General features: G+C 48.0%; 3 protein-coding genes and 1 non-coding gene across 12 annotated transcripts in view; 1 reads left to right on the top strand and 3 right to left on the bottom strand.

Moving 5' to 3' along the window:
• Window positions 1-31,826: 31,826 nt before the first annotated feature.
• On the bottom strand, window positions 31,827-39,842 carry EIF5 (eukaryotic translation initiation factor 5). 3 transcript variants are annotated; one of them, XM_054199903.1, is made up of 12 exons: window positions 39,695-39,842; window positions 39,334-39,526; window positions 36,909-37,188; window positions 36,559-36,640; window positions 36,159-36,331; window positions 35,736-35,847; window positions 34,901-35,040; window positions 34,210-34,368; window positions 33,870-34,031; window positions 33,425-33,589; window positions 33,012-33,146; window positions 31,827-32,229 (listed from the first exon to the last, which is right to left on the bottom strand). In XM_054199903.1, the coding sequence occupies exons 3-12, from the start codon at window positions 36,978-36,980 to the stop codon at window positions 32,137-32,139; spliced, it is 1,293 nt and encodes a 430-aa protein (XP_054055878.1). In that variant the 5' UTR covers window positions 36,981-37,188; window positions 39,334-39,526; window positions 39,695-39,842; the 3' UTR covers window positions 31,827-32,136. The 3 variants fall into 3 exon arrangements, with proteins under 3 accessions (XP_054055878.1, XP_054055879.1, XP_054055880.1); XM_054199904.1 differs by lacking the exon at window positions 39,695-39,842 and having other exon boundaries at window positions 39,334-39,665; XM_054199905.1 differs by lacking the exons at window positions 39,334-39,526; window positions 39,695-39,842 and adding an exon at window positions 37,750-37,902.
• Window positions 35,253-35,376, bottom strand: LOC128909692 (small nucleolar RNA SNORA28). The gene has a single exon (XR_008466467.1). It is a non-coding gene; the product is annotated as a small nucleolar RNA SNORA28 (small nucleolar RNA).
• An 8,325-nt stretch (window positions 39,843-48,167) lies between the features above and the next one.
• LOC128909089 (exocyst complex component 3-like protein) lies at window positions 48,168-91,917 on the top strand. 7 transcript variants are annotated; one of them, XM_054200301.1, is made up of 14 exons: window positions 49,394-49,548; window positions 50,636-51,289; window positions 66,243-66,569; window positions 68,217-68,811; window positions 70,506-70,623; window positions 74,903-74,977; window positions 77,172-77,272; window positions 78,318-78,410; window positions 79,702-79,834; window positions 81,049-81,159; window positions 82,715-82,870; window positions 85,903-86,024; window positions 87,607-87,786; window positions 89,740-91,917. In XM_054200301.1, exons 2-13 carry the CDS (start codon window positions 51,286-51,288, stop codon window positions 87,779-87,781), a joined length of 2,010 nt encoding a protein of 669 aa, XP_054056276.1. In that variant the 5' UTR covers window positions 49,394-49,548; window positions 50,636-51,285; the 3' UTR covers window positions 87,782-87,786; window positions 89,740-91,917. The 7 variants fall into 7 exon arrangements, with proteins under 7 accessions (XP_054056277.1, XP_054056276.1, XP_054056275.1 ...); XM_054200300.1 differs by having other exon boundaries at window positions 49,394-49,740; XM_054200302.1 differs by lacking the exons at window positions 49,394-49,548; window positions 50,636-51,289 and adding an exon at window positions 48,168-48,303.
• A 23,201-nt stretch (window positions 91,918-115,118) lies between these two features.
• Window positions 115,119-116,470, bottom strand: part of TNFAIP2 (TNF alpha induced protein 2) — a 21,667-nt gene continuing 20,315 nt past the window's right edge. The window contains exon 12 of the mRNA XM_054201142.1: window positions 115,119-116,470. This exon is cut by the window's right edge and continues 1,384 nt beyond it. The gene's annotated coding sequence lies outside the window, so the exon portion shown is untranslated.

The raw sequence follows: 116,470 nt of genomic DNA, 5'->3' as shown, positions 1-116,470 counted from the left end.
CAAAGCATGGCCTCCCTTTTCATAGAATCATAGGATAGTTTGGGTTGGAAGGGACTTTTAAAGGCCATCTAGTCCAAGCCCCCTGCAATGAGCAGGGACATCTTCAACTAGATCAAGTTGCTCGAAGTCCCGTCCAACCTGACCTTGAATGTTTCCAGGGATGGGGCATCTACCACCTGTCTGGGCAACCTGTGCCAGTGTTTCACCACACTCATTCTTTATATCTAGTTTAAATCTTCCCTCTTTTCTTGGATTTCGCCAGCCCAGAAGATGGTGTGTAGTAAAGCAGGGAGCTCGCACCTGGGGGGGGTGTCTGAGGCTGGTGTTAGCAGATGTTGCCTGGTGCGGTCAGGCGCCCATGCGGTGTTACAGCCGTGGGTTTTCATAGCAGCTTGGTGCTTGGCTCATTTGGTGGAGGGAGGTGGAAGCCTGGACTGTCAAAACACACTTCGTATATCCTGTAGTTACTCTGCACAATCACTTTTAAGGGTACAAAGAAGATCTCTGTATAGTCTTGAGTACATCTAATTATGAATTAAAAATGAGAAAGAGTGGTAACTCATGTATATTCTGTATGTAGGTGGTTTAGAAACAAATCTATTTTTGTTTTTTACAGAGAAAATACGAACCTCTGTAGAAAAAAAAAACCACAAAACACTACATCTGGTGGGATTTGTAGAAACTTGGCGTCTTTGGGGATCTGGCAGCCTAGTGATAACATTTTGTCTTTTGAAAGTATAGTTTATCTGACAAACTTTATGTCTCATAAATATTTACCAGCTTAGCCATTAAATCCATCCTACAATGCAGGTAATATTTTCCTCGCTTCTACAGACACGAGCGAGCAAAGATAGCCCTTGAACACTACCCAATAAATAAGTTGCTTATCTGTTGCTTCATGATCACAACTACAAAATGCTCCACACCACCTGGCCTGCAGAAGGAGATTTACATGGCATCTTACCTTCCTTTCTTGCTCTCAAGTTAAGCTAACGCCTTGCTCTGTGTCAACGACAGCAATTTTGAATACTTGCCTCCTGTGCAAATGATCTGTATTTCTGCACAGACATGCATGTCTGTGTGCATATATGCTCAGGCCATACATCCTTGTAGCGGAGACGGTCTCTTTGGGCAGCTGGCAGGACACTTTGCACAGCGAAGGCAGTGGGATTTGCCTCTATGTGGCTTGCCAAGGTCAGCCACAAAGTCAGAAGCAAAGCCAGGAAAAGTATCCAGATTTCCTGACTCTCTGCTTTTGCGACGGGGCTGCTGCTTCATCTTTTTCTTTTTGGTTGCCAGTAGAATATGGTATTTACAATGTGCATGTAAAAAATTGCAAGTGACTTATGACAGAGTCAGAGAAAGGCTAAAAAATAGGCAGAGGTTTACTTGGGTTGTTAACCAGACTGACGCTCTCACCCTGCACGCGTGGGCACTCCAGCCAGCGTGAGAAGGCTGAAGTGCAGGCGTTGGAGCTGGGCAGCGATTCGCAGTGTGAGCAGAATGTTGAGCTCAGAAATGCTCTTTGCAGCTACAGGTTTCCCTGTCCTGATCTTTGGCAAAACTGAGATCTGTGTAAGTTCTGTGCATAGGCATGAAGAGGTATTAAACTAAGCTAAGCCTTGTGTTACACGTACTTGCGTTGCCGTTCCATGGAAGCAGTAGTCACTCAGATAAAATCTGAACTATACAATGGTGGCTAGTTAGGTGAAAATCCTAAGCCTGTTGATACAATAGGAGTTCTGCTGGCACCCTCAATAAAGTCCACATTTAATACTCACAAGCCTAATTAAAAGGGGCTGGGGAAAGGGTGCAGGGGGAAGGGAAGTTGTGGGGAAGGACTGACACATTTCTGATTGGCGAAGTGATTTTGATAAGAACTTTTCAAGAAATGCTTCAGATCACAAAAAGAACAACAGCTGATTTTGCTGTTTCATTGCCAATAAATGGCAACATTGATGAGTGCTGTTTTTTCTGTGTAGCAAAACTTGCACAGGGAAAGACAAACTGCATAGCAGCTACTTTTATATTTCATTGTTGCTATATTTTGTCTCTCCCATTTAAACAGAAGAGTTCATTTCAAAGTGTATTCATTTTCTTCTTAGAAATTGGGCCATATTCAAAAAACTGATTGCATGGGTTTCCTATTTCTTTGTTCTCTATAAATATTCTGCATATTGTCAGGTACTACTTAAGCCACATTCACAAATCAGAAAGTGATTTTTTTCCTATCTATCTAAAGGCCCAGGAAACTCAGAAAGCAGTCTGATAATCAAATCGTACTTTCTGGTTCTTGTGCTATCGCTAGTGATAGTGACAGTGATTTTGTAAGTGGGACTTAGATGACAGTGCTTGTATGTTACCCAGGATAGGCTGCAGCTCATGCTTTGAGCTGTACTGGCTGCAGTGCTAACAGTTGTAAAAACTTGTTTTTGCCAGTAGAGTTGGAGAATATGACTCAAAGACACACAGGAAGCAGATCTGCTAGTTAAGGTGCCTTTTTTATGTCACTCTTGGCTGTCACCACACACCGAAAACAAAAGAAAACAATACAATACAAAACAACATCATTGTGGCGAAGAGTTCAGATTTTTTTTTTTCTTCTGGAGATTAAAAGTCACACTAAGAATCTCTTAACACTGCACTGCACGGACAGACTAGATCCTAACTTTAACAGCATTTGCGATCAGAGTTAAAAAATGATGGAATTGATTACAATTGCTGGACAAAACATACAGATTGATTTTAACGTACTTAAATGCATGGGGTTTGAGTCTTAATTCTGGAAAAAGGATTGCAAATGCAAAACTGACTGAGAAATTTCTTACTTTAAAGGCTAAAGGAACAAAGGGACTAAAAGACATCAGTTGGTAGAGGCAAGTAGAGAATCAGCTAATGTAATTGTTACAGCTGCCTCATTGTGCACTGCAGCTATGACAGTATACATCAGCTGGGAATCTGCCCAAATATTTTAGATATATATGTAAAATAATAGTATATTATTATAATATATATAATATTATATTTTATATATATAAATATCAGTTTAGACTGATCATTGTTATCCCTGATGCAACTCTCTGGTGTTTCTTCAAGCCTTTACAAAACACATTTTAAAGTGTGTAACATCCACAGGGATGTGAGCAGTATTATTCATTCTTATTCTGATGCTTTGTTGTTTTTTTTCTTGTAGAAATTCTAAGGTAATCCCATGCAGTGGAAGGTTTCCAGGACTATTTCATCATCAGTGTTGCCTTTAAACCTAAAATCATTACTTGTGTTTGAAATCATTATTTGTATTTCTTTTTAAAATTTTCACTTCCGAAGAATACATAACTTAACAGTGTTTAATAGTAGGAAGAAGTGTGTGATTTTGAAAACAGCGATGACAAAGCTATTGATAGAAAAGGACTGATTACTGTCTGCAACCTGAATCAATCATCCATGCTCAATTATAATGAGGTCCAAGTGCAACCCACTGCAAGGCCAGGGTAAAATGTGTTTTTGACATCAGAGGAAACAATGGAAAGAGAAAAGATCTTTCTCCTCGACTTCATGTCCAGCAGAGAATGAGATCTGAAAGGTGGGGATTTTGTGTGTTGACTTATTCCTTTGATCCAGCCCATTTAATTTCTGAACTCGCCTTTCTGTACAGGAGAAGAACAAGTCCCTGGGGACGGCAGAGTGGCTGTGGTGGTGCAGTTGCTCTGCGTTCCTCAGGTGGTGGAGACGTTCAGGCACTGGGCTGTGACTATGAGAAAACAGGAGCAAACAGTGGTGGTTCCTGGACTGCACGCCTCATTTAATTCCTTATCTGTAAGGCCAAGCATGCTGTGCTTTGCCTGCAGAGCCATATGGCATGGTGCATGAGGGGTGAACCTTTGTGATGGGATTGCTGTCAAGTGCCTGAACTGCACTATTTCCTCCACCATTTGATGCAAATGCCTATATGGATCATAGACTCTGGGACAGAATCACGCTGCTCCGGAGGGATGGGCGAGAGCATTGCTGTCATGGGCTGGGACAAGGTCAGTGTTTAGAAAAGCGAGAGAATTGAAAATACCTCCTCAGCTTTCCATAAACCTGACGCCTTGTGGGTTACAAAGGAAATACAAGGACAAGTAGCCAGTTGGCGGTGATGGTAGCTCTGAATTTGACTCCGTATGTTTGAAGTTAAAATAGGTGTTTTATAACAAGCCTCTTCCATTCCTACTAGTGCATGACCCCAGCAGAGCTGCATCTTAAACATAAATCCTTTCGGATGCTTTGCCATCTGAGTCAGGCATGTTACTGTTCCTCCTACGCTGTTTCCTGTGTGGCTGATATTGAATCAAAGACTCCATTCACAATGATGGGAAAAGAATAGATGACTCTAGCACATGTAATGTTTTCAAGTGCAAATTAATAATTGGTGTGCCCGAGCGTTAGTGGGAAGTAATTGTTTTGTAGCGGTGAGATAAATTCCAGGGTTTTTGGGCACAGGTTATCTAAAAATGGTATAGCCCACGCTTGTTCGAAAAGGAACATCTAAAATTGTCGACAGGCTAATGGAAAGTAAGCAGCTCGGCTGAAATTCTGAGGGCCCACAATAGGCCCCAAGTGCTGGGTTTTGCTTGGAGAGACTCGCCAAGGAGTTGTTAGACAGAGCTTCCTTCTCCGTCTCCAACCCCGGAGCATCTACCATCCAACCTGCAGCTCCCACCTGTAATAATCATTTGCACCTTCAGTCGTCAGTGGAGCCTCTTAGCCACCATCCCTGTTGGTTATACCCTTCCCTGCCCTTCTCTGAGAAGAATCCTTTATTCTCCAGAGACCTCCAAGTGTGCCTACACAGATAGTTCAGTGTACACTCAAACCACTTGTAAGCCCACCCTGTTTTGTGTGCATTCAGGTCCAAGCTCAGACTGAGCCCCAGTGATCTCTGAAGGCACCTCAGATAAAGGTCCAGGTTCTTGCTTATGTGATCTCCAAAGCATTGGCAGAACCAAGCCCTTAAGTCCCTCTGTGTGGATTTCCCTGAAGTAACTTGTGTTTGATTTAGATCGTTATCTTTCAAGAACAACAAGGTTAATCATAATTTAAATATTGCCAGAGGCAATATTTCCTTGTCCAGGAAAACTGTCCATGTGGTTGTTCCCCCTCACCATTAGAAACCTTTGCTTCTGCTCTGGATACACCCAATGACAGCTTCTAGCAACTGAATCTTTCCTGTGCTTGTCTGACGGGTGATCAAAGTTTTCCTCCCAACCAGGACTCAGCTCACCCTGCAGCCATCTCTTTAAGAGACTGGAGAGATTGGGATCCTGGGGTCTGTGACCAAAAGGCATCCTATTCCAATTTGTAAGAACTAGCTTGCATGTTTTCTCTGGTTCGCCTCCACGTTATCAAGCCGATTGTGCTGCAAGTACCAGACATGAACACGGTATTCCAGCTGTAACCCAAATATAGATGTGATAAAACTTATTTTGCGGATGCCACAGCCAAAGAACCCATTTAGCCCTCTTGGATACAGAAACCCTGAACTCTGGAAACTCAGGTTCAGCTGTGGCTCACATGCCCTTTTCAGTATCTCTGACCCTTCCCCTCCACACTCACATCTCCTGTCTTGAAACTACGCTTTATTATTCCTACAGGTATGCTTTTTAATTTTGCACTAAAATACGTATCGTTCACCTGAATGCAGTTTTGCAAACTGGTTTGCTCCGCACCAGTGACACATCCTTTAATTTCCACCTCTTCTCTCCGTCTTGGTGTCATCTTCAAATCTTATCAGTAATCCTCTCTGTTTCTTTACAGTCCTTGATAAAATCTCAATCGGTGCAGATGACGAACTGATTGTGCAGGGTTACAGAACCATATTGCTTTTTTCTGCCATTAAAAAATAGTTGATAAGTAGTCGCCACCTTGAAAATTCACACAACACATTGGCTGTCCCAGGGTGGGAAGGGGCTAGAGGAAAAATAAACAACTGTGAGAAAAAACCAGCTGATTACAGGGGTCTGCCAGTGAGCAAAGGGAAGGCATGCAAGGGCTGAAGGCTCGATAGGTGGTTGGAGCAGGACAGCGAGCCAAAGGCTGCAGGGTGGCACCCAGGGAGCAGTGCCTGCTGCCCGCGGTGTCCCAAGCACCCTTCCAGGAACATCACAGTTGTCTTCAAGGGATGATTAGTTACACAACCATTTTATATGTGTCACGTTGGGTTTGTATTGTTCTGGTTTCTTAATCAACATGTTCTGCTGCAAGAAGCTGAAGGCCTTAAGGAAGTCCAAGTGTTTTACATCAGCTTTGTTACATTTATCATTCAGTCTTGCAATCTCCTTGGTGAAAGATAACAAGTCAGTTTGAAAGGGTCTCTTCCCATAAACTCCTGTTGATTGGCGTTAATTATATTTCCCTCCCTTAATTCTGTGTTAATCTAGATCCGTATGAGTCACTCCATTGTACTGCTGGGACTCGTGTCAGAAGACAGGCCTATAAATACTTAGATCTTTCTCTTTACCTTTTTGAAAAACTTTCCTAACGTTTGCTTTCCTTCGGAGCTTCCCCACTGCCCAGAAAGTTATTGGCAATCATGCACAGCTGCAGTGCTGCGCTTATGGGTTGGAGAAGACATCCTTGTAATCACCCTGACAAAGCCAGCTGTGTTTTATATTCTACTGAAGCAAGGGGTTTTCAAACACTGAATTAACTCTACAATCACAAGCAACCTTTGCAAAAGCATGGGAAGAAATGTTTGTGTTGAGTTTCTGTATCACAACCTAGTACTATGACTACAAAGGGTCTTTTTAAAAATGCATGGATGATTTAAAAAAAGGATTTATAGAAGACCAGCCAGAGGGAAGCACAGTACAGATGGGTTTTGTGCATGGTTCTCAGCGTGGTGCTTCACAGCACCTTTGCTCTTCACAAGCTAAACCACCTTTTGCCTTCCGTTCTCCTCAAACAATGGCAGCAACCCAGGAGATGGAGAAACAGCCCCGTTGTTACTACTGTTACTGTAGATGTGTAGTAACATCATCACTTTTGGGGGGTTTGTTTCAGAACATCAAGGAGATCACAAACACATAACATATTTAGGCTTGTTTCGTAAGAAAAGATGAGCTGCTGATTTGAAAATATCTGCTAGAAGGTCAACAGTTTCAAATTGAATAGGAAAAAATATCACATTAATGGTGTTGCCCCAATCCTAATTAGAATTCACATCACACGAGAACATAAGAACACTTTTGGAGAGAGCGAGGATGTTTTCTCTTCTAAGCACAGGACAGTTTGCAAGATGCATAGAAGAACAAAATGAATTGGAAGGAATGTTTTAGTATTGTCGAAATGAAAATGAGGAATTAGGACTATCATCATTTCAAACACACACAAATAATAAACTCAAGTCCTGTATTCATCTGCATCTGTATTTATCTGAACAGGTATCTGAAATTGCAGCTGAGGGCCAGTTTCCCCCTGGCTGCCCCTGCAGCGAGCCCAGCAGGTGCTTCCCCCGCAGGGAAGACGTGCTCCCGGCTCAGGCTTTGGAGGAACAGGACATCTTCCTCCCAAAATAGTCAGGGCACCAGCTCTGCTTCTTCCTGGCCAAGAGTGCCAGTCACAGCTTAGCCTTTTTGTCACTGGTGACAATAAACGTGTTGGGATGAGGTCTGCGCTCTGTAGGAATCACATACCTCTCTATGACTTGTTTGAAATGCCCGGCACTATATAAACCTAATAAAAGAATAGTCCCTTTTGGCAGCAAAGTCCGTGCATGCTGCAGGTATTCTCTGTGGAGAAAGTTCAGCCTGTGGCATACAGATGAAGAGTTTTCTCCGTGTATCATGGAGTTTCCCCTTGAATAGCTTGCATCGATTTTCTTTTCACACGTTATACAGCGTCACATGATTTACAGACAGACATCTAACTCCAACTATATTCCATTCATTGCTTTTCTTCCCTTTTGCCCTTTTTTAGCCTGTTACTTCTCCTGTTGGACCAAAGTCTCCTTTCACCATTCATAAAAATACCATTGGAGTGGCTGCGGCCACGAGCTGCTGGGAGCAGGGCAAGTGGGGAGCCCCAGGGACCCTCTTGCCTGGGGAGTGCTGCTTTTGGGGGCTCTGCTCTGCACCCTTCCCCTGCCCTCACTGAATCCCCACTTTGCCACCTACCTTCTCTCTGGCCTCTTTGCCCGCTTGGCAACGGAACGGTAAGTCTTGCTGGCAGGATGTACCCTTGCAAATGTAGGATCCCATTGAGCTAATAAATACTTCCCGTCATTGCCTAGGGTTGCCAACAGTAACATTCCCTTCCACGTTTATAGGAGATGCTGAATATGGCGTTGGTACTATTAACACCTTTAATGTTTCTCCCATTAACATTTTCTGCCCATAAAAGGGTTTTCGTGTTTTCTGTTGGTTCTGGTTTCACTTTCTTTTATGGCTACTGAAGCTTGAGCCACCTGAACTTTGGGAGTCAGCCTTTTAAATTTGTTTAAAAAAAATTCACAATAATTGCAGATTTTTCAAGCTGATTTTGAGAAGCAAGATAGTATTGGAGAGAAATGCAGGGGTATGACTTCGAATGCTTTAGAAACCTTTTATACTTACCCTTTTTTTTAGTAGCAAGATGGAGAAAAGGAAGAGAGAACCAAAACACCCATGAAAAAGCCACCAATAATTTTTTAATATAAACCTTTTCTAAGACTTGTTGAGCAAAGGAAAGATTCCTCCCTCTGGAAGCCAGCAGAACGGGGAGGACTTTGCAGATTTTTAAAGATTCGGTAAATGCTTGCTCCGGTTTTTCAAACAGCTCTTGCTGAAAGCGCTTTTGGCTGTCTACTTTAGCAGATGCAATGGTTTGAAGGCCAGTAAGCAGGGAGATGGGAGCCGTGCTGTCTCCTGCTGCCTTGCCCCATGAGGGGAAGGGAAGGACGGTGTCGGAGCAACTGGGGCTGGGTGGGCTGCAGGAGGCTTCTCGGGGGAGAAGAGGAAGGGAACGCACATGCAGGACTTGAAGGAAGATCTGACAGACTGGAAAAGCACACGGATCTGAGGGATGAGGAAAAAGCTAGTGGCTGGAAAAACAAGCACACACTAACCCTGGGAGAATATTCCTTTTGAGTAAATCCTCAAAAACTCTTCTCATAAGGTGGAGCGAACTGAGAGGCCACATTGGGTCCTACACGGGGTTTGGTTCTTGGTGGTTTGAATTCTTGTTTCCTGATAACAACTGGCTTCAGTGAATATTGCAGTTGGTTGTTGCAGGGATGAACCTGTAGGACACCCTTTAAGAGGAGGAAAATCATTCTGCCTCCTTAAATGAGGCAGATGACCTGCTGGGGCATTTGTCCCCAGGGGACATTGCTGAAGGTCTGAGGCATCGCCTGCAGCCACCTGAGACCAAGCCTGCGCTCACCTGGGACCAAAGTCAGACTGCAATGAGTTGAGTGGAGATGTTTGGAGGACGGTAAAGGGCTCCTTTAATGGGGCTGCCCGTTAGAGGAAATCCTGTTGTTTCCACAGGGCTATGTTTGCTCCGTGTTTGCCATCCACTGCCATGTCCCGTAGCCCCCGCCACGGCATTGTGCTTCAGGATGTCTCTCTGGGAAGACCCAGCACAGGTTGGGAGAGGACTTGGGAAATGCACTCTGTCCTCAGCAGAGACACAGCCAATCCACCTTGTCGGTGCTGACAAATGCTATGTTAGCATCTATATACACACACACATATATTTATATCCCTGTGTGTGTGCATACATATAACAGTAAACCACCTTCTGCTCCCTGCATAACAGACCCTCCCGGTATCTGTAAGTGTGACGCACGCTCCCCTTGGGAGTCCATGGAAGCTGTAAAGTATAACAGAGTGGGATTTATCACGTTCTCTAACACCTAGGGAAAAGACTAATACTATTTTCTAAAGTATTGCATTGTTTTTGGGTTCAGCTGTATTGCTTTTAATATTTTATGTATGTGAATATGATGCACTGCAATGAAAACACCCTCATATCTTTTTCTAGTAAGTGCGTCTTTCAAAACAAGGAACGGTGTCAAATGATAGAGAGGAGCTCTGGGTCTCGAAGGCACAAGAAAATGCATAAAAGATGAAGTCCTATTTATGTTTCTCTCATGCACACACACAAAAAAAACCAACCAAAAAACCAACCCACCTACATTAAAGAAACGCTATTCAAGCTACAAAGTAAATCAGCCGGCATGTGGCCTCTCTGTACTCGCCCATTAGGATCCAGGCTTTAATTACAGGACCGCATGCTGCCTTTCCAGAGCCCCCCCGCGTACAGGACCTGCTCTGGGCACGGAGCTGCGCATGGGAGAGGAATCCCCTTTGCTTTGCTGCCAGAGGCGGCGAGGCTGTTGAGCTGGGGGGCAAGGTGTCTCCCCAGGGGACTGCAGCCTGTAAAGCTGACTTCGGCAGGGACTGCAAGCGCATACCTCTACCAGGAGCAATATAAAAGCATTAGCGCAATCGAGTGGGCTAATTTCCCCTAAGCTCAGCAGTTAAACTGCTTTAGGGCTCGCACAGAGCTGCTGCAGGTATCTCTCCGAGCAGGATTTTTGCGTAGCCATTGTTCTGCAGGTGGGAACCGCCCATTTTGTACGTGGAGATGAGCCTGGCTGGCGAGCCTTGAGGAAACAGTGAAATGAGAAACATGCAGAGGCAGCCTTCCTTCGGTGTCTTCTAACTCTGAAGCATCCAGCAACGCAACCCCAGCTTCCCGAAGGTTGCTTGCACGCGTGCTTGCCTCCGCATGGGCATTCCTGGGTCGCAGGAAACAAGCCGGAGGAGATCCCCAGCATGTCCCAGCATGCATTGGTGACAGCAGAGCCAGAGGTCCAAGGCCACCAGGCAGAAGTGTGACAGGAGCTAACAAAGCATTTGTCACTGGAGAAGGCTGCCATGCACAATGTGTCAACCGACGTGAGACGTAGGACCAGAAGGTTTCGGCTGATGATGGAGGAGAAATGCAGATGGGAATGTTTTGTTCATCCCAGGCATTGCAGGGGACACATCGTAATGGGGAGGAGGGACTCCTCTTTCCTTCTTCTGTCCCACATCCTCTGAGGTCCACCTCCTCCTCACCCCTAGCTCCTTATCCCAACTTCCCTCTCCTTGCCCATCCCACTTCAGTCTCAGATTTTCCCCCTCTGTCCCCAGGATACCCACATCTCTTCCCTTTACCTCTTCATCCTAGAGCTTTCCCAAAAGGTTGAGGACAAAACATGTCACGCCCCAGCCCTCATCCTTGCTAAACTACCTTGTCCAAGACCTTCTGGCATGGAGGCCAGGCGTCACGGCTGAGGCCAGCCTGGGTGGGTAGAGCCTGGGAAGACGTAAGCGACTGAAGCAGGTTTTACAGTAAGAAAAGCCAGGCTGTGTTGACAGCAGGCAGCGCTGCCAGTTGGAGGAGACATCCTGTGCCCAAGCAGCCCACGAGGATGGCTGCCAAAGGAAGGGCATGTTCTTGCAGACTTCATTTGGGGTGGCCGTGTGGTTGTAGCCATTAGAACACAACTCGTGGATCCTTCTGCCTTATTAATCTGGGAAAACAATTGGCTTGCTTCTCATGAGCATCTCTCAACGTCACCAGGGCTTCATGGTGAGCCATTTCTGTGAACTGTATCTGCAGTTGGGAACAGACATTTCTGCCGAAGACAGTGTCTTCTGCTTTCCACCAGGCAAGGTTCTGGCTCCAAAATGCAGTTCAGTTGCCTTCTTTCCCATGGAAGCTGAATGCTTGCCTGGTTTTGTGGGCTTGTAAGCATTTCATAACTTAATAATAGGTCACATTAATTCATCTTTTTGCTCTGCCTTTACTCTTTAGAAAGATGGAAGTTATTTTTTAAAAATAAAGCATTGCATATGCCGCATGTGGGAAGTGGTGATTTCTAGCTATGGACTGAGGGGGCAAAATTGTATAATTTATAACTGTATCATAAATAATGAGTCTGATGCCTGCATTACTGTGATTTTATACTAGTCTAAATGTGGAGTCATGAAGCCGAAAGTCAGCCCCAATATGTTATCACTCCATTGCAGAGCTACTAAGCATTGGGAACCAGATCCTTGGCTGAACAAGAAGAGTTTCATTAACTTTATTTTTCTGTTCAGCTAATGAGCCAGGCTGCAAATCCTTTGCATGATTCAAACCCAGCACTTTTGCACCAGAAGCTAAGCTGGGGTAGGTGTGGAGTCCTGGACAGAAATCAAGGACTGGCAAGATGTCAGGAAAATACCTGCTTATCTGGACTGCCTTCTGTGCAGCTACCCTGACTTGTCCCAACTGATGGGCTGTCCCTGAAGTCACAAGGCAGCACCCGAACCTGGAGCATGCTGTTCAGTGCCACTGATTTCTTTGAGAGACACTAGCACAAGGCAGGATGAGGTCCAAGCCTCCTCAGCAGGTTTAGGGCAGCCTCTCGCAGCCAAACAGAGCCACATGCCATTTGCCCCTGTGGGCTTATCCATCCCAACATCCTTGGGCTGCTCCATCACCACCCCACTGCTGGGAATCACAGAATATTGTCCCCGCTCCCAATGCTGCTGCCTGTGGGTGCCTGCACCCCTCACCGCTGAAAAGCGGGGTGCCTCTCGCCCTGTCTGCCCCTCTGCTGTAAGCTCCAGGAGCTCCTCAAAGACTTGATCCTCCTTTTGTGCTGGAGAGACAGCTGCTATCTCCAGTGCTGGCAGCAAAGCCCATCCTGATGTTTCCCTGATTAAACAAGAAAAAACTCAGGCTCCTTCACTGCGGGAGGAAGGCTTCCTGGCTGAGGGAAGAAGGTATCTCCATTCCTGTCCTCCTGCTGACGAGCCCTAGTAAGCCCTTGCAAGCACTAGTAGACCTTTCACTACAAGGACACAATAAGGAAAACCGCAGGTTTGGATGCCAACCACAAATTTTCTAGTCCGATGAATCTCACATTTTTCATTTTCCTTGCAGTCCCTCCTGTTGCAGGAGCAGCCCCAGGGCAGGACTCCTGCCTCTCCCTATGCAAGAGGGATGGGATGGTCCTTCAGTGGTCTTGCTGTTCCCTGGGAGGGGAGACCCCCGGGGCTGTGGCTCCCCATCCCCACTGCAGCTCCGCATCCTCGCAGCGGCTCCCCATCCCCAGGGCCGGCGTGCTTTCCTGGTGAGGTTACACAACGTCTGTGGGGAACGACATGCTAGGACAAGGCGTGTGAGTCACCAAAGGTACCGGAGTCTTATATAAACCCAGCACACATTTTTGGAGTGCACTTCAGCTGAAAGGGCTGTCAGGAGCCCTGACAAAAGCGACAGCCTGGGAGGAGCAAGGCAGAAGAAAGCAAATACTGCAGTTCCTTTTCTCCCCCTCGTTACATTCCATCCCTCTGCCAAGACCTTCTGCAGATCTAGGAGGCCCTGGGCAGTCGGAGGACCAGGGCAGCACTCATGCATCCCGTGGTGTGTGACGACAGCTCCTCCAGGATGGGCTTCACTGCAGTGCTTTGGGTATGAAGCTGAAATCTCCATAAACAGACTTAAGTTACCTCCAAGCCCACCATCCTCTGCTTCTGACGCAGGGCTTCACCTTCTCCTCCATCAGCTGAGCCTGCGTAATCACACTTTTCCCTCTGTGGTCTTCTCTATGCTGGTATCATGAGACTTTCCTAGGATTCCTGCCCTTCCATCTCCACAAGTGGACGAGGCTACCAGGGTATGGAAACAGTGGGGCCGCAATCCTGACCCACAGCTGACAACACATGTCTGAAACCTCTCCTACAGGATGCACGTCAGGGTCTCAGCTAAGTCTACCTGGGAGAAGGGCTTCGCTTGACTCGCAGTCGGTCCTGCACACTGGCAAAGAGGGATGTGATGAACCCAGCTGCCAGCCTGGCAGTGTGGCACGCTCAGAGGTGTATTTTAAGAGACCGTAGGTGAGAGTTAGAAGAGTTTCCAAGCAATGGGGTGAATTTCCCATTGCTTTATCTTTGAACTGAATGCATTTTCCTGCTCCTGCATCAGGCCCCAAGTCTCATGATGCAGCTTTCACCAGCAAGTGCTCATTTATGAAAGCCAAGATGTTTTGTGGTTCAGGTTCAGCTAAACTTTCATCAGGCAGCTCTCCTGGCTCCTGAACAGACTCTCCAGGCAAACCCAGGGCCAGAGGAGTGTGAAGGCTTATGGCATTCACCCAGACCAGCAGGACCCCAAGCTCCATCCCACACTTGCCAGCTCTCACCAGCAGCCTGACCTGGAGCCAGTGGGCTAAGGAGATGCAAAATGTCTGAACAGCTCTTGCTGGGCTGGTCACACTTCTCCACCAGCAGGAATTTAACCATTTGCACCATGATTCCAGCTCTCCCAGGGAGTGAGAAGCCTGGGTCCAAGTCCTGCTCCCGCTGAGGCTGAGTTGTATTGGTGAGTGGGATTGGGTCACCCAGCAGGATAGGAAAGGGACAAGAGAGCAGGACAGTGCCCTTCTTGTGTAGAGGAGAAAGTGGCAAATGAGGGAGTCTCTCTTTATGAATTGGATAATTTCTGCATAAACAAACCTTTAAGAAAGTCTTGGCTCCATCCCAGCGCGGAAGGGGAACACCGTCTGCAACCGCTATATTATGGGCTCCCCCAGATGGCTGAGGCTTTATGCAGAGCAGCAGAGGACAGCTGCTGTGGAGGCAGCCAGCACAGCCAGGGACTGACTCACCAGCAGCCAGGAATGACAACACATGGAGCTGGGAAAAGCAGGGGCACAGCTCGGAGCTGGACTTTGCCGAGCAGTGTCCACCATGGATGCTAGCACGGGGCTGGTGTCTTTACAGGGAAGCGGGGACCAGCTCCCAGACAGCTCCCTCTCGCCTCACGGGGCTTTTCTCTACATGGAAGAGGGTTTCGGGATTGAGCTTGGAGGCTTCACAAACCACATAACAGATGGGACAGATTCCCAGCAGATGCTTCCTCCCGGTGTGTGCTACCTCAGGCTGGGCACCCTGTGCAGCACCTTCTCCTCATGATGCTCAGGGCTGGTGAGGAACCCAAGAGCCATCTCTTATGGGCAAGAAGTCCCTCTTCTAGGCAAAAGAACCCAAACGTGTCCCCCACACTTGGATGCCATGAATCTACGCTGCATAGACCACATTTCTCCATATTCTACACAGGCCAGACCCGCAGGCATTACTCATTCTGGGGAGCCGGGAGGGATCCTGCTTGCACAGCTGGAGGGAAACAATGCACTTGGCAGTGCACCCCATGGCCGCAAAACAAAACCCATGTGCGCACACCAGCCCCGAGCACCCCAGCTTCCCGGACTGGCCTGAGTTTAGGAGGGAAGCAGGGCTAAGAACTGAGAACTTCGGCACAGTGGTGGTACTGCCTGGCCAGGAGACTGGGGCTGCCCTTGCCCTGGGGCTCAGATGGCAAGGTGCCACCACATCACGTGGGGCCAGTTCCTGGGTCTCTTCCCCCAGGGAGCTGCCTGCCAAGCAAACCCAGCGGCAGAGCCAGCCCTTCAGGGTTGTGCAAATTTTGACAGCCCAAGTGGGCTCCCGAAATGGGCCGGCCAGGTGCTGCTGCGACAGGGCAGGGCAGGATGGCTCCGGAGTTGGGGCTTCCCTTCCCTGCGAAGCAGCTAATCTTAACTGCGTACACGAGTGTCAACAGGTGCCATGGAGGGAAGAGGGATGAGGGGATATTGGTGCAGCTGGAGAAAGTATTTATAGCTGCTTTTTAAAAAACCCCGTATAGATCACATCTCTGTTAACGTATGTAACACAATCGGGAACCTGAGCTTTTCATGATCCCATGGCTGCAGGATTTCCTGTGGAATCCTCTACCGGCCACAAAAACAAGCTAAAAATAAATGCATTAAAAACGAGACACATACCGAAACATGTGCATGCCTGTGTTTCTCATGAGTGAATTGGGTAGTGGCAGCGGGGGTAGGGAAGGGGACAGTCCCCAGAAAACCCTCTGTAGTAGCTGGTCTGGTGGGTCTCGGTCCCCAGAGAGCTCCAGGTGTGCACAGGTGAGAGCATCCACTGTCGATGGGGGTTTCAGGAGTCTCAAACATAAAAAGCAGTAGAAGTTACGAAATGGGAGAAACTCCCATCAAAAGCTCAGGAGATCCAGGTACCTCATTGGTTCATCCTCCTCTGAGAATCTTACCTGGAGTTAATTTTCCCGAATGCAAGAGAGAAGGGCCGTTTCATATCTCCCTGGCTTTACACCCACTAGTGATTCATCTAACTCTTGAGTTTTATTCTCCATTTTATCCAGGAGGAAGAGAGCAGAAGGAGCTCTGGAACCCCTCAGCTGGAAAGCAAACCTGGCGAGCCTACCTCTCCCCTCTGCAGGCTGGAGCCCAGCTCCTGCCAGCAGCACCTTCCAGCTGCTGCCTGCCCCAGCAACATCGTCATGATGCTCAGAGCTCCGGAGAAGCAGACCTGCATATTTAGCACTCCCACGTATTTCAGAAAAAGATGCACCAGTAATGTTTTTCCATGCACTGAGAAGAGAGACAGGGCCACCAGTTCACCTTTCGCAGGTACTGGGCTGTCTGTCAGGCTGGCCAGCAAAAGGCAGGGAGAGGATTTGGGCCCTGGTATGGATGCTCATGGGCCAGCCCCCATGGGTAGCCCCATGATAGAGCATCCATCAGTGCTCTGCAGGGCCTCCCAAGCCCCCCTGGGCACAATATGCCGTCACTGCCACCTCCCCACAGCCAGGCCCTGGACACCAGCTCCATTGGAAATCGCGGCTGCAATAGGATGCACTGGAGCGGTGGGGGGCAGACAGGACCTGGAGAGGACGGCGGCATCACCTGGCAGCTCAGCTTCTCACCCTCCCTTGGGCTCCTCCCCTTCTCTGGAAGAGGGTCAGGATGCCAGGACACCACCTCCCCTCCAAAGGGTAAATCTGTCACCTTGGTGCCACTGTCTGACACCTGCATTCAGTGTGTAGGATCACCCGTTAACAGGATGCATCGCTAATTAGGACAGCACCAGAGCTCCTCGGAGCTACAGGGTTCCTTGGAAGGAGGGGAGTGAGATGATCCCCTGCAGCTGAACTGAGCCTGTGAGCTTCGTACCCGCTAATTACCCCAGGCTGTCGTGAGTCAGTTGTTACTTGCAGCAAACACCCTGCAGGCAGCGGTGTGAAGGAAGGTGGCTCTTTCTGCGGATTAATTCAGCCACTGCCTTTGTTCCAGCACAGCCCCACGGCGTAGCAGCTGCTTACCCCGCCTCCTCCTGTAACTGGACTTTTGGCAGAAGCATGTGCTCCTGGCTGCCACCAGCCTGTGCTTTTTTGTGGTATCATTCCAAACAGAGGCGGCTTTGTCCCCTGTCCCGTTGCAGAGCCACCAGCACAGAGGCAAAAGCATCACCTACAGCCTGGCAAAAGGGGAGATGTTCTGGTCACTGCTGTAACCGTATATCAAAACCTTTCTCTTGCTAGGAGGGCACGTAATGCTATTAGTAAGAAGGTGCCTTAGACTAGCTGCTTTGGCATATGGTCCCTTCCCCCAGCACTCCGCTATTAGCTGCCAGACATGAAAAGCCAAGACGTAGCAGAGAGAGAGAGATGGAGGTGTCAAAGATGTCACCTGCAAGCTGCTCTTTGCAGGGATGGGGATGGGATGGGTGAGAGCAGCCAGCTGGGGGGAGCAGAGCAGCCTCATACCGCTGGGGACGGCAGTCAGGGTTGGGGCTGCTTGGCCGTCTCCCACCCCCTCCCCACTTTGCATCCCCACCTCCTGTCCCACATCTGCCTGCATTCCCCATGCCGCAGGGGGAATGAGCCTCTGGCATTTTGGGGATGCCTCCATGCCTGGGAGGGAGGGGGGCTGCCGCAGCACGAGCGCTGGGGAGCACAGAACAGGTTTCCTGCAGTTCACCAGAAAAACTCCCTTCCCAACAGGGTGTCTTGAGCAGAACAAGCCACAGATGCAAGGGCTGATCCCTGGTTTTAATTTTTGGAGCGATTTTTAAGCAGCACCAAGGGAAGGGAGGCAACCCATTGAGAAAGAAATATTTTTACCCTTTCTGTGCTGGTGGGGAAGATGATCTACAGGTCTATTGTCCACTTCTGTTCAGTGTTTGGAGGTCAGATCCTGTCTGCTTGGATATTTCTGAATATCCAAGCTAAAGAAGAGTAGGATAAAGTCCTTCACATCTGAGGCAGCCTTATCTCTCATCTTACACACTTTAACCTCTCTGGCTCTGATACATCCCCTGTCACAGCACTTGCATCCATTCAAAGCGCTTCTGCAAAGCTTCTTTTCCTGGCTTGTTGCTTTGACAGGTTTTCTTTGCATAGCTTCCCTAGCTCTTCTTTCCTCACTGCATCCAGGAAAAAATGACCTGTCTTTTCCTGGAAGGCCCTTTACAGCCTTTTCACATCAAACCTGAGATGACAACTGGAGACTGGTTGCTCATTTGCTGGATACTTACCATGTTTCCCAGCGAATGATCTTCCTCTTTCCTCTTACAGAGGTATTTCTACCTTGCAGAAAGGTTCTGCGGGTGTCTCCTCATCTTCCTTTCAAGCCTTCCTTAAAAACCTGCCATTAACCTATAAACTGGAGACAAAGTGAATCGTGATACCCCCCCAAAGTCCCACCTGCTGCTGCAGCTGTGACCCTCCGGTGGGTCTGAACCATCACCCAACCCCGTGGTTGCCGGATACCCCACAGATACATGGCTGCTCTGCACAGGCACTGCCCATTTTGGTTTTTCCTGTCCCACAGCAGTTCTGTCAGCCTCACAGAGCTTCTTGAACCTCCTCTGAAACCAAATCAGCTCAGCCCCTGCTGTCACCCTTGGTGGCTGATGCTGGAGACTGATGGGTCCTGCCCCATCCCCAGCCTCTCCGCTAAGCTGCTGAGCTCACCTTGTCCGCATCCACCACCCAAATATTTCTGGGGTTGCTTCCTTGCACAGGTGCGTGCCTGCAAAGCAGCCCGGGGTTCTGCTGGGTGCGATGTCTCTGAGCTGGCCGGGCTGTGAGGAGCTCTGCTGGAGCCACGCTGGGGGGTCGGGCTCCCTGGGGTCTGATTCCCGAGGGAGCAACGCACCCATGGGTGAAGCGAGAAGAGCGTGAGCCACCCCGCAGCTGTCTTCAGGTTGGTGCCGAGACATCAAGACTCTAAAGAAATGGCAGCTTCCACAGATGGGAACCTACCTCTGTATTTTTTTCTCCCTGCTGTGGACCGGTGTGTGGCCCCAGTGAGGGCTGGCAGGTCCCAGCCGCTGCGGTTGTCACTAGCCAGGCGGGGTGGATCCAGTGTCCCACTTGTCCTAGGCTTGGAGTGCAAAGCTGCCCAAGCTTATCCCCTGCTGAGGGCAATCCCTGCTTTCCCAGTAGCAAAAATGAGAAGTATCAGCCCCAAAACACCCTCCCACCCTGGGCAGATATGCTCAGAATAGTCTCAGGAGCACTCGAAAAAGCACAATGCTATTAATACAGATGGGAAGGGGAAAAAGATTGTTTCTCAGAGCTGGATTTTGGGGTGTTCGAATAAGAAAGACTTACGTAGAATCAGTGTATGGCATCACGGCTGCTGTGGAGGCCGCCGCAACAGATAGTCCTCTCCCTCTCCCAGCTGGATGGACTAGATGCATCCAGTCCTCCCAGGACTGCAAGGCTGGGGTTATTTTTCTGTATGACAGTCCATGACAGACCATGACAGTCCCCAGCCCTCTCTCCAGCCTCCATTAAATCCATTTATTTTCCTATGAAACTGGAAACCTTAACTAACAGCCTGCTAAGGGAGACAAATCCCTGGGGCCTTTCTTTGTGCCCAGGAGACTGTCCCTGCTCTGGGGTGAACGTACGCCTCATTTTTGCTCTGCAAAATAAAGAAAGGAACGAGCCATCTTCAAGCAAGATGACAGATTCACAGGAAAAACTGAAAAAAAAAAGCAGTTTCTTTGGAAGTCATTTTCTCTTAAGAAGTTCTGTCTGCATTTTTTATTAATAATACAACACCCTGGATGTGTCAAAAAAATATGAGAATACATTTCCTGGTGGGGAGCTCCAGCCTTGCGGAGCCAAGCGGTGCAGACGGGTTGTCATTTGCTTCTTGGAATTTCATTTTCTAATCAACACGTCTGTGAAATCACTGTATTTTCAAAGCTTAGTTTCCAGAGCTGCTGGGATCAAAGACTGGGTAGGGTGGGAGGAGAACGGTGAGGGGGAAACCTGCTGTCTCTATCAGCAGTCCAGCACGGAAAAAATACCTGCCCGGGAACACCTACACGAGGGGTGATTCAATGCCCTGACCTGGGTTTAATGTTTCAAAGCCAAACAAGAAAATAGGGATGGAGAGACCCAGCACTCATCACACTCCCCCTCTGGGGAAAACAATCCACTTAGAAACATGGGGGTTTGTAGGGCCTGGCTGGCCCCTCCTGGGGCGGGAGTGCTACAGAGAGCCCTGGAGCACCGGGGAGGGGGCTGCAGGGACCCTCAGGAAGACACCCTGTCCTGCTGCGGGTGACATGAGTGGCACTGCCTTCACACTGTCCCCGCAAACAGCACCCGTCACCCAGGCCCAGGATGACAACTCGCCCTGCCTTTTGACTTTGGTGTCCAACTGGTCCCACCTCCTGGAGACACTTGGGGCCAAGCAGCCTTTCCCCAGGAATCTGATCTCACGGGTATCAAGTGAGAGGAGCTCAAATATCTTAAAGTTGCCCAAACCTGATTCAGACAATCAGGTTTTTCCTTCTGTGACACCTGCAAGGGCCATAAATTCACTTGTCTGGCAGCCACCTAAAAGACCTCCCAGGAGATGCAGGTGGCACTTGTGTTTGAAGAATTTAGGAAGATATGGGGAAAAAAAAATCTTTAAAAAACCCCCAAGCCCTGCTGTCTTCACTTATCATGAAAAATAATACAGAATCATAGAATCATGGAATGGTTAGAGTTCAAAGGGACCTTAAAGATCATCTAGTTCCAGCCCCCCTGCCATGTTTTTTTTTTTCATTTTCGAGAAAAGACATCACCCAAAATTTTTCCTTTCTCTCCGTGATGATCTTTTCCTCCTCACTGCAAGTAGAGATGCTGGTTGGAGCTCGCCTGGTGCTCAGCACCTACCTGCACTGTGAAAGGAGCATCCCTTCGGTTCCTAGGCAAGAGGGAAATACCGGAGGCATGGATTTGCCTCTCCCCGCAGGATTCTGCGCCTGCCCATGCCTGGCAGAGCTACGTGGATGCAGCCAGATGCTGGTGGCAAGTTTTTGGACCAGTCTCAGCCAGTGCCAAGGGGATGGCAGAACAGCCGGTGCCCCCAGTGCTCTGCACAGGCAGACGACAGCCTCCATCAAACCATCCCACCACCCCCGTGCCACCTCATCTCCCAGAGCCAAGATGCTCAACCCTGCTGTCCAGGAGCAGCTTCAGGTGGGATCGCGTAGGGATTTCTCTCCTCCTGCATGGCTGGTGCTCTTGCCATTGTGCTTTTCATCTAAGCTTTACTTTGTGTGACATGATTGCAGAAAAATAATACCAGAGGGGAGTTGGAAAAAAATCAGATGCTCAGATTCATCCCCGTGGACTGCTAGGCAGGAGCTGGATGGCATTGCCAGACCATTAGCTGTATTTTCTCTGCAGCTCACTGCAGCTGTGGGTACCCCTCGTACTAACACAGCTCTTTGGAGGTGTTTAATTCCAGCGTCCGGGTACAAGGAATGCAGCTGGAGCAGGGACCATAGGACAGCAGGGTGCTGTGTGGTGAGTCACTGGCGCATGAGAGGGAACCGTCTTTCTCCCAGCACCACCGCCACGTCCCATGCTGGAGGAGGAAGGTTGAACCCCCAAGATCATCAGCAGGACGGGGTGGGTGTCCACGTGGGTGAAGCAGCACCCAGCTGTGCGTGCAGCATCCCCCCGCATGTGGCATTTGGGCAAGCGCGGCTGGTGAAATGGCTCGTTCACAAGACATGTTACCTGGAAACAGAGTCAGGAGCTGCAAAGAGGATGCAGCTCCTGACTCTGTGCAGCGTTTGCTCCACCGAGTGTGGAGATGTTGCAGTTGTTCCTGCAGGCAAAAGTGCTGCCAAGGGTAAGCAGGCTACGTATGGCCTGAATATATCCTCCAACGTAAAGGGCACCATATTGCCCTTGGAGCATGTGAACTGAGATTACACGGTCCAAGGGTTTAAGACCATCCTGCATAACACAGGCTGGAGGGTATCAGCCAGCAAGTCCTCCCTGGGTGTAACATGGATGTACTACATACCTTCTGGAAGAAAATACCTCCTAATTTATAGACTGTATGTGATGGAGAGGCAGCTGTAGCTCACCCTCCCTCTCTCAAACACTTTCTTGACAGTAGTTTCAGGAGAGGATTATTTCCACCACCCTTACCTTCATCCACCTCCTGCCCCATCACTCGGCTCCCCGCTGTTTCCTTCCTGAGAGACATCTCCCCTGCTGCAATGCCCCGGCCATCCTGGGGTGGAGGGTGACAAGGCAACCGCTGTGCCACCTCCCTGCCCCAAGGCTCCCCGTGTCTCCTGGGGCCCTGTGGAAGGCGTGACCCCATTTTGCACCGGGGCTGCTGGCAGGGACGAGTGTGAGGCTGGAGCCAGGAACCCCCTTTCCATCCAACACTGAGAATTTTGCACTTATTCCCAAAAAAAGTGCAGAAGGAGATGCGAGCTCAGTGGGTGCTGGGAGAGAGGAGATCAATCTGGCCAGATCATAGAATCATAGAATGAGTTGGGTTGGAAGGGACCTCTAAAGGTCATCTAGTCCAACACCCCTGCTATGGGCAGGGACACCTTTAACTAGATCAGGTTGCTCAGAGCCCCATCCAGCCTGGCCTTGAATGTCTCCAGGGATGGGGCCTCCACCACCTCTCTGGGCAACCTGTTCCAGTGTCTCACCACCCTCATTGTAAAGGGTGAGAGTGTAAAAGATCCGTAGACAGAAAGTATTCAGGAGTGGGAAAATTGGAGGGAGGGGGAGGATTATTTTTTTTGTGTGGTTTTTCTTTGGTTTTCTTTTTTTTTCCTTCCCCTTTTTCTTTTCTTTCTTTTCAATGATTTTTTGTCTTTTTTTTTCTTTTTTCTTTTTTTTTTTTTTTTTAATTTTCTTTTTAATTTTCCTTTTTCGTTCCTTTCCTTCTCTCCCGCTCGGTCTCTCCCCGCTCCAGGGCCGCGCCGGGCCGGGGCGGTGCCGGGCGGCGCCGCCGGCGCACGGTCGCCCCCTGGCGGCGGCGGGGTGTGTGCGCGGCGGGCGGCACCGGGCCGTGCCCCGCTCCCGGGGACAGCGCCGGGCCGTGTCCCCGTCCCCGCCGCTGCCGCCGGTCCCAGCCGGGAAACCCGCGTTCCCCCACCGCTCCCCGCCGGCGCAGGGGTCCCTGCCGCAGCCTGTGCCCGGCCCCAGCTCCCCCAGCCCGCTCCGGCGCTGCCCGCCGTGGCTCCATGGGCCGTTCCTGCAGCCTCACGGCCGCGTGTCTGGCAACCACGGGGTTGGGTGATGGTTCAGACCCACCGGAGGGTCACAGCTGCAGCAGCAGGTGGGACTTTGGGGGGGTATCACGATTCACTTTGTCTCCAGTTTAAAGGTTAATGGCAGGTTTTTAAAGAAAGCTTGAAAGGAAGATGAGGAGACACCCGCAGAACCTTTCCGCAAGGCAGAAATACCTCTGTAAGAGGAAAAAGGAAGATCATTCACTGGGAAACATGGTAAGTATCCAGCAAAGGAGCAACCAGTCTCCAGATGCCACCTCAGGTTTGATGTGAAAAGGCTGTAAAGGGCCTTCCAGGAAAAGACAGATCATTTTTTCCTGGATGCAGTGAGGAAAGAAGAGCTAGGGAAGCTATGCAAAGAAAACCTGTGAAAGCAACAAGCCACACGTGGCACCCAGGCTGGGCGTGTGTCAAAAAATCTGTCCCTGTTCCCTTCCCATCACCCATCCGCCTGGGCTGTGTCCCACCTCACGTTGGAGATGCTCTGGGCTGGCTTGGATTCCTGGGTTTGGGGGACCAGCATCAGTCCCAGCCGAGATGCTCGGCCAGGTTCTCCTGTGCCTGGGGGACATTCATGGGAAATGGGTCTCTGCTACTGTCAAGAAACAAAATTTAGGGAGGGAAATTGCGTCATGCAAAATTCCCAGTGCTGGTGGCTTCTCTGATACCTGTGTACCTCCACAGGGCACAGACCTCTTGGTGATGTCCATCCTCCAACAGCTACAGGAATCTCTATTACAGACAACAAAATCCCTTACCACTGGCCAGCTCCGGACCATGGCAGAGACTGCCACCAAAGCAGAGCAAGTCCCATGGAGTAGGAAAGGCAGAGTAGTCCATGAGCAGACATGTCCTCCAGTAGCTCCTCACAGATCACCAAGTCAGGCCCTGCACAGCAGCTGGCTTCTTTGATCCAGGGCTGCAAATGGGTTCCTGGGAATGGGGAGGGCGGAGGAAGGTGGCTGTCATCCCTGATCACCCCCCTGGCCTGCTCTGTGCAGGGCAGGTTGGGTCATGAGTGCGGCTGCTCCTTCCGTCCTGCGCACCCATCACCCATCGGCAGGTTTTCCTGCAGAACAGGTTTTCTGGTATTAGCGATACAGCTGCTGCTTTCTGCCTTCCCATCCCACCCCCCAGCGCTGAGGGGAAAAAAAAAAAAAAAAAGAAAAGCAACAAAGGCGGCGACAATATCATAAAAGACTTTGTAAAAAAAGAGATACTGCAGCAGTTAGTGCCTTGTGCTCCTGAAGCACCGCAGCTCCCTGGTGCACATCAAACGCCCCCAGAAGAGGTTCTCACGACAGACAGGTACCTGCTCTCCCACTTCTCCTCCCACCAGGAACACTCAGTTCCCCCTTGATGATTCAGATAAAACCACCCCCTTGCCGGGGACAAGCCTGTTGGCGTTACCAAACAGGAAGGCCTCACCTGTCGCTTCCCACTCCCCCACCACCCACGTACCATGGCCACCTTCACCTCCTGGCTTCCTGTGCGCTGACCTGCACCAGGACGCAGCCAGCTGTGCCCGTGGTGCTGCGCCCATGCCTCCCGCGTGCCCCCCTCCCAGCCCGCACAACTCCTGCCCTCCCCAAGCCACCGGTCCTGAGCAGCCATTTCACCCAGGCATCCATACCTGGCATGCAAAACGGAAAGCATCTCCAGGTCCATGCAAGTGGGGAGGTTCACCAGGACAGGTTAGTGGGGAGAGACTGGCTGCATCCACGAGCACCTCTTTCTTCCTATGGCATTTGTTTTGCCAGACTGAAATGCATCGCTCCTCTCTTCTGGCATCAGGATTGACCAGGAGCTGGCTAAGTGGGCTCATCACCCTCCGTCCCCTTTATTTTTAATCAGCATGAGGAGCACACAGAAAATTAATTCTGCCTACACGTAAGTATTTTTTATGGTGTTTTTTTCATCTCTGGATTCTTGACTTCAGCAAGTCATGCTACTTGCTAAAAGCTTTGGCTCCTTCATTTGTCTGCAAGGTGAAGGTGATGTTCTTTGGTGACCTCCGCTTGGAAGCATCCAGCCTGCTTTCCTTACAGAAAGGTTTCCCTTCCCTTTTTCTGTACCGCTTCACCTAAGCGGGGACTTTGCTCTCCTGGAGGTGGTGCGCTCCTGACAGCAGCTTGAGTGGATGCGGTTACCACCTTGATGTGACCTCATGGCACCTGGCTGACATCATGCGTCTCATTTAAACTGGGTCTTCTGATTTTGTGAAAAGTCCACCGACAGTCAATGACTTTCCTTAAACTTGCCCCTTCTGCATTCTGGATCTTACATAGGAGTTTTTCAGTAGAATAAACGGAAACTAAAATCTAGCCGACCTGTTCGTGGAGAAGGCAGAGAGAGTGCAAACCCCTGGTTTAAATGTCAGGTGATAAATAGGAATCTAAAGGGGATTATTTAAAATCCCGTGACTTTCCCACACAGAGCAGTATTTTCCTGTCATTGCATCTGTGCTCTTGCTTCCCGTCTCCCCCCTGACTGTGCTCACGCACTGACCACAACCACTCCGAGCCCCACAGCACATCCAGCTGGGACCGCCGCCTCCTCTGGCTTGTGACACGGAATATGGGCACAGGGGGAAGGGACAACGGATGCAGGAGATGGAAGCCTTTAAATCCAGGTTTCCCAGGCTCAGAGACCATGAGAAAAACTCCCAGTCTCTTTATTTAGTCTTTTCCTATGTGAACTACTCCTTCCACAATTTGTATGCCTGTAACTTTGTCCATAAGAGTGATTACTAAGTAATTAATAATGTATTAATATATCCCTGATAACAGGGATGGGATTCTCCTGGGGAAATGTGCTTTCCTCATGTTTCTTTTAAAGATGCCAGATGTCTACCTTAATTGCACAGATACAAAGCCAAACTCCACTGACGTCAGTGCTGTTAGCTGGGTTTTATTAATATCAGGTAGGTATAAAAATCAGTATCAAGCAAAAATTCACAGAGAATAATACAACACCCACACAAACCTCCCATTGAGAAGTTCCTGGTGCTGATACTTCCCTTATCTGCAATGTATGGCTGAAGTGCCCGTGACCCCAGGCTCAGACCAGAGCTCTCCTTTGCATCGTCTCTTTCCCTCTTGAGAAAGAAAATACTGTGCAGAAACTGAATCTGACACCACAGTAACGAGATAAGATTAGCAGTGGAAGAACCATCCCTCTCCAGCTCCCGCCTCAGAAGATGTTGGGTCCTGGGAGCAGGAGCAGGCTCTGTAACCTCTTGTCCCACACCGCAGGTGCGTGGCTGCCTGCGTTGAAGGTCAGCTCCGACACGGTGCAGCCAAGCGACCTTGGAGCTGAGCGACGTGGAAGAAGCAGCGCGAGAAAGAGCTGGGAGAAGACCAAGTCTGGAGCTTCCCCACCTTGGCACTCAGGCTGGGACCCTTGTGAAGCTTGTGTACCCTCATGGGCATCCCTGTGCCCGGCCACGGGCCTTGCCCATCCTGGCCTTGCTTCACCCTAGACCTGCCCCGTCACAATGGATTTGCGTGGCCATCCAACTTTGAAGCACGTGCAAGTAGAAAAACTGACGTACAGGAAAGATACTTTAACATTTATTGGATTTCCCGACACTCGTCACAACAGGAAGAACCGTTCCCTCTGTTTTACTGACAATGGTTGGGTGAACCTCTGTTTCTTGGGTTCCTAACCCAAGATATCAAAGATTTTTTTCTTTTTCCACTGAAAAACATTCAGGAGTTGCAGAATTTTACTGAATTAAAAGCAGCATCACCTGAGTGCTGGGGCTGTGTCCTTGATGGATGTGAACCGGAACAGCTCTAAGGAAGCTGTGGAGATACCCTCGTGCTGGTCCACACTAGGTAAGGAAGTAAAGGCCCAGGAAAGCTGGCCGGTGGCCCCAGAACAGCTTCTCACCAAATCCAAGTCAGGAGACAGACTCTGACACCCCCGTGGCAGCAAGATGATTGTCTTCAAAATGAAAAACATAGACAACGCCAGCAGCTTGTCAAGCATGTAAGCAATCCCAGTGGCTCCGACGACTTTAAAAGACTTAAGCTGAAATTGAAGCGTGCAAACAGTATTTCACAGATAAGGCTTTAAAGAGCATTGTTTTCAAGCTGTTTTTTATTGTCTTTACCTCTGAGTTTTCTGTTCCACATCTTCACGGTTCGGTGGTGTTACTGAATGCCAAGGAGTCAATCCTCAGCAACAGACTCTGAGGCTCTTTCAGAGTAATTAGTTTGAGAAGAAAACAGCTGCCACAGTTTGGAAGACTAATTGGTGGGTCAGCCACTTTTGTTCCACCTCTCCTTGCCATTTCCGTTCACTGGTTTCACCGGGAGCCCAGAACTGCTGTGGTCTTTATTACTACCCTGTAGCAGCCCTCAAATGAAAGGACAGCTTCGTTACACGTCGCTACTTTAACTACTTTTCAGCGATACCCTCTTCTTTTCAAACACCAAGGTTCAGAACTTGCACAACGGGAATACAACCACATACTAAGCATGAGAGTCGGGGTTGTTCAGCCTGGAGAAGAGAAGGCTCCGGGGAGACCTTATAGCTCCTTCCAGTACCTGAAGGGGACCTACAGGAGAGATGGGGAGGGACTCTTTATCAGGGAGTGTAGTGATAGGACAAGGGGTAACAGCCTCAAGTTGAGAGAGGGGAGATTTAGATGACATCAGGAAAAAATTCTTTACGGTGAAGGTAGTGAGGCACTGGCACAGGTTGCCCACTGAAGTTGTGGATGCCCCATGCCTGTAGGTGTTCAAGGCCAGGCTGGATGAGGCTTTGAGCAGCCTGGTCTAGTGGGAGGTGTCCCTGCCCATGGCAGGGGGGTTGGAACGAGATGGTCTTTAAGGTCCCTTCCAACCCAAACTATTCTGTGATTTATTAGAGTTATAAATCAACTCTTTTAACTCTATGGTACATCTGGCCAGCAACGAATCCACTGAGCTGTTGGACTTGGGTGGAGATTGGGATCTTTCAGCGAGCATCTCAACCCAAAGAACATGGCAGAACTCAGCGGGGGGGAACGACAGCCTTGTGCCTCGGAGTGACCTGCACCCTGTTTAATGAGCTGCCCTCGCTGGGAGCAGCGCATCGCGCTTACACTGCCTGGGGCAGCCGCCACCGCAGCTAGAGGAAATAAAAAGCGTTCAGTGCATTACTGCGGCTGCTGCGGTCTCTTCAAACTGCTTCTCCTTCACCTTCAGTCATTGCCTCGCTACAAGCCCGAGCTGTACGCTCTCAGGAGCAAAGAGCGTCCTTCTATATAGCACATGTTCTACCACATCCACCTGAGTGAAGCCCTGGCCTCTAATGACAATTTTTAGGCTTTCATTGCTAAAAGAATTTTACTTATACACGCAACAACAATCAGGATTTCAAACCCCAACTGAAGCCGTTGAGCTCCTTTCGTCTGCTCCATGATGCTGCCCTAAGCAAAGCCGTTTGCCGAGAAGCTCCCGCTGCGCTGGACGGAGAGAAGCTGCTGGTGAAGGCTGCTGAGCTGCAGAAAAGCCCTCAATGGCTCCTGGAAGGAGATGGAGGTTTGAAAAGCCAACACCGAGGGACCCACCACCAGACCCTCCACCTGCAGAGTTTGCAGCACTCACTCTGAGGCTTTTAAAGAGAGAGACGGGACAGTACGAAGTGAGGGAAATCACCCAGTGCTTCCTGCTTCCTTCCCGGGTGCCAGGAGGCTCTTTGAAGCTTGGCGCAGTTGGGATCTAAACACCAAGGTGCCTTTTGAAGACGTGCTTGTTACTTTTAATCAGACAGCAATAAATTCAAAGACTTAGGAAACTTCTAAGTCAGACTTCTTCCTTCCCTAAAGAAATGCTAATGAAACAAACACTCATGTTTATTAGCTGGTGGAATTCTCAAGACCTGAGATGGAAATAGCTATATATATGAAAATAGGGTGAGAAGTGTAACTCAGCATCAAGAATTTCATAGTTAGTGGTGGCCTCAAGTGCTTCTGAAGCCTCCCCCATGTCCGAATATTAGGGTGCCACTTTATAATGCACTTAAATCTGATCCACCTGTGGGCAATCCCGGACAAGAACGCTCCCTCCCTGCATGCTCCCACCACGTTTAACCCAAATCTGCCACCATATAGCTTTGCTATGACATCATCAGTTCACTGATCCTACAGAAAACTGGTTTTTTGGGTGGATTTATTTCCTAGTTTCCTTACTGGAGGGAAAATGTCTGTCTTGCTGATCACTGGGACTTGGGGTGGAAAGAAAGAGATTATCCCCTTTGGTGGCAGCCTGCAATTACGACCAAGCCTGCTCTGAAATGAAACTAACTACACCTGAAATGAAACTTCACCATGTCACAGCTGGCAGCAGCCAACACCATGCAATACATACTTCCGACAGAAACCTTCTGGTCACATCCTAGAGATGGCATCATGGAGCAACTGATGATTTTGGTGAACAGCACTGACCTGCACTAGCCAAGAATTAGGCTCGGAGAATCAGGAGAGATTCCAGAGAGGACGCTCTTGTGCGGCTGGTGAAAGGGCCACAGCATTTCTCAACATCGCAGCCGGGACACACTTCTGGGAAAGAGCAGGGCTTCTCCTCATTCCCGCTGCAAGCCCGAATTCTGCTCAGAAAGGCAGAGCCAGCTCAAGGCCTATCCAAGGAACGCCTGATGTACAAGCACCCACCTCCCACCGCAACAGGGGAGTGTGCCAGGGAGGCACAGCTTCAGGAGGGAAGTCCTACACTCACCTCACCAACGTGACTGGGAGATACTGGTGAATGATTTTGTTTGCTGGGTATCACTAATGCCCAACCTGTTGCTACAAGCAAGTAGGAAGCCCAGGGCTGAAACCCTGCCTGCAAACCAGACTGTGTTTTTAACCCTTCCCTCTCTGTCACCACCCTGAAGTTTGAGCCTTTTGCTTTAAAGAAGTTCCCCAGATACTAGTTTCTTGATTGCCACCTGCATGAACTAAAACCCACCCATACAGCTTTCTACAACCACACCAGGTGAAAAACCGTAAACTCTGTAACAGCAACACTGCATTCAGCTGGGATTTTTCCAGAGGGTCTCAACCATCCCAACTCAGCTTCCAGCCTGGCAGGCAAATGCCTACAAGGGCGAGCCCACAACTGCTACATGAGGGAGGTGTCTGCCCGCACGGGGAGGAGGCATCTTCTGCAGAGGTGACATAGGGATTAATAATTCATCTTCCAGGTTCCCAACAAGCCTAACAATTGGCAGTTACTTTAGAAATACAAACTCAGTTTAAACAGAAAGAACAAATTTTCTTTTAGAGAAAAAGAAACCAGGAATAAACCTGAATTTAAATCAATGTTTTTGCACTACTGCAATAAACGCCCTTCAAAATCAAAAGAACACTTTCAAACACTTCACGGCTTTACCCCATTGAACACTGTTCGCTACATCTGCTAGTACCAAGTCACAATTTGATGCCAGGGCCACCTGCCACGCAGCAGTAAGATCACACCCCGCTGTTTTGAAGAGAGAAAAACCTGCAGCTCAAGTCACTGCTCTTATAACCAGCAAACACCATCTTCCCCTGCACCCAATCCTAAATTCTGCAGAAACGGTTTGATCAGGAAAAGCCACTCACTGTGCACCGGAGCCTCCACCTCTCAAAACTTGCAGTACTCAATTTCGCAGCAATGAAAAAAAAAAAAAAAAAAAAAACAAAAAACCCAAAACACAACCACCAAACAAAACCCACACACATTGTCATTCTCAGCTTTCCAGAGCAAAAGGCTGTGACAGGCAAAAAAAATTAAAAAATCCCCACAATCCCCACAGCGGGGACAATCCTAGAACACCCAAAATCTGTCACCAGATTTAGGTGGACTAGGCTTCCCTTTGTACGCAGTTTCTAAAGGAATCAGGTACCTCTGTGCTGGCATTTATGATACACAAAACAATTCCAGAGCTACACAGGTCCACTGCAGGGGCTCCCATGTCCAAGGCAACAGATCGTGCCCCCTTCCCTCCCCACCCCACATCAGACCAAAACAGGTGCCCATTTCCTCTGCCACCATGGGACCTGTGGCAGGCTGCTCAGTATTCAACGGAGCTGCTGAAAACCTCAGGGAAAAAAAACCAAACCACCACAAAACAAACTTATGTAGTGAACACCTGTGCAAGTTTTTTTTAAAAAAAAAAAGCCTGCAAGGATCAGAATCCAGACAGCTGCCCTGCATGTGAAGAAACTGGCATCTGTACACTGTAGATTACCCAACACCTGCTTCTTGCCCATTTCAAATGTCCACTGTTGCAACAGCCTCTAACTTAATTTTTGTCTCATTCAAGAGATTTTTGTAATTTTTGTCTTCAACTTCGCACGTTTCGTGGAGTTCTGTAGATACTTGGAAAAGAAATAAGGGAGTTCAGAGTCACAAGTCAAGATTGACCAAAACCAAATCCTTTATTTCCACAACTGTATTATAAATGTGCTCCAAGTATGTGTCCAACACAAGTTAGAAAAACAAAACAGAACATGCCAGTTGCAAACTAGATCAGTTCACCGACGTGCTGACTCCTTGGTATTAGGCTTAGTTACACAAGACCAGTCACAGTAAAAAGATACATTTTAGAGTACAAAGAGTAGCAGGATGTTAAGCCATTTCAGCTTGTGCACATACAAGTCACACTTCTGGCAGAAAATGCAGAGAAGTTTGCATTATTATGCTGGAAGCTACGTTGCATCACTTTAAATGGCATCAATATCGATATCGTCATCTTTATTGTTTGCAGGCTTCACAGTTTCAACTTTAGGTACACTGGCAGTTGTAGAGTACACCACCTGCGGAGACAAGACACTTGCTTTTACTACAGCACCTACCACCACCATTAAGCACCAGAAAAGTGTTAACATCGGGCATTGCCAACACCTGCCCACTCAACAGCCCTCCTGTCTATTGCCATGAGCTGCTCCATGTTCTGAAGCACACTGCGCAGCACAAGAATTAATATCGCATACAAAACTTGAACTTAGGCATGCTGGAACCACAGGTACACCTTAACATCTGTCTTTAGAAGACAGAGGCATGCCATGCCTGCCTGTAGGAAGCAGGATCTCCTATCCAGGGGCAAGAGTAGGCACTACTGGGAGGACAAACAAACAAAAAGCCCACAAGCAAAAAAATCCCAGCCACAGTCAGCTAGAGTGTGTAGCCAACAGATTTTACCTAGGCCTAAACTGTGAGGAAAATGGTCACTTGCTCTTTAATCTGCTTTTAAAGTAAACATATACCCACTAACTCTTCTAAAACACAAGGCTTTACGCACAGTATCTTATCAGTCTTCCACTATACGAACTAGTACTGTGCAAGAGACTGTCTGCACAGTTCCACAATGACAGTCCTTGGCTATTAGAAAACACCTGTAGTGTTATAAAAATGCTCTTGTGTAGACAAGTGACTATGTGTAGCAAAAATACTCTGACAAAGTATTAGAAACGAGGCATTACCCCAGTTCCCAACATACACAGTAATACATGAAGCTATTTTATTGCATACCAAGACAAAGTGTAAGACTTAAGCATGCAGGAACAGGAAGCATTTACAGTAAATGAACCCTTCCTACCTCTATGTTTTCATCTTCATCCTCTTCTTCATTACCGGAAGATTCTTCTTCAGCTTCCTTTAGCCATTTAATAAATGGTTCTGCTTTGACACGTATTTCTTTGGCAAGCTCCTTTGAAACATATTTCTTTGAGGCCTGGAGGACAGAAGCACACAGATTTTGCTTCAACGCTGAAGGAGCTTATATCAGATCATTCCCAAACACAGCAAGAGCTTAACTTCGAACTCTAACCTCACCCCACCACCTTGAGCAGCCCATTTTTGAAAGCGAGGTTTCTCCCAAGACAGTAACTTATCTCAGGTTAGTTGTTTAAAGCCATCTGCACAAGCAGTTACACCAGAACGGAGAAGTCAGATGCAGTATTCTACATTCAATTACTTAGCTGGTACGGTACACGAAGTACTACCCCTTACCTTTTCTGCCCAGCCAAGGATGACTTCTTCTTCCAGAAGATCTGCATCATACATTTCCTTCAAAATATGTGGTATTTTAGAAATAAGCTGAGACTGATGCATGGCTACCACACACTCAAAGCCGTGGAGAAGGTACCTCTGAGCCTTCTTGTTGTTGTGGCAGAACTAGAGTTGTGACGAAAACAGAGACAATTAATTTTTTTTTCCCTCTCCAGAAAGAGCTGATAATTCTGCTCTCAACAAAATGAGATAGCAAAATTTGTAACAGCTCATGCTATCCCTCCCAGCATTTTCCCTAGCTAAGTAGTAGCTGTTTAAAAACAAGGAAAACTACAAAAAGCCTTCTTCCCCACAGTACCAAGCAATCCAGAACGGAGTCAAGTAGTTAATACAAAAAGCCAACCCAATGGTTGTTAAAACAGGTGCCGAAGAAGAGACTGCTTACACGAAGGAAGTGACGCCTGTATTTCCTTATCTGTTCACGAATCTTTTCGTCAAAAAGGACTTCAGTGAGAACCAGTGGGCCCATAGCCTTTACATCCAGTCTCTCTGCTTCTGCTACAATGTCTTTGTCAGAAGTATCAATGACACCTTCTTCCTTCTTTTTCTACAAAGACAAGGACAGAAACATTTTAAAGCTACCAAAGTCTGTGTCAATGCTCTATTACACTGCTTCCTTCCCCACCTCTGGTAGAAGCTTAAGCAGCTTGCGCTTAGAGTCTCCTTACCAATATTTTGTACAATTACAGCAGAGTGGCTACCATGCAAAAAACCAGAGTATTCACCTTCACAAAATCAAACAGTATGTTGACTCTCTCCTCCACTGTTCTTTCCAGGTCTTCACTAAGTGTGAGGTTCTTTGCATGGTCACTGATTTCATCCATTCTACGCCTCTGGGCTTCTTCTGTTGTGTCTTCGCCCCAGTCATCATCATCTTCCTCCTCCTAAAAAAACCAAACCAAACCAACAGGTTCATACGATGTTACTACAAGCTTAGGAATAGGTGAGTGTTGTTTCTAGGTACAGATTTAAGAGCATTATTTTTTTTTAATAAACAGGTACTTTTGATTTTGAAAGGGTTATTATGATTTGGGAGTCAAAGATGATGGGAGAAAGGGCAGATGTAGGGAAGCAGTAATGGAAGCTAGACTTGAGTTTGCAGCCATCTGTAGGGTTCCCTGAAGCGCAGTTTTACCACTCTATCTAGTACACTCATGAGATACCCATTTCCAGGGACCTGGATCGTAAAGGGTTTGCAGCTTTCACCTAGCAAGGTGCGAACAGAACTCTTCTGGTACAGTTGATAAAGCTGCTATAGAAGAGGCATAGGGATACTTCTATTCCAGCAGTGGAATTCTGGATACAATCAGAACTTTTGGTGCAATGTTGACTTGCAAGGAACACCGGCGATTTAGAAGTTTCAAATCAGAGCAGGACACCACACAATCCCATCTCCCTGCTTTCCCTTCTACTTACCACAACCTGTGGAGGAGTAATCTCCTCTGGTGGTGGGGGTGGAAGGGTCTCATTGCTGGACACAGAACCATTCTCTTTGTCTTTGCCTTTTCTATTCTTCTTATCTTTCTCTTTCTTTCCTGTACCAGTCTCACCACTTTCTGCAAGTGAATTTTATTGTTTTACTTTATGAACTAGAGAAAGCTAAAGTCCCTGCACTACTGCACCTCTGCCAAATCCCCAAGGGGGTTTGGATGCTTTTATTAGCAGCAAGTTACTTAAGTACCCAACCCAGTAATATTCAGGGCAGATGTACACCTGCTGAGGAAACCTCTGGTTCCAGTGAAAGTCTTGTTTCTCATCAAGACATAAGGTTGTCCAAGTCTATATAACAGGTGACCTCACAACACAGAGACCCCTGGAATAGGTTAGACTCTTCTATTCTAGCAAGCTTAAATTGCAGCAGGCAACTAGATGCTTACTACAGAGTGTTGCTTGCACAGAACAAGTACATCACAGTTAGCATTTACTATACTGCTTTTACTTTGCGCTGAGGTAAAGGCAAAAATGCAACGAGCTCCTGCTGACTAGCTCTCCTCCTACTACGCTTTGTTCTGCATATGCAAATCCAACTTTTCACAAATACTTTACTTGGGAAGGAGCACAAGGGAAGAGAACGCTCAAATTGAAACTGTGAGCACAGCTACCTCATCCTGACTCACAAACACATTCTAGGAGTACGCTGGAGCCTTTTTACACTTTAATTAGAGGTGAGCTATTTGTTTTTCTATTTCATTAGCAGCACTCACACTGAAGAGGTTCCCTTTACCCCAACCAAATAAGGAAACAAACTTACCAGGTGGGTTTTTGAGAATGAACGTGCAGAGTTTATGGTTTGTGTCAAGCATGCCTCGATAGCCACAGGCTTTGCAAGAGTTACCTATAGTTTGTTTCTTAGGATTGACATGCTGTAAAAAAGAACAATGTCCAGTTAACAGAACAATCATGCATTGATGCCTAAACCTTATGTTTACATTATCATCTCCACAGGATTAAGCCAGAGGTTTAAATACTTTCTGTTGCACCCAACAGAGCAAGTTTAGGGGTAGCAAAGAAGTTCTGAACTGTTATAAATGTAAAACCTTCCTAATGGGGTATGTGTACTCTGCATTTTCTCTTCATAGATAGTCAAGTCATCTATTAACTTCGCACCACTTCCATAAACACCTAATGAAGTGTTTCCATGGCACTACCATTACTACAGACTGAGAGCACTCACCAGATCAGTTTCAGGATTCTCACACTCAGGACAGAGAACAAATTTTTTAATGAATCCATCCAACATGTCTTGCAGCTTATTCGCCTCATGAGATCCATTGACAATGTAACGGTCATTCTTAACATCAAACTGGGTCTGTGCTCCCAGCTCACAACCAAAAAATTTGGTAGGATCTGCAAGAAAAGCATAATAACCACTACTGTCTTATCTTCGCTGCAATTTTTAACAGCAAGTAAAAATGCCATTGCTTCTTTCCGTTCAGTATTTCATCTTAAGAAAATCACGCTTCTTACAAATCTTGAAAAAATGGTATTAATGCTTTATTAGCTACTTGCCACTACCACTTCAAACAAAAAAAGCAAAAAAAAAAAACAGTGCTGTGTCACTCTAGACTACTTACACGTTGGAGGCCGATTAAGCGCCTTTGCAACGTCAACCATGTTGACTATAACCGTCTTTATTCCATTTCCTTTGCCCTCCACCTAAAGGAAACAAAAAAAAAGGTGTTTAAGTGACTGCAACAACCAAACCCAGCACGTATTCTCCACTTCACTACATCAAAGCTTTGCTTTGAAAGGTGTATTCTTAGAAAAGCTAATGTGCCGTTTGCCTGGACAGAAAGGAGCAGACATCCTCTTTGCCCTCTGACTAACTAAATATTATCATTACCTCACACTTCTCTTCCTCCTTTAACAACACAGCAAGTGGTGTGAAACACTACCTACTTACCACTAACAGTTATTAAGTTACCTTGGCAATCAGACGGGGCATTTTGTAGCGATAGAACTGATCTGAAACACTGCGGTTGACGTTGACAGACATTTTGCCTTATTAGTAGCTTTATCAATAAGATGAAGAGATCTTTGATTGCAGTTTTTTGGTATCTTCTGTCTGGAGAAGACGGGATGACATAAACGACTGCAAGAGTTCTCGGTCTCTGACATGAAAAAATTTTCGCCACTGAGGCTGTAAGGTTCTTGCTTGTATGCTATGTTTCCCCAATACAGGTACCAGTGGCTGCGCAACAGCTCTGCAAGTGTTAATAAGAAGAGAAATTAAGTTTATCATAACATGCACCAATCAGATCTTGCTACAGAACTGTGCAAGAGATTATATCCAGCACGAAAAGAAAAAAAACAAAACCCAAACCCTACATTCTTTATGCTATGGTTTTCTCCAACTTGTGGAACTGAAAATTGTATTGCTTGCATTGTACTGCTAAGTAACTTTTCCTCAACTACACCACAGAGTTTTCCACCCTCTTCTTTCTTATTACCCAAAAAACATTTAACAGCTTAAGACTATTTTCTGTACAATTAACTCCTGAAGGAGTGCTGCAATCAATAAGGAAGGGAAAGGAACACTGCTCGATTTATTATGGAGACCAAAGGCTCTTGCACCAAGAGGGTCATGTGATACGTTTCAGGCTGCAGGGCAGAGGAAATCAGGAGAAAGATCTAGAAAACAGTTTCAAATTCCACATCATAGCATGAACCTATCACATAAACCCAAGTCTGTCAGAATGTTGAGAAACATCAGTAAGATGAAGCAGCAGCAATCTGTAGCCCAACATAATTTTTACATGGCTTACCAGGTTTTTTGATTGGAGTGGAAAAGAGTTGAAAATTAGTGAATTCTCCCTCTCACTTATGGATTCTCATAGCAGCTTCTGTTGAGTTTTGACTTAACAATAAGCCTGATAAAGTCTGACATAAGTTGCTTCACTGTAGAAAGCCTAGCAATGCAGAGGTACAGAGCAGTGCAGCAGCTTTTCCAGTTGATTTTTTTCTTAGGGTAAGGGGGGAGGGGGAGGAAGGGGAAGGAGGATGAATCCTATTATTAAAGTTGCCTTAAGCAGTATTTACATATTTAAATTAGCATGTGTCTCTATAATCAGATTTAAGAGTACTTAAGCCACAACTAGTTGACTACACAGGCAACCCTGACTACAGCATGGCTATTCTGACACGTCATCATGTTGTTATCATTAATGACAGAAGCGTTGACACATTAAAATAACATTCTTAGTATTTATGCATAAGAGCAGGTCTATTGGTTCCACACGATTTGAATCCCTGCCGTCAGGCTTACAAATTCTTTACAGAAGCAGCAAACAGATTTGTAATGCGCCTTGTGTTCTACATTAGCCCAGATGCAGTCCCGACCTTCCTCAGCAAAAAATGCACTGTGGGCTTTGCTTCAAGCACGAGGTTTCCTTCCCCCAAGATGTCTCAGAAGAGCCACCATGTGACCCGACCATGTGCTTGCAGAAGCACTGAGGAAGCAGGTACCTCGGTGACTGAGCAGGAGCTCTCAGACAGAACATGCGGTTTCCCCTCCTTCCATATTACAGCTTTTGTCTGCTGCAGACTAAAGCTCCCTCTCCCGGTCCCTAGGACACCTCATCCCGAGCACCACCACCGCCCCCCACCTCCCCATATGCTATGCACGGAGGAAAAAAGCGGGAAGGCAGACAGACTCCCTGCTTCAAAGCCCCGTTTCCCCGCCCCGCTCAGGCCTGTGATGAGTCATAAATGCAGCAATTAAGTACTGAGTCAGCCCTGGAAAAGATGCGGGGGGGAGTCACCTCCAGCCACGCATGCGCTCTTCAGCCGCGAGAGGGGGACGCTCAGCAGCCGCCGCCGCCACCACCCCTCCATGTCCCCCCCCTTCCCGGAGCTAACGCTTGAAGGAGCCCCCCCGTCCTCGTCCGTCGTCGTCCCGTCCCCCCCCCAACCCCCGGGGCGGGTTTGTAACTGCGCCACCGCCCCCCTCCCCCCCCGCCCACACCGCGGGGAGGCGCGGCCCCGGCCGCCGCCATCTTGTCTCCTCGCATGGCGGTGGGGGGGAATTAAAGAAAAAAAAATATATTTAAAAAAACAACCAAAAACCTACAAACACCCAGAAAAGAGCTGAAAATGAAGCGTTAGGGCTTCTAGTTTGGTTAGGTTTTAGGCTTTTCTGTTTTGTTTTTTTTTTTTCCTCTTTTCTCTCTCCTATCAAAATCGACACTTGATTACACAAAACCTCTCCCACTATCCACTGTTTACCGACAACACGACGACCCAGCCCAGCCTAAGGCGCCCGCCCGCTCCCCCCTACACCTTCTCAGGACCCAAACCCTCCTCTCGATCCGAGCTGCCCTCGTCCACCCCAGCTTTGTACTAATACCCACCGTTTTCGTCCAATAAAGACATAAACCCAACGCTGCTCGCCCCGGGCTGCGACGAAGCCGAGTGTGCGAAGAGAACAGGGCCGTGGGGGCGCTTATATCCAGACGGAGAGGGAGGCGGAGGCGGACGCCGCAGCCTCCGGGTCCCGGCGTCCTGAGGCGGGCGGTATCAGCAGGGACAGCAGCGCCGGACAATCTGCGGGCAAAACACAATCAGGAGCATCGTTAGCGGCGGCACCTGTGAGGAGAGGGAGGAGGAGGGGGGGAGAAAAGGGAAGGGGGGAGGGAGAGGCGGCGGTCGGCGCGCAGCTCCGGCAGAAGGGGGCGGTTAACGGGACCCCGGCAATGGCTGCCCCGTACTCACCTCTAGAATGTTCTCGCTCTGACTGAACATCGCCAAAGCTGGGATCAATCAGCCAGCGGCGTGCCCCGCCCCCCCAGCGCCTCCATTGGCTGGCCGCTCGCCTCGGGACGAAGCTATTGGCTGAGGGCTCGCCGTGCCCCCCACTCACTGGCGGCGACCGCTATCAATCAAGGCACCCCCTAGCTTCGCCTCCCTTCCCCCTCCCCCCTGCCCTCCCCCTGCCAGTCTCCCAAAGGACATCGCGTCTACATCGGCCGAGTCTCGCGAGAGAGCGCGGGACGGGGTGGGGCGGGGGGAGCCGCGGGAGCCGGCCACGGCTGAGTCAGTGCGGCGGGGCTTGGGGTGGTTGGGACGTTTCTCCTCTTTTCTGCCGCTCTCCCTCTGTCTCTACTGAGAGGCTTCTCCCGTTCCCTCCGCTGCAGCCACTGGAGAGCTGCTCCTCGGCTTCCTCTCTGGCCTGCCACCCATCCTGCCCCGCCCCCGCGGCCTAGAAGGGCCCCTCGTGTTTGGGCTGGGCCCGAGCAGGCCGGTACCGCCGGGAGCTTCGGGAAGGGCTCTAGTCCCGCTCCCCGCTATGGCTTTCCACACGCAGGCGGGTGGGAGCAGGCCCGGGGTGGGGGCCGGCGGTGCCCCTTGCCCGGCCCGGGGCAGGGGGAGGCGTGCGGGGCCGAGCCTCTGATGGAGGCCGAGCCCGCTGTGCTGTAGGAATGACTCGTAATCGCCCGGCAATGACTGAACGCTTGACATCACGGCAACTATATTACAAATAATTTAAAGCAATTAAGTTGCTGGATAAGTTGTGTTTTTTCCTGTACAGCCTGCTTTAAGGGTGCAGGAGAGAGCCGATCATTTAACTTCAGTGCCATGAAGACTCAGCTTTGGGTGGCTGTGGGTGCTTGGGTTATGTTATGAAGGATGACACAATCCTCCATGTGTATATGCTCTTTATTCTTAATGTAAAATGTTGCCATCCCTCCTTAGCTGAATTGGGGCCCTAGATGAAATAAATGTTTGGATTTGCATTCACTTAAAAAGCAAAAAACTTCGGTCCCTTCCTCTGTTCTTTCCCATCTACCTTCACTCTTCCAGTATCACAGGAATTGCGTATTTTGGAATACTTAGAATAATACTCAAGTAGCAAAGAACTTTTTTTGATTTTATCAATTGAGTGATGAACCAACTTTCTTACCCCATAAATATTCCCCAGCAGAATAATACTCCTCAGTTCCTGTCACCGTGTCTTACTGAATAATGTTGTAAAGCTTCTTGATGGTTCTGTGGGTGTATAGAGGAAAAGAGAGAGAATGAAGATAAAACTAGTAGTGACATTAAATAATGTCATATAACCTAAATCTCTTTCTGCCTGAAGTTAGTTTTGAAATGTAGGTTTCCTGGCTGACTTTGATAACATGTTGACGTAATCATAGAGTCATTTAGGTTGGAAAGGACCTTTAAGATCATAGAGTCCAAGCATTAAAGGAAACACTTCTCCTATTGAACCTTCAAGTACATCTTGGACGTTTTTGGTGTGATATGCAAAAAAACTGCATTAAAACATGAAGGTGACTGACAAATGAGATTTTCTTAGAAATCATAAAAGCCGGGCTATTGGTACAAACACTTCCAGTGACACACAATAATAAAAATCTTGTTCCCTCAGCTGGAGAAAACAGATAAATTTGCACATCTCTGTGCTTCCAAGAAAGACCCTCCTACATGATGGCTGCTGTCCTAGTTATAAGTCTCTCTTCAGCCTATGGAATAGCAAGTCTTTGTAGCAAGGACACCATCCTGTCAAACATCATGTGAGTCAGTCTTGGACTTCACTATCTGCATTTGAAAAAGTTAAAAATTCTTCAGGATATGTTAAATGTCTCCTTGATAAACACACAGCAACACTTTTTAAAACACGAGAAAGAGGGTTAGGGCAAAATAAGGAAGCATCTCCAAAATATGTAAAGCTTGGCAGTTACCATGAGGGGAAAAAATCATAAAAATGTGGGAGGCAAGAAAAGCACAGCAGGAACTCCTTTGCTGTGAAAATATGCAGCATGTATAACTTGCTAAGTGCCTCCTGTCTGCGGCTTTAGTTCCGTGCTACGACACCTATGAGGTTAATAGATTATGAGTGTTAAAGCATACCGCTGCCATTAACACTTTATTGAGCAGCAAAAGGGAAAAGACACCCTGTATTTGGTGCTATTCGATGTAGTGAATAACTCTGAACCGTTATGATTAGTAGCATAACGAAGGATTTTTTTACCATAGTATATAAATTGACATAATTAAATTAAAGAGTTTCCTTTTAAGATAATGTTCCTTCTGCAAAAAGCAGGTCCCATACAGATGAAGTCATGTGATATTCTCCTGGATTATACAGACCCGACTAAAATTGTGGATCATTGTTGTCTTGGTGCCTGGTTGTTGATTTTTTTCTCACCAGAACAATTCATTAATATTAAATGTTGGATCCCAAATATTTCTACTGAAATTTAGTCTTTATAGTTTGTTCATTTTAGTATTTCGTGGCTTGGACAAGACAGAAAAATATTTTCTCTTCTCCCACTTTGAAACGTCATGGTTTCATGAATCCTGAAGTTCATGGTTTGCATTGCTCGTGTGACCTTCAAAATACAGACCACTTGTGTGCTTTGCGTTTCATTGGTAGAAACTAAGCAAGTTTTATATATACTTTTGTAGTTAAGACGTTTTAAATGGCATTAGTAAGTCAGGTTTTGGAAGTGGTTTCATGTCTGAGAATGGGAAGTTTTCCGCAGTGGACCTTAGGGTGTGTTTCCTTATCACAGGAATGTTGTATTATCATTCAGTTCAGCCTTGAACAATTCCAGTTTGTTCTATGTTGCCTTAGTAATTTTTTCTTAAAAATAACAGAGCGTCAATGCCTGTGATAATGCAGCAAAATCAAAATTCTATTGAAAATCTTAATATAGGTCTGTACTTAAAATGTAAATCTTCAAAAATGGGCGTTGTAATCATGTGTGTTTTTGTTCTCTGATAGACCACCTTGTGTCCTGTCTGCAGTTTATTCTTCAGCAAGTTTGTCGTCTATCAGTGATATGGTTGGCTATAAACATAACCTTATTTCAATACCCACTTGGTAACCTTGGCCTTGAAGAATGTTTTTTCTCTGCTGTGAGCTGTATGTGTTATCTCCCAGTGGCTGAAACTGTACGTGTTTTCTCCCAGTGGCTGGTTCAGAGCTGTTATTTTGTCCAGTGCAGGCAGGAACCCTTAGCAGCTGGGTTAGTGATTCCTTGTCATGCCGTCTTCACAGCTTTGGCTGTAATTTCAGTAATTTCAGAAGATGGAAAGAGAGCCAAGATTATATATAGTTACACTGAACCCTGGACAGCAATAGCCTTTCTTCTTCCTATCTTGGAAATGTGTAGAGAAAGTTTAATTATTTACATGCTAGGTTTGAATATGCAGCCATTGGGGAAGCACGAGTCCAAAATCCACTAGCCACTGATCAGTAGCAAGGACAGAGGTTAATTCTGGCTTTTCTGTTCAGGAGCTCCACGTACATTGCTGCCTGGCAGCTCACTGTTCATCCTGGGGAGACTCACTTTGCGAAATGCTTTCCTCTCCATGCTCTGTAACGTTAATCATTCTTGTTAGCTATAATTAGTAAATAGAGGGGAAAAAAAAAAGAGAGCAAGTGTATGACGTTAGATACACATATAGCATTATTTTTGGTAGTTATTTTTGTTGTTTATATTACTGTGCAGAAATGATAAAATCTCCCAGCTAGTGTTTGGGTCTGAGTGCCCTGAAAGGCTCTGCCTCAAATCTGTTACTGTCTCAATGGACGCTATGAGGCTTCCTCCTGCACTCCCTCTTTCTCTTCCAGTATGTGTCTGCCGATGTAGGGGAGGTGTCTCAGCAAGAGGAAGCAACGAGCTTTCTCTGCAGAATATAAACTAGTGTTTGATAGCTGTGAATGTTAAGAGAAAAGGATGCTTTTTCTACATGCCAGGGTTTCCTATCAGGATGCAATGTGGGGCATACTGGCTGGCTGGGTAGGGCATTAGTGCTAAGGGGATGCTGGGCCTGACTCTCCAGTTAGTGCTGCTCAATAGGACACCCACACGCTGGGTCACCTGCTGAGATGGGTCACTGCCCCTGTACCAACACTATATCCAACACCATATCCAGCACCAAGAACATTCACCATGTGGCATTAAAAAGAGTAAGGAGTGGTTTCCCAGAGCATCATCAAATATAATGAGCCTGTTGTCGCTTTGGCTTCCATGAATAAGGCTAAAGTGGGCAGAGAGTATCCTGTCTCTTTTTGGATGGATATTTGCTGGAATACCCTTTCCAAAAGAATAGTGGTAATGTATCTTTTCTTAGACCAACTGGTACATCTGGAAGAACTAGCAAGCTTCCTGAACAGCTGAGTAATACCCACCCATGTGGGCTGAGAGAAGGGATGAAGGCTGTTATATGCATTTCTGAATTTTAAGCAGTGCATATCTTCAGCAGTGCATTAGAAAAGCGGGTGTTTAGGCCATCAGGCTGCATGTACTCAATGGCCATTTAAGTGGTCCCACTCTGTTTGGTAGGATACCATGGATTTTCATTGTGGTATTTCTTTATTTTTTTAACATGAACATGTTGATTTGCTTTGCATGGGGTTTTTTGTGTGTTGGTGGAACATGTTGATTTGCTTTGCATGGGGTTTTTTGTGTGTTGGTGATTTTTCAATAGCGTACCTTTACCTTTGGCATTGCACTTGGCTGGTTCTTTGTCTGTGGGAGGAGTTGGTTCGGAATTTTGCAGACGGTAGTTGTTTGGATGAAAAGAACAAATTAAAACATCCTTTTGAGCAAATAAAAACAGTCTGTCTGTGTTTAAAGAGGCAAATAAACAAAGGCAAACTGACAGAAATGAATGAAAAGTGCAAATGGGCTGGAAGTTCAATCAGGAGGTGAATTCAGCATAGCACAGTTCGGAGGTCTGTGAAAGAGGGGATGCTCCCAGTTTGGAGAGCTGTCTTTTCTCTGACTGTGTCAGAAGTAGATGGAAGTGTAGGTGATCGGAATCGGAGAAGCCAGGTTTCCTTGGTTTGTCCAGGTAGCAGCTTTGGCTATGGGCCTAATTGGCAACCACTAGCATTATCCAGCAGTTGCATGCTTGTGGTTGGCAAATCTGCCTGCTACATTTATATGGTTGCTGAAAGAAGTGGATATGGAAGATAAAGAGTCCTTGGGGAATATCGCTTCCAGCTGAGAACATGCTGTCAAAGCTGCCTGCCTGTTCATTATGCCCATTAGCAACCACTGCATTTACATTTCCCTGCTACTTGTCGTAGCTAGCTTTCAGACTTCAAAATCTGTCTGCTTGTGCGTTAAGTTAAATCTCTCTTCCAGTATTGTTTTAGCAATTTACGCTTTCATTTCCATTTTATTAATGAAATTGCTTAGGTCCTCTGCAGCTGTCATGTGCGTTGCCAGCACTTCCACATACACATCCTTTCTCATCCTTTTTCTTTGGCCTCCGACAGTCTGGCAACCAGCGCTGTGATTATCAGAATTGATTTCCCAGCAGATGTTAACTCTAAGTAGTAAAAAAGAGTAATGAGTGCTTAGAGTTACCTATTGGCTTTCTACTTTTCCTAAGAGGAAGATGTGGTAGCCCCTGGTTTTGAGACCCTCTCTCCAGAACCTCCTCCCTGTCTGGGGGGACCCTGGAGATCTTAAGTGCTTTCAAAGCCCTTCTCCCGTGGGCAGAAACATGTGGCTGCTGAGCTAGTTTCTAGGGGTCTGCACTGCTGATTGCAGCATGTTTTGCTCTTCTGTTCCGCTCATTTGAGCACGGAGGAGTTCCTTTGCTTTAAAATAATACGAGGGCATTGCTGGGAGAGCTGAGGTTTGGAGGCAGTACTGAGGCCCAACTAGGGATTGTATTCTGTGCTGCCAGATCTAGTAGAGGGAGAAGGTATCCCAGATGCTTGTGCTGAAAGCAAAGGAAAAATCTGCTTTGAAGGCAAAGGAAAATCTTCATGTTCTCCAGAACTAAACCTTCGAAGGTGCTGCTTGGCTGGGAGGGCAAAGCCGTGCGTTTGGAAACAGACAGCTACACACATAGCAGAAAAAGTTTCGTCTCCAAAATCTAATTTTATAACCCTTACTGAGTTGTCTTTTTTTGCAACACTGAAGGTATTTTGCAGGACACTCCAGGTTTTGTAGTGGATAATGTTAAATTTGTAGGTTGTAATAAGGCATTTGCTGCTTGTTTGATATGTTTTGCCTTGAGCTTGAGTATAGCTGGTGCGGGCTTCTTAATAAAAATACAGGGATAAACTTTTTGTAATGAAGCAAATAATACATGACTGCAATGCAGTGCCAAAGTCTTTGAATGCTGTGGTGGTTTGCGGCTCAAATATTTATATTACTAAAGTAAATAATTTGCCAAACTAAAAAAAAAAAAAAAGAAAAAAAGGAGAGGTACTTAAAATAAAAAAATAGAGGCAGAAACTTTGTCCTATGGTTTGCATGTGCCAAGTGTTATGTTTAGGATATTACATCGACTAGTAGCAATATTAAAATAGCTGATAGAACACATGGTTTCCAAGAGTGGTGTAATGAATTAAGTCTGGTTTTGGCCTATGGGGATCCTGTGATGGCTAATAAAAGCTGACTTGAAGCACTAATAATGTCTTACCCTACCCATCTACCCGAGCCTCACGTACCTAGATGTCAGTGTATTTGGAATTATCCAGGGGGTTCAGGAACAGGTAGATGGGGCTGAAGAGAGGCAGGTGCATACACACACACACACAGATGCACACACCACGATCGCATAAATCTTGCTTGTTTAAGAAATTAGGCTAAAAATACCCTTGAATGTGAATCCATATCAAACATGGTGTTGACTGTAAAGTTTAGCATGATTTTATTGACCTAATGTAGATTTTTCTTTTTGAGAACAACCCAGGAGACACACTGAAGGCAGAACTTTTTTACAAGGTTATTACTGCCTTGAACCGTTTTCAGAATCAGTTTTTGAAAGGTCTTAAGACACACAGTTGGGTCAATTAATGTTCAAATGCGTAATGGAGGCTGAATTTTGCCTTGAAGCTCAAGGATGTTATTTTAAGACTCTAAGAAACAAATCTTGTCTACATTGATTGTTTTTTAGCTTTTTACTTGAGATAGTTTTAGGAAACAAGCTTTCCTGAAACAAGCATGTTCATAGAGTTGAAAGGATCTAAAATAAATGCTAATAACATGGTTTGTGGCTAACACACTCATCTGGGAAACTGTGGTACCAACAACTGGATTAGATTAGGTGGTAGCTGTGAACATTTTGGCACTGTAACTCTTTCAGAACTTTATTTTAGGATTTCAAAATGGTCATGTGTGTCTAAGTAAGATCACTAGTGTAAAGCATTTTTCAGCCCTTGGGAGACTAATTTATCCTTGTTTCTAGTGTCCTTAACATCCCTTTTTGTTAAGTTAAGCCTTATTTGCACCAGTGATTTTAAGCACAGTAGCATTATTGCTTCAGTGCCTGATGTAGTCATGGGGCATCTGAATAAGCTATAACTTGTGGTTGTGCAGTTGTCCATGGATTTTGTATCTGGTATGTCTTCTCTGCCCTAAAGAACACAAAGTGGGGCTTCTTTAAGTTGCTTACAACCACTCCACCCTCTAGAAGACGAGATACTAAAGAAGAATACACTGGCTGTTTTCAGTGTTGTTTTGCTGCACCTCACCCACAGTTTGTTTTTAATCATTCTCATGAATGATTTACTGTTCCTTTTCTATCACGTTACTTTTTCATTGTTGTCTCCAGCAGGCAAAAAGCTTTCAAAGGGTTCTTTAGGGTTTAATATATTGTTTATCCTAGATCTTGGGCATGACTTATTCAGAAATGTGTAATAAATACACAGCTCCTCTCATTTCTGATTGTTTGCACGGTCGACAGATTAATGGATGACTAGGTGATGGATGAATTCTCTATTCTAGATTAAGTTAGGGAGGATGTGTGGGTGCAGGTGGGATCTCGAAGGTTGTATGTAAATGCTTGTGAGCTCATCCAAGTCCACAGAGATGCACTGTTTTATACCAGTGGATAATGTGCCAGTTTAACTCAGAGACTTTACTTCTGGGACATCTTTCCTGATAGCGGCTTTGTGCACTTATCCCTGATTGTGCTATATAGATATAATATTTCTGTCTTCAAAGGTGTGTGCTTATAAATTATTGGTTTTGGTTTGTAGATATCCTGTTCTTTTGACTAGTAGCACTTACTGTGGCCAAAGAAGGCCCTTGTTTTCCCTGCATGCTTTTTTTCCTGCTGCACTGAGACAAGGAGTGCTGCGACAAGGGGTTTTGATAGTTTAGTCTACTGGCTGCGAGGGTGAGTCTCTGTGTGAGTCTGTGCACTCTGGAGGATGTTTACTAGTACACGGTTGATTGAACTTCTTTTCGTTTTATAGATAACAAATTATGAATCCCAGTGTCAACTGCTGCTCCCACAGAGACCTGCAGTGAACAGCTGAGTCATACAGGTGAAGCTTGAAATATGTCTCCTTGCAGATGTGAGGGAGTCCCATCGCTTCCTCTGCAGAGGGTCCTGAGGTACCGCATTCTGCACCCTGCAAATCATTCGGGTGGCCAGGAGGGTGAATGACTTGGCCCCTGCACCTTGTCTGGCAGCGTGCTAGTTTGGGTGCACGGGGAGGCATATGCTGTGACGTGTGCGGGCGGATCACTCACAGCTTACTCAATTCCTGGAGCAGCAGGGAAGCGGGCAAAGTACAGCGGGCTGCCAAGTTACAGTCTGGTCGCTAGATTGCTTGAGAGTCAGCACAAACCTCCTTATCCCCTGCTATGGAGTAAACCGCTCAGTGACATCTTCTCTTACCCTAGCAAAGGTCTTAAAGAAGCAGCTCTGTAGCTTACTTTGGTTTGTGGCAGCTTTGCCTGATTTTTGCCTGTTTACTTACTGTGCTCCAGATCTGCAAACAGCATTGTGTTTGCCATAGTGATTCCAACCTACGTATTTTTGCTGAGAGATTGTTGGAAGAAGTGATCAATGTTGGGGAGGTGTGTCTCCCTACATCCGTGAACTCTGCACAGGGCTATTGCACAAGAGGCTGTGCAATATATTCTTCCAAAAAACCTGCTAATGAGAACAGGTGAATCAAAGAAGAGTTATTAGTCATGGGTTTCCCATAGCAGTCTCTTTCATGGAGTGCTGAGTAATGGCTGCTTCTCAACAAATAAATAAAAATATCAAGTAAAATGAAGTCAAATTCTTAAGCCTTTACTCAGAACCAGCGAAGCTTCAGCCGTTTGTTGTGACCATTTTTGAAAGTTTGGCATGCAGCACTTGCATGTGAGAGCTGTGCCAGAGCTGTGAAAACCCCTGTATGTCTCAACTCTTATCCTATGTCTTCTATCTTCCCTATTTCCCGTTTCCACTAACTGTGTTTCAAGCTTTTTAGAGGCTCTGTCATTGTGCCCAGTCCATGCTAAGTCATGAAGGACAGACAGGATTCTGTTCTTAAATCCTGCTTTGAGAATCCCTTCATAATATGTCCCTGGAAGAAACTCTGGGTTTGTTTATTTTGATTTGTCCTTTGGCTGTGGCTGGGTGCCCCGTCATGGGTCAGAATCTCACTGGCCGAGTACCAGCACAGAGCAATTTGCAGCTCCGTGTAAGTGACTTCAGTTCATTTTGGCCATATCACCGCAGCATTTCCCAGAGCCAGTCATCTGTGCTTCAGCTGATCGGGGTGCAAACTGAACTCTGCCTTGCCTGGCTCAGCCTGCCAAGAAAAGCATTAGCTAAGCAGAAACAGCTTGTAGCTGAGGGCAAAGGTGAGCGTGCATTAAGTATCCTCATCTTGATACAGAAAGGATGCAGCTACAATCAAAACAGGGGAAAGGAGACCTGGCAGACAGACAGCCGCCTGGGGTGACCCAGGAGTACATGCCACACTGCTCGCTCAGAAAGGCCTCTCTGTCTCCCTGCATTATGCCTGCCTGTTTTGACTGCGATGCAGAACAAATGTGAGAAACCCACCTATATCACCTCGATGACATTTTTCTGTTTCTGGGCATTGCTTTGTTGTGCTCAGAACGGCCTTGAGTGTGTTGGACTGTTGTGTATATCTCGGCCCCAGCCAAGCAGAGATGTTTGTGCAGCTGGCTCTGCAGTTCCCCTTTCCCTAATATGTAGGCGAGGGGATAGAGAGTGTGTCTGAGTGCTGGGGCACTTTTCTAACAAGACAATTCACTGCTGAATCACAGCTGGGAGATAGGAGAAAGAAACTGAATTTCTTCCTCTGTGTCTGGGAAGGAACAGGGACATGCCCTGGATTCAGCTCAGTTCTGCTTGGTGGGGCTGTTTTGTGGGAAGAGGTGACTTCCTCCTCCTGCAGTGGGTTCAGGTCCAGCCAGAAAGACACCTTGGGTGTTGGCATGAGTTAGTACAGTTCTTTAGCAGTCCTGTGTGCTGTTAGCAAGAGGCAATTCTAGCAACAGAGAATGCCTGAAATGTAATGCTTATTTCTTGGTGTCCAAGAAATGCTCCTTACTTTGGTGTCCAACAGGGACAACCTCTGAGCCCATTGGCATGACAGTAGCTTCGGTGACTTTTGGAAATTTGGGACTGTGTGGGCTCAAAACTGCTCCCTTTGCATGAGAGGGCTGAGAGAAACCCCACGTCTGAACTCCAGTGCTGTGTCTTACTTGAATCTTTCCCATTTCCCATTAACTGTGGAGCTTTAAAAGCCTCTTCTCTTCAGACCCTCTTCTTTTTTTGTTGCTCTCATGTTCGTTCTCATTCCAGCTCCCTAAGGGCAGAACCCAAATGCCATTTGCAGTTCACTGCTGTGTATTACATTTATTGCCTCGGTCTTCCTCTCTCTCAGAGCATGAACCCATCTGACCAACTTCTTATCAGTTTGACAGGCTGTGACTGTTGTCCTGGTGAGCAGCGTAGTTGCGCTATCATCATGTACAGAAGGCAGCGAAAGAGATGCCTTGACCTCTGGGTGTAGCTGCGTGTGCGCACGATATGCCAGCAAGTCACTGGGATACATGAAGATAAGATCCAAATCTTGGCCTATGTATGTGAAAGATGAAGCAAAAACAAAATGGAGAAGCATGCAAAGTTAATAACGGTAAAAGAAGAAATGAGAATCTTTGTAGAAGTTGCAAATGCTCTCAACTCTTCTAAGCATCTGATCTGTGTACCAGTCATCTAGTGCATTTTTATGAGATGCTTGCGTGCCAGCCTGCTGTCTCTTTGTCTTTCTGTCTTTTTCTGCCCACACCATTTCTTCCATTTCTTAGTCAGGTTTACGGACATCAGAAAGAATAATGTTAGTAACATTTCTGAGTCACGTTTTCCATCCAGACGCACCATGCTTAGCCAATTCCTATCCACATTCCTGTACAATGTCGACTCCAATTCACTGATTACTCACGTGAGTCAATCAGACTGATTTTGTGGTGCCCTGTCACTAGATTATCTCCTAGGTGCTAGCAGAAAGCTCGGCTTTGAAGAGCGTACAATCCACGTGGAAGCCAAGGAACAACAGATGGAAATAGATGGGTAAGGGAGCACAAAGAAGCAGTGAGACATCATTACTCAGCACATAGGCATCGGTGTCGGCACACCAGCTGCCTAAAGCTTTGGACAGCTTTTGCAGGCTACACACGTGTTCTTATTTTAGCACTGGCTGGTTTGCTTAGATATTGTCGGCTTTCAGCCATCAAAGACATTGTGGGATGGGGTAACCTGTATAAAGCCAGATCCTGGCTAGTAGAGGCTATATGTTAGTTAGGGAGTAGGATAATAACATATTCAGGTCTTATACCTTTGAAAGGCTTGGAACAAGCCTGCTGGTTTCTCTGCTGAGTGGGAACAGATTTAACCTGCTGGATTCCAAGAGGCTCATGTGCCCTGTGTTATGTGTGCGGTGGCGTGGTGGTGTAGCCATGGTTGCTATGGGGAAGAAGTGTCTGGTTAATCCCCAACCCAGCTGATCTTCCATGGCTAATTGAGAGTTGAATATGGTTGGTTTACTGTAAAAGCTGGCCTTTCTGAACACTGATTACCAGGCATAGCTCCACAGACATCCACTGAATCCTGCACTCGACCCAAAATCTTGGAAAGGTACATCTGAGCTGCTGCCTGGCTTGTTTTGTTTATGTATCTATGCCGTTAGCATTGCCCGTGCCTGTGTTTGCTTATCTGTGACCTCCAGAGGCCTTGCAGCAGATAGGATGCTCTGCTAGACCAGCCCACGCTCTGCTCACATCAGTGTATCTCCAAACAGCCTGCCTGTATGTGTGGGCATTTTTGTGGGAAGCATTGGGAGGAGGAGCTGATGCAGCAGATCTGTCTCCTGAGAAGGTCTCCAAGGCGATGCTTCAGGGCAGGCTGCGTTTCAGTGGTGGTCGGTAGGGAGAAGGGGTATACTTGTGAATAACATGAGTCAGCCCCCATGCCAGGGCTCCCGGTGGGAGGTGCCACATCTCCCGGCTGCGGGATCAGAGCCCTGCTGACTAACGAGGAGAGGTTTAAGAATGTTGTGGGATGGAGCTTCTGTCATGTAAAATTCATGGTGCTAGCAGGCCATCTTAAATAAAACATTGCCCTCCCTGAAAAAGACACAAAGTCTTCATTTCATGCTTGTAAAAAAAACAAACACAGACACCAAAGAAGCGTTGTTTAAAGAATGAGGGAATTCAGGACTGTCTTGTGTGTGCCAGTCTGATGTGACCCTGAATCTGCTCTCACAGCAGCTTTGCGCTGGAATGACGTGTGCACGTTGCCTGTGAGGAAATGTGGCAGTGAAGGGAGCATCACTTTGGTTAAAGGAGGAGAGGACTTGTGCTTTCTGATGAGCAGAAACAGAGGAGTTGTGTTTCTCACCTCTGCAACAGCTTCAGCTTCTGGGGTGGCTCCATGAGCTTCAATGACACAGTGCATGGTGCTGGCGGACAACAGAGCAGACCTGCACCAGCTCTCTTGTTACGGGACAGCCAATAACCTGGCTCCTGTTACACTTCTCCTCCTGCTTTTTGTTTGCCTGACCGCCTGTGCCTATTGTCCTGCACTCATTAGTACTTCTTCTATTACTGAGACCCTTGTTTTCCTTGGGCCGCTCCTAACTCTCCTAGATGTTGTGTATACTGAAATTTCTAAGGGACTTCTGAAAGTCCTGTGTACCTCGAGGTAGTAAGGCATGATTGTGTGGCCCTTCCTTTGTAACATGAGTTCTTCCTCTTATGGGAAGCCTGATAAATGAAGAAGCAGCTATTGTTTGTTGTTGTTACAAAAGGTGCTTGAGATAAATGGGAATCTGGCACCAACAACTAACTGCGTAATTTCAGGATGGTGACTGAAATGGCTGGAAAGCAGTTTTCACTGCTAATGAGTGCGGTGAATAATTGCTGCCTTCAGTTCTTTTTCAAGGCAGTATTAGTTTGCTGATTTTAACAATAAGATGGAGAATGCATATCTCAGTGACTGATAAGGTACATTTTATTTTTGTATGAATTGATTGCAAAAAAGTATAGTTACAGAAAATTCAGTGCAACATCACATGTGATGTGTTGCAGGTATAGCAGAAGTGACCTGTGTGCGAGTGTTATGTGAGCGATGGAAGAAAAATGGAAAGTTTAGGGTATAAGCCGTCTTCATGCTGTTTATTCCAAACCACTGTTAGACTCACGTGGCATAGGAGCATTAGATGATGACACAGCAGTGCATGGCTAATCCTCTGCCCAGCTTTTATCACCCAAGCCATTTTGGCAAGTTTGCGGGACGTGTCCCACGTTCTTAAAACACTCCTGAGTATCTCTGTATGTGATTCTCACTCACCACCCCTGAAACACCGATGAGTTCCCAAGCTGTAGGACAGCCTAGCCAGATGCCTGCCTCTCCCCGTTCATTTGTGCCGTTTCTGTTTGCAGGAAAAGGTACAGTTGCCGGCCCTGTGTGGAGGATTTAGCTTGTGTAGCTTTGTCTGCAGTGCATACCTAATGCTCTGTGACAGCATGGTCTTTGCTGGAGAAAGAAATGTTGTTTGTGGTTTGGAAGCTGAGTTGGATCTTGTCCAGTTGTCTTTGTCTCTGCCTATGTTGTTTCTTTTGAAGTTTTTGTTTCTTTTTTGGGGGAGTCACCTAGATGATACCAGCAATTAGCTCAGGAAGGCAGACTGCCTGGGATGGGAGCTTCAGGGCTTGAGATCAATTAGAAAGGACAGACGAAAACAGCTTTTCTGAATTTGGGTGTATGCAGTGTGTTGGTGGATTACCAAAGAGCCAGCTGGGACCCCAAAAGGGCCCTGGTTCCTGGGGCAGCAGTTCCTGGGCAGAGGCAGAAAAGGTGTCAGCAAGCACCAGGCCCTCCCAGCCAGTTCGACCCCTTCCCTTTCCTCCGTGGCAAGTGCACCCTGAAAAGCTGGTACAGGATTTTATTGCCTTGAGTTCATTTGCTTGTGCCAAGGAGGTAAGAAGTAGGTCTCAGAAAATAAACTTGAACCTCTGGACAAGTTTTCTGTTGCTGAACTTGGCTCTCCTGCTGACTTTTGTCTAGCTGCTGAGATCTTGGGTCTACCCTTGGGGGAGTCACAAAGATCTAAGTAAGTGCAGTGTTTTCTATCATCCTTCAAACCCTGCCTGATTCCCCACCTCCCATAGTCCCCTGGCACCTTTTCTGCTCCATATCCTTGTCCCTTGTTACCTGCATCACCGTCTTGCCTTTTCATAGCCTCTCCGTGCTCTTGTCTGGTTTGGTGTGCTCACCACTACATGTGCTTTGTTTCATTGACTGCCAAGGGATGTGACCTGCAAGGTCTCTTGATTGAGTCTGATTTTGCCTTTTAAAAAGAGGCCCGAGATCTTAGCAACCCACCCAAAGAACTGAAAAAACAAACCACCCCAAACAAGACAGACAGGAAAATATACAGTGGATCTTTCTGTGCTCTCATAAATAAAAGTCAGACAATCACATGGTTTTCTAAAAATAACACCCATAGCGAGTGTTTTGGTAGGAATAATACTGACCTAGTTTGCATGTTGCCCACATGCAAAAGTAAGTTGGTGAGGAAAACTCAATTGCCTGATGCGGTGTTTGCATTTGCTGAACCAGATCTGAATTGAGAGCTGGTTAATTAGAGCTTGTATTCTCCTCTCGGCGGCCTCTCTGGAGGTTTCAGGGAAGAGGGGAAGGGGGGATGCTCACTGGCAGCATGGCCCACAGCAGTCACTTGCCTTCTGCGTGGGCTGGACTTGTGGGTTTTGCCTGTGTGGTGCAGTCAGTGAGGGTCCACATGAGCAGAAGTCCTCCTTTGTAGACTCGGTCCGGGATGTTCATATCTGGAGAAAGGGCAGAATATCTCTGTGATCAGAGGGCCTGAATTTATGTATGTGAATTTAGCTTTCTATCTCCATCTGTGAGGCAGATCAAAACATTTTGGTATCGAAGGAAACCTCCCTTGACTGCACAGCTCCTGCCCACCCTGAGGACTTGGTCTGTGCTCCTGTCCCTGTCCCTGCGGCCAGCAATGCAGCATAGCCGCAGGGTGGGAACTCTACCTTGGCGGGCCTGAGGCTGTCTTGCACTAGCCCCTGCCTGCCAGCTCCTTCTCATCCCACCTGGGGAGATGCTGCTTGGGTGCTGGCCTAGACCTGGAGCTGCTCCTGTGGGCAGCTCAGCATCAGTGACAGCAGCCATCAAGGGCTGGCATCAAGCTGGCATCCCTCACAGTGATGTACACCCTCAGGGTCCCCTCAACACCAGTCTGGTGAGTATCATTGGTTAACGTGAAAGACTCCTGGGCCCGGCTGATGGAGGAGTCCGCTAGGATCTTGGGGAGATGAGGAATGTTATTGTAGACAGAATGGATCAGTAGCAGAGGCGGGAAGCAAAGGTCTCTGAGGTCCTTACTCCAGGGCTGACTGGCCTGTCTGTCCCTCTGAGCCACATACCACCATTGTTATGTTATTGAGTGCCACAGGATGCGCTTCCCATCTCTTGAAGAACTGGCAAATGGAGAAGTGTCCTATGCGGGTCATCGGTAGGACATAGCATTGCCTCGTTAAGGCCTCCGTAGCTTCCCAGGGATGATGGATGTGCGCTGTGTCTGCATCTGGATCTCATGGGGACCTGGCAGTGTAGGGTTCAGCAGACTTCACTGGCTTATTTCCTCTTGGCATGACGTGAACCAGCAGTCGTTGATCCAGCACGGCCTCGGTGCCGGCAGCCCAGGGGCAGGGGCTGCCTCCGAGCTGCCGGAAAGCCGCGGGTGGCTCCGGAGTGGCAAGCTGGCCACCCCGCTGTGCGGTTGTGTCCTCCACGGCTTTGGCACGTCTCAGCCTCTCCATGGAGCCGTGTCTGCCTGGCCTGCCGCCTGTGCTGAGGTGAGGGCTGCAGTCCTTTCCAGACTCTGAAATGAGAGCAGAAGCATGTCGGGGAGTGCTTTCTGCAGATATGGATAAAGCTCTTTTATGACTAACGGATGCCATCGCTTTCCCTTAAGATTATATCTTTCTTTTTTTTTTCCCTCTCTCATGATAAGCAGTACATGAATTTCTGATTCTCTGAGCAGCCTCGATGCTGGAAAATGCTCTCATTCAGGCAGAGAATCTAGGTCAGCTGTTCGTAAGAATAGATCAAGCCTTCATTGAACGCAGTGGACGGGCCTTCAGCAGGACGGGTTTTTTTCCTGGCTTGTTGTGTTCATAATGAGCTCCAAAAGTTGACAGGCATTTTGTGGACAGCAGCTATAGCTTCCTGCCAGCAGGCTAGATGCAGGCACTGCTGATTCAGTGCATCACATGGGAAAATCAATAATATGAAATATTAATTTTGATTTTTTTTTTTTTTTAACCTAGGATGGGACACTCAGTAATGAAGATCTATACCTATATTCAAGAGGATTTGATTTGCGAGATGATAAGTTATGAAGATGAGGCTTAATTTTTTTTCTCCAATTCCGCATTTATAAATAACTGCTCTTACATATGGCATCTAATTATTTAATTGTGTATGCAGATTAGATAGTCATTTACATGCTGTCATCAATGACAGCAACTAATAGCACTGGCAGTTATTTCCAGGCACATATGGTAATGCCAAAGGTTTTAAATATCAGTCAGTACCTGCCATACATATCAATATCTCTCCCCTTCAAAAAATGCTAGAATAAATTAATATCACAAGGTACATCTGCTTCTTCTTGGAACTAGTTGTACCACGGCAGATCTGTTGTGTTAGATATTTTGTGTAAGCCTACAGTCCAGATTGGAGTTCCTGATTTCTCTCTGTGTGACGGCCCCCCAAGACTGGGAAGCAAGAGGAAAGGAAATGTTAACATGCTTTATCTCAGTCACGTTTACACATGCAAAGGGTGGGGGAATGCAATTGCATACATGAAGGACTCAGGTCCCACTTGTACAAAGTGGGATCCGTAGCCGTTTTGATCCAGAAGATGTCTTACAGCTCTTTGGCTTTCCCTTTGCATAGATCTAAGTGGTTACCCAGCGTAAGGTTAGTAGGAATCAGGGCTAGGGAATGTCCGGTTCATCTTATCTTCATCAACAAAATCAGTGCAGTAGTCTTTTTTCTTGATGTAAAACAGCAGCACGAAAGCTTGTATTTAGCTGCCATTTTACCTATTTTGGCTGTCTAAGGTATATGTACCTGGGAAGGGTGTGGTAACAGCCAAGGAGATGTCAGTGAACATGTAACCATGGGAGCTCCTCATTAAAACCTTGCGCAGAAAATAGCATTAAACACCCATTTATCCAAAAAAGCTTCAAGGCAGCTGCCTTAAAATCCAGCGATTCTGTGCTGTGTCAAGATCAGCTATATTAAATTGGTTTGCGATTCGTGCGATTTTCGGATGTTATTGACTCCAAGGCATTTGTTGTCGTGTAGCCATGGAGCGTACAAACACTGCTCCACACCACTGTTTCCTGCTCAGTAAACAGATGTGTACAGCTAAGAGGCTGAATATTCTCTTTGAAACTAAAGGAAATAGTCACTTACTTAAGTCCTTTGTTGGAATGCGGCCTTAATGCTCTATTATTAATTGAGTTTCAAGAGTCTCGGCTCTTGACAGCCAGTAAATAACATGTGCTGGAGATCTAAGGTCGTAACAGAACCGATAACGTGCATGTTCGGGATGGGAAAAAATAGCGGTTTCTTTTTTAATTTGCTTGGCAATTTAGAAATATCCTTACAAATTACCTAATTTTGGTTCCTCGAGGACCACATCTTTCTCTTTTGCAGGGAAAAACTTGCTGCGAGCGATGAACGCCGGCAGAGTGGTTGCGATGAAGGCGGCAGAGGAACACTGCCAATGTGCTGGCAGTCGGTGCTGTGCAGCTCTCAGGAGCTGGGTTAGTGTCTCTGAATCTTTATATAGCACTCCCTACACTTCGCCGAGAAGTGGGAAGCAGTGGAAAGATGAGATACATCCTGATACTGACAGCAGATGAATACATTGCAAATACTCTTCCCTTTCCTTTACCTTGCCTGCATCCGATACCTTCCCCCCCAAGTTTTGCCCACCTCTTGCTTGGTTGGTATCTCTTTCGTTCCTGTAGGAGAAGAATGGGTCAGAAAATGTTGAAGACTCTCAGGGATCTTCCACATCATGTAGCAGTGCTGAATTTTCTAGTGCCATGTCTCCTTTAAATGCTTTTCTGGTTTTGGAAGAAAACACAGTGCTGCAGTGCAAATCTTTTATCACCATGTATTTGAACTCATGATGATAAAAATTTAATGCTTCTCTTCATGCTCATGCAGAATTCCTCCCCAGGATATTTTTCTGAAACAGTTTCAGAGGACGATGATCTCTCTCCCAGGACCCTTTTGGCTTCCTCTTGCTGTAGCAAACCCCTCACTGTAGCTAGCTAGCTCCAGTGTTTAGAGATTGCAAAAAATCTTTTAAAACTGACCTTTCTACAGTGTGACATGGCATCTTCTTTGATATCCTGAGCTTTACCAAGGCAAGTGGCTAAACTAGCTCCCCGCTCACTGTGGGGTGGGAACGGAGTGCTTACTCAGACTGTCCAGAAGTGGTAATGACAGGTGCTAGGTTTCTGAAAATGGGATTTATTTAGGTGTCTATACGAAAACTGATCTGTTTTCTCTCACTTCCTCTCCTAAATAACCTGTCTGCTGGGTCAGAGTGTTCAGCAATGAGGATAAAGGCCCTGAGTCGTGTTGTAAACATATCCCATCCCATCTATCAGCTTCTTTGGCAGTGCATGTGCGTGGGGCATTCCTGCCTTAGTTTGTGGCCAGAGGCGCCTGCTGTGAATGTTGAGTGGAAAAATGGTTGAGTTTTGATCTTGAGTTAATATTTAAATGTGCCCAGCTCCTATCTGAGAGGGCTGGGGATGTCCTGGAAGCCAATCTGTAGTTATGAATTTTAGCCTCCAGATGGTGTCTGGCAGATGTGCCTGTGGAGCCATGTCAATACGATTGGGGTGAAACACAGGAGACTGGAAATTACACAATCACTGGCCTCTTGTGGCAGCAGGGAAAACATGCAAATGATGTAATGTGGATTTTCAGTCCCAAATCTCTGCATATGCTGCTCCATGTAGGGCTGTGGGTACAGATGTGTGTAGGAAGTTTCCTGCAAAGTTGAGCGCAAAGTTTTTACTGCTGGAAAGAATCTTATGTAAAAATGCACAGAGGAATCTTGTCAATCTAAGCCAAATGAAAAGGCTCGAATAAAATAATTTTAGGCTTTTCTGTCCAAATGGAGATGGAATATTCATAATACAAGCTTTCAAAAAAAATCCCCCTTTGGATGAAATCATGGATCATCTTGAAAAGAGACGTGCTGGTGGTTGAGGTAATGCATTCTTTACCACACTAGCAAACAATATCCATAATGTATTTTTTTAAAAAAAGCTCTTTCCGTCTCCATGATAGCAAGCAGCATTTAAGTTGTAGTTTTCCTCTGGCAGACCTGCCCCTGGAGCCTTCCTTGGATAACTCTTTAGATAGCTCGTAGGATTAGAAACCAAGCTGCTGGGTGGCTGCTCTTCTAGGGATGTGACCAGACTGATAGCCCTCAAACCTTTGCAGAAGCAAGCTTTACATCCTGCCCAGCCCACGCTGTAGCAAATAGCAGGGTCTTCTACCAAGCCGGGGTGCAGAGGGCAAGGGGATGGAGCTCGTCGGCTCTGTCCCTTCTCCGATCTGGGTCTGTGTCCCCCATCCTCCTTGGTGTCCCTGCAGGTGGCAGTGCCACATGGAGGACTGTGGCCCCTGTCCCTCCACACCAATAATGCCAAACCAGCCACTGGCCTCCCAACAGAGCTGGGGGGACACAGAAACCACCTCCTGCTCATCCCGCTGTCGGCTATTTCTGTGTCTCCCCGCAGCTAAATATAACCCATCTCCAAACAGGGCCTCAGGTCTATTAAATATGTGAAAATTAACAAGTTTGCTTTGAAATATTTTATTATCCCAGTGTTTGGTTGAACCTAACCACCTATTTTTGTGGTGTGGAGAAACTCTTTTTTTAACCAGTCTGTACTGTGTGCTATGTACTCTGTCTGGTGGATATTTTTTTCTTGCTCTTCCACTGATGCTAAAGGAAAACAGAAGGAAGTTGTAATTAATCTTATGAGGAGCGATTGAAGGAGCTGGGACTGTTCAGTTTGAGGAAGAGGGGAGACCTCATCACTCTCTACAACTACTTGAAAGTACATTGTAGGGAGGTTGGTGCTGGTCTCCTCTCACAGGTAATTAGTGATAGAACAAGAGGGAATGGCTTCAAGCTGCAACAGGGTAGGTTTAGATTGGGCATTAGGAAAAAATTCTTCACAGAAAGAGTGGTGAGACACCGGAACAGGCTGCCCAGGGAGGTGGTGGAGTCACATTCACCTGGATGTGTTTAGGAGTCGTTTAGATGTGGTGTTAGGGGATATGGTGTAGGGGAGAACTCTGTAGAGTGGGGTTGGTGGTTGGACTCGATGATCCCAAGGGTCTTTTCCAGCCTAAATGATTCTATGATGCTATGATTACTACAGTATCCTTTGTCCTTGCTGGAAACCTGCAGGGCAAAATTAGGAAGTGGGAATTCCCAGCTTGGTCCCAGTTTCTTCCTGAAGACTAAGCTGCGGCTTCGGGAAGTATTGCTTTATTCTTCTCTTAGTGCATGGATAGGATATTTTTAATGCAGGAATTTTTAGGGTCACTTCAAACTTCCCTATTGCTTGGCTTTCTTGAGTTCATCTTAAAAATTTTTGGGGTTGTGTGATTTATTTATTTATTATTACTATTGTTGTTGTCAAAAGGGAAAACATCTATGTTTCTATCTTCCTTATCTATGATTCTATCTTCCTTAAAGCAGTGCTTGTTTCATTCTGAAAAAAAACCCAGAATTAGGCAAAATCCCCAGGAATTAGCTAAAAATGTTCTAAAGGAAAGGCAAAGTAGGTTACTAATTAAGTGAAAATTGAGGTCAGTTTGGAATGGGGTCCTTGCAATCAGGAGGAAAACAGAGGCAGCGCAAATTGTACATGAAGTCCAAATGTGTTTTGTTTCGGTATTCAGGGCAGGGGAAGGGTCAATATTCAGTTCTTCAGGGAACTTGTTCTTAGAACTTCAGTGCGGTTTCTGAAACTGCTGAGACCATGCAGCCTGTCTGTCTGTCTGTCAATCCATCAGTCTGTCCCCTCCTAATAAACTGTATTCCTCCAGTTTCAGACAAATCCAGAACAGGAGAGAAGTCTTGGATTAATGTGATGAAAATCAGTGGCTGAGCAGAGAAGAGCTACTCAAGCGAATGCACTCAGAAAGGAAGAAGGTTCCTTCTTTCCCTTTTGCTACAACTGTGGCTGTCGGGCAGCAGCGGCAACTCCAAATTAGCTCCAACTCACAGCTTTTTTTGCCTGTTTGGGGTGACACAGATGTCGGAGAGGCGAGGGGGTGCAGCCTGGGGCGAGGAGGCACCGTAGGGAAGCAGCTTCGTTTCAGCTGTTGCCACAGGAAAGGTTGCTTGTATTAAATATTTGTGCTGCTTTATTTACTCTTGCACACGCACGGGTTAGCTGGAGAGTAAACAGGGGATTTGGTGAGCAACAGAGGCAAGGAAACCATGTCTGTGTACCTTCAGACTGAGCTGCTGGGTGGAGTCTCTGATGTCCGGTAAAGGCTGAGTTCATGCCATGTTTTGTTCCTCAGCAGGAGCAGTGTGGGTCTCTCTTCTTTCCTCAGCCATGTATTTTCATGAAGTGTGTAAGGGTGTACTATTTTGTGCCAGCCACCCTCTGTCAGTTTGGTTAAAACTGGCTTTAAAATTGGTTAAAACTGACATAAAACCCACTCGAGTGCGTTAGGGCAGGGGATCAGATGAACACAGAGATGTGTTCACCTGTGGCTGTGTTGTCTCATTCCTTTAGGAAATGGGGTTATCCATAGGAAATAAGAATAAATATATGCTTTCCACAGAATGATAAACAACTGATTTTGCACAAATGACAAAGTCGCCGCTTGCATATGACCGTTATGGCAATGCCAGCTGCAGTGTCCAGCTGGAGGGGGAGGGGGTTTGGGTTTGTTTATTTGTTTTTTTCTCTCTCTCCAAAAAGTCTACCTTGCTTATAATACAGACTGGCTGTTCTTTGATAGCTGATGAAGTCAAAGATGCTGCATGTGGGTGGAGGAACACATTGTCAGACTACAGCATAGCTTCACAAAGTGCTTTTGCATGGATTTACATCCTAGAGAAGCACTATGTTTCTGTGCCATACTCTGCAGGTTTTATCATTATAATTAATATTCCTTTCTGCTGTCTTTCTTGCCCTTCGTTCAAAGTGGTGGAGAGTACCAGCATGTTCTGGAAACAAAGGAGGAGGTGAAAAAACTCCAGATCTCTCTCTGCAGATACCGCAGATCCAGCCCGCCTGTTAGGACTCAAGTGTATTTCACATAACAGATGCTACTGAGCACAAAGTTTCCATTGTATATGCCTGTCTGTGGTCATGCGAAGTTCCTTCAAAGCAAGCAGGGGCATCACTGCATTGCTGGAATTGGAATATTGATGTAATTGGACTCTTGCAAAGTCATTTCATTTGAAGTGCTAATAGTCTGACTTCATGTGATTAGCATCCAGAGCAAACAGCTATTGTTCAAGTCAGGCACACAATCCACTTATTATGAAGAGATTTTATCTATATAGGCAAAAGAAATGGGAAGCAGTAAGATAAAGAGTTAAGTCAACAGAGAAACAATATAAAAATTTATCCGAGATATTTTCTTGTTTAGTGAAAGCTCCCAAAGACAAAGGAGTTACAGATTTTCCAAGGCAGCAAGACAGAGTCTCAGTGATGTGGGGAGGCTGTGGGCTTTTCCAGGAGCTCCAGGCAACAGGGGAAACTCCTGAACGCTGGGGAATGTTCCCGGAAGACAAATTGCTCCTCTTTCGCAGTGAGCACAGCAAGGGTCAGGGCAGAAAGGAGAAGGTCCCCCTTAGAGAACATCACACTGTGAATAAATAGAGGCATTGAAACAGCAGGAGGAAGGGGGCTGGGGGCGGGCTTCCAAGGAGTGGCTTTTGAGGAAGAAAGTGGTCATTTGGCACACCTGATAAAGGATGTTGTTCAGAAGCAGAACTGTGCTTGTTAAGGTGCTGTGTCCTTGTGGTTTCCTACTGCCCTTCTTTCTGCTTGGAAGGACTCCCCTTGGGTGGGCAGCTCAGGTGCCCATGGAAGGGGCAGGTGAAATATTGCAGTGTCCTGATTCCCCTGCCCAAAATGATGGTTTTGGGCAGCACACGTTCCCTTTGCATTACGTAAACACTTGCTAAAAGACCTTTGTTCTACTGTCATCTTGATAGTTTTCAGCTTTTCTGCTGTAAAGGTGTAGCTTCCCTGGGGGCTTTGCTTGTCTAGGCATAAAACCGTTCATGGAAGCACTGCGATAGAGCATGTTCATAGAGAACTGCAGAGATTTAGCCTGAGCAGTAAAATAGCATCAGAGACAGAGGAGAGAGACCTGTGTACCCTGCATATGCTGTTAAGGCACAGAGACCCAGAGAAGCGGACTGCTAGTGGCCTCTTGGCAGCTCCTCTGGGGCATGTCCTCTCCTGGTACAGCGCATTCCCCCTCAGTGACGCCATCCTTCAACCCTTGCATTTGGAAAGTAGTTGTGGACATAGTGGATGACGATGGGTTGCTGCTACCGCTGCAGCAGAAGGGATGGGGCATCATCTCATGCTGCTGACGGGCTCAGCGCCCACAGTCAGAAAGGCCATCCTCAACTTGCTGCCCGTTGTAGGGTGCTTGTAGCTGCCCGCTCCCTGGGAAACTGCCTGCTTTGCCTATACACACATATTGCCCTGGTTTGTGAACCAATTAAAGGTAGAACAGATGAGATCTGGGTTGTTGGTGCTGTGGTGCTGAGATGGGGTGTGCCCCGAGGGCACTCTCATCTTGAGGAGTGTCTACCATGGCTTTTATTGAGGGGATCGAGCTGACCATGGAGCAAGAGATGGTCCTAGCCCCAGGAAGTCTATCCATCTCTGCTCAGTCAGTCCCTGCTTTCCACAGGCTCACATTGTATTCCCTTGAAAGAAGCTTTCTGGGAAAATATAGCAATTCCCATACATCATGTTGCCCCAGTTTAGGGCACGATCTGCAATTATACGGTGTTCAAAATCTGTGTACTGCAGAGAATCTTGCCTGCAGGACTGGCACTTTGACATCCAATTTCCTTCCACAGAGAAGTCTGGGGAAATGATTTTTGTTAGAGCCGGGCTTGTTGCAAAAATGCTGATGAAGTGAAACATAAACACATTGTGTTGGAATTTTCATGGGAAAATACTGCTGAAGGATTTCAGCATGCCTGGAATGCGTCTCTGCAGTACTAACCCCTCCCTCCATCTTGTATTCCTATGTAGTGCAGCTATAATATTGCAAAGGAAATATTTTAACTTCAGCCAATTAAAAATTAAGGTCAAAATGGGATGTACATAAAGCCTTTCAATTTTCAACTTTTTTCACAATCTGGGAAAACCCTGTATTTTGCAACCTCAGTATTTCCTACTGCCAACAGCTTAAATGTATGACCGCTGCTGGAATTTCTGCTTGTCCTTTGAAATGAAATGTGTTTATTTCCTCCTCCCTATCATGACTAATGAATGAAATGGCTCCATGATAACGTGCTGGTGGAATTAAGCACTGAGTAAAAGAGCCAGAATAACATAACATTTACTTGGTTTCCAAGTAGGAAACTAGTGGAATTTTACTGTCACAAAAATGTAGAAAATCTTGGAAGAAACTGCAGGCGTTAAACCCAGAGAGATGAATGCACATATTCGGATGAATCTAGATGCCGTGTGGAAAAATTGTCCCTTAAATTCATACTCCCCCCACCAAATAATTCTTGAGTAGCGTATGGTTTTGAATCAATACAGCTTGTAATGGCTAATACAAGACTCTTTCTTCAGCTGATGAAAATCCTCAAGTTATTGATTTCATTTTTATACTAATGGAAAGGAGAAATAAAAAAACAGTTTGTAACTATCTAGCAAAGAGAGCGTGGTAAGGACAGCATTTCGGCTTGTCTCCAAGCGTAGTGTCTTTCTCACAGGAGCGCAGGGACTTTTTAAAAATCTATTTTAACGGAAGCTCCTGGAGTGAAATGATATTTTCTGTGTAGGAATTGGTTCTGAGGATTATGGATCAGAACCTTTAAGAGCCCCGGTCTCGCCAATAGGTTCCTTGCGCTGAGTGGGCATAAATCTCTCTTCACTGTGGAGGTTGGCTGGTGCGTAGACCTATATGTGTGCATACACATATGGACACACACAGGTATGCGCACGTTTATGGCAGATTGCTATAATGTTATGCATGTGTGTATAAATATAAAATAATATATAATAGTGTATATTGTTGCTGGAAAATTGCACAATCCAGAAAGCTGAGATCGCTCTTATCTCCTCTGAATGGTGCTGCTAAAACATGAAAACCAACGCCCCTTCTCTGGGGCTTTACTTCCCTCTTGGCTAACACTAGGCTTTCTGGGAGGTGGGGAAAAATTTGGCTCCAAAGCCAGGCGTGATCTCCTTGCCAAGGAAGAGCTCAGGTGCAGCCAGGGTGCGTGGGGTGGGTGGAAAGTGATGTATGCTTCATAGAAACTATTAATAATCAACTCCCTTAAACTGATAGGATTGTCATCGAAATAATTGGCAGCGCGTGGGGATGTTTTAGTCATTTAGAAAATGCCGAAAATCCCTCTGGCTTTCCCCCAGTGCTTGTGGTTAGATTGTGTATGAGGTTTTTGACATTATTTTCCTAGAAGAGAGAGAGATTACATAAGAGGGGTGGCAGCCTATAAAAGTGTCCTCGCTCAGCGCGGGCAGGAACCAGGTTGCACTTTTTAGAAAGCAGGTGAAGCCTGTAGCCGCACGGAAAAAAAATAAATCTGGGAAGAAAAGTCTTCGCTGGGAGACAGCCACTGAGATCACCTTGCATAGAAGTGTTTCTAACATTTTGCCTTTTTTTTTTTTTTTTCTGATAGTATTCCCTGTTGGACAGAAAACACCTGAATCTGCTGGGATCATGAGGAAGACAAAGTATTCCTGGGGAGCCTTCATGGGAAGAGGCAGCAAGTTGGAGAAAATGTCTGGGGAAAATGCAAGGATGCTTCCCAAGACCACACATGAGGAGAGAATGAAGCAGGAAGCCAAGAGGAGAGGGAAACTGAAAACCATGGCAGGCAAATTGCTAAAGGTTGTGGCTAGTGGGAAAGAGACAGCAGAGGAGAAGGCTGGCAGTGAGGATGTGGCAGGGAATTTGCTGAAGATGGCAACCAGTAGGAAGGAAGTGGAGGGAGAGACACCTGCAGGTAACCTTGAAGTTATCTCTGGGTCCAGTCCTGGGCTTTCTCTGCCTCTCCCAGCCCTGCAGACTCTTGTTTTCGTTAGCTTCTGGAGTAGGTGCTTTACACTTTCCTCCTCCCCATCCTTCACCTGAGTTCTTGTCCTTTCTGAACTGTACACTTGCTCCTCTGGAAACTTCTGTATTTTATTTTCCCTTTGCCTCACAAGTATTTCTCTTTGCTGTTCTTATATTTATCCGTGCAAAGACTCCTGATGTGTCTTGTGAGAAAGACGATGTACGTGTGACTGACACCCTGTCAGGTGTGACTGTGCTGTTCTTCCACGGATGGGGAGGGAGAGGTAGGGCTGATTGTACCGAGTAAACATTTCCTATGTGTTGTACGTATCGAGGCAGGATGAGTGCAGCTTGTTAGACCCCTCCTGAGCAGCTTGCCCATTGCTCTGCTGAAGATCCTTGCATCAACCCTTCTTCATTTTGTGTCACGTTGTCTCCCTCCAGTCCTGTTTGATTTAATTCTTACTACACAGCCAAGGTGTTTTTGTAGAGGAAAGTTAGGATACAGGTGAAAGATAATAGAAGCTCATGCTCTTTCATTCTTCACTCTACACCCAAAGCTGTATCCTGAATTGATTTCAGAATCCCACTGCTTCTGGCCTTACTTAACTTTCCCTGGGTTCTCATCAAGTTTGATTTTTCCTCCGGGCTCTGCTACAGTTATCTCTGGGCAAATCTTCTTAACCCTTTGTTGCTCAATTTTATCGTCTGTAAAATGCACAGGAAAAAACCTGCAGCTCTGTGCGGCTGCTGTGAGATTACATTTAACTCTTAGTGGTGGGCTGGATGTGATGGGTAAGATACTTTGGAAACAAGCAGCGGTAAAAAGCTTCCCCTTCCAATTTCTCATCTTTAAAGATTTTGTAACTGCCTTGACGGGGTGATTAGGGCAGTGGCTCAGTCACCACAACTTCTTGCAGACGTGGGAGTGATGGGGAGTTACGCTGAGACACTGCAGATAGGCGGCCAACCTTCTGATTTTCACCTTTCAGTGAAATGGCACGCGTAGTTGTTTGGCCTAGTTAAAAAGCTCCAGCGAAGAGCAGTCTCAGTCTAAGACAAGAGCTCGCTGGCAGGAGTGAGACCCTCTGTGTAGCCACACCAGGCTGTGAACAGGAGGGAGGGACCTTACAAGAGAGTTTTCAGCACTTTGGTCCTACCAGGGTTTCTGTTGAGAAGACAGAGGATTCCTTGTAGGCTTGACTTTCAGCTGTTGGCTCTTTCAGAAGATGTCCTTTCTCTAATGCTTTTCTTCTGGACAAAAGGTGCATTCCTCAAGGAAAGATTGTCATTAGTGAACTTGCATTGCCCACATGAGGAGGTCTACTGGGATGATGACAGAAAGCTGCAGAAGACTAGTCTGCAGGCTTAGTTAGCCTGGAGGAAAAAGGATGAAAGACAGAAAAAGGAAAGAAAGCATTTGCCCTGAGGAAACAGAGATGCTAGTGCTAGACCTTAAGTGAGGTGATCTTGAGTAGATCCTGAGGAGTTTTGGGATACATAAAAACAACATACTTCAGTACTTGGATATTAAAGTGATTGGTCCTATAGAGGAGTGAACAAACATCAAGTTGTCTTGTTACTCTCTCTATTGCAGAGGAAACCATCTGCGGATTCATTGAGCAAGGAAAATTTTTTGAAGCTTGTGATCATATTTATGGTCTCGAGCATTCTGGAAACGATGGTGTGGGAATGTCTGAATCACTTTATATGCTACTGGCTGAACGAATGTGGACTGTGGTGGGAGAAGCACTCAGTGGAAGTGGTAGGATGTTCCTGGAGCCGTTGCAGTCGGTGGGGGAATCGCTGAAGTGGGAGAAGCAGAAGAAAGCAGAGTGGCTTGGCAGCAGCCAAGAGACGGAGTCTGTTTCCACCTGGAGTCCAAACTTCTGGAGGAAAGATCTGGAGGAAAAACTAATACAGTACATGGCAGCCCAGATTCCCCACTTTGATTCCTCTAGTAACACAGATGAGACTGCACTGAAACAGCATCTGAGTCAGCTGGAAATGACGTTTCTCCCCAGCCTGGAGCACAGAAGCGGTTTCTTCAAGGAAGCAGGACTGCTCGTCACCTACACCCACTGCTGTCACGCCTCTTTGTCTTCTCACCTTTCCACGCTTACTGACAGGAAGAATTTCAGTTTCAGCCAAGGTCTTTTAGTTTATGAATGGGGCCTTAAAATGTACAAAAGGTATGTCTGAAGGACTTCTTTTTCTCTACGTTTTTTCTATGTCTCTATTCTTCAGTTTTGAGCACAATCCCTGCTTCCTGTTAACGCAGTGATGCTGAGGACTCCTGCTGAGTTTAGACTTGCCAACTGCCTGTTTGATCTTCTGTGCTCTCAGAATCAGAGCCTTTTTTCATTGCAGTACTGCCTCTTTCTAAATCCTTAGTGGATTTAAGCTTAGGGGCTTACCTGAGTCAGGCAGGTGTTTCTCTGCTGGATTCCTGTTGGACATGCACAGTGTCGTGCTTTCCTGAAAAATTTCTTTTCTCGCATTAAGCCTTTTTTAGCAAGGCCCATGATACTCTCATTACTCCAGAATAATTTTCTCTTGCCTTTATCTCAGCATTCTGCTCTGCGGACTTCTCTTGTCGTCTCCTTGGTTCTCTTGCTGCTTTATGTGGCTTGTAGTTTGATTAGTTACTCCCATATTTCCTGCGTTAGTGTTCAGATCTCAGGAAAAACATATAGCAGATCATTACATTCCTGCCCAAGCTTGGGAAAACGGACGTGGCTTTCCCCATGATCTGAAGAGCGGCACATCTGGGACCTTTTGGCCCGATGTGAATTCAAATCCTGTGGGTGTCATCAAAGCCTGAGCCTTGTGATTTCTTTTTGTATGACAATGGTAGATGAGGTGTTTAATCCTCTGTGTCCATGGTTATTTTGCTACTTGACAACTCCAATCTACTTATGTCCTAATGATTTTCAGCCCTGGGGTTATTTGATTGCTTCCATCCAAGCCTAGAGCTTCTCTGTTCCTTGTATTAATTACACTTATAAGCACTTGAGTAGCTCAAAAACAGTTCATCAGGTGGGCTCTTTCCCCCACCAGCTCCCGAAGGAAGGAGGCAGGGTAGTGGGTAAATGCTGTGCACTCTGTCCTCAGACATGTTGGAGGCACGTGGCCAGTGTACATCCCTTGAACTGCTACTTTTGTGGGTTTAAATTGGTAAAACTTTGGTTAGATAATGAGTAATGGGTTGATGAAATATTGAAAACTTAAGTGACATTGGAGGTGAATAATTATGCTAATGCAAATATATAATGAAAAGCTCAAATATAGGAAAAAATATGTGCTATGCAAATGCTGAATTCTTTCAAGAAAAAAAAAACCACAATAGCAGGCAGTGACTGTATTCAAGTCAGAAGGTAGTGAAGAAAGTGGAAATGAGAAGAGCAGAGATGCCAGACTTAACTATTTGTCTTTTCCTCTCTGAGTACAGTTACAACCTTAACGAAAGCTCCTGTGTAGATGCAGTTGTCCTGGTATATAGCTGTTTTTCATTCCATTCAGAGAGAATATGTGACACTTGTAAAATTGTGCATCCGTGGAAGTGTGCCTGGGTGACTCTGGCCAAGCCTGAGAAGGAATTCAGCAGCAGGGCAGAGGGAAACGGCGAGCGAAAAGTGTAATTTGGGCAGTTAATATAGGGAGAAGGAAAAGAAACAGGACAAAAGAATGGCTAGCGAAAGGGCATGTTGAAGATCATCTACCGTCTTGTGGCTGCCCCAACACTGCAGCCACTGCCGGGTGCTTGCAGGGCACGCCATTTGCTTAGCGTGAGGCTGTGGTGCCAAGCAGGGGGTGCCAGGTGGGCGACGGGCTGTGGACTAGCGGGAAGCTGCCCCTCTGGCTGAGCTCTTGTTTCTGTACGCAGTGGCAGCGAGACATGTCTGAGACCTGGGCAGACCCCCCAGCACAGCCTTTCCCTTGGTGTACAGTGTCTCGTGTGGATTATTTTGAAGACTGAGGAAAAGTTACTTGCAGTTGCCCGGGTAAGAACTCAGGAGTTTTACCCCAATCTGCCTGTTTTATTCCCATGGTATTAAAATAAGGAATTCCCTTGTTAAATTAGCTGCTCCCTTGCTTGCTGAGCCAGCTCTGCTGAGGTGTGCGTGAGCCCCAAGGTCTCCATCTTGGCCAAGGTTCATTGCAGAGCCCAAGTGTAAAGATCCATGACTGTCTTAGAATCATAGAATCATAGAATTGCTGAGGTTGGAAGGGACCTTTAAGATCATCAAGTCCAACCTTTAACCTACCCTGACAAAAGCCACTTCTAAACCATGTCCCTAAGTGCCCCATCTACCCTTTTTTTAAACACCTCCAGGGATGGTGATTCTGCCAGTGATGCTCTTCTGCCAAAGGGATGCTGCCCTGTCCTTGATCCTTAGCAAAGAGTTGCTGGAATAGTTGCAAATCTCTCTTCATCCCATTGCTGCACCTTCATAGTGCTGCAATACACTCTGCTCAGAAGCCAATGCATCTGGAGGAAAGGGGGGCTGTGGGTGAAATCCACTTCTTATTGAGGGCCATTTCAAGATGCTCTTCATCTTCTCTCCAGCTGTTAATGAGCCCACAGTGTGCAACAGTTGTTTTTTTTTTTTTTTTAATGGCCTCAGCTGTGCAGGATATTGAGGCTGCTGGATTTCTGTTTGTAGACCCCTCACAGCCCTCTCCAGCCTGCTGGATGGACACTGCTGAGGTTATAGCACAGATTATTTCCAGAGCCCGGCACAAGAAACCATGCAGCTGGTGCACACCTGGCACACCCCTCCTGTAAGGTCGGAGCGGGGCATCCTGCCCTGCGATCCCACAGGTGACCTCAGCTCCAGGGCTGCAGGATCTCCTACTTTTCTCAGTGAAGCACACCCTTTGAAGAATGCTGTTGAGACGTGTGGGATACAAATGAAGCAGGAAAGACGCGCCGTAGCAACGGGGAACTCCAGGGGAAACCATGCTATTTGTAAAACTCAGCGGGGCCTTTTAGATTCAGCTAAAGCCGAAATGCAGCAGCAGGAGTTACCACACTTATCTCTCTTGCTTTCCCTTTCCACCAGCCCCTGGGGAGCAGAAGAGGGGAAATTCCATGGCAAACTGCTGAATCACCCCAGGGAAAATACTCTAAATTAGAGATTTTCCTCAAGACGTATTCTCTGAACGAGAATATGAAGGTAGTCCCAAACATTGGAGTAGAGGTGCCAGCTGGTGACAACATGCTTAAAACCTACTGATTTCAGCGTTTAACGTTAAGGATCTTTATGGGCTGTTTCTAATCATTACCCTGGGGAAGACCACATGTTCTTAAGTTCTGGTTTTAGCACATATTTCAATGAAGGAAATGACTTTACTCAGAGTAGTGCTAGTGAGGTTATCTTAGAGCATGTCACTGAGTCATTGACAAGCCCTCAGAGACGCTGACTAACAATGAGGGAGAATTTAACTCTTTTTTTTTTTAAGTTTCTTCTAATGTAATAGCTGGAGAAAGCTTTTAACCATGGGCTTTCTGCTTTCGTGATACACCATGCGCTGAGCAAGCTCACCTAGATCTGGCAGTGGTTCTGAGCGCTTGTGCCATGCTCTCCTGAGTTGGCTGCATCTTTTCATGCCACCTTGGATCTGGAAGCATCACAGCTCTATACGGTGCCACACTGTACATGAAGAACAGAGCTGTAATTGCTGGAGAGTGTAGTACAGCAGCGTTGCAGCTTGCTTCAAATCTGACCAGTTTAGGACCAGCTCGAGGTTCAAGCTAATGAGCTTAAGTGGACATGAGCTGACTCCTACGGAAAAATAATGGATGTCTCTTCACTCAGCTCAGTGGCATAGCTTATAAAACCTGCCTTATCCCTCTATTTCTTTTTCCAGCATACTCCAGCCCTTCATTTTTTAAAATATGCAGGAAGCTGCTATTGAGCAAATATCCTGTCAGTTATCTCTGAGCAATTGTAATATGTAATTGTGACTGTAAATCACATGCTGCGGGTTTTGCCACTTCAATGCATGACTACATTTTTCTAAATGAAAATAGAATGACCAGAATAAGCCATGGTCTGCTTTGCCTATAAACACCTGGCTTGGCACTGGGAGTGCCGGCCTGATATCTGTGCAAACTGAAAGCACTTTAAACAGAAATGAGCGATGAGAACTGTGACCACATCTGAACGTGCTGAGAGCTTAGACACCACGTGGGGCTCAAAACCACTTCCAAACACCACCGCGGGGGACTCGCCAGCATGCAGGTGGCTTTTCCTCAGCCCGGACCTGTCTAGGGCAAGGGGGCTTTGCGCCTTTAGGTTGCAAGGTTGGTGAACTGGAAATGATGTTGCTGTCAATAGGGCTGTCGATGTGTCACCCTTGCCCTTCCGATACTGTGGAATTTGACGTGAGTGCAAGGCAAACCTTCAAGCATTACACCAGCATTAATTCTGATACTGAGAGGTGGAAAATGAACTTTCTGTTCCCTGCTTCTGCAGCCTCAGCTCAAAACTGGCTCTTTATCCAAAAACGGAGATGACAGGACCGGGGACATGCACACCTGGACAAAAGCCTGAGGGGGGTTTAGACAGACCTGAAAGGGATCTGTGGGTCTTGTGGCTTCTTCCCTCCATCTCTTTCTCCCTCCCTCCCTCTATTTTTTCAAGTAGCCAAAAGGAGGACTGAGAAGATCATGTGCTTTGGAGAATTTGGGCCAAGGACCTGCTGCTGCCCAAACGAATGAGGCTGTGTGGTTGTTCTGCCCACCTGCCTGCCTGTGTGTCACTGGTGTGCCCCCACCCATGTTGAGCGTCTTACAGAATTTTGACTGCACTTGATAATGATGTAGAGGTCTCAAGGATGTTAAATTCTTGCATGTTTTAAAACAACAGCTGGACAGATGAGGGACCCAAGTTATAACTCAGCCCCTTGTATTTTCGAAGGGGAAGTGCTTGGCTGGGCAGTCAGCACCGGTGGGCTGGCCACCCATGGGCCTGAAGCTTTTACAGCATGGGGTACCACGTCTTGGTGAGACAGGGAGGGACAAGGAAACTGGAGGTTATTTATGGGCCTGTTTGTTACAGCAGAAATTCTGGTCCTCTCTACATTGGAGCTTTGGTGCCTGAGGTGCTGGTGTCACCACAAAAGCTACAAACAGGCAAGCTCGTGCTAATTCAGACACATCATCTGATCCAAAGCAACTAAGTACTCTGGCTCAACAAGTTATTGCCTTGCAGTTACTAACTAAATGCGTGCTTTGTCCCGTTGGAGAGCAAGAGCTTCGTGTTGGCTTAAGCTGACACATTTCACTGTGCAACTGGGGCATGGCTAGAAGTGTTTGTGCAGCTTGGCTGGGATGTGTTATCTCAGCACATCGTGTTCATGCAATTTCTCCCAGTCAGGTGATGGCACTCGGGAGGAAAGGAATTTTTCTTGGGTTGTTTACAACTACTTATTTGTCTTTGATTAACGCTTTTCAATGAGTATGGTAGAGCAGTTGTTTTGACTATACCTTTGATGAAATTCTTCAGTGACAGCCACAAATTTCCTAATGCATCAGCCAGAAAAGAACAAAGACAAAAATGGAAGATCAGACTTTACATTCTTTCGATTTCTTTAGAGAACGATGCAGAAGTGGAAGAATAAATAAGCGAGTCAGGCTTTTGAGTTTAAAGCTTCTATAAAGGTCAGATCATGTTTTAAGCAATAAGCCCTCTCCCTGCAGTGTTAGTTTTGTTTTTACAGTCCATTCAAACTAACACAAGCCAGCCAAGTCTTGGGAAATTTCCCATCATGCAGCCTCATGGGGCTCATCTCACAGTGACAGTAGCTCTAAACACTAACCCAACTCCTCTTTGCCCTCACAAGTCCCTGCTCAAGTGACAGAATGCTTTTAATTAGCACTGGCTGGTTTATGTGGGTGCCAGTTGGAGCTAGGAAGGGTGGAAAATCTCAGCTACAGTAGCTGGCAGCACAGCGTTGTGTCTAAGCGTTGTTTTGCTGTGTGGGTGCCTTCGTTTGAGCTAAGCTAACCAGGGAAGACTGTAGATAACCCGGGCTGACACTGGGATGAAAGGAAGCTGCAGATCATTTAAACTCAAACAAACAATGTAGAACAAAACAGAACAATGTTATTAGGTCAGCTGGAAAATAGCCAGGCTTTGGGCTAAACGAGATGAACAAAAAAATAGAGGCAGAAATTCATCTAGTCCAAATGCATAACGAGAGACTGGGAAACCTAACTCATTACGAATGCCATTGTACCTCAACTGTTCTTTTTTCTTTTCTTTTACGATTTAGAGGGAAGTAGGGAAAGCCCTGAAAGAAGCCTTTGATATTGGGAAACCCCCTTGTGCAGATGCTGCAGTCATTCAGGTAAACCGAGGGAAACTGAAAGCTCTCATGTTTTGTGGCAGTTGTGTTTTTGCACACAAGTGCCTGGGTATTTGGCAAGACCCAGTTTTGCATGTCTTGGGCTAAGCTTGGTGTGTTAAAAGCATGCAAGTTAGCTGCCATCCTTAAACCGCATCTGTTTGCTCCCAAACCCGTTTTTCTGTTGTGCATATGTAAAGAAAACGAAACTAAAAAAGGACAAGCCCGAGATTAGCTGATTCAAGCTGAAGTTGCATTTTCATATATGCACCGGGATTTTCATATAACCTTTTGGAAAGTCATGGTGTATGTTAACCGGTCTGCTCTGTGTGAGTTTGGCAGAGCACTTCTATAAAAGCAGCAAGAGTTGCCAAGCCATGGAGCGTCCCCGTGCCTGGCAGTGCAACCGCAGGCAGCTTGCTCCCTGCTTATGTGCTGGGTACAGCCGCGACTGCTGCCCGACGGGGCAGGCAGCACAAGGGATTACTTCAGAGCCCAGCGAAGCCGAGTGCTCGCAGGGCATCGCAGAAGCACACTCTGCTGATTTATGAGCAGTACATACCATGGCCAGAGGGCGTTTGGATCAAAACCCGCAGAAGGCTTAAAATAAATCCGGGAGCTTACATGTGGACTCAAGTGATGCTAGAGATCAGGGGCAGGTTGTGACTGTTGAGACTGTATCTTTCTTGTCCACTGCCGCCACCCCAGCAGCAGCCCTGTTTCAGGTCATGAGAGAGGGAAGTAGCCCCATGGTCCTTTGGGATGGCAGACAACCTCAGGCATCCTGTTGAGTGCTGGCAGTAGGCATTGTAGATCAACAGCAGCTGGCCTTCCTTGTGAGGATACAGCTTTAACTGTCAAAAACTGGCTTTTCTGGCCCAACTCAGAGCCAGGCACCAAGTGCAGAGCTCACAGAGGGGACTGCTCCCTTGCTTTGCCCTGTACCCACTGGAGCGGTGGAGCAGTGATGTACTCAGTGATGTACTTGTGCTAGGGTGGCTCTTAGCTACCGAACTGGCTTTTTTTTTTTCCCCAGCTTCTGGCTGACAGAGCAAAGGTTTCTAATGGGGACCAGGCCAAAGCCTGGTTTGAATGCTGTGGCCCTCCTATCTGCAACATCTGGCCATGCTTCAGTGCGAGTAGTTTTGCTCTGTTGTGTATGTAACTGACAGGTTTGAATGCTCTGGGGTAGGTGATGGAAAAGCCTGGATAAATAGGCAAGCCTTACGAAATTACTGCCTCCTCAGTTTTCTGAGGCTGACACTTAAAAATCAGATAGAAAATAAACAAGGTGTCATGGAAACTCATCAGCCATGGTTTCCTTATGCTTTGGGGTGGCATATTTTATCCTGTCCCTTTGAGTGAACTTTTACATCTGTTGTGAGCAGTGGAAAAACCCATTCACGATGTGAGTCACCCTTTGTCTCTGGCTGACGCTTCCCAGAGCACTGGGAGAGCACAGCATATGAGTCCATCTGTCTCCTTTTATCCATCTGGCTCTCCTCTCCTTGCAAGCTTTTGTTTCCACAGAGCAACTAATGGGCAGCATTAAATTGCCACCTGCTCAAGCCTGCCCAATATGGGGCGGATTTCTAGCTGTCTGGCACAGCCCACCTCCTGCAGGCACCTCGGCCACCCAACTGGGATCAGTGGGGCGAGACAGGTGCCTTAGGGTTTAACACACATTGCCGTGTCAGGCGCGAGCGGTGGTGGCGGGGAAGATGACACCTGTCTTCTTCAGACGTCCCCGGTAGAGACGCTGGCAGAGGCACAGGGCACACTGTTAGAGTTGCCTAACCTTTTTTTTTGGTGGGTGCACAGAAATTTATCTGTGAGGGTGAGTCAGATAGAAGTGCAGGTGCTCCTGCAGATGAGAGGTCTTCATACGAGCTGAGCTGCCAGGCTGGACGTTGCTAGCAGAGAACATCTGCAGGGACAGGCTTTCCCCCGAGCGCAGGACTTGACTCCTGTTGACCGCAATGAAAGCAGCAGTAGCAAAGGTGTGTAGGATCAGGCATTAAAATCAGGCTCCTAAAAACCACTTTTATTTCCACAAGGGCACTCAAAACTGGAACAGAAGTTGTTGCCTAGAAGGCAGAGGGATTTGCAGTAGGGTGAGGGATGGGATGTATTCCTTTCACTGCACAGGGAACAAATGGCTTTGTTCTGCTCTCCTCTCATGCCTTGAAATCTACAGATTCTAACAGAGAAGATGAAGGCTGCCGGGCTGGTCAGTGAGAGCCTGAGCGAGAAGGTGGAAGCTGTGTGCCTGGAGGAGTGCCTGAGGTTCCTGGAGAGGTAGGAATAATGCTGTTTTCCTCCTTGGCAACATCCTCAGTACTCAAAAGAAAGAAATCCTGATGAAGCAACTGGTGATGCTGTGTTCACCCAAATCTGCCATTGCCCCACTTTAATGGCTGTTTCCCATAAAGCTGTTACTAGAGGAACAGCGCTTCGCTGCTGTTTATGTGTTCAGCATTTGCTGTCAGAGTAAAGCTGAGGGAACAAAGTGCACCCAGACTTGCCTGGACAGGTTAAAGCCTTGGGGGATGTTTATTCTGGAGAGTCTTGGACCTTAAAAACAACGAGAAAGAGGGGCAGCCACGTGGCCAGTGCCCAGGCTTGGCTCTTCCTACCCTGGCTGTGCTTCCCAGGCACGGTGCTTTCTGATGGCTCCCTGGGAGGGTGAGGAGGTTTTCTCAGAGGAGGATGAATGTCTTCTTCTTATCTTCTGCACTCTTACCACTTCTTCTGTCTCCCTTCATCTGCTTTTTGCTCTTCAGCATCTCCCTCCCTGTGTATCCCCCAGAGCAGAAAATGCCAGTGCTGCTGGTTGTAGGTGAATATTTCAGAAGGAGGTTTGATTTAAGAACCTTGGCCCTTCACATTATGAGGGGAAGGAAATCCCTATAAAATGGAGTTGTCCAGGAGCCCTTTGTGTGACTGAAGCTGTGACGAAGCAGTCAATAGACTTTGTGGGTTATTCATACACACTGAGGCTTTATTCTGCAGCTTTATCGGCAAAGCCCAAGTTGTTTCCCAGAAGCAAGTGTAGCAGCAACAGCAATGGCAAAATGAACCTCCTGCCTCTCCCTCCCTAGTAGTGGCACCCAGGCTGCTCAAGGGCTCTCCCTCTGCCGTTCCTGTGCTCTCCTTCCTCACCAGCTGGGCAGGACAGAGACTGTATTTGTCCTCTTGTAGACCCTGCCTTAAGGAGTGAAACAGTGCATGTTGTAAAGACAAATAATCACAGAATATTTCTCCCATTTGCTGCTGGGCTAATGCTGTCAGATGTGTTATGGAGCACACTAGCTTAAAGATAAGTCTTCCTGTTTTCATTTAGCTACGAAAATGAAGTAAGAAGCGCTCTCCAGCTCGACGGCTGCCCTGGGATCTGCAGCAGCTTACGAATCCTGGAGAACTGCTGTATTCTCAGGTTAGAAACCAGACCCTGGTGACATGCGGAGCAAAATGCATTTTCTGCTGTCTTATCTTCTTTTAACTCTGCTATGGGGTCAGCCTTGCCTCCAGCTGGTCGTCCAACCCCATGCACACCGACCCTTAAGCATGGAGGGAGCCAGCTGCGGTCAGCAAGACCCCTTCAGAGCTGTCCCAGCTGCCCCTGCAAGAGGGAGGGGGACAGGACTGCTGCGTTGGCAGTGTGGTACTGCTGCTTCTCGCCTGCTCCCTGCACATGCCTGTGGTCCACCATCTCGCAATTCCTGGTGCCCACGGCCCTGGGCAGGAGGCAGGCAGCAATGCCATGTTGTATGTGGCGACATTATCCCAACCAACCCTCCTGTGTGTTGCAATGTGGTTCCTCTCCCTGGCCTGATTCTCCCTCATTAGAAAACCTCATAAACGTTGCACTGAGATGTGCATGCTAGCGCACTTCAAGATAAGCCCAAGCTTAAGAGCTTTGCTGAATGAAACCCTGTCGAACATGCCAGGCTTTCCCTGAGGTTGTGAGGAAGGAGGGAAGCAATAAAGCGCACAGAAGGGTGGGGGAGGCTGTTTGCACCTACGAGCTAATTTCAGAAGTGCTTGCAGGGATGGAGAAAACAAGGTTGCTTCTCTTCTTCCTGTGTAAAATTATCTGGGGATCTCTGGAGTCAGCAGAACGCCCAAATCCAGCATATGCACAGCATTTACTTGACACTGGAGCCTTGCGTTGAGCCTAGGTAGCTGTTTTCTTTGATGTATTTGTGTGTTGCTGACGCTGGATCGCGGACTGGATACTGACGAGGCTTTTTTATGTAGTTCTTTACAGTGATACTGAGAATTTAGTTATACACTGAGCTTTTCCAGAAAGTAAAATGTCTGGTTTCAAGCTGGTGATAATTTTAACCAGCTGACTTGAAGACCATTCTGATGGAAGATAATTGTTCATCTTGTATTTGTAGGGTGTCGGAGGCACACAGGATGCTCACCCAGACTCATTTTTGAAAATACTGGGACTTTTACTTATCTAATCTCACTAAGGGTGGGTGCAAGTGTCATTTGTGTGCATTGACCTTTCATGTCCTTGTGGGAGTATCTTAATGAGAGCTATCCAAAAGATGGGTGCACATTTGTGGGTCACTGAGCTAGCCCTGGACCTAAGCATGTCTCCATTCAATTACCCAGGCGGTCGTGTTGGTTACTGTAGGAAAAATTTTTAACTGAGAGAATTGCCTGATTTGATCTGATCAATACTTTACATATCCCCCCCCTTTTTTTTTTAACAGGACTGTCTGGCATAAGCTAACATACATTTGCAGTGCCAGCACTGGTCAGGATGTTAAGGTAAATGGATTTCTAGACAGGATGGAAGATGGGATTACGGAGCATTTTCTGCAGACAGTCACTTCTAAAGTCAAGGTATGGGAGACCCACGTTAACACAGTGTTTTCAGACTAGGTCAGGCACGGACTTCACTATCATGTCCTGATTTGGGAACGATGAAACCATAGTTTGATTTTCAGGCCCTGTACCCTCCTCTGCCTTGTCTGAAGCTATATATTGACAGCTTCATCTTTTCCATTTTTTGAGATTCCCGTTCCACTGTTTGTAGTATTTGCTGTTGTGCTACAAATAGGTACCCCATGCTGCCCCTGGGTACCCACACCCCAAGGGCTGAACGTCGCTGGTACCTACTCATCCCCAGCAGCCAAGTATCTTCCTGGGGCAGTGATAACTCACAGAGCCCAAGGCTGTGGTGGGTAGTCAGGATGTAGAGAAGGTTGACCAGAAATATATCCCTCCCTTGGGATAAGTTCCCCTCCCTTCACACTTTCTAATATTAGACTATTAGCCCTTCACGTCCTGGACTCCATGTCTAGATAACACACAATTCCAGGCTCCTAATAGTGCATGGTGTTATGCGTTTCCGTGGGAAGGTCCCCTGAGCATCTTCAGGCTCATTGCACAGGCTCCCTCGAGCATTCTGAAGGCAGCAAAAGGAAAATGACAAAAGAAACCCTGGCCACACTGTGCAGTTTTGGTCCCCAGAGCTCATTGCCAGCCTGTCCCATGGGCCCACATGCCAGGACAGGAGCTGGGGGTGGTTCTGGCAGAGAGCGTGGACAACTCTGGGGAGGAACAGGAGACCTAGGGCTCAGATTTTCAGACCTTCTCTGGCTGTGTCGACACAGGCCTTGAATTGTGAAAGACAGAGTTTATCCCCTGCCTGCCTGCTAAATCATCCTTATACTTCCCCATTGAAGAAGAGGCAATGGCCATGCTGGGAGCAGGATGCTGGAGCGGAAGGGCACAGAATGGCTGACTCTTCCTGCACTCCCCGTCCACAGGGGCACATTTTACACAATCCCCAGATTAGAACTATTGCACCCATTTTTCATTAGTTTTTGTCTTCCAGGTTTGGGCTTAAGAAGTTAATACATCCTTCCTGAGTTTGAATTGTTTGTTTCTTTCTTTCATGTTTTGCTTTTCTTTGAAAGGAAGGCACAGGACGCTGCAGCTCATGGAGGAGTCTGTTTCCAAGGGCAGAAAGAGCAAAAGCGCAATAATCCGTTTCTGTTTGTGCTGTGTCTTTACATGTGCACCCTTTGACTCTGTCTGTCCCTTTTCCTCAGGGAACGCTGAAGGAACACTTCAAAAAATGTGACAGTGGTTTTGACCACATCCTTGAATCCTTGAAGCAAAGCTTTTTGGCATTTGGGAAGAAAAAAACAGACACATATGAGGTAAGAAATAAATAAGAAAGTAAGAACAAGATATTACTCAGGAAATCACTAAAACTACTCCTTGAACCTCTGGATGGCACAGTGTTTGAACATTAATCTAACAATTTTGGATTAATTTCAATTAATATACAGTTTTGTCTGTTGTTAAAAGGGCTTTTAAAGATCTAGGGGTCTCAGTCCAGTTCCTCTATCCAACGGAGTTGGATATCTTCTTCACTGCGACAGCTACAACCTTTCTGTAATCTCAGAAGAGAAACCAACAAGTGAAGAGATGTGAAAACTGAATGTACCTCCCAATATAGAGTGGGAGCATTGGTCCATCTCTGATCCTACCAGTGCCCCAGTACCATTATATTGGAAATCTTCTCAGCTTCTACTGTGCTTCAACTTTAGTTGTAAGGAATATTAATCCCTTTGATGGAGGGCGGACACAGAGAGGTGAAAGGTCCAGATCCCCAAAGGACGTAGTCTCTCAGGCAGAGTTTTAAACATGCCAGGGTTGGTGAAGAACAACCTCACAGAGTACCTAAGCTTGTTCCCCTTTACAGTAGCCGAAACAACTTGTCTAGAGTCTCATGACACCCTTGAGTCTGGGTCTTCAGCAGTGAGATTGGTACCTGAGTTACCCTCTTTTGCACGCAGCGTGGATTTGCTGCTGCTACCTGTGCCGCACGTGTCCCCCTCAACGCTGGACTCCCTGTCTCTTACCCTGCCAGGTCTGCAGGCTCTTTGTCAGTGCCGATTTTAATTAACATTTTGAAATGTGGAAAAAGGTAATGGAACAGAAAAAATTAGGAGCTATTCTGCTGTTGTTCAGAATCTGTCACTGGACATTATGTCACATTAGTGCTGGCGCAGGCAGCAGCTCGGTGGTGGAGCGCTGTGCCAGAGCTGTCTGTCTTTTGCTTTGTCTGGTAGGGACAGGGCTGGGGATTTCCTGTACCTTTGGACTGCGGCCTAAAACCGCTCTGATTTCAATTGCTAATGAAAACGTGGTCTCTGTGCGGCAGCCCATCTCCCCTTAGAAACGCTTGCTCCCCCTTCCCCTTCAGGCACCACGTGGTCTCGGCACTGGAGTTTCTCAGCAGGTAGTGGCTGGGCTCAGAGATGCTCAGGTGACTTCTCTCTGCCCAGACACAACTGTGTGCCCAAGGACATGGCCCTGGGATGTGTCTAGTGGGGATGCTCCAGGGAGGCTGGATCTGGCTTTCTCTGTAGTCCAAGCTGTCACCAAGCAACGTGTTTGTCAGCTTGGGGCTAAGCCAGGTGTCATGGCTGCTCTGGAGCATGAGCGTCCTCTGGCTCAGCTAACTGGTCCCATTGCTTTTGGTTGGATGTCTCCACACTTATCATCAATGTTTATGCCATTCAAATACAGCTTGGAGGTAGTCTGTGCATTAGACCAGGTGTTTTAAAGGGATACTTAAGCCGAGAAACAGAACAGCATCTGCATGGGCCCTATATCCCCTGTCCACACTGGTCAGAGTCCTATAGGTATGGTCTGGTCCTTGCTCAGTACCGGGAAGTTAATTTGGTCGTCTTTCCTCTGGAACAGGCCCTCGTCAAGGCTGTCAACATCATCATTATTACAGAATATGTGCAGGCTCTCCTGACCACTTCCAGGAAACCATCTTCTGTGCAGAGGAGGAGGATTGTCAGCAAGATAGAAGAAGATCATAGAATGCTGCAAACCTTCTTTAAAGAGTGCTTAGTAAGTCTTTGATATGGTTATGGTTTTGCGTTCTGTCATCAAGAACAGTACCAGCAGAGGAAAAGGCTCTGAAAGCAACAGAAAAGCTTAAGCGGTCTTACCGCAGTGGTATCCAGCTTCACAGAAATGACAATCAGATGTGCTGATGGCCCTTCTGATCTGCCAGAAGCTGTTAGTTTATAGTTTTGAAATGTGTGACTAGAGGAGGCAAGATTCACACTCCTGCCCCTGAAATAAGAACGAGGCATGATCCTCTGAGTTGGTAAGACAGCTCCAAAGCTGTCAGCTCCCCCAGGCAAGCCTTTGGTACATGGCATGGGGGTGCAGAAGAGGAAGAGCTGTGTTCCCCTGCGGTGCTTTGCCTTGAGCCTTTGGGGTGATGAGCCAAATCAGCTGCTCCACATCTTCACCTTCTCCATGAATTGCCCCAGATGCTGCTCCTCCCTGGACATGTGGTGTGCGTTGTTACCCCTCCATCTAGCCTCCTCCCTCCTTGCAGGCCCTTTCCATCCCCTCGGAGCTGGGCTGATGGCTGCATGAGCCATTTTCCTGTGCTGCAGTGTTTCCTCACGGGCGGAAATACGCTGATGCTGTTGTGGTTGGTGACAGTTGCAGGGAAGAACGAGTCTTCCTGCAGGGGTAAACACCTCACACCATTAGGAGGTAAAGACGCATTGCAGAAGGGATAGATTGGGTGTTAAAGCAGAGTCACACCTTTGGAGAAAACTTGTGGAAAAATGATAGGTCTGATTTGCAGAAGTGACTTCGGAAGCTTAAAAAAGCCTCTTTGCTCAGTTCGTAATCTGGTGTAATTGGCAGTGCTGCACACGGCATCTGCAGATGCCACCAGGCTGTCACACGGGTCTCTTGATTACCCAAGGGCAAGGACTGCAATGCCAGCAGCAGCCCCTCCTGCAGCCACTCCAGCCGGAGAATCGCTGCCATGGCCCCTGGCACAGCTTTCTTGCAAATGCAGGCTGAGAGCGCTCAGGCATTGCACTTTCTAAAAGGCTGGGCAATTGCAAAAGTTGTCTGGTAACAGGACTCAGATGTGACAGAGCAGATAAAAAAAATCTCAGCTTTACTGGTTTTAATAATTTCATAAATTCTGAGTCATTCTCATGACTTGCAAATTTAAGTGCTAGGGACTAGAAATCTATTTTCTCCTAGATGAGTCCCCCTGCAAGTAATTTGTCAGCAATTCTTACTTTGTCCAAAGAATAAAATGAAATCAAAAAGATCGTCTGCAGGCTTCTCTAAAAAACTCTTAGACCCATTACAATTAATGCATTAGTTTCATGGTGGAAAGCTGGAAGCGGGCAGCGCTTTTAGCTGAAGTCCCACCTCTCCTGGAGTGATCAATCACAGTCAAGTCAATGCTTTGTGCAATTGAGCCGGTGGGAATAGCAGAAGGATTCTCTGATCTTAACTCTGAAGTTTACCAGTGATGTTGTGCTCAGCATCAGCTTTGGATGTAATGTGCAAGGAAAGCTGGTTTTATAGTGTAAAGGAGATACAGGAAATCTAATTATCTACTAAAACCCTACGTGCAGCTTGGGTGAAAAAACCCTGCATTTAGTTAGAACTGTTTCCCTTGCGTCCTCAGTCTGTTCGCTTCCTCACTGGATGCGGGAGCACCGAAAACCTTGGGGAGGAAACGCATAAGCAATTTGCAGGGGACAGCCTGATCCTCAGTCAAATGCGGTACGCGGTTATGCATGCAAACTATGTGCTCTGCTGCAGACTGGATTTATCGTGCAGTTGCTGCACAGGCTGCACCTGCTCCCTGCCCTGCTCTGCCCTCTCGTCAGGCTCCTCCTTCCCCTCCCTCCTTAAAGCACATTAGGAAATACCTTGCTGCTCTCCTAAGAGCCGTACCTGTCAAAGGCACTTAAGCACTGCTGACAAGACACATCTTTTTTGTGCTTTTAGATTGCAGGCTGTTTACCTCTGACCTTGCCTGTCTGTATAGGCTTAACTAAATCTGACACCGTCAAATTAATTAGCATTTTGTAACAGGGAGCTTGCCGAGTAGGAAGCTGTACGGTATCGGTGCCTTAGGAGCTGAGCACAGCTTGTGCACTGTGCAGAGCTAGACATGCTGTGTGTCTGCAGTGCAGAGGAAGAGACAGAAGGCTGTCTTTGAGTATTACTGCTGGTTTTTTTTTAATTTATGTTCAATGCGGAGGTGAGCTGCATCAAGAAGGCGGTCTGCTCTTTCTAATGCCCCGGGGAGATCAGGGGAACCTGGGCTTCTCCTGCCCCAGTTTGGCAGCCCGTTCTCCAGGTTTGCTTTGTCACAGAGTCTCTGTTGACGTGATGGCATCAATAATTCAGGGAAGCAATTTAATCGCATTACCGCACCGATGAAAAATGTGAGCAAGACCTGAAGCTCTCTCTTGGCAGTTCATCCGCATTCTGCTTCCTCTGGCTTTGCTAAAAATGTCGTGTGTTTCTTGACGAGGCTTTCTTCTTCTTTGTGCTCCAGTTTAGAGGGAGCTGACCACATGCAGCATCTACCAGCCATGTCATATCCTTTACAGCGTCTAGCCCTGCTTTCCATTTTTTGTCTTTTTCTGTTAGAGGGTCTGTGTCCCTTCACCCTCTCCCCAAGGGCACTTTTCTGTCCCTGGGCGTGCTCCAGGGCAGAAGAAATGCCATCACGTCTGGCCAACGCAGCTTGTTTTCACAAAGGTACAGGACTGTGCTTGCCTCCGGAAGCAAACCGCTTCCCAAAGGGTGAAATGGCTTAAGAGGATAGGTGATGTAGGGAAAAATGAGGTACGTTTGCCTACTTTGCCAAAGGAAATGCAGGAGGGGATTCTGCGCTGCTGAAGGTAGTCACCCAGCCTCCCCGGAAGCAGTCTGTGGCTACACTCGTTTCTTTTCTCCTACCCTGGAGGGAAAATAGGCTTCTATATATGCACAGACAGTCCAGCAAAGCTCCTAACCCACTGGACTGATAGGAGTCCAGCTCTTAATGTTGTACGTTGCTTCCCTTGCCCTGAACACACCTTTGCTTCTCTCGCCAGGGTCCTGCAGCTGGTCCCCTCAAGGATCCTGTAAAAGCAATTTTAGAACTTATTCAAACTTCCGATGCTGAGGGGATGAAAATAGCCCTTCTGCCCATTCTCAAAGAATTTCCTGATCTAAGGTAAGGTCTTTTATTGGTTTGACTTCTGTAGTTTCTTACATGACTACTTGCCACCAGAAGACCTACAGCAATATTAGTCCTGCGATACTTTTTGCAGTGTGCTGGGCCAGGCACAATACTTACCTTTGAATGCACTCAGTGCTGCCTATTTGCAGATGCTGATTAACGTGGTTTATAACTTTGCCAGACATTAACCAGTGGAGTTGAGATGTCCTTCTGTAAAGGTGAAGGATGGATGAAATGGCTGTCAACAAAGCAGGAATGCTGTGGAAAAATACCACCCGAGTGCACAATTTACAGGCACGTGTGTGCCAAATGTAGGTTTCAAGAACATCCTAAACTCAGGCATTTCATAACTTCGAAGCACTTCGCTTTTGGCTGTAACACTTCACCGGTCCTTTTCTAGGTATAACAATTTCCACAAAATCCTAGGTGTATTCAGCAAGAATATGCACTTCCATTTCTCACAGGAAGCTGTTAACAGAGATGAAACCCAACTTTTGTTAGGGAGTGAGATCTTAGCTAACTGCATTTGTTCCAAAGTCTGTGGTTTATGACGTCTATTTTTTGTTCTGATGTCTTGTGCTAGTGACTGTATTTTTCCAAGTTAAGATGATTACAGAGTGGAGCGCTCTGTCACAGGATGCTATTCAGGCCAAACGTGTGAATAGCTTCAAATGGGGAGCAGACAATTTGTGGTAGATAATTATTTCAGTGCCTATTCAACATGACAGTCATGATATAACCCCCAGCGAAGGAAGCCCCTAAACTGCAGATTGCCAGAAGCCAAAAAAAACCAAAAAAGACAGACAAAGAGAGATCATGTTATGCTTTGTCTGTTTTCCATATTCTTTTCCTAAGCATTTGCTACTTTTGAAGATGCTATTGAGCTAAAAAACTGCTAAACTGCTAGAGCATAACAATTCTTATTCTTTTACTATATATATGCACACATATATAAACAGTAATATATTTCTGCAACTATATATTTATATAGATATATATGTAGTATAGGAAATGGGCGTAGGAAGGACTCAGAAGAATATTATTTTGATCCAGATCCCAGAGGAGGTCGTACTGGTGTGAGTAGGTGCACTATGCTCGATTTCAGCAGATTCCCGTCTGTTTAAGACTGTTTGGCTTGGATCCATTTGCCCTGTTTGTTAATCAGCCTGATAAGTGTGGCCCCGCTCAGCGAAGCAATGCTATGTAGAACAGAAATCTTGTAGCCTTCCAGATGAACAAGAAGTAGCTCCATTTGAGGAGAGAAAAGATACCAAAGTGCTTCCAAATGGTCAAATGCAGAGTTAGCCGAAACTTATAATGGCGGATACCGATCTTTTCTAGGAGAAACCTGAGCTGAAGATTTCCACAGTTTCATGAGGATGCTGTGTGCACTGGGCTCAGCCATTTCCCACACAGCGCTTGAGATGTGGCCTCCTCTTTGCTAGGTGGCCAGAGGGTGTCAAAAAGCAGCTCCACAGCTTCCAATCTTTGGGCTGTTTCAGCAGAATGGAGTGATAGGAAGCAAGCTTTTTTCCTTGACTTGTTCACTGACCTGCCCTCTTATCCTTTTGGAAAGGAAGGAACATCTGAGTGCAGTGCTGGACATGAAAGACTCACTCAGCCGAGAAGACAGAGCTGCTCTCTTGAAGGCGTTTCACGATAATTGCAGGGAATCAGAAGCAAACTTGCTTTTTGCAGATATAGAAGTAAAACCTAGAAAATATGGACTCTGTGGCTGCCTCTGCTGTTAGCAAAGGTAAGCGCGTGTGTGAGCGTGCGTGTGTGTAACATGCATACCTGCACGGGCGTAGGCATTCCTTGCTTTCAGGGAGGTGGAACAACTATGGCTGTAGCGTCACCTCCCCGAGGTCCTCAGTGCTGTATACGCCAGTTCTATTTCCCTCTTTCCACCTGCAAATTTCCATGTCATGAAGCACTGTGTTGTAGGCAGTGCAGGGCACCCAATGCTTAGGTGTGTGATTCAGGTTACAGCAGGGACAAAGGAGAAGACAGGGCTCTTCCTGACGGTGGTCCTTCACTCCCGCCTGTGTGTCCTTGCAGCAAGGTCTCTCGGCAGCATCCCCTCCCTCCCAGCTCTTACCATGTGTGCACGGGCAGGGTCTCCCAGGCAAGTGCTGCTGCCTCCTGACAGGGCGTGCTGAGGGATTTTCTCCTCCTTGATCCTCCTGCTTCCCTGGTGCTGAGGGGAGGGATGTGTGAGCCCCGCTGCTGCCCCCTCCGTCAGAGCTGTATTAATTAAGCCCGACTTGGTCCCGTTCAGGTGACTGTGCATGCCCCCTCCGTGCTGGCAGCAGCAGCCGGTGGCAGAAGGGAGGAGGGATAAAAGTCAGAGGGATGACTGTCACCGTAAGGTCTTAAATCCCCTGGCGTGAATTGCTAGAGCTCATTTGGAGCACCTGCAATCTCCTTCGAGTTTCCCAAGGGATTCCTTTGCAGTCGCAAATTGGAAATTTTTATTTTTTTGGGGTAAGCTGCAGCAAATCCCAAAACTAAGCAGGTTCTCATAGTTTAAAAATACTTCTTATTGGAGAATATGCAGCTGTTTGCATCACTTTAAATAATCTGCCACTTCTTTTTAGTCCAAATTTGTCCAGCTCTAGCTCAGAGCCATAGAATTTTATTTTAGCTTTGCCAGGCCAGAGCCCTCAGCTCTCAGAAATAGTCCCCCTCGGTTAATATTTACAGACTGTCACCAGTCACCTGCTGTTGGATAAGCTGACTAGACTGAGTATCTCAGGTTGAGAAACACAGTCCCTTTCTACCTCCTCCTCTGCTCTCCGGTGTCACCATTTATTTATAGTTCCCCATGTTAGCAGATCAGGGATGAGTTACACAGGACTCTGACCTGGGGCCTCCAGGCACAAGCAGACAGCGGGCTACCCTGGTAGCAGGGAGAGAAAGCAATTAGAAAAACAATTAATAAGCACACAAGCTTTCCCTTCCTAATGAAAACTGATCCTGATATAATGAGCTGGCTATCAGCCACCTACTTTTATACCCTCCTTTAAAGAAATTACCCATGGCATCACCTTCACTTCAGAAAAGATATTCAGGAACATGTTTTTAAAACACTGTAAGTCACTATATCTCCTCTTTGCTGAAATCCTTTGGGTAAATAGGCTCCCAAATCCCAGAAGACCTGGCTGCAGTGGAAGCACGTGTGCAGCACAGGTTGGTAGCCTCACCCGAGCTCAAGGGTAGCAGTAACGGTGAAATCAGTTACGGGATGTGCTCAAAGGAAGGTCACCTTCCTGCTTCCATCCCAGCCCTGCTATTTTGCTGCCATGCTCTGGGGTGTGACCTGTGGGTACATTGGGATTCATCTCCTTTCTCCCAGCCAGGAGCACAATACTTGTGCTTATTTGTCCCTTCTGCATGTGGAGCTGGGAGGACTTTGGAAAGCTGTTATCTTTGGTTGTCTCACGTCAGCACGAAATGACCTCCCAGAAGAGGAGTGAGCAGGTTTGGCGAGAGTGGGCAGGGAGCAGCGGGGATGCTGCCCACAGCTGCAGGCCCGTGCAGTGTATTAGCCAGCGTAGCCCAGAACCTGGAGATTTTCAGCAGGTAAATATCGATACAGCTTTATGCAGGAGTCTGTGTATAGGAGGGATGTTTTTGCTGTTTGACTCTTGCACGTGTTCTGATGAGTGCTATTTAATTACCCAGCTTTTTTCTTGCTTTCCCTCAGGCCTGCTGGGAGAAACATGAGGTCTCGCTCCCACGTGGCAACATCTGCAATCACAGCTCCTTGAAAGCTTCAGGGACCGTCGGGGACAGTCGGATGCACAGAGAAGCCTGACAGCTGTGGAAGACACAGTTCCTGCACTTTTGTAGGAAAACCACATGGCTCAAATGTTTCTATGCAAAGTCCAGGTGGAAGATGAATGGGATATGGCGGAAAGACATTCCTTCAAAATTTCCTAGAGATTGCCGCTTAGCTGAGTCCTGGTGGTTATTCCCAGGATGTGGCATGGTGGTGTGTGGAGGAGGAGGAAGGTTCTCCCTTGCCAAATTTCTCTCTGTTTCCATCCCTTGTTTCATGCAATCTCACACAAAACCAGGGACTGCTGCACCACACGGTGTCCTAGCAGATGACATGGCATCACAACCTCCCCCAGGGACCCAGGACCCTCCATTAGGGAATCCTGCCTAGCCCATGGTGTCGGTGGTGCCTGTGGGTTTGGGCACCTGGATCCACCCCCTGAAGCCTGACCTGCACCAGAGGGATGGAGAGAGCTGCTTCTTCCCTTGCTCCCCACACACAAAGGCTGTGACAGGCTTTGGGGGCAGCCTGCCGTGGTGCTGGCTGTGGGATGGGGAACTCTTCCTATATGAGTTTTACAGCTGGCTCTGGAGCAGAGTTTTACATTCATTTGTATACCTCAGTTACTGGAAATTTCCTCTTGGAGAGGGAGGGGAAAGCCTCATGGGAAGCAGGCAATGAAAGGAGCTGTTTGTCCCAGCCTCCGGGCAAGGTCTGTGCTGTTTTCAGATGTAAATAGGCAGTTCTGCCGGGAAAACACTGACTTTTCTTCCCAGTTATCTATGGACTGGTCACAACCTCCAAGCTGGATTTGGTTCAAGGCCCTCCTTTGCTATTGTGTTAATATAGGCCATTACCGCTCCTCTCTGGCCGTGTAAACAAGCAAAAAACCTCTGCTACCTCAGGCGTGCCAGTGTTTTTCTGAGCAGCCATTTCCCCTTCAATCTGCTTCCCCAACAAGAAAAGGGGCAAATTTGTGCGTAACCCGCCAACGTGCGAGGCAGGGGATGTATCAGGCCCTGGGACCTTGGGAACGCGCAGACCCGGGTGGGTGCTGCCACGCTCTGCCGTGCCCTTGCTGTCACCCCGGGGACACGGGTGTCCTGCTCAGGGGCAACTTGTCCGCCCGGAGCCTTCCATGCAGACGGGGTCCTGTGAGCTTGACAGGAGCTGGGGCAGGTTTATAATTGTCGTGAACTTTCCTCCTGGCACAGCGCTGAGCGTGGGGCGAGCGGCAGGGAAGCGAGAAGGAACAGGCTGCTCCATCTCCAGGGAGTCCTCGGTGGGCTTTTGGGGTACCATGAGACCTTGGCATCGTTACGCTCGCATCGTTAAAGGGCAGCGAGAGCGACCCGTGGCCTGCCTGCCCCTCCTGTCTGCATGTCTGCTTCAAAGGCCCAGCTCCCGCGTCCCTTGCATTTTATAGCTGTTCCTTGCAGCTTCAGTGAGACCTTTGCCAGGACGTGGGGAGCTGGTGGAGCTGCAGCCTGGCCAGGTGGGCGCGGGTCGGGCTGTGGGGCTGGATGGACGCCTGCCCTCCCAAGGGTGCCAGCCCTGCTGGGCACAACTGAGCAAGTCACCCTCCCCTCCTGCCTAATTGCATGTTTTTTTCAAGGGTGGGAAGGGATGACAGACCCGGCTGCGACAGCAGGGTCAGTGTCAGCCTCTGCCGATGGGGATTTCAAGCAACGAGCCTTCCAGAGAAAATAAATAAAAACCCCCTCTGACATTTCGATCACGGCCAGGCTAAAAATAATCCCACGGCATGTGGATGGCTCCTGCCATGTCCATGTCGATTGCTACATACGTCTCTGCCATTTGACATTTGCTGTCAGATGAGGGTATGCTCTGCTTGCAAGCAGTGGCTGGGATCCGTGAGGGTCACCGGGCTTGCCGCTACTGACCCTGCGGATGAGATGGCTGAGGACAAGCCCTGCCCCATCACAGCTGCCACTGTGCCTGTCCTCGCTGGGTGGGCAGGGGAAGGGCAGCACCTTCTGCTCTCTCTGTGTCTCTGGAGAAGCAGCACTTTCAGTGAGGTTTCTTAGCGGCAAGGTTCTCCACCCTGTGCAGACCATCCACTCGTGTGGCAGGGCAAATAAAGACTTGAATTTGTCCATGAGGTTTGACGCTGGTGGCATGCGTGAAGTTTTCCTGAGCTGGAGGGCCTGGGGACATCGGTTGGGGTGGGGATGGGGGGGTGATGGGGAGAGGCTGCCTGGTGTGGAGGCAGATGGTGTGGGAGGGATGTCCTCGGCCACCCGCAAGTCGCCTGGGGAGAGCAGATGGTGTGTGGGGAGGCTCCCAGTGGCTCCCCGGGACGGGAGGTGACAGCAGAGGGGATGCTGGGGCTATCTGAGGTGGTCAGGGAGGGGAGGGAAGGCTGTGGGGAAGGGGGAGGAGGGATTTTCCTTGTTTTGGGGGGGGATTTTAGCCGGCTTTGCCGTGTGCCCTGACCTTCCCAAGTGACCCAGTCTCCTTTTTCTAGCCTTCAGCCTAGGCCAGGGTTAAAGCGCTTGGGTGGGATTTGTGGTACTCTCTGCAGAGAGCCGGGAAGCAGGGTCACACTTAGGATCCTTCCGCTGGATCATCTCGTGGCCTGGGGATGCGGGCAGGGGCAGCACTGCCCTTGCCATCAGCGTGCCAGGGCCACCATGGAGCCTCAGTGAGCATCTCCCGCCGGCCCTCATGTCCATCAGCACCCACCGCTGCGGGCAGGACAGGATCTCTTGGAGCTCAGCACCCGGAGGCTCCCTGCGCAGAGACCCTCTCCCACTCCCTCTGCACTTGAAGTTTCACAGGGATCCCCTTGGTGCCTGGGTCATGCCACTGCTGTCCTCACCCATCACCCTAATGTGCCAGCCCCAGGGACACGGTCAGCAGGGAGTGACACGGTGCTCCTCGTGGTTTGATGGTCTGGCTTTTTTGGGAGCTGCTCTCCATCCATCGCCTCTCTGGCTCTGCACTGGGCTGATGGGTTGTGTGATGAGCAACGATGTGTCACTCATGTCCCCCAGGTTGCTCGGGGCAGGGGTTTGGCTGGTCACTTTGAAGTGCTGCGTGCCGTAGAGCTTCACCAGCCACCCCTGTCATTTGAGCTCCTGTCTCAGAGGGTCACCTTCAGTGCTCGATGCTGAAGACAGTGGAAAACAGACGCTCCTTAATTATGCTGCAAGGTCTGAGGAAAGACCTGACATTTGCTGAGGTGCCACCTGCGCTTCCCCAGTTTACTCAGTGGCTTTGCCAAGGATACATGGCAGTGAATGGAGGACTTGGTGGTGAAAAAGCAGGTAATACTGAGGATCTGGCACATGCTGACTGGCATTGGATAGCAAATGCGCACGAGGAGAATCAATCCCTAAACCCATGAGACATCAGAGCAGGCAAGCCACTTGCTGATTGCAAAATGATATAGAAAATTGTGGTTTATTCCCTTTCCTCCTCCCTCCCAAGAGAAGCCTGTCGATGTGGAGAAACATCGATCCCAATATTAACTGGAATAATTTGCACGCACCTCTGAGGCTTTCATCTCCAGCGCCGGGCTCTGCCACCCCCCCGCTGGGGAGCGATGCCTGACCCACGGGTGGGGATGGGAGCGTGCATGGGATCAGTAACACGACAAAAGCCACCACGGGCAATTCCCCCACGGGGAAACACCCTAGCACGTTGCTGAAGGTTTGATTTTAAGGCTTAAATGTCTGCCTTTACCCCAGCACCCCATGGTCCCTGCGGGAAGGAGGAGAAGGAGGCACCGCCATCGGCTGGATGTCTCTTGTGCTGCACCAAGGGCTGCGCTGGGTCCCCCCACTTTCCCCCAGTGGCCCTGGGGACACCCCGGGCTGGGAAGGGTACACACCTGGTGCCATCTAGTGGCACTGGGACACGAAAAGGGCCGTGGCTCTTTTATATTTATTATTTGCATTATTATTATGGGGTATTACAGGGGTACATGCCTGCGTGGCCTATCAATTGTGTGGGCTGTGAGTGGCCCCTTACCACGGTGTGAGACTTGCAGGAAAACAAGAAGTTGGGAATTCTGGGGTAAATCAGGATGACAGAGCAAGTAGAGATTTCTGACAGCCAAATAATGGGCAGTTTGGGGGGAAGATTGCAAAAGAGAGCAATTAGCAGAATTGTCACGATGTGTCGTGTGCTTTATAAAACAGCTGGAGCCCGCGGGCGCACGGAGGAGAGGCCGAGAGACTGCGCTGGGGAGCCAGGACCAGAGGGGCTGATTTCCTCCCTCTCCGCAGCCGTCGGGGCTCCTGCTGCAGTGAAGGGCTTGAGGATAAGGTTTTAGTTGGCTTAATCTGACCTAAGGCCATATGGGCACCGGAAGCCACACTCCTGCTCTCGCCCCCGTGTGCCTCCCCACCACCTCTATCCCATTGACCCTAGAGGTTGGCTCCACTTCTGTGGCAGCAAATTAACAGCCAAAATAAATAGTTCCTCATGGGTTCGCCTCTTCTCTTTCGTTCCCAGGGGCTCTGAGGCGGTTACCTCTCCCCCGCCAGCTAACTCTTCTGTCTCCTATTGCTATCCCAAATCTTGCAGTTTCCAGCCTGTTCCCAGCCACCCTCCCCGAGCTGCCCCCTTGTCCCCGCTGGACGGAGCCATTCCCTCGCTCACAGTTTGCTCGCTGCCATCCAAAGCATCGCAGAGAGCATGGGCCTGCCTGTCCTGCCTGTCCTGCCTGCGCAGGGGCCGCTGCCTGTCGCCTGGACGGGCTGTTCTACAAGGGGTGCCAGGCTGCCAGCAGTTCGAATAAATGGCCTGGGTTTAAACCAGCTGCTGGGAAAACCCCTGCATTTAAGGGCTGGGACAAAGTTTTTTTGCAAGGACTTTTGCAAGAGCAGACTGTCTGGAGCGGCTTGTCATATCATATATCCTTACAGGGTTTTGGGAAAAATGTAAAGCAAATCTTGGTTCACAGATGGGTATCAGATTTTTTTCCTTCACTGGATTATACCCTCTGAACTTCTCCACACTGATCTTTTGTGCCTAACAAAACGGGCTTGTTCTATGCTGAATGACGTCATTTTATTCCCCTCCAGACTGCCCAGTGCAGAGAAAGAGCTGGATCTCCATTCCCAGACATCGGCTGTGGCTCCTGCTTATGGGTCCATGGCCCATTTCGCTCATGTCTGCTGGGGGTCTCATCCAGCATCAACCAAACTTGGGAGGGAGAGCTGGGTCTGCCAAGGGGAAGGCTGAGCCCACGCTGAGGTTTGCAGCCCAGAAAGGAGCCGCTAAACATGAGCTCTTCGTTAAAAGCTCTATGGAAGGGGGAGGGCACTTCTGTGCCCAGGCTGAGGGCTGTGCTCTGCCTGGTGTGAAGATCAGCATGGAAGAAGCTTTGGTGTTGCACAAGTCTGCGTTTTGCAATCCTGCCACATGTGTCAGTGGCCTCACCCTTGCCACATGTGCCCCCCAGGGCTGAGCTGCTCATCGCACCCATGGGTCTCCCCGCAGCAGCTCCAGGCTGTTTGGACGGAGCAGCTGGGGACTGGTTTGGGGCTGGTTTGTCTGAGGAGATGGGGAGGCTGAGGGATGCCGCCTGCCCTGGGTACTCCTGTGGAGAGGCAGCAGTGATGGCTGGACACGAGGCTAAAGCACACACTGCAATGGGGAGGACACGGCCACAACCGCAGCGCTTGTCTGCAGCTTGGTCCTGTGTAGCGTGGGGGGACGGGAAAGGGCCCATCCCCTGCTGTGATGATTGTGACCCCTCTCCTCCGTACTGTGACCTGCCTGTCTTCAAAGATGGTGCGGGCAGTTGCTGCTCAGGCAGCTGGAGATCTCCTGACCTCCCTGCCGCTTTGTACCCCCCGAGTGTGCATCCGTGATGCAGAGCCCCCACTGGGGCTGACTCAGCCGGTAATCCACACGGTGATGGCCTCAGGGGCCTTATTGTAACCATGTTTCATGATCCTTTAATGATGAACTGTCTTCTGCAGGTTGTCCGGGTGCCTTGGATGTGGCCCTGGGCCGGCTTCCAGGACACCGTCTCTGCCGGTTCTCCCTAAGAGCAGCAGCACGAAGGGAATTGCAAAGACAGAGACCACCTCTCTGTCAAGATGTGACCCCGAGCTGGGGCTCCCCTCCCCTTTAATTAATTTCAGCTGTTAATAAGCTCTCCTTTTTCGCCTGAACCCTGCCCCAGCAGCTCCCCTGGCAGAGGGGCTGCTCTGTGCTGCCTGCTCCCGGGCAGAGCCCAGCCCCAGCCCTGCCCGTAGTCACCCTGTCCCCCCCCCTCAAAAAGCGAGGAGGCCTGGTTGCCCCAGCCTGAAGCCAAGCTGCCGTCGTCCCCCCCTCGGGTGCCTTTTCGTTGCCGTTGGGGTGTCCCTGTCGGGTTGGGACCCGCCACTAGATGGGGGTAAAACCTGCGGGAACAGCGGGAGCCGCCCGCTGCCAGGCGTGGGGCCGCCGGTGCGGGGGGAGCCGGGGCCGCGCCCCCGGGAGCCCGGCTGCGGGGGGGGCAGCAGGGCTGTGCCCCGGGGAGGGATGCTCGTCCCCCCGGGGGGGTGCTGGGGGCCGCGGGGACCCGCGGCCGGTTTCTCACCCGCCCGTCGCTGCCGGGGACCGGCGGGGCCGCACCGTCCCGCCCCCGCCGCTCTGCCCCGGGCTGTCACCGGCCTGCAGGGGACACCGTGCACGGCCGGCGGTGTAAGACGTGGAGGGTTTCTCCCTTATGAGGACACGCCCGGTGCCAGCAAGACTCTTGCCCCATTCCTAACTGGTATCCATTACTCTCGAGCCCATTCCTACAGTCCCCCCCGCTTAAAAATGCAGGGGCAAATTCCCTTTCCCCCTCCTGTTCGGAGCACTGCAAACCCAATACATACTTGTGTCCTGCCCAAACACCCAGTGCGGGCCCTGGGAGGCGGGGGGCGCTGCCCGGTCCCCCAGCCCTCGGGGGGCTGCGGAGCCCCTCGCCTGCAGGCTCACCCCGCTCCCTCCTGCCGGGGGGATGCAGAGCGGGGCTGGGCACTGGGAGCCGCTCTGCGCCGTGGCGGAGGGGTCACTGTGGGGGCGCCTCCTTCTCCCGTCGTGCTCCTACTTATGTCTCCAGTAAAATCCCCGCCAGCTCGCTCGTCTTTTCTCCCTGGGGTCTGAGCCCCGGCGAAAGCGCTGTGTCCAAGTCTGCCCCCATCCTGGCCCTGCCCCTGTGGCTAAATCCCACCCAATCCCACAGGTTCCCCGGCTACAGCTTGTTCCTTCCCTGTCCTGGGGAAGGCCCTGCAGTCAAACCCCCCTGTTGCAGTGGGGTTTGCTCATCCTGGGGATGTGGCTGTCCTGGCTGTCCCTTGCCTCTGGCTAATCCCTGTGCCCAGTCCTGGGGGGGGCGGGGTCCCATAGCAGGAGTCTACGCTGCAAGGGGAGAAATGCTGTGAGAAACAGGCTGCACTAAATTGAAGCTGAACTCGATGGTGGTTTCTTTATAGAGACTGTTCCTGGCCACAGCTTCCTGCTCTGTTTTATGTCCTGCATGGTCATTGATAACCAGCCGTGCCAGCAGCTCCTTCTTGGCTCCTTCTTAAACAAAACAAGCCCAGGCAGGTGGAGCTCAGGCTGCGAGTTCATAATTAAAAATAGTCATGACCGAGATGTTTTCCCCAAGAGGGCCTGATAGCCACATGGGCCGGGATTACTCTGTGGGCACAGTGGGAAATGTCTCTGCGTGGTAGGGAGGGAGGAGAGGTGACAGTGACTGCAGGAGCCAATGCCCATGTTCTCTGGGGCAGACAGGGGCTCGAGGGGCAGAGCTCTGGCACCCTTTCCCCTATTGCCTGCTCAAAAACCAGGGCCTCGGACAAGCGCAGAGCTGCTGTCAAACCTTCTGCTGTCACAAGATATGAGGAAGCCTTGAGCAAGTGGTTTCCTAAGAGTGACTGGGGAAGAGCTGCCATCACACAACCAGGGCTTGAGATCAAAGCCAGCATGAAGCTGAATTTCTACAACGACAGCTTTGCTTGCCTTGCCTTGCCTTGCCTTGCCTTGCCTTCCCTTTATTGCATTTCTTTCTAGAAGTGTTTTTCACCTGTCTGGGGGCCAACATCTTGTCTAGCCGCACTGTCTTTCCTAAATTAAGTTATACTGTTCATTCAATGCTTTCTCAGATGTCATGTTTCTGCACCATGAGTCATTCTCTTGTCTTTTGGACTCTGGAGTGCCAAGAGTGGATACTGTACAGTAGCTGAGTTTCGACGACGGCAGCTGGAGCAGGAGAGTTTCTTTCCGTGTGGTCCAGGTGTCACTCCTTTTTGCAAGTCCCAGCTCGCGGTTTCCTTTTTCACAGCAATGTGTTGACACAGCCCGTCCATGACCCGTCATTACTCCAGGGTGTTTGAGTTTTTGCAAATTATTACTGGGCGGGCAATTTCCTCCCTGTATTTGTGCCATTTTTTATTTACTTCTATGTCATTGCTCTATGCTGTTCTTGTCCTGCTTAAATTGCATCCTATTGATTTATTTTTTTTCCTAGATAATTGCAAGATCAGATCCTGTCCCCTACCCCTGGCCACCACACTTGCAGTCCCTGAAGCTCTCATGAGCATCCTCTGCATTTCAACATCCAAATCATTAATGAGCCTGGCTCAGACCAGCCGCCTGTGGACTCACACTCAACACCCTGTACAGTTTTGTTCTGATCACAACTCTCCGTGCCGTTTCGTGTCTGCCTCCCAGGAGCTTTGCAAGAGCAGACCCCCAGCCCAAGGTCTGTATGCCCAGACAGATGTGTGATGCTCCCCAGACCTGCACCGAGCCACCGCCAGCAGTGACACACTCCTGCTCCGCTGCCTCATCCCTGCTGCCACTGGCGGGGAGCACAGTCCTTACCTCACTTATTTACATGAATGGTACTTGAAACAGCGTTAAAACCCTTACTAAAGTCAAGATTCCCAACATCTGCAGCCACTCTGCTCTCAGGGAGGAGAAACTCCTGCCATGGAGGGAAAGATATTAGATTTATGCAGAACAAATTTGATTAAAACAATCTTGGTGTATTGCCTTGGTATTGTTCTCATGCTTCAAACTCTTTAATTCTACCAATATTTTTCTAGGAAATAACCCCAGGGCTTATTCCTCCCCATCTTTTAAGATCAGCACTGTACGCCTTTGCCCAGGAAGCCACCTCCCTCTTGGCCACTGCAGTGGATGGCTATGAGATGGCTTCAACCAATTTTCCAAACATGCTGTGCTGGGACAAGGTAGGTGGATGAAATCCACCTCTGGAAGTCTCCGGTTTATTTAGGCAGCAGTTGGACGCACAGTTTGTTAGCGTTAGCCTATTTCATTTAATTTTTTTGTCAGCGTGGTTGGCGTGAGCAGCCCCCACCGCGTGTCCCCCCTCCCCCCGCCGGTGCTAGTGCAGGCGTTGGGGGCTGGAGAGGGGACAGTGGTGCTGGGGGGTGACAGAGGCTGCTTAAGCCAAGGCTGCTGCTGGAGCAGATGCACCTCCCAGCACTTACAGTTGTGTTCCCCCGGTGCCTCTCATCCCTTGGTACCGGCATCTCTGCTTCAGCTTTCCAGTTGCTCCCCAGATGCTTGTGCCACAATTTTATATGAATCTCCCGGAATTTGAATAACTTGTTTTCTTTCTGTTAATTCCTTCTTAAACTTCAGGGCATTAAGGAATTTATGATTCAGCTGAATTCCCATCACGCTGCACATCCTCCTTCTGCACAGGCAGATTTCTTCATGCCTGAAATATTATTTCCTGAGGAGCTGCCGACTCCTTTAAATTCCACCTTTTCTTCAGACAGACCTGCCCCGGGGTCTCTCCTGTCACATTTGTGTCTGCTGCAACCTGCCCCCACCAACTCAGTTTTCCGGCTCCTCTTGTCCTGAGAATTGGCGTCTCTCTGGTCTCCCCATCCCCGGTGCCCACCTTCCTCTGCCCAGGGCCGGATCCGTTCTCCCACCCCATGAAGAAGGGGATCGGGAAAGCAGTGCTGAGCAGTGCATGCTCAGTGCAGGGATGAGGACCACTTCCAAAGGCATCCATGGAGGCTCGGGCTCATGAGGGACATCCCCGGGGCGGAAGCAGGGCAGCCCACAGGTATGGCTAGATTGTGCCTCCCTGGAAGGGGGGGGTAGCAGAACGAAGGGCCCTGGAAGGAAAAGGGGGTGTCTCCAAAATAGCAGAGTGGGGGGTATAAGAGGTGTGAGAAGGAGGATAGCCCAGAGGGTGCCTCCCATGCTGCCAGCCTCTGGGGCAGCACAGGGCTGTTTTGGGAACAGGAACTACCCTGAGAGGGTGAACTCCCGATAAATCATTTCTGCAGCTGAGCTTCAGGCTGCAGGATGCCTGGGGAGACCTTGGCGCACACATGGCCCTGGGAAGAGCTGTCGGATAGCAACACTGTGCTTCAGTTCCCATTTTAAAGCTGCGGCACTGCTGCTACATGCCCTGCCATGTTTTGCCGTGTGTGTCCCAGCTGTAGAGGGGTGCAGGGGGTTTGTCTGTCCCGTCTCGCTGCAAGGTCGGGCAGGCAAACCCCAGCTGGTGTCTGGCTTGTGTGTGTCCTGGTCTCCAGTGGAGGCTGAGCTGCCAAAAACCCTCTGGGGTTAAGGTATGTGTTTAGGGATTTTCCTCTCCTATCTCAGAATGCTGGAGTTGTATTTCAGGACTGTAAGGATGCGGGAAAAGCAGTGATTCTGGGAAAACACATGTCTTCTCAAGCCTTTGGAAACAGTTAAGGCTGCCAGGCATGACGCAAGCTCATATTTTTGCATGCTTTAAATACTGTGTCAAAGCAAGGCTGTAGCTGCTGATGAAGGCATAGCATAGCTTGAGTAATTTGGTTGGAAAAACTGTACTCTTCCCAGAGCAGCTCCCCCATCCGTGGAGAAATGACAGAGTGCTGCCCTGAAGAAACAGCACTCTGGTTTCACTTAGACACCATCTGATTTCCATTTTCATAAATGCAGAGATGTTTATGTTAGCCTCAAATGTTTTGCACGATGCTGGACCCCTATGGTTTTAGTATTGATGAAATTCGCCTTTCGCCTCAGATCAGATGCAGCTGGGTACCTCCCTTGTGGCCATAAGTGAGGGCTGGGGACAAGTTCCTCTTCTGGCCAGGTTCCCCTGGGGCTGCCAGGCTGCCAGTATAGGGCAGCACTGCTGCACCACCGAGGTGCTGGCACTAGATACCAACAGCAAAGGCAGTCCTTGACCCCAGGCTGACACCTCCAGCATCTCCCCCAGGGCTCTGCCAGCAGCCGACATCAGGGGGCTTGGAGACAGGGGCATCTGCCTGTCCTCTGACAGCCACCACTTTTGGAAAACCACAGTTGTTGGCCAGAAGGATCTCCACTGAAGTTCTCCACGTCTGAAAACGTGTGCAGGAGAGAGTTGCCCTAGTAATGGACGTGTTGCCATTGAGAAGGTCCAGCTGAGGGTCTAGACCATGTGGATGATGACTAGAGGCTGTAGAATCTGGGCTTACTTAACCTGGCAAAGAGGAAGATAAAGGACAATTTGATAGCAACCTACAAGAAGGGTAGATACTACAGAGGCAGAGTCAAACTCTTCTCAATAGCAGCAGGTGGTACACCAAGGGGAAAAGGGCATGGGCTGTGGTTTGGAATGTTCAGGCTCAACATCAGGGAAAAGCTTTGTCCCTAGGAGGTGATGCAGCCCAGAGAGGCAGTGAACTCTCCACTTAAAGGTTTTTCAAGACTTTGCGAGGCAAAACCATGGGCTGACCTGAGCTGGTATTGGCAATGGTCCTGCTTTGAATGGGAAGGTGGACTGGAGGCTCCCAGAGACCCCTTCCAGCAGCGCCGTTAACCAGTGGGCTGACTTAGAGCTCATGTGTAATGGATCATCACTTCTCACCCGCCTGAAAAGAAATAAGAGGTGAAGGTTCTGTGGAATTTGTCTGAAGAGTTTGTTCCCAAGCATGGTGTAACAAGGAGGTTGATGGAGTGGAGAGCTGGGGTGAAGAACACTCTTATCCTTACATAATTTTGAAACATTGACCTATTGTACTAAAAGAAAGGGCAAACAAAGAGAGGAAAAACATAATTAAGAGTAGACTAGAGGGGTTTGCATCTCCTCAAAGTCAGGACTCTGTTTTCTTCACCACACACCACACTGGGATGGAACCAGATGGGACAGTCGAAGTCCTTGCCAGGGATCAGATAAAAGCAGAGGGGAAGGACGGGAATTTCCTTGTGCCACTGGATGGTCCTTCCCAGTCTGAAGCTTGTTGGCATCGAGGACCTACATTTTAATATTGCTTCCTGGGAAGCGAGGCCTTCCAAGAGCCTGTGGCAAGGGTGGAATTTCCCACAAGGCCCTGCTTTTTCAAGGCATTGAACCAAGAAGTGATGCTTGCTCGGGATGTTTGTTCTTGTTGACGTGACTGGAGTATAAACACATGTCCTAGCTGCACATAAGGACATGAGGCAGAGCTCCAAGATCGCACAAAACCAGAACTCCACAGTAAAAAGATTTGGGAGTTTTTGGTGAGCTAAAGTTGACTTGAATTTGTAAGTGCAGTTCCTCTCTTGTAAAGACATTTTCTATATTTAACATAGTATCAGCCTTGTTTTGTTTTTCTGCTGGGTGACAAGATGAAAGAGCACAGAAGATATTTTTGGGGAAGAACTATGAAAAGACTGATTTACCAATCTGACTCCCCAGACTGCTTTTGAGCTTGAACATGAGCGCGACTGAGGTTTGGCAGAGTCTGAGGGTGACCTTTCCTAGAGCCATTCACTGCTCCTCCTCAACTTCTGGGCACTACATCAAAATTACTAAAATAAAGACAACATTCACATGGTATGGAGCCAAGTGACACAATCCATGCGCCTCAGACATCTGGGGGAGTCCAGGAATGGGTGCAGAACAACTGCACGGGTCAAGCCAAATATCTTTCCAGCCCAGCGTCCTCTCCATGACAGTGGCCAGAATAGATGCCCAGGGAAAGCAGAAGGGATGGGAGAAGCACAACCTACCTCTAAATACTCTCCCAGACGCCAGCAATTTGTGGCTTACACATTTTCTGAGCCAGAGCAGTGTCTGTATTTAAGACTTTTCAATGTTGTTTTGTTCCTCCTGCCCCCTCTCCGTCCCTGTCTCCTGCTTTCTGCACACGGCTTAGCTTTTAGCAACCACAGCATCCTGAGCAGGAGCTGCTGCAGCCTAATTACCCACTGCCTGAAAAAAGCTTCAGTTTTCTTGTTTTAGGTCTGGCGTCTGCTACCTTCCTCTGATACGTCATGTGTAGGAAGAGACAGGTTTCGCTTTCCACCCTCTTTAGTTCTCCATTAATCTTCAGACTCCTATCCTCAGTTCTCCCGTTTCCAGCCTGGAGAGTCCTGTCCTGCTCACCCAGAAGCTCTGCCATGTCTCTGCTAACCGCATGCCTTTGCTCTGGACCTTCTGCTCCTCTGTGAGCACCAATTTGGGGAACCCAAACTGTGCGCAGTCCTCGAGCTGGGGCTGCCATGAGTTCTGTTACAGCATAATTTCTTGTTCTTGATCTGTTCACTTTTTTCTCTCCGATTAACTCCTCACATTTAATTTGAGATTTCTTCTCTCTTCCTTGCGTTAGGTAGTGTTTCCACAGAACTATGTGCCCACGGTCTCATTTGCCTCCCCTGTTTTGTATGTGAAAGAAAAATTTTGCATCCCTTTGCGTAGATCTCTTCTGCCGCTTGAACACCTGCTTGCTCAGCATCGTAAGGTCACCTTCACTGCCATGAGTCATTTGGTATCATCTGCAAAAGCTGTCTCCTGCCTGTCCAACCCTGCCTGGGTTCCTGCAGGGACCCCAGCACAACCCTGCATGGAAGGACATGCCTCCAGTATGAAAATTGCTCTTTATTTCCCATCTTTGCTCCGATACTCAACACTGTGAGATGTTCTCCCTCATGCTGTTGCTTACCAGTTTCTCTTAGAGCCTTTGGCAACAGCTTGTCAAATGCCTTTTGGAAACCTCAGTAGGCTACAGCAACCACATCTCCTCTTTGTTCCCTTGCTCACCCCCTCCAAGAGCACCAATGGGTTTGTGAGGTGCCATTTCTCCTTGCCGAGCAGGGCTGGCTCTTCCCTGGTGCATCACCATGAGAAAGGTGAGAAAGGCCCCTGCCAGGTGCCGGTGACACCTGATGGGAGCAGGCCAGGCGCTGTGGGGGGTCTTCCAGGTTATTTGGAAGCATCCAAGGGCTGCCCTTGCCGCAGGGTCTGTGGCCACTGCCACACATACCCTGTACTGGAGGGAGCCTGACCAACCTCTGCCCTGGTGAGGACACTTTCCTGGGCATGGGGCCACAGTGGAAAGGGGATACAGCTGCTTTGTGCTTCTCCAAGGCCCACCCAACAGGTTTGCGTTGGTTGATGCAGAGCATCCTTCCCATTTGAATCTGCCACAGAGACATTTCTGCCAGTTTTCCTAAGGCTTTTAACATGTGTCTGTCCAAGCGTATCACACGCTCCTCCTTTCTCAGTCCCCATGTTACATTTGAGCTCTGTATCTCAGGCCACAGGGGTCCCTCCTTGTGCTCCCCAAGGCTTTGAGTTTTGATTCCTGAGAACCACGGAGAGGGAGATGGAGACATGCTGGTGAGCCTTACACCAGGGATGTCCCAGCTGCACTCTGGAGGACAGCCTGTGGGGAGAGGCCACTGCACCCACAGTGACGGACTTCTTCCTTCCTTCCCATAACCCTGGAGGTTGTTGACTCAGTTTCAAAGAAGCAGGATTTGAAGCTAAAGCTGGAAGCACAGATAGGGGGCCCCAGCTTGCAGACCCTGTTGGGAGGTGCTTTTTTTAAAATTGGAAGATTAATACCTGCGGGAGATGTCGTGGCAGGCAGGAAGGAAGAGTGTCTATGTCTGTGGAAGAGACACAGAGATGGTGACTAAGGAAAAAAACTCAAATGCTTTTCTGGGATTACTTAGTGGTAAAAACGGTCATTCTAGTTGCAATGGGGAAATGACCCCGTTGTGAGTGGGAGGGAGTGCACATGTTTGGGGATGCCGTTCATGTGACAGTCTTCCTCTCCTGGTAAGCTCCACGTGGGGCTGGCCTCTGCTGCTGGTTTACAGCAGTGCAAAGCCCGTGGGTTCAAGAGAGGCCCTCTGAAGCAAGATGCAGTCAGTTTTGGATACAGGGAAGTGATTTAAAATGTCAGATTTCTGGGAACGCCCAGAAGCAAAATTATCCCAAAGCTGTAGAGTTTCTTCAGGTGGGTCCCAGGGGTCTGGACAGACGTGGAGGTGGGCAGCTGCCCCGGGGCACGGGGTGCATTTGGGTTATTCCCTCCATGTATTGCCCAGCCTGGCTGGGCTGATGTGTTCTCCTTGGCCAAGGAGACTTTTCTCTGTCCATTCCTTTCCATGGGATAGTTAAAAGCTTGCATGTTCCACTCTGCAAAAGACAATTTACAAATGAAGTCAAACCTGTAAGGCTGTGATACCCAGCCCTCAGCCAAAATGACCCCTTGCTGGAATACACCAAAATGTTCCAGGAAGAAAATTCTTCCCCAAAACATACTAGCTGGCTGGAGCTAACCTCTTGAGAAAAACGACAGTGTTTCAAGACCTGATGGCCTTCCACACCCTCGTCCTTTCCCTGTGCAGACACCTGGATTGTGTTTCCTGGTTCATGTGGCCAATTAACGTGTGTTGATTGCATTGCAGGTTCAGCTTGTGTCCGGCAGCATGGGGGTGCCGCAGCCACCCCGACTCAACGTGAACAGCCACGGACAGGGAAAATGGAAAACTTGCAGTTAAACCCTGGGGTAATAGTTCACTGCCTTTGCTCGAGGACAGAGACTTTCAGATAAAGAAGAAGCAAAAAAAGTAAAAGGGGTTGTGGCAACAAACAGGGAAACTCAGAATTATCCACTGAGCAGTCAGCGACAGTGGCACCGGGAAAGTACAGGGGAAGTAAGCTGTTGTGGCAGAGCTATGGGCTCATTGCCGTAAAGAGAGATTGCAAGACTTTTACACACTGATTCCCATGTCTATCATTTGGTTTTCCCTGGATATGACTGTTTTTAAGGGTGAAGACTGGCTCTTTGGGAGGCACCAGGCACGCAGCAGAGGCATGCAGAAGAAGGAAAATGTTATATCTAGCTCCGTCTGCAAGGGCGGTGGGCTGTGGTTGACCCTGCTGGAGCAGGGACTGCTTTTTCAGGGTGACTCTCCATTTCGCACACAGAACCCATCCTGCATCGGTCACAAATGACAATAGAGGTACTGGGAGGACAGGGATGGTGGCACTATTTGGTAACAGCATTGTCTGATGGAAGTCCTGGAATGACTATTGTCCAATACAACTGAAACCATCCATGTAGTGTGTGATTAAACAGGTTTATATTGTTAATGAGATGCCCACTCCTCATGCACACTCCTATTCTTGCCACATAAGTTTTTCAACAGTGAAAGAAAAAAGCAAACCACCACTGCAAACAAAAATCAGCCATTGGTAGTGGCCAGAGAAAGAAAGCAAGACCTGGCCGTGCCAGCAGTGTTGCTCTCTGTCACATCCAGCCCCCAGCAGCATCCAACGCAGGGACTTCCCGAGCCACATCTTGCTGACGCCTTTTGCATTGCAGCGCTATAAGTAGATGCCAGAAGGGAGGATGGCAGGAGACTCTTCCACTTCCAAACCTGCTGCCTTAGCCTGATTGAAAAGCTAAGCTGGTCTGATGGGTGAAGGGTGCATGGGGACCTTTGGGCCTGAGCTCAAGTCTGTGTCCTGCTGCAAGCCCACCACATCTGTCCAAGGACCAGTCACATCTGTGTTTCATCTGGTCTGTAAAATCCAGCACAGCTCTTTTCCCTGGGACACAGAAAGGATCAATTCTCAGCACCGGGCTGTGACCCCAGGCACGAGGGGCCATCTAAATAGATGGCCGTTCCAAGGAGGAACAAGGCCAAATACCTCTTCCCCCAGTGAAGCAGCAGCGTGGGTTGAGTCAGTCAGAGCATAATGTGGTTTCTGCAGGGTTATTGCCACGCATCTGGTCTGAAAAAACATGCAGTCTGCTTCTTCAAGAATTTTTTGGCTTGGCTCGATTTCATTTACATTGTGAACTGAAGCATGTTTCAGTGGTAGCAGGCAAGTGCCTTGCACCAGAGATACAAAGCAGGCAGCACGCTGCAGCAAGGGCTGCTAAACCCAGCCCTGACCAGCTTATCTGCACACTTAAATCCATGCAGAAACAAATGACTCAAAATCATTTCTGTGTTTAAAACTGAGTATAGGTGTAGCAATATGGACTGTATTATATTAACTCAGCTTATAGTTTTTTGACTGAACTATACAGGCTGTTTTGATTTCTCCCAACCATTGTTAACTTAATGAGACTGGAGATTGCTCAAGGTTCTTTTGCCAATGCTTTCCTGTAATGAGAGATAAATTAAAGCAAACAAACCCAAAGCAAAGAAAACACAATTCAGCTGCGTGGAGGGAAGCCAATAAAAATAACTTCTGATGTCCTCATTTTTTTGCTTGATGTGGGCTGCCCTGGTAGACGCACATTGTGACTGTGTCAGCTGGACCGGGGGCACGGTGATATCTGTGCGCGCTGCTCTGCCGGAGACGCTTGACAGCTCCACTTATATTTGACAAGCAGGTTTGGCCAGGCACGGGGCCAGCCTCACACACGATAGCCTCTTCCCCAAAGAGCTACGGGCTAAAGTGCGTGTTGGACAGGAGAGAGAAGTGAGAGCAGAGGGCAGAGGAAACATGAGACCGAGGACTCGTGGGGTATGTGCATTCCTGGGCTGATGGAACTGCCATCTGTCTTGCTTCTGTGCAGAGTAAACACAGTGCCCACGGTCCCATGGTGGAGGCTGGAGGGAGGCTGAGGACAGCACTGGCCCAGCTGCTGGTCTGGTGGATGCTCAGCCGCCATGGGCTCCCTGCGCGTCTCTGTGCTCTGTTTGCCCACAATGATCTCTCTAGGTAGCGCCTCAGAGGAGCATTTTTTAGCCAAAGGTGCAACTGCTGCCTGGGGTAAGACGGCAGAGGTTTCCTCCTCTTCACAGCTGAGCAGCCACATCAGGGACTCAAAAGGTTGCAGACTGCTGATGAACTACCTGCCTCCTCCATGTGATAAATGAGAAAGACCAATCTGCTTTCCAGAGCTACCAGGTCCCCTCAAAGACCGACGTTGTGTGTCCCTGACACGTGGCTTCAGGAAGCAGCTTGGTGCATACTTCTTGCAGCACGGCCATTATCTTCACCCTAGAGCTTGTCAGGATGCGCTCTGAGCTCCCCACAGCCAGCTCACAAACACAGCTCATCCCTAGGTTTCCTTTCCCTCCCAACTTAGGTGGGTTGTTGGCAGAGGTAAGTGAGACAACAGCATCCATCAGGGCTGGGTGGGGATGGAGGTGACTGGCCACCATTCCATCAGCTGGTGTTGCATGTGGCTGGTGGCCAGCAGAGCTGCTGGAGCAGGATCAAGGCCCGCTGGGACCAGCGCCCTCGAGGCCCCAGCGGACACAGCTCAGCATATTTCTGTCTTGGTGTAAGTCAAGGGCACTTCTGTCTTATGGCTCCAGCGTTGTGCAATGCATGGGAACACTCTCTTATTCTGCGGTCACCTCCCTCTCCTTCCTGCTCCCCCCTCAAGTGATCTGCATAACGTGCAGCATTTAGGCATTTTGGTCTGGCTATAAGAGATGATTAGTGGTGCTCAATGACCTTCATTAATGACATTACTTGAATTCAGCTGGATGAAGGACAAACGGCAATGGGAGAGCAGACACGTGCTGAGCAACACACTCCTCTGCCATAAAGAAAATGCCTTGATCTGGGCAGATGGCAGCTAAAATGGGGGCTAGGAAAGAGCTCTGGCCAAGCAGCTCAAGAGGGGCCTCTGTTTTCTGGAAGCTGTGTCTGAAGGCAGGGTTGAATTTAGGACAAGATGCTGCTGTTTGTGGGGCTGGTTCCTTACAGACTGGTGAAGGTGTATTTTCAGGGCTGTGGTTCCTGTGGCTGAAGGACAGCAGAAGCCAGGGTAGGGTGCTTCCTCCTGCAGGTCCCTCCTGCTGTTTAGCTAAATTTTGGCCCTGCACACGCTGCCGCCTGAAACTTCACCCTTGAAAGCATTTTGGCCTCAGATTGGCTTCTGTGTGCAGCACAGCTGCAGCTAGCAGCACCGAAGTGTTGCAGATTGACAAAGAAATCCTGGCTGGGAAAGGAAACCTCTGCCTCAGGTTGTGGAAATACTGCACCGTTTCTTGGCATGCAGGAGGGAAATAATCCATTCTCTGCTTGTTTTTTTTCCAAGAGAAGTGAAACTGCGTTAAGAACTGTTGACCACACAGAAACACAGGAGAGTCAGGTGGTCTGAACCTCGACAACATATCGTCTGTCACTGACGGTGCTCATGTTACCTTTGGCGACGGTTGCCCTGCCTACAGATCAATGGAAAATGAGTATTTGCTTCTAGCTAATTGCGTCACTGCCAAATATAGAGCCACACGTCCTAAGCCGGTCATCGTCTGACCTTGAAGGCTATATCTCTCTGGCTTTCAGTCGCAGTTGTGATGTCCCTCCTATGGCTCTGCCCATGTCCAGGCACTTGCCCTCGGCTTGGGCTGTGTACCAGAGAGCCCTTGAGGCCCCAGGAGATGCTTTTGCTGCCCTCACGTGTCATGCCCGTGGCTAGGAGTATTTGGGGGAGTTGGGGCACTTCATTATGGTGCTTCAGCCCTGGCTGAGGGTTTGCTGTGTCTTTGGAGCAGGAATGCCATGGTCTGTTGGGACAACCCATTGCTACCCAGTCACCTCACGCTGCAGTCACCCAAGCCAGGTTAAAGTAAGAGCACCAGCATAGCCAGGTGTTCATAATTTGTTCTTCCACCTGAGAACACCATTGCAAATGTTCATGAAAGATGCAAGTGAAGACATGAAAGATGTGTAAGTGCTGCTGCTTGGACTAATGCTACACCAGCAAGGCTCCCTGCCTCTTCCTGTTCCTGCGCTCTGGCTTGTGCCTATTGTGAGCCTTTGACAGAGGTGGTATTTAAAGATCTTTGCTCAGAGACCAGCTCGGGTCCCCTTTCCTGGTGCTGGTGTCAGATCACCCTCCCCTCCCACGGCACAACCATCCTCCTCTGCCTTCATCCCATGACATCCAGGCAGGTGCCATTTTCCTCCTGGGGAGTCTTCCCTTTTCCTCCTTATCCAGGAGACAGACAATACTTGATTACAGCAGCAGTTGCTTCCCATCCTTACATATGCAGGCAGGGAATTCCCCTCCTGCAGCGACTGTCCGACAAACAGCTTTGCTGCCGGGAGAGGTGACACTGCCCCTGGCCCCTGGGTGACTTCTCAGCTCATCCCAGGGAGAAACACCTTCACCAGGTGTCACAGCCTGCCCTGAGGTGGGTGCTGGTGACACGCAGGGCAAAGCACCTGAACAGAGCAACCGCGTGTAGCTCATGACAGGCTCCTGAGACCACCCACATCAGCCTCTGGGGGCTGATGTCCACGCTCGTCCTTCTGGGTGAACCCTGCATATATTTGTCCTCGTCTACCAAAAGCGTCAGAATTCAGGGAATTCAGAATTTCAGGATTCCCAAATTGCCATCCCTGAGTACTGGAAACTGAGTAAGATAGTAATTGTGTACTTTAGGTGGGAATTGCATGACCAAAATGCTGAGGGTCTTGATGGCTCACAAACCTGGAAAAGACAGAAAAGACCTCTGCACGTTATTTGTATTTCTTTCATAATATGTCAAAGCTCCTACAAAATTGTGAACTGGCATGGCCTGGAGTTTCTGATGTTTTCCTTGAAGAAAAAGTTAGCAGAAGGATTAATGACCAAGAACCACGCTGGGACTCGTCTAAGCACACGCTGTGGCAGAGCGTGGGAAGAGGAAGGGGGTTTCACACATTGGCATAACCAGCCTTTGGATCCTAGACGTCATGGTTTGAGTTTGCCAAAATACCCTGATTTGGCCACTTTCCATGGAGAAAAATGTTGAATTTCCAGAAGACAATGTTTTTTGAAGGGCTGAAACTGGGCGAAAGGCTGGATACAGAGCATCTGTAAGAAAAATGGTTGTTATGGTAGTAGCATCTGTGTGGGGGCACTGTGTGCACGTGTGATGCAGGAGTCTTGGACTAAGAAAATGATCCAAGTATCCATTACTACTCCAGGTATTAGCTCTCAAAAACCTATAGATTTTATTGCCTCCATTTCTGTCTTGAAAGCACCCCTATGAAGAATTTTTTCTGTGTACAGAGAGAGGTAAACAGATTGCAGAAATCTGCTCTGTGTTGGTTCTCTTAATGATAATTTGCACATTAACGTGGAAGCACTGCTCATGTTCTACTGAAAGCAGAAATTCGTTTTTCACGTAAAGCTATATTGAAATGTATGAAAATGAGCAATTAGTATCATTTTGAATAATAAACTGAAGCTTGTGGTATTGAGTTGCTCACATGAGATAGCAGAAACTTACACTGGAAAGGAGAACATCATACCGGGATAGAAATAGTGTTATTTTATACAGAAAGAGGTTTTTTTGTACAGAAATAGTGTTACATAGAGAGACGGGCTTTTGCCCCTTGCCCATAGGGAACATGGAAGATGAGGGTTCGAGGTAGATGGAGGGAAGGTGGAACCCTTTATTTTCTTAACTGTGGTTTCTGCTGAAGAAAAGTTGGCTTAAGAGATTGTTCTGGACGACAAATGAATCTGGTCTTTTTTCAAAAGCTGCTATTGATTTCGTGCTGTACGTGCTGATCTGACAAAATGTTCCCCAAGTAAACGCAATCTGAGCTCCTCGAGAGAGGCTTCATAGAGAAATCAAATCAAACAGAAATGGGAGCTTGGGCAGTTCATGCATTCCACAGTAATACTTCAGTCTTTGTGGTATTTTAATGGATCAGAAGGGGATGCTGAGCTGGACAGCTAAACAAAGACCAACAAAAGACTTTTGAGCACCGCCAGAGGCATGACAGGTACTCGAAGGCTGCTCTCCCAGCTTCTCGGTCTCTACTTCTGCAGCCTTGCTTCACTAGGGCCCCTCCTGTGTTTCTCTTACTGATGTACAGCAAAGGTTATCTGGATTACTGCTCGTGCTGTGTTTTGCCAGCTCCAGGATTAACAGTGTTACCTGTGAGCTCTTTGAAAGCTGCCAAAATTCCTCCAGGAGCAGGTCTAGCCCACCCATCGTGTGCAAGAGTTACCCTGGTTCAGTTTGTTCCACTTTTTCAGTAACTCTTATGGGTCCCATGAGATCACAGGGTCTGTGGGTCCTACCTGCCTCTCTTGAGTTACTCCAAGCCCTGTGATCCCTTGGAGGTGGAATTGGATGCCCCTTCCCAAGCATCCTGGGGAAGGAACACAGGGCTGCTCACAGATGCTTTCTGCAAACCGTCCGTGTCCAGGCAGGACAGCAATGACACCTCTGAATCAAGTGTGGCCTCTGCAGATGACGTTCCCTTCACATCTGCTTCCTGACCAAGGGACCTCAGGGCCAGTGTGGTCCAGGAGTGTCTGCAAAAGCTTGTCACAAGTGGGTGGCTGCCAGGATCCTGCTGGGTTGAACGCCTCTCTTGGGGCATTGGAAATACTTCTGTCATTTCCCACACGCCAAACAGAAGGAGTGGGTAGCTTCAACCAACCTTTTTGGGTCTGCACAGTCCCATGCAGATTGTGAAGGGGCTGTGTCACAGCGCGTAAAGTTGGAGTTGGGACCTTCCCAAAGACAAGGGGTCTGCTGTGCAGGAGCATGAAGATGACAGTCCCCGCCCCACAGTTCACAGGGCTGTCACCACTTCTTGTGGCCATGGTGTAGGGTAGAGGGGACTGCAATGGTACCAAAGAGCAGAAACAACCCTCATTAACATGGACATAGCACTGTTAAATTTATGTTGACATTTTATCTAATCTGTACATGTTGGTTTAGCTCTCAGGCTGCACTGCTCTTGCCAGTGGGACTTGGGGGTTGGCCTCCAGCCTTTGTGATAGGGCTCCAGCCTTTGGGCTCCAAAGCTCTTGAAGACTCCAGGACCAATATTGTTCTACCCGAGAATTTGTTATAAACTCCTCCCTTTCAGAGTTAATCTCTCCCCATCACAGCCATTCCAACATTAATGAGTACTTTTGAGAGCTCAGCTTTTCTGCTAAATGATACGTTTTCCTCCTTTATTAGTCCATTAGGAGAGTTATTACAGCTCAAGTGCTCTGTCCTATTTGGATGAGAACTACTTAGATAAATAGCAATGAATTCCTCTTCCCCAGACGATGGCCTTCCCAGGTACTGGTACATTATGTGCCCTGGTGTGTCCCATCTGCTGAATAAAGAACGTGAAGAATTAGGAGAACATGGTCCAAGGGCACTACTTGGAGGGGAGTGTTTGGAGAGGAGCTGGGGCAAACCTCTAAGACTTGTGGAGAGGTGAAAGAAGCAACTGAAGACCTCTGAAGGGACAAGACTCAGAGAAAAATGAAAGATGAAAAATGGTTATGTAGGGTAGCCTCGTTCAAAATGATTTTTTTTTTAACCTGATTTCTAGAGGAGAAAAACACGGGTAGCAAGGAGAAATGGTGTCCAGCAGTAGGAACATTCACTTCACGGTAGCCTTAAAAACTTCATATTGCTTTAAAAAACACCATTAACCTTTCTTCAGTAACGTGAACCTGAACAGCCTGATATGTGCATCTGCTCCACCTCATTTCCTCTGGTTTCCCCCCAGGAGGTGAGATTCGCCTCCTTCCCCAGCAGTGTGGAGTCGCACCTTTGCTAAGGGGGAAATCTGTGGTTGCTGCACTGATGAGTAATTCCTGAAATCCCCCGACATTAGCTGCCATCCTTATTACTGTGGCTACAGAAGAACTATTATGTATTTCAAGGTTATCGGTGTGGGTGGTGTGTCCACATCCTCTTTTAAGTTGTGCAGGAAGGCAGCCATTACTCCCATGGGTTTCAATCTACAGCGTGGCAAAGCTTTATGCAAGCAGGGTTTTGCTAGTGTCACACCCAGCCTCTAGCCTCCTCCCGAAATATCCTTCCTCCCCAATGCTCAGTGATGATGACTCCTGCCCGTTTGATCCCCAGCACAGGCTTTTGACCCAAGATGTGCAAAGCAGAGGCAGGTGATGGGGCAGCACATGAAGCTGTGCTGGAAGATGTGAGACCCACAGCCTGCGTGCCCCAATTCCCCCGGGGAAGGAGGCTCTGCCGTCCCTGCTCACTGCAGGACTGCCTTTCCTTTGGGATGCTCTGTGCATTGCCAGGCTTCACAATCTCTTCCCACTGGTTTGGGGTTTCCAGGTTTTCTCCTATTAAAGTTTGCGCTAGCTAAACTAAATACAAGATTTGTAAACGGAGTCAACAAATTGCTGCCACATCCTTTGTGAATATGTAATTGCAGGTGCTTTACGTCAATTAGTAGGTGAGGAATTGTGTCACCTGTGCATGTCACTGTGCATGTCAATGAAGCCAGGACTGTCCACCCAGAGAGGCAGGCTGAATTCATAAAGGCCCAATTACCAAAGCACTTTGGTCTAGTCTGTCTCTCTTAAAATCAGCGCATCAATAAATCCGATGGCCTTTAGTCCAGTGCTGTCATTTCTCAGGGGATCCTGGTGAGAAGATCCAGCTTCAAAGGGGAGGCGTTGCAGGTGTTTTGGTTTGTTAACTCTTCATTTCCAAGTCTGGAGACCCCAAAATTTCTTAGCAGGTTCTAACAGAAGGTTCCTGCATTTTTTTTTCATCATGTGCACAACTGGGGGAACCCAGGAGCTCTCTGTCTGGTTTTGGTTTCCCCTGCATCAAAGGCAGAGGTTCCCCAGGTGTCATCGGGGACTTGGCGTGCAGCAGATGGCTCCTGTGGGAGGTGAGTAATGCCTCAGTCCACACTTCGGTGCACTGTGCTTTGTGTCCCTGTGTCTTTTACACTGTAAATTGCCAGTCTAATGCCAAATGATGGAAGTGCCTGGTGGGATGGATGGGTAGGGAGCGAGGAGTGTGTGCATGTGTGAGCTCAGTCCATGTCCAATGCAGTGGCCGATGCAGGCTGACGCCCTGGTGGCACTGATGGCAACCAGCTTGGTGAGCTGGCAAAGCCACGGCAACTGTGCCCAGGAACCAGCTTTCTTAACCATCCTGTAAAGCTGATTTTAATTTTTTCATCTTGGATATCTGCTCTGCCTCCAAGGAGGGGCAGACGTCAACATCAGCAGAGGTTGCATGATAAAGAAAACCCGGCCTCAGAAAATTTTATTTAGTTAGTTTATAGGAGTGATATTTATCAGTATTAATCTAACACTGTTATGAGAAAACATTCGTGCAACCTCTTGGAAGTACCTGCCTATGTGTAACATGCCGCGTGCAAATAAATGCCGTGGTAAATGTTGAGTCATACAGGAAGATAAAGTAGTTTCCTGGGCTCATTAGAGTTGAAAGCTGGGGTTTTATAGGAGGGTGAAGAGAATTGCACAATGCAGTTCCATATGGCTTATGAAATGTGTATGAAAACCTTTTTCTCCTACCCATCCTAATTATGATACATAAATAGATTCACTATTTTCCTTCGAGCACTTACTTAGCTGGAATCCTTTTTTTTTAAAAGACCGGCGTAATCACTTGTATGATGCATTTCTGTAAGACCTTTACAGATCTCTAAATCAAAATGCAGTTATTTATAGCAACAAAATGACCTTTCACTAATTGGGAAAGAAAATGTTGCACAATAGGTGACAGTTGTCATGAGTGCTGCGCACTGTCAGAAGTCATTTCGGCATTTGGCTGCGAAGTGTGGGATAAGTGTTTAAATAACGCCTAATAAGTTTTTAAATTATGTGTATATAGGAAGTTTTGTGGGAGTGCGAGTGTGCTTATGGAAGGAGAAGGCTCGCGCCACCCACGGCCAGGCGGCAGACTGAAACCAAAGCACTGTTTTTCACCCAGCGTACAAAATTTAGTCACATAACCTGCTGGCAGAGGATTCCTTCTGCATCCATCTCGCTGTGGACAACAGCAAAGCCCCAGGTTATAGAGCGGCTGCAGGGCCCAGCAGGGCTGGCTGGGGCCAAATTCCGGTGGGCTGCGTCACTAAAGGCTCGCATGAACATGCGGAGGCAACAGAGATGGAGGAAGGGGGATGCCAGAGCACTAAGGATGAGATGTATGTCAAATATATGTGTCTGTTTATTATCCAACATCAAGACTGCGGTAGTGCTTAGCAATTTTTTATACCAGATACCACAAACACAGTGCACAGACAGTCCTTGCTCCAGAGAGCAAGGAAAAACAGGCTATGGGACCCATACGCAGCACAAACAGAGGGTGCCTCTGCTTTCCCAGCTTGTCTGTAATCCAGCAACACCCCCACTACCTGAAACCAGTGTGTGACATTCACCAAAGTGGGCTGGGAGGAGCGAAAGAATGGGCCCTTTGAAGGAGTACGTAGGACTACATGTGGCAGCGCAGTAAGCAACAGCCAGAGACAGAATAAATGAGTCACTTTTCTAGCATATTGGAATACTGTTTAAATATAAACATTGCAAATGAATATCTCTAACTGAGAAAAGAATAAAATCAGATGCAAAAATACACCAATGGTATACTGCATATGCATATAAATACACTGCATGATTTGCATGGTCATTATGTGTCTTCCTTCTGGACCGACTTTCTACCGCCTGATACAGAAGTT

The sequence above is a fragment of the Rissa tridactyla genome, chromosome 4 (genome assembly GCF_028500815.1).
Source record: "Rissa tridactyla isolate bRisTri1 chromosome 4, bRisTri1.patW.cur.20221130, whole genome shotgun sequence".
In the NCBI taxonomy this organism is placed as follows: Eukaryota; Metazoa; Chordata; class Aves; order Charadriiformes; family Laridae; genus Rissa; species Rissa tridactyla.
This window is presented reverse-complemented; position numbering and strand designations above follow the sequence as displayed.

Bases quoted from the DNA above. Each gene is read 5' to 3' on its own strand.
- LOC128909089 (XM_054200297.1), top strand. From the start codon at position 53,583: ATGAGTTCCCAAGCTGTAGGACAGCCTAGCCAGATGCCTGCCTCTCCC. The intron at 77,273-78,317 runs GTAGGAATAATG...GTTTTCATTTAG, and splicing joins TGCCTGAGGTTCCTGGAGAG to CTACGAAAATGAAGTAAGAA. The intron at 79,835-81,048 runs GTATGGGAGACC...CCTTTTCCTCAG, and splicing joins CAGTCACTTCTAAAGTCAAG to GGAACGCTGAAGGAACACTT.
- EIF5 (XM_054199903.1), bottom strand. From the start codon at position 36,980: ATGTCTGTCAACGTCAACCGCAGTGTTTCAGATCAGTTCTATCGCTAC. The intron at 35,041-35,735 runs GTAAGTTTGTTT...ATTCACTTGCAG, and splicing joins CATTCTCAAAAACCCACCTG to AAAGTGGTGAGACTGGTACA. The intron at 34,032-34,209 runs GTGAATACTCTG...TTGTCTTTGTAG, and splicing joins TACTGTTTGATTTTGTGAAG to AAAAAGAAGGAAGAAGGTGT.